We start from the raw sequence: 128,657 nt of genomic DNA on the forward strand, positions 1-128,657 counted from the left end.
AACAACTCAGAATCAAAAGTCTGTTTATTTAACCTATCTTATCTTACTAATTTATGCAGTTTGAAGAGCTTCAAAATAGAATCTGGACTGGGGCACCTGGGTGGCTAAGTCAGTTAAGCTTACAACTTTGGCTCAGGTCATAATCTCATGGTTCTTGAGTTTGAACCCTTTGTTGGACTCTGTATGCTTTGGATTTTGTGTCTCCCTCTTTCCCTGCTCTTCCCCTCTTGCACTCCCTCTCTCTTTCTCTCTCTCTCCCTCTTTCTCAAAAATAAATAAACATCTAAAAATATGGCACGTGGACAGGAAATAAAAATTGGTATTGTTCACATATAGCAGGCATGAAATAAATTCATAGTCCAGAGTCAGTCAAAAACTAGCTAGGAATGCAGTCATAAGCAGACATGAATATGTGTTAAGCACTTTCTGTGGCACAAACTTACTGTATTGGCATTGAAATGTACTTGAAAATAGTCTTGCTTCTTTGTCTCTGTAGTAATCCTCCTTCTCCTCTACCACTGGACATGACTCTTGGGCAGAGCTATCAACTCCAATCAGAATCTGCTTCCACTAATTCAATGGATAAATATCATACACATCACATTTCTGAACCAACTAGACAAGAAAGTTTGACATCTTTGAAAAATGACTTGGAAAACCACCTCGAAGACTTTGAGCTGGTGAGTTGTTTCCTCTGTATTAAGAAAATTCTGGGGCACCTGGATGTCTCAGTTGGTTAAGCGTCCGACTCTTGACTTCAGCTCATGTCATGAGTTTGAGCCCTGTGAAAATTTCTGCACTGACTATATACAGAGCCTGTGTGGGATTCTGTGTGTCTGCCCTTCCTCCATTTGCACGCTCACACATGCATACTCTCTCTCTTTCTCTCTCTCTCAAAATAAATAAACTTAAAAAAAAATACATATTTTGTCAATTAAGATGTAGTTACACAAAGCTTTCCTTTAGAGAAAAGGCTGTCTTTTAGAGTAGGTTCCTATCCATGTCCAATAAGTAGAGAACATATCTGGTGTGTTTCTCTGCTGAGAATCAGGGGAAAAGGCAAAAAGACATGGATATAAATCCTGATGCTACCCCTGACTTACTGTGATTTGGTAGATGCCTGTGGAATTACTTCATTCTTCTGAGCCTTAGTAGTTCTGGCTATAAAACAGAGCTAGTAACCTCCTAGGACTGTGGTGAGAATTAAAAGAAATATAGGTAGAGCACCTAATACAACATCTGCTATTTCCCAAGTCCTGATGAGTTGCCTATTTAGTTTTTAATCAATTATGAATGTAATATTTTCTCTGCCACATGTTTTTGTATGTGCCCAAATGGAATCCTTTACATTGTACAAATAGCCCTAGAACTTCTGAATCTTTAAATTCAGTTTGGAAGCCAAATTTCCAGGAATAATATCCTTTACATTGATTGAAATCAGCCTTTTTCAATATTGTTTTTATTATCCAATTAATAAATATTTATCATTGGAAAATTAAAAACAAAAAGATTCTAAAAATATGAAAACCACTGGTAATCTCACCACCAAAAAATCATAAACATTTTGGAGTTAATCTCTTCAGATACTTGGTTTGCCTAGAAGAGTGTATGTGTATGTGTGTGTGTGTGTGTGTGTGTGTGTGTGTAACATGTACATCTTCAGTTTCATTCTCAACAGTAGAAAATAATCTTTTCTCAGAAAAATGAAAATCTTTGAAAGATTTCCTTTAGACATGTGTCATCATCCCTGTAAGCTATAAGCATCCTTCATATCTCATTCAAAATCTTTTTTTTTTTTAATTTGAGAGAGAGAGCATAAGCATGGGAGAGAGGCAGAAGAGGGAGAGAGAGAATCACAAGCAGTTTCCATAGTCAGCATGGAGCCCAACACGGGGTTCAATTCCATGACCCTGGAAACATGACCTGAGCCAAAATCAAGAGCCAGATGCTCAACCAACTGAGCTATCCAGGCACTTCTCAGTCAAAATCTTTTAAAAAAAATTTTTTTTTACAACTGAATGAAGTTGTAATATCTAATCACCTAAAGGCATCATCTTTATACAAGAAAACCTTTTCTTTTGTGGCTCTGGGTCATCTGCCTTAATTGTTCAGAAATAGATGAAGAATTTTTCTAAACCTTCCCCTCAAAATATATATCAAAGGTTCATCAAACTATAGCCATTCATGTGTCCTTGTTTATCTTGAAAACACAAAACTTGAAACAAGAGTAAGTTTTGCCTCAATGTCTTTAGACAAACACATAGTATTGTTTCTAAACCCAACTCTTAGATGGAGGTACATTTTATCTGGAATTGGATAGACCTAGCTTCACTTAGCTAAGATCAGTAATCTTTTAAGGTTTGATTTCCTCTTCTGTGATTCAATAGAAATAATAGTCATCTCTGTTTATCGATGGGCAAAAATAAACAACCTAAAGAGTCACTGTTTTCTTCCCCTAGGAAGTAGAACTCCTCATTACCCTAATTAAATCAGAAAAAGGAAGCCTGGGCTTTACAGTAACCAAAGGCAATCAGAGTATTGGTTGTTATGTTCATGATGTCATTCAAGATCCAGCCAAAAGTGATGGAAGACTAAGACCTGGGGATCGGCTCATAAAGGTGAGACAGTAAAGAATGGATTTGTGCAATGTGGCCAAAGACCAAGCTAGGGCTGGAGAAGGAAGAATAAGAAGGTTGAGTTAATATAACACTCCATTTCTTTGTATGGTTTATGTTTTCCTTCTCCACATCTTAAAAATAAAGGCCTTTACATAGTTAACAGTTTAGGGAATGCTTAAAGTTCCCTTTTTAATTTGCAAGTCCCTCTAATATTACTTAAAGCATTAAATAAGCTGTCTTGAGTCTTAGGGACAGAAAGTTTTTAAATTACCATGAGGATAAATTTCCTATATTGGCAAAATAATGATGCATTTGTTAGGTATTCTACATTATTATTTCACATGTAATTACTTGATCATTGTACTTACGATTTCCACAGTAAAGTGAATTAGCAATAAATTAGAGACCACTCTCTCGCTGGCTAATGTAGAGCTAGGGAGATTGCTATATTTTCATGGCAACTTCTCTTTCCAAAAGTGTAATCTTTTTTTGCCTCTTTTTCATTTTTGTAGGTTAATGACACAGATGTGACAAACATGACTCACACAGATGCAGTGAATCTGCTCCGAGCTGCACCCAAGACAGTCAGATTAGTTCTAGGACGAGTTCTAGAATTACCCAGGATGCCAGTGCTGCCTCATTTGCTACCTGATATTATATTAACATGCAACAAAGAGGAGTTGGGTAATGCACATTCAGGCTTTGTGCACTGTGATTTTTGTTGGCTAGATTAAAAGTAAGTACTCTTAAGACTAAAGAAAACCAATATTTTCTATTCCCTGAAGGTTTTTCCTTATCTGGAGGTCATGACAGCCTTCATCAGGTGGTATATATTAGTGATATCAATCCGAGGTCAGTTGCAGCCATTGAAGGTAATCTCCAGCTATTGGACATCATCCACTATGTGAATGGAATCAGCACACAAGGAATGACTTTGGAAGAAGCTGAGAGAGCCTTAGACATGTCCCTTCCTTCAGTGGTGCTGAAAGCAACAAGGTACTCTCCAATTACTTGTGGGTTTTGTGCTTTTGGACATGTTTCAGGCTTTTAAACACCCTTACATTATCTTAAAAAGATATTCCTGAATTAGCAACTCACAACTAAACTGGCAGATATTTAGAAAGCTAGAACAGACTTCTTAATAGGAGATTCCAAGAGCACTCTAAGTGGATTAGTGTTTGGATACATGTTTGCAGTTAATAATAGGGTGGTTACTGCATTTGTCAGGATGTTTTCAATTGCAAGTAAAAGAAAATACAACTCAACTTGGTTTAAACAATAAAGGGAATTTACTTGTTTGTAGGATTTTAAAAGTGCAGAGATGAGGTGCAGTGGTCATCAGGTGAAATTTGATGCAGGCTCTGGCTCCATTTTTTGCTGTTTTCAGTTATTCTCTCTTCTGTGTATGTGTTTCCTTCATGATTAAGTGGCTGTGTCAGTTCCTGCATATGCACCATCCAGAGCAATCTTCTAACAATTCTCACCAATAACCACAGTAAAGGAAGGACTGTCTGCTGATTGCCTTAGACCCAAATTAAGGCCATTCCCTGAATTGAGCCAAAGGAATAAAAATATATTGATTGGCCTAGGCCAGTCCTGGCCCATTCCCAGAGCTGAGACAGTCAGTTCTACCCAAACCTCATGTCTACAGCCAATGAGGCATAGAATCCTCACTTTCACCATACCTCATAATAATTTCACATTATGAGAAATGCTAATGGCAGCTTTTCTTTCACTTTATAATAGAAATAAGTTGAAAAAACTGTATGCTTTAGTTTCAAATTACTACAAATATACTGGCATAAATTATACGAGTTTATTAATAGTTCTGAAGGTCATTAATCCAAAATGGATTTCAGAGGACTAAAATCAAAATGTTATCAGGGCTGCATTCCTTCTGTAAGAGGCTCCAGGAGAAAATCCATCTCCTTGCCTTTTCCACCTTCTAGAGATTCCCTGTATTCCTTGGTTTATGACCCTCTTCCATCCTCAAAGCCAGCAGTCATAACACTCTACTTATGTTCTCACATCCCTTTCTCTGACTCTTTCCTGCCTTCCTCATTCATTTATAAGGACCTCTGTGTTTACATTGGACCCACCCAGATAGTCCAAGATAATCTCCTCATCTTGAGATACCTAATTTACAACTTTAAAATCCATTTTATCCTGTAAGGTAACATATTCACAGGTTTGGAGGATTAGGATTTAGACACCTTTCTGGGGCCATTATTCTGCCTATGGCACTGTACATACAGCCAGGCTTTCTAGATTACACATTTATGTTATATTTATGTCTGTGATAAATAGTGAGTTTTACATAGTATGTCTTTCAAATTATAGAATGTGTAACAAATCATTTAATCATAAACATATGATCCTTCTAAACCTTTAAATTTGAATGTGGACTTTTTCTTTGAATATAATCCCTAGTCTGTTTCCCTCATGTATTTATTTTATTTTTCTTAAGTTTATTTATTTATTTTGAGAGAGAAAGAATCCTAAGTAGGCTCCACGCTGTCAGTGTGGAGCCCAACATGGGGCTCAATCCCATGAACTGCGATGTTATGACCTGAGCCAAAATCAAGAGTCGGACGCTTAACCTACTGAGCCATCCAAGCCCCCCTACCTCATATATTTCTAAAAATTAGATCAGAATACATTTATTTTCACAGGTGTAGCTGAGTGGTAATTAGTGGAAGAGGAAAGTGTTCAAATAATCTGGAAAATATTTTTGTGAAAATTAACATCTCTGTGAACCATAGATCCAGCTAAATTTTTTGCCTCAAAACCAGTAGAGTACCCTTCCCCCTAGCTCTAAAATCACTTTCTTTTGCCTTTCTGCTTTTGTCGTCACTGTAGTCACAATAGATATGGTGGTGCTAGTCACTATTACTTTCCCCTTCATTCTTCTTCTGGCTCTCTCCACTACTATTTATATCTACCCTCTTTGAAGTCCACAGCTAGCAGTAACAGAGAAGTATATATTTGTGGTAACTGTGTGTCAAGAACTGTATAGGGTCTGTGGTCTTACCCTACTTGCAAGGTAAGTTTCTTGATTATTATTTCTTGAGTTATTGTTTCTTGTTATTGTTATTGTTTCTTGAGTGCTGGTAGAAGTTACAAAACTCCTGAGTCAGAGACAAAGTGCTTTTTTAGTAACCACAAGCAGCAAAAGCATGGTATTGGTACAAGTTCCACACATCTTCTAAGTCCCCTGAAGATGATACACGTGGTCCTAGTAGATTCCTGCACATGCAGTGGGTTGTACTACAGAAGAGGGATACGATGAGAAGAGGAACCCACCCCTTTACAACAGACTGTAAGAAAACCTGCTTTTTATTTGGAGAGAGAGGCTCCCTCATTGCTCAGGCCTGCTTATCACAGCCTTGAGAACTGGCCCAGATAAAAAGCAGTCAGGGCCTTGCATTTCTGGGGTACCCAGGAAGAATATGCAGGATGCTTACGGCCTGTGGTAAATTGCTTCTCCCAACACTATATACTTTAGGCAACCTCCCTTTTCTCTCAAGTACTAGCAGTGATGAGACCGCATACCAGTCCTCTAGTTTCCAAGGTGATGTCTTTTTGACAGTTTTTCACATTGGATGGTACTATCCTTCTTACCTAAACCCAGAGAAAGATCATGTAAAGAAATGATTCTTGGGGCACCTGTGTGACTCGGTTAAGCGTCCAACTTCGGCTCAGGTCATGATCTCATGGTTCATGGGTTCAAGCCCCGCGTTAGGCTCTGTGCTGACAGCTAGCTCAGAGCCTGGAGCCTGTTTCAGATTCTGTATCTCCCTCTCTCTCTGACCCTCCCCTGTTCACACTGTCTCTCTCTCTCTCTCTCTCTCTCTCTCTCTCTCTCAGAAATTAAAAAAAAAAAAAAACATTTAAAAATTTAAGGAAATTATTCTTAATCTTTTTTGGGTCCAGGATATCTCCCTCCACAAGAGAGGTAGATGAAAATTGATAAAAAATTTTGTCTGCAGCCCATCTAGAATAAAATTCCTGTGGCTCAGTAGTCACCAAGTGGTTCAAAGGGTATTTAAACAAACATCTTAAATAATTTGGAATTGCCTTTTCTTTTTATCTATAACACAGAGATGGTCATCCAGTGGTCCCCAGTTCCAAGAGAGCCGCTCTTGCAGCCCCACAGTCGACCAAAGCCAACGGTAAGGATACATTCATTTTGTGACACAAGTAGTTATGCAGAAATGACTATTTTTTTTCCCAAAAGCAAGTTTGGAGACTAGCACTACAGTGCCTTTATTGCCCTTCTAGAGTGCTTTTCAGGATCTCTCTAAGTGCAAAAACTTACATTTAAATAAAAGCATCTCTAAAATTCAGTGTGTAATAGGAAATAGTTGAGCAGCATGGATCATGGGATTTATAGCCAGACAGACCTGAGTTTATAAGTTCTATGTGCCCTTTGCAAGTTACTTGACCCATATCCAAGCTTCTATTTCCTATTAATAAAATAAAAATATTAGTACTATCTATCTTGTAAGGTTATAATGAAGCATAAATACAGTAATATGTGATGCTTATCATAATGATTATCACAGAGTAATTTATTCAAACAGTTATTGAATCTCTTCTCTGTGCCAGGCATTGGTCTGGGCATTTTAAGCATGGCAATGAAGAAAAAAAGTATCTGTCTTACATTCTAGCATAATAATAGAAATTGTAGCATTAGTGGTTATGGCCCCCGCTAACATAAATTTAATGCTTTTTCTTCAGACTAAGCATTCTTCTAAGTGCTTTAGTCCTCATAAAACCCTGTGAGAAGAGTGTTCCTATTATCCTCCATTTATAGAAGGAGAAATTGAGACACAGAGAAGTTTTATAACCTGCCAAGCCCACAGAGTTAATGAATGGTAGAACCAGAATTTAAACCTGGGGTGTCTGATTCCATGCTCTCATTCACATAATCGGGTTCAGTAAACCTAGCTTCTAATGCTAGTGATAAGAATGATAGATGCAGGAATGTGGTTGAAATTAATGTATTTGAAATGTGAATTCAGTACTTCATACGTGACTAAACTTTTAGGTTATCAGGCAGGAGTATCTACCTCCCAAATGAATCTCACCACTGCAGTTGTAGTTTATCTTCAAAATACTAAAGCGTTTTGAACGCCTTAAGGATCTTTGTTGCTCTCTAATGGTTCCAGTTCACGTTAGAGTTGGACTATATCACGGAACAGTCAGGAGAGCCTTTTTCTAGTGACCTCCAGGTAGTTGCCTGTTGGCCACTCTTTGTAGAAACTGCATAGTGATCTGTCATTATGGGGTTGTCTCACTTGACTCCCTTGGAACAGATTTCTTTATGAGTTCCTAAAATCAGATATTAAAAATAGGAACTCTTTAATAGCGATGGGAATTTAAAATGGTACAACCATTTTTTAAAACAGACATTTTTTTTTTATTTAAACATGCACCTCCCATACGGCCCAGCCATTCCACTCCTTTTTGTTTACTCAAAAGAAAGTAAATATCCATATACAAAAACCTGTACATGAATGTTTTAGCAGCTTCCTTTGTAAAAGCCAAAATCAAAAACCACTCAAATGTCAAAAAAACTGTTGAATGAATAAACCAATTGCAAAATATCCAAACAACAGAATAATACTCAGTAATAAAAATGATCTGTTGATACAGTAAAAGTTGTAATAAATAATTTAAATGTAATTTAAATAAAAAGTAGCAACCTAATCAAAATTCCCTCCACATAAGACAGATTAGTGAAAGGAGCCAGACAGAAAAGAGTTTATATTGTATTATTCCATGTAATCAAAATTTAAAAAGATACAAATCATAGTGACGAAAGCAGATTAGTGGTTACTTGGAGACAAGGTGAAGGGCAGTTATGAGAACAGGAGGGAGAAAGGACAAACAATAAGCTATTGTGTTCTGAACTATTCCAATATGACTTTTTGAACCTGTAGTTTATTACTGGTATACTTTTTCAGTACTTTTCCTGGAAGTTTGATAATGTTTTATACCTCCTGGAAATAATATTAAATGACATTCTTGACTCTGTAACATCATCCACATAATTATAGAAATTCATATATAAAAATTTCACATCAGCCTTTATCTTTCTAGGTGGAATTATTTTTAGGTCATTCTCAAATACAAGTGCTTGAGTCTCAAAGAGAAGTATTTTTTTCTTTTCTTTTCTGTTTTAACTTTTCCAAACTCTGCTTTATATTTCAAATATGAATATTTTAAGACTTTAAAATAAATTCATTAATTTATGAATAAAATTATTTTAAATGTTATTTTTAACTGTAAGAGAGATAATTTATATATTGAATCTTTGTAATGGTGGCTAAGAGTTAAAAGTGACATTTGGTTTATGCATATATTAAAAGTTCTATTTTGTTGTATCTGTAATTTACTGTGTTAAATTGATTCCCTTTATGAAATGATATGAATGTCTCTCTATCTTCTCTTAAATAGTAAAGTGAGTGTGATGCCTGTGAAACCTGCCTCTCTCATTCAGCTGAGAGAATTTATATTCAGTGTCTCATCCTAGAACCATTCACCCCAAACTGAGCTTTTGTGCAGACTACAGTATTCTCTTTTAAGAAATTAGCTTTTTTCTTTCAGATAAGCCGTTTTCTAATATTTGATTTCTTCTAGTTGGTTTTAAATCACTTTGAAATATGACCTCTTTTAGTGCACTAATAAAAATAAGAACATGCACAGAAATGTGGGTTTTCTTTCACTGTTTTGATGTCCCTATTGTGGTCCCACCTGGCTCTTCTCTTACTTTCTGTTTGTTCCTTTCAGGTCACCATACTGTGGAGCCTTGCCACAAGCCTGCCCTCACTCCTAGTAATTCATTCTCCAAGGTAAGGAAAAGGCCACCTTCTTCCTATCATACCACCTTATCTAAATAACCAGCTTGTTAGGGCACCTGGATGGCTCAGTCAGTTAAGCATCCAACTTTGGCTCAGGTCATAATCTCACAGTGCATGGGTTCAAGCCCTGTATCGGACTCCTTGCTGCCAGCTCAAAGCCTGGAGCCTGCTTCAGATTCTGTGTCTCCCTCTCTCTCTAACCCTCTCTTGCTCATTCTCTGTGTGTGTGTCTCTCTCTCTCAAAAATAAATAAACTTTTAAAAAAATAATAAGTAAATAAATAATCAGCTTGTTTGTGTCTCAAACCAAACCGATTTCACATTTAAATATTTACCTTTTTTAGATACATGTAGTGATAATAGGAATATATTTTAGTGAACTAATAAACCTTGCTAAGTAAAGCACGCAGTATAAAGGCGCTGCACAAGCAACCCTACATCATTTGGCACATATTCAGCTCTTATATAAGCTAATCTCTTAAACAGATAGCTTCAGCACTGGGATCTTTTTATTAAAGTGCACAGTTCTTCTGGTTGTGTCTTAGATAGCTAGAAGAGAAGAACATACATAATTAAGAGTAGAATTTGTCCTTTGGGTTAATGTTGATCAACAGTGACCCTCAAATGACAATTCTCTACTGCTAGTAAGGAAAAACAATACTGACAAAAGAAATAGACTTATTTGCTTTTAGAATGACATGGAAAATGCTTTACCTCATAATAAAATGTAAGAACCTAAATCATTTAAGATTAGCAACGAAAAATGTGGAGTTGATGAAACAAAACTACTTTAATACATAGCTGAATTCCACTTCAAGCTTTCTCTCTAAGGCTATGTGAGTGCTCATTTGTTTGTATAACATTTCCTTTTTACTATTTTCTTTTGGCATGTAATGAACATTCTAAACTCTTCCCAGCTGGATATTCACTTTGTGGAATTGTTTAATCCCACACACATTCCATAGTCTGTTCTGAACCCCACTATTTGAATGCCTTTCCACGTAAGCTCCAAAGCTGAGGCATTGATCTCCTAGTAATCTAGAAATCCTGGCATCTCAGCAAAATCTGGAGAAGAGCTGGATTTAGCATAGAAGGAAAATTTAGTGACCAGAAGGCCAAAAGTCTATGTCTTTCATCTCACTGGTCCAGCAAATCCTAAAACGATATTGCAGTAGAAGAATTATTAGGCAGAAATGATTGGGACACAGAAATGAAAATGTCTTAGTCAGAAATGAGTGGGACACAGAAATAAAAGTGTCTTAGTCTTGGTATGTTTGTGGATTAAGAGACAGCAAGACCCACTATTCCCTGTTTATTCATACAGTCTACAATTGCACAGAGCTGGAACAGCTAAATTTGCACGTATTTCTAGTGTTAGTCGTGTTGTATGGTGCTTATTTTCTTTTTAAATATCAACATGTTGTTAAAGGGGCAAAGGGGAGAATTTCTGTTTAAGTTAAAATAAAACCCTCAGAAGCTAGGATCTTTGTTATTTATGGTTGCAAACATTTTTTGTTGGAGTTAAAATCTTCCAGGAAGTTTCTCAAACAATATTCTGTCCTTGATGCTAATGTCTGTGCTATGAATTTCTCATGAAGATTGGAGTTTCACAATCCAGTAAAATTTGATGTTATGTAACCACTATTTATGAAGAAATCATTCTATTGCACCTATCATTTCTACTTTTTATCTTGATAAAAAGAGTAAAATCTTCAGACCAAACGGCCTTTTATTTGTATAAAATTATTTTATTTTATCCTAATTGTTTAATTTAGTATTTTTGTCCAAATCATTTTTCTTTCAATAGACCATGCACCATGAAGTGTTCACAATTTGAGTTAGAAAGTTACATTCTGTTTAATAATCAATTTGTAGTTATGAACCCATTGTTATTTTCTTGAATTGAGATGAGATTTAGACTAGACTTAAAATCTTTATATCCAACGGTTGACCAGGATGTTAAACTGGAGTTTATGTTCAAGTCACAGCTTCACAAATACTTAAAAGATTTTTTTCCCTTTCCTTCAACCTATTAGTTAATGATCTTAAAAAACTTTTCTGAAAAGATTTAAGGAAGTCAACTTGTATAAAATATGCCTCAAAAAATAGACTTCTGCAATTAGATAAGTTTAGAAAATACTACATAATAGAGTTCTCTTTTGGCAAGTCAAATTTATATTAGTAAACATTGTGAGAATTCTTGGAATAGCGATACTGATTTGATGTTGTATGATCGGCTGTTTCCAGAGGTTTTGGATAACAGAAAAGTCCCATTCTCTTTGTACATTCCATTGTACTGATGTTTCCTAGAAACATTCATCTATCATGGGCTGATATAAAGTGGATTAGGTACAAGGGGAGAGGGAGAGAAGGACATGGTGGGGCAATCTACAGTCCCTCCCTAATCCTGGAAGTTAGCAAAATAGTAAACCAATGTTTTGCTCTGGTTTCATACTTTAGGCTAATGGGGAAGAAATAATTGAAGTTTTGTGCCCTGAAGGAAAATGCTCTACTTATCAGATGAAGGGATCAGCGGACTTGATTCTCTCCAAAGGTAGTTTTTTCCAAATCAGTCATCCAATTAGTCTAAATGCCAATAGTTAGGTAATAAAGAAATATTAGGTATTGGGCTTACATGTTTCTATAGCATAAAAAGGAAGGATTGTTGTTCAAAGAAATAAAAGAACACTGTAAAATTAATTATTGTTCACTGCATTATGGTACCAATGTCCTGTATACATTCTCATCTCTAATAGTAAAAGTATTTTTAAATGAATAAAAAGATTGCTGGTTTTGTTTGATAGTGTTTCTTATATTCCTCTGAAGCAGCAATTCAAAGGCAACCTAAGAATTTAGAAAATTTTTCTTGAACGTGTTTGGGCTACACTATTATATCCTTAATTTTTGAAACTTAGCTTCTTTGTTTGACTTTTTTTCATGAATTAATAATTTGGAATCAATTTAGGAAAATAAGCATTAGATTATTGATGTCTCGTGGAAAGATTTACTCACAGGCCTAGATTTTGGTTTGTTCTTTTTAAGCTGTATTTGTGTGATCTTCTGTCACAGCAGCCAGAGTAGTACTGGAGCTACAAATGGCTGGGTTCCATTTCTAGTTTTTCTAGCTGTTTTTCCAATCACGGGCTGCCTTTCAAAGTAGATGCTTGAAATTTGAAAGACCTGCTATAGTGTCTCTTTCTCATATCACTATTTTTAAAGTAAAATCTCATGTAAAATTACTGTTTTTCAAGAATCTAATGTACAAGAAGATGATATTTATGATGATCCTCAAGAAGCTGAAGTTATTCAGTCTCTGCTGGATGTTGTGGATGAGGAAGCCCAGAATCTTTTAAACCAAAATAGCGCAGCAGGAGATGCCTGTGTTCCAGGTAGATGAACCAGAATAAATAAGTTGGTACACAAAGGAGTACAAGAAGGAGGCCTCTAGGAAGCATTTTAATTCCACTTGGCCTATTTACTTATTCCCCAGGTTCATTGAAAACCAATGGAAAGTTATCTGAAGAGAAGAGAGCAGAAGATACAGACTGTGATGGTTCACCTTTACCTGAAGATTTTACAGAGGTAAGAATAATAGCTAGATAAACACTGTAGAAGGTTAGGTCTTGTTAGAATTATGTATTCCTTACTTTTAGTTTGCTTTCTTGCTGAGGCCTTATCTCTGCCTCCACCAACCCCACCATTTCTGATTTTAACACCGCTCACCCCCTGCCCCAACCCTGACATTTGCAGGTTTATGTTGACTTGTCTGCTTCCTGTAGACATTTGAATTTGCAGCCTATTCTAGTGTGCTAGGGCCGCCACAACAAAATACCACAAACTGGAGCGCTTAAGAAACAAATTTATTTTCTCACAATTCTAGAGGCTGGAAGTCCAAGATCAAGATGCCAACAGAGTTGGTTTCTGTTAAGACCTCTCTCCTCAGCTTGCAGATGACCACCATTTCACTGTGTCCTCACAGTGTACCCCTGGTGTCTTCCTTTTCTTATAAGGACACCAATCCTATTGGATTAGAGCCCCATCCTTGTGACCTTATTTAGCCTTAATTAACTCTGTAAAGACTCTGTCTCCAAACAGAGTCATTTTGGTGGTTAGGGCTTCAACCTGAATTTTGGGAGGGACACAGTTCAGTCTATAACACAGTCTATGCTTTAACCAGTTAGAAAATATAATTAAATAAAATTTCCTTCCCAATAGTTAAATAAAAGCTATAGGCCATAATTTAACCCAAATGTACAAGACCTATATTATGAAAACTTCAAAGCTCTACAAAGAAGAAAAAAAGTATTAAAGAGAAACATTTCTTATTCTTAATAAGAAAAACCCAAAACTTAAATTCTCCCTACAATTACCTATAAATTAATATCGTCCCATAAAACATTTCAACTTTTTTTTTTAATGTTTATTTATCTTAAGGGAGGGGAGTGTAACCAAGGGAGGGGCAGAGAGAGGAGAGGAAAGAGAGAATCCCGAGCAGGCTCACGCTGTCAGTTCAGTGCAGAGCCCAAAGCAGGGGTCAACCCCATGAACCATGGGATCCTGACCTGAGCCTAAATCAAGAGTCAGTCGAACACTTAACTCTCCGAGTCACCTTGGTACTCCTTCAACTTTTTTTTAATGAGAGACAGACCAGCTTGGTGACATGATGTTAAAGTTCACTTGGAAAAATTAGGGTGTAAAACTGTTCAGGACAAATCTAAAAATTAAGGCTCATGGAGGGAGAATATTCCTACCAATTATTAGTAAATATCACATAATTCTACCACCAAAGTGCAGATAGATCCTACAAATATGCACCCTGAGATTTCGAGATGTTTAAGACCAAACCTTTTAGGCCAGTCCATCCTTAAGATTTAATAAATTGTCACTTGAATATATGGGACATCTGCTTCAGAAGAGATTTTGACTAATAGTAAACAAAACAAAGTAAAAAAACAAATTCAGTAAAGGAAGAAAATAAATGCCGAGATAAAAACATGAAGAAGTTATATTTGTATCAAACTTTAAATGTGTTCAAATCACTATGGAAATTATATTTACAAGCAAATTCATAAAAGACAAATATGACTAATCTCCATAGCTCAAAGGAAGACTAAGCCAGTATTCTGGAAAAATTTTTTGTTTCATTTTATATTTCTAAAATATTACCTACATTTGAGTAGTTTTCAGAGTTCCTAGAATTTCTGAAAATATTTAGTTTTTCATAAGTATGCTTCTTTGGGACCACCGTAAACAAATTGTAGATTATTTACTGAGTTGGCTCATGACAGTGTGTTCTACGACCCTGGAAGATTTTTTCGTGTTTTTTTTTAAACTTTTATTATTGAAGTGTAGTTGAAATGCAGTGCTCTATTACCTTCAGTTATGCTACATAGTGATTTGACAATTCCATACATTATGCAGTGCTTACCACAGTAAGTGTAGCTTGTCACCTGTCATCTGTCAAAGTGATGACAGTGTTATTGATTCTCTTTCCTGTGCTATTTTTTTAAATTAATTTATTTATTTTAGGTAGCTCCACGCCCAGAATGGGGTTTGAATTCACAACCCTAAGATCAAGAGTCACATGCTCCACCAATTGAGCCAGTCAGGTGCCCCATGACATTTATTTTATAAAGTTTGTATTTCTTAATCCCCTTCACTTATTTCACCTATCCCACCACCCCATCCCCTCTGCCAACCACGTTTGTTCTCTGAATTTGTGAGTCTGTTTCTGTAATTTGTTTGTCTATTTATTTTTTAGATTTCACATCTAAGTGAAATTATATGGTATTTGTCTTTCTCTGACTTACTTCTTTTAGCATAATAACCCTAAGTCCATCCATGTTGTTACAAATGGCAAGATCTCATTCTTTCTTATGGTTGAGTGATATTCCATTATGATTACTATAATATATACTATATATATACTATATCTTCTTTATTTATCTACTTGAATTGGTTCCATATCTTGGCTGATGTAAATAATGCTGCAGTAGGGGTGCTTGCTTGGCTCAGTTGGTAGAACATGCAACTCTTGATCTCAGGGCCATGCAAGACCCACAGAGCGTGCAGAGATTACCAAAAAAAAAAAAAAAAGAAAGAAAGAAAAGAAAAGCTGCAATAAACATCGAATTTGTGTTTTTGTTTTCTTTGTGTAAATACCCAGTAGGGAAATTACTTGGATTGTATGTACAACGCTGAAAGTTTTAACCCTGCAAGTTTTCTCATTAGTCAAAAGTTTAGCTACTAATCATGATATTATAAAGAGTATAGTATCATACACAGTCATTTGTCACTGTCTTGTAACTTGTCACTCTACACTTAACTACCTCTTAAAGAAGTACTTCAGGCCAATGTCTGAGCTTTATTTATGAATGAAGGAATGAATGCCAGTCATATACATAGTGTAAATCGTCATTTAAAATTTCAGAACTATTCACTTAGCTATTGCTGAATTCGTTTGACACTGATTAAGCTGAGGATAACAGGTAAGAAGGTACATCAGAATTTCTGTCCTCAATTTGCTTGCATAGTCTAGTAGTCCACTTGGGAGCTGTGCAATGTATATAAGTAATTTTTAAAGCTATAGTAAAAACATGTCCTGATAAATGTTTATTATATGGAGTTCAGAGAATGTTATAAAGTATTGTGGAATAAGAGGGACTATACAGGAGTAGATGGGTGTGGTTATTAAGCCTTTGTAGAGAATTAGCATTTTATTTATTAAATTTTTAATGTTTATTATTGAGAGAGAACAGAAACGAGGGAGGGACATGCTCCAGGTTCTGCACAGTCAGCACAGAGCCAGATGTGGGGCTCGAACCCATGAACTGTGAGATCATGACCTGAGCCAGAGTTGGAAGCATAGCCTACTGAGCTACCTAGGTGCCCCAAGAATTAGCATTTTAAAGGTTTTTGGTAAGTGAGATGCAGTGGGAAAGAGCATTCCATACAGAGGAGCTGCTTAGCAAAGATCTGAAGCTCTGGATCAGCCTGGGACACTCAGGGCACTAAATCATTGCAAGTAGGGTGTCATGGTATTTTGAAAGCTAAGACTGAAGAGATAGGGAGGGGTGAGTTTAGCAAGTGACTTAGATGTCATGCCAAGGAATTTGGTCTTTCTACACCTCTAGACAGGCAACTTTACTGAGAGAGAGAGAAACACATCCCCTCAAAAGAGCTAAGATGAAGAGAAGAAAGGCATAGTCTCCAAAGACATGACATGATTGTGCTGAAATACATCAGCATACTTCCTATGTTATTTCTAATTCTGATTATTAATCAAAAAACAATAGAAACTTGCAGTGGCTTTCCATCACCTATAACATAATCACGCTTGACTGTAGGATCCTGGCTTTATGGGCATTTGACCAATGTAGTCACACAGCCCTATGCTTAGAAAAGCTCCTCATGTGATATGCCATCATCATCTTGAAATTCTTAATTTTTAAACAAGATATCCCATATTTTCATTTGACAAGGCACACTACAAATGATATAGTTTGGTCTTGGGATCCAGGAGATATCTCTACTCTTCAATTTGTTGGATCTGAATTCTTTGAGCAATAGGATAACAAACTAACCTTCAGATGGACTGGCCATGATAAAAATTTTAAGTCTTTTCCTTGAGGCAGTGCTACATCTGCCTCCTCTTCAAAAATAAATAAATGTTAAAAAAAAAAAAATAGAAATACCCTATGACCCAGCAATTGAATTACTGGGTAATTAAACCTAAGACATAAAAATACTAATTTGAAAGGATACCTGCACCCCTATCTTTATAGCAGCATTATCTACAATAGCCAAATTATGAAAAGGGCCCAAATGTCCACTGACTGATGAATGGATAAAGAAGAAGTGTGTGTATGTGTGTGTGTGTGTGTGTGTGTGTGTGTGTATACACACACACAATGGAATATTACTCAGCCATAAAAAGGATGAAATGTTGCCATTTATAAGGATATACATGGAGCTAGAGAGTATTATGCCAAGTGAAATAAGTTAAAGACAAATACCATATGATTTTACTCGCCATGGAAGGACTCATAATATAATATATATTATAAAAATAATAATTTTTATTATTAAAATAATAAAAGGACAAGGTAATTTAACACATTGAAAATTACTAAGATTTTTCTAGAGAACCCATTTTCAGATTTTAAAATTGAAGTAGTGTAAAAATATTTACTAAATATGTATATCTAAGTAATCATACTTCAGCTATTCTTCTTGTCTTCTCCTTACCTCTGCACCATTAATATCCCTTATGAGAAATGAAAAGCCAAGGGGCACCTGGGTGTCTTAGTTGGTAGAGCATCTGACTTCAGCTCAGGTCATAATCTCGTGACTCATGAGTTCGCGCCCTGCATCTGGCTCTGTACTGACAGATCAGAGCCTGGAGCCTGCTTCAGATTCTGTGACTCCCTCTCTCTCTGACCCTGCCCCACTCATTCTCTCTCTCCCAAAAACAAACAAGCATTAAAAAAACTTTTTTAATGAAAAAAGGAAATAAAAGCCAAGATGAGTGTGAAGATCAGTAAGTGGGACCAGCAAAAACTCTTGGGCCACTGAAGATGCCTTAGCCACAGTTTGACATTAACTGAATGTCATATGTGTGTTTGTTATAGGAAGTTGGACATGACAGTAAATATAGGAAATAACAAAAAAATTGAACATTGAGATTGATTTTTTTTTACAATGAGCTAATGTAATTTGTATTTCTCTTTATTGTAGTCTATCAAAATGAATGGCTGTGAAGAATATTATGAAGAAAAAGTAAAAAGTGAAAGGTAAGAAAATAACCTTTTAAAGTATTTCTAACAGGGGCACCTGGGTAGCTCAGTTAGTTAAGTGTCCGACTTCAGCTCAGGTCATGATCTCACAGCTTGTGAGTTCAAGTCCCACATCAGTCTCTGTACTGACAGCTCAGAGCCTGGAGCCTTCTTCAGATTCTGTGTCTCCCTCTCTTTCTGCCCCTCCCCCACTTGCACGTGCTCTCCCCCTCTCTCAAAAATAAACATTTAAAAAATTAAAGTATTTATAACAATTCCATTGCTTTTTAGAAGTGCTCTGAGGTGGGGGCGCCTGGCTGGCTCAGTTGGTGGAGCATGTGACTCTTGATCTCAGGGTCATGAGTTCAAATCCTACAATGGGTGTACAGATTACCTAAAAAATAAAATCTTAAAAAAAAACAAAAAAAAAACCCGAAGTCCTCTGAAGATTTTCATTTAGATGTTACTTTTGAAATTAATTTATTCTTTTCCAATGAAATGAGAATGGTTGACTAAATTATGGACCTATGGTTGAATGTCAAGAATGTTTTTAAAATACTGTTATAAGGGGCTTCTAGTGGCATGTGACAGTGTGTTTGTTATAACATTCCTCCAGAAATCAGTATCCTTGACCATGGGGAAAAAATGAAAGAAAGGTCTAAAAGGGAATGGGCCAACAATGAGGATAGTGATTATCTTTTAGTAGGATTATACTTTTTTTTTTCTGATACTTTTTTCCTGTTTTTCTGTTTTTCTGTATTTTACAAATTTTTCTGTTTGAAAACAGTTTCTAATACAAAATCAGATTTTTCCTGATACATTGTTTAGTGTTTTAAAAGCTACATATATTGTTTGCCAGCAAACTTATTGTACAAAATAAATTTTACTCCATATTAGATGATAACCTAACACTGAAAGTAAGTTAATTGCATTTTCCTAGGAAATGAAATTGACAATGACTTTTTCACTAAGTAAAGTTAGTCAAAGGGGTACATATTATTAATATAGAAATGCATACAGTTTAAATTAAAAGACTAGTAAATATCTGGGCCAGCTGCCAATAATTGTAAAGATATAGGCTCTAGCCTGTTGGGCAGGGGAAGGGGAGGAAGGAGATGGGGTAAGCTAGTATATCTAATTTATTTGAATGGCAGTTAGAAACACTATTAACATATAAATTTTATCTACCTGTTACTAATTCTTGGATACACTTTCTTTTTATTTTAACATCTCAGAAATCATGAAGGGTCTTACAGTATTCAATAGTGTTTCTTAATGTGAACAAAATAATAGTGCATCTTAAAACAATGAGTATCATAGATTCAAAGAACTGTAGTATATAACCTTCAATCTAGCAATTTTATTTCTAAGAATGGCTCCCACTATCATGTGTGTGCAAAGACATGTCTACAAAAACGCAATTGCAACATCGTTTGTACTTATAAAAAAATAATTACACAAAATAGGGTGTACTCCTACAAGCACCCATGAAACACTAAAGCAATTAATCAAAGGAATGAGAAAGAAGGGAATGCCTGATGGAAGGATCTCCAAACTATACCCTTGCAGACAAAATATACATACTGGATGACAAAAGCAACCTCATAGATGCAGAACTTGCAAATAAAATGTTAGTTGTAACCCACAATTATCTGGTACAGAGGAAAACATCCCCCATAAAAGCACCATAATTGCTGCCCAGTTATTATGCATGTCTTGTTTTAATGGTCTGAACTAATGTCATCAGACAGATGTACTCTGCTTTGTTCCCCCTGAAGATCAGAAAGTGAAAAAATGTATTCAGCCTTTATGTTGCCCTTTTTCTTCTCATTGCTAAATATTAGTCCTGCCTAGATTCTCTTTTCTAACCATCCACCTTACCAGGGAGATGGCAACTACTGTGTACCCCTAGAATACTGGGAACTTGTACTGTGTTTTTTTCCATTACCTAAGTGTCCTTCCAGCCTCTACTTGTAGCAAAAGACAGATGTGCATCAACAGAGACTTCTATAAATAAATTAAGGTATATCCATACGGTACAATAATAGTAGGTAGCTGTTAAAAAGACAGAGAGCTCTACTGACACAATTGTAATCGGTTATCCATGTTGAAGGGGGCAGGCAGAAAACCACTTTTTCTAACTCCAAGGGACTCCTTCAATCTAACATCCAAAGACAGGATTTGTTTAAAAACAAATTTTAGACTATATTAAATAATTCTGTAGTTCAGTTTAATTTATATCTACCAATAAATCTTAGGAATTGTAGGCTCGGGTTTTTCAAATCAGATGAACTGTTTTTAAATATCATAATTGTACAGGAAATAAGTTCAAGGATTTTTTTTTTGAGAGAGCATGCATGCACACATGAGTGGGGGAGGGGCAGAGAGAGAAAGAGAGAGAGAGAGAGAGAGAAGGAGACAGTCCCAACCAGACTCTGCACTGTCAGCACAGAGCCCAATGTGGGGCTCAATCCCACACACCATGATATCATGACCTGAGCCAAAACCAAGACTCAGACACCTAACCCACTCAGCCACCAAGGTGCCCCTCAGGGATATAATACTTAAATCTATTTGGGGTACAAAACTGAAGAAAATATTACAAACATGTTTTGTTGTCATAGCTTGATTCAAAAGCCACAAGAAAGAAAGACTGATGGTGACAGTGAAGTGGCCTTGGGAAGTAACGAACTGCCAATGGAAACAACAAATCATGAGGATTCCGATACAGGCAAGAATTTTATAAGCCACTGTTTTCATCAAAAGTAATGGATAAAAAAAGTGTTTGAAAATTAGTTTTCAGAATAACAGAGATATGCGGATTCTCTATATGCATACATTATTTGGTTCTATACATAAAGTGAAATCACATAGGAAAACATCAGCATTCAGTTCTCTAAATAGGTATTTGCACAGCTGGAGGCTAAAATTCTCAGTGGCTTGAAGTAAAACACACAGATAGTGTAGATAATAAATAATTGGAAACACAAAGTCACATTTTGCCAATATGGAATGAGAAGTCAAGGAGTGCATTTTATTTATTATAAAACAGGTAGAATAGCTCAAAGAAGGAAAATTATTACCCTTGAATCATAGCCTCATTTTTTAAAAGTGAGAGTTAGTTGCTCTGGCCTGTTACTGTCTCTGTGACTCTGTAACTGAGCCAGTGGAGAAATGAAGATCTATCCAGTGTTGCATTTCTCTTTTTTAATAGAAGGCAATGTTACACTAATGCAACGAAAGATACGGTTTTGTAAAAGTTTACAATTACTTTTGAGGAATGAATAAAACTAGCCTTCGCCCCGCCAGATGTTGCATTTCCTGAGGTACGGTACAGCTCCGTATGCCCCACAGAGCCTGGCATTATTGTTATCTACGTAGTACCTGTCATCAGAATGCTTTAATCAACTAATTTACAGGTATATCTGCAAAGCTACACTTGTGCAGACTATAGCAAGAACTCTCTCCTAATTTTTTCCAGGATAATAGTTGCTTTCTGACAGAAGTAGTTTCCATAGAGCAGGTACTAAATTAGATACATATCTCTTCTAAGACACTGATATCACTTATTTGATAAGCTCCTGAAGACCCCTAGGTTTCATTTGTATTGAGAAAAACTGTCAAATGCTGGAGATACTGGCACTGAGTACCAAGGGTGGGTGGTTAAAGAAGACCTCCGTGTTTCTAGTGCAATGTCCCATTGTAAAGAATCTTTGAAACATCTCGCTTCATCTTTTCCCTATGTGTTTGGAAGCTAATTAAAGTGCAAAGCAGTAAGAGGACTAGATACATTCTCAGCAAGAAAATAGTGCCATCCAAGTCCAGAAAAGAAAAAAAACCCTTCTAGGTACTGAAAGTACATAAGAGCCTTAAGAATTTCTGAACAGTCGGCATGGAGGAGGGCACTTGTGGGGATGAGCACTGAGTGTTATGTGGAAACTAATTTGACAATAAACTATTTGAAAAAAAAAAAGAAAGAAACTATTGCCTAATCCAAAAAAAAAAAGAATTTCTGAACAGTCGGTAAGATGTTTCTTCAAAAGTTGGGGACAAGGGCCTTGCCATGGCCAAGATTTTCCTATATTGATTGTAGGCATCTGCCTACCTGTTCTATTGCCTTATTAATTCTAAAAACTCTTCCTTTCATAAAAATAGAGGAGGTAAGAGTAGGCTCAAATCAGTTCCCTTATTGGCTAAATCAGTTCTGTGGGGATTTTGTTTTTTTTTAAATCAACTGCTGTCTTCTTATTAGATCATCCCTTTCTGACAAATGAGGAGCTTGCTGCAGTCCCCGTTGTCAAAGTGCTTCCCTCCGGTAAATACACTGGTACCAGGTTGAAATCAGTCATTCGAATGTTGCGAGGTTTGTTAGATCAAGGAATTCCTTCTAAGGAGCTGGAGGTAAGTGGTTTCTGCCAATGATTCTTTGCCAAAGTTTTATGCAGGGTTAGGAGAAATTTTGAAAATGCCCATTACTTTACAACTTTACTTCCAAATAAAAATGCCATCTTGTCCTATCTAGCAGGAAATTAATTTTTCTAATTAGGATCCTAATAGTACTGGTTTAAAGAGATCTCTTTAGTTGCTTTGGAGCTTGATAAATCTCCCCAAATATTATGCTTCCTGCCTCATAGTAGTGATGAAGAGGCTTCTTTTTAAAGTTAAGTGTCTGCTAGGAATTTACCCAAGGGATCCAGAAATGCTGAGGCATAGGAGCACATGTACCCCAATGTTCATAGCAGCACTCTCCACAATAGCTAAAACATGGAAAGAGCCTAAGTGTCCATCAACAGACGAATGGATCAAGAAGATGTGGTTTATCTATACCATGGAATACTACATGGCAATGAGAAACAATGAAATCTGGCCATGTGTAGCAACATGGATGGACCTTGAGGGTGTTATGCTGAGCGAAATAAGTCAGGCAGAGAAGGACAAATACCATATGTTTGCACGTATAGGAGGATTAGGAGGAACTTGACGGAGGACCAAGGGGGAGAAGAAGGGCGGAAATGGTGGGGGAAAGGGAGAGAGGCAAACCATGAGAGACTCTTGAATGCTGACAAAAACTGAGGACTGATGGATGTGGGGGGGAGGGGGGGATGGGCATGAAGGAGGGCACTTTGGGGATGAGCACTGAGTGTTATGTAGAAACTAATTTGACAATAAACTATTTGTAAAAAAAAAAAAAAAAAAAAAAAAAAAAAAACTTTAAAAAAAAAAAAAAAAAAAATAAAGTTAAGTGTCAATTCCAACCATCCACTAAACTTCATAATCAATACACTGTATATATATTTCTAATTTAATACAGCTCCAGAAATATGCCCTCGGTTCAAAGAAGCAATGATTCAGAGCCCTTGCTCATGTCATCTTGCTGACAACATCCATATTTGCCACTAGACAGAAGAAGAATGTAGCACCACTGTGGTTTGGGGTTTACCTTGCTCATCTCCCTCAAACCATAAGCTTGCTTTGCCAACCTCCTGAGCTTTGCATAGCCACAGAAATGAAAGCAGCTACCTTCTCTTGAGAGCTTCTGCAGAGTGCCAGATGCTTTCTATTTAATACTCACAATAATGTAAATCCCATTAATAGATTTGGAAACAAGCTCACAGTAGTTGAGGTATACTCTCCTTCTCCATTTTGCAAAAAGATTTCTTCTTTGAGGTTTAAATGTCACCATCCAAAGCCCTGTCATCACAACCCTTTATAAAGTAGATCTTTATTTTTCTCTAACACAGCAGCTTGTTAAGTTCTTGAACACATATATCACAATATGTTTACTTCTTTACTGCCTCTTTTTCCTAATAGTCTGAAAGCTCTAGGAGAGCCAGAATCATGTCTTCTTTCTCACCACTGCATTCCCAGCATTTAGTACAGTGCCATGCATCTAGTAGGGATTTCCAATGTATATTTATCAAATGGATAGATAGATGGGTGGATGGGTGGATGGATGGATTAATGAGTGCATGAAAAGTGAGAAAGAGTTGACCTTAAAACATAGGACTGTCTAACCACAACTCTACCATAAAGGTTATTCTATGACCCCACAGACAATATTGTCAAAAAGTTCTGCTCCAGCTCATTTTTTAGGCAAAAGTTCTTAATTATAAGTTGTTTTTCCCCTAAAATATAATTATAGACCTCTTTAAACTGAAATGTAAAATTAAGATTCAAAGTACAGCCTCACAAAATTAGTTGACTGACTACAACATGTTAAAAATATTTGCAGCAATGTATTTCAATTATCAGATTAGTATTGGGATTTTAGACTTGCATATCTTGACAGGACATATGTATTTCTTAACACTCAAAGTCTTCCCTGATCAGTAGCCAATTTTGCACCTTGCATATTTAACGTATTTGCAGTTATTACTGAATTACTGCTTATCTCAACAAATTTAACTTTTTTTCCATTTTTACATGCAGAATCTTCAAGAATTAAAACCTTTGGATCAGTGTCTAATTGGGCAAACTAAGGAAAACAGAAGAAAGAACCGATATAAAAATATACTTCCCTGTAAGTTCCAATTTGGCTTCAAATCAAATGTATGTCTAATATAATTTGAACTGATTTAAAATTTTGATACTAGTTTACCCTACCTGTTTCTGACTTAAGTGTGTGCACACACACACACAAACACATATTCAGAGATTTACATAAGTAACAAATATACCTAGATATACAATTTGAATTCCTTTTCAAATTATCTATGATATACTGAAAATCATTCAGAGGAACCTTAAATGTTTCTTCAGACATGTATGAATTTTTACAGAATAGTATTAGAAACTAATCAGTGATGCCAAATCAGTAATTTTAAAGTCTTCTTGGGGCACCTGGGTGACTCAGTTGGTTAAGCGTCTGACTTCAGCTGAGGTCATGATCTCGCAGTTTGTGAGTTCCAGCCCCTCATCAGGCTCTGTGCTGACAGCTCAGAGCCTGGAGCCTGCTTCCTTCATGCTTCATACCAACATCTATTTATTCCCCTCATTTTAAGTTTAGAGAAATGTCTCTGGCATATATTGGTGTTGCTGTGATGGTAACAACAATGGTACTACCAGGTTGCATTATAGTTTGAACTGTTTCAGATACCAGAAGATTAAAAAAAACAGTCCTTTGTTACACACATTTTACCCTTTCCACCAACCAACATGTGGTTTTTTAAATTATATCTGTATATAGCCAAAATATTAATATCTAGCAACTTTTTTTCTCTAGCGACTTCTCATAGTAATGATCAGCCACATTTCTATATATGAGCACATTGGATTCCACCACACATGATACAGTGATCCTACCCTTAAGGAAATCATAAATTCAAAGACCCATCACAAAACCAATAGTGACAAATGATGCAATAATGCAACTGAATTTTTTCAACCAAAACAGAAGATATAAAATTTATTTCGGAAAACGTCCTTGAAAAGTGAATCTAACATTTTAAAAATTAAATTGAGGGGTGCCTGGGTGGCTCAGTCAGTTGGGCATCGACTCTTGATTTACAGGTCATGATTTCATTGTGTGCGGGATCGAGCCCCGCCCCTCGTCAGGCTCTGCGCTGACAGGGTGGAGCCTACTTAGGATTCTCTCTCTCCCTTTCTCTCTGCATCTCCCACACTCAATGTGTGCACATGCTCTCTCTCAAAATAAACTTAAGTAAATAAACAAGCAAATAAATAAATATGAAATCGATAATGGTTCAGTATAAGTAGGTGGGAATTATTTCAGGAAAAAAGGGAAAAAAAATGGCCAGACCAGTATATCAAAATCAAAATGGGATAAGCCATAAATCTAAAACTACTGAGCAGATTTATTGCCATGAGCTATGACATAGAAGTCAAGTAATAGAAGAGCAATTGATGGGGGCTTTTGAAACCTATTAGTAAAGTCATTATTGATAATCCTAGAAATTACCAGTTAAATTTATAGCTGTTTTAAGTAGAAATGGCTTCTGATGTATAAGTACATACAGATTAATTATCTTGGATAAGATGGCTTACATATACTTTTCACTGGTTTGAAAATTTATATTCTGACTATGAAATGACAATCAGACAAAGACAAGAGCCTATATACCTGGAGAATAAAGTGAGCTACCTTTTTATTTATTGTGTTTATAATTGGCTGCTGATTTAAAAGAATATAATTTAATTAGATGAACAAGAGGTAATTATGCCAATTATACATGTAATAAGTATTTTAATAAATTTACTATAATATTAATTTTTGTTTTATGAAACAATCTTTTGGCATTGTCATTCATTAAATTTAGTATTATTGTTATCATTAAGTTAAAGATGGATAAGAAATAGCAAAGTTAAGTTTGTTTCTCTAGGAACTTGTTAAGAAATTCTAAATGTATTAATTAATTTATAAATTTTAATTTTTCAGCCAAATCCATGTAAATAATATCAAATTGTCAAACTCATTGAGTTGACATCTTAGATATAATGAGTGAAATAAGTAAATATAAAATTATTTGGCTATACTATAATTTGAAAATATGCTTTCAATAAAATGTGTTTATGATTTCATTTATGGTTCTAAGGAATTTCTCATAATCTTTGGGTGACCCTGTTTATAAGGCTGTTATTTAAAAATGTATGATACAGGGATGCCTGGGAGGCTCAGTCAGTTAAGCATTGGACTCGTGATATTACAGTTGGTGAGGTCGAGCCCATGTTGAGCTCTAAGCAGACAGTATAGAGCCAACTTGGGATTCACTCTCCCCTCTTTCTGCCCTTCTCCCACTCGAGCTTGCAAGCATACAGAGTCTCTCTGTCTCTTGTAAAATAAATTTAAAAACTTTAAAATAAATGGAACAAATTCTTTAAAAAAATACATAGAGTGGCTCAGTCAGTTAAGCATCTGATTATTGAATTCGGCTCAGGTCATGAGCTCACAGTTGGTGAGTTTAAGCCCTGCATCGAGCTCTGTGTGGATAGCGTGAACCCTGCTTGGGATTCCCTCTCTCTCTGCCCATCCCCCACTTGTGTGCTCTGACACTTGCTGTCTCTCTCAAAATAAATAAACTTGGAAGGGAGGGAGGGAGGAAAAAAGAAAGAAAAATGCATGGTACAGATGGCTCTGCTTTGTGGTGGGAAATTCACAGATGACACTACAAGAGTGCCTCTGGGAGATGACGGTGGATATATCAATGCCAGCTTCATTAAGATACCAGTGGGAAAAGAAGAGTTCGTTTACATTGCCTGCCAAGGACCTCTCCCTACAACCGTCGGAGATTTCTGGCAGATGATTTGGGAACAAAAATCTACAGTGATAGCCATGATGACCCAAGAAGTAGAAGGGGAAAAAATCAAATGCCAGCGCTATTGGCCCAACATCCTGGGCAAAACGACAATGGTCAGTGACAGGCTTCGGCTGGGTCTTGTGAGAATGCAGCAGCTGAAGGGCTTTGTAGTCAGGGCAATGACCCTGGAAGATATTCAGGTAAGCGAATTAAATCCTTCCATCTCCCCAGACTTATCTCCTTGGAATGCAGGCCTGGATGCGTTCCTTGGTAGCATCAGTGTATTCCTCACTCAAAGCCAGCAACTTCTGGGTTCCCATTTCAGCATCACTAATGTCATCCATTATTTTGTATTTAATATAAACTTAAGACCTCTACCAAGCTGTTTCCTCCAGTATGTACTGTAATAGCATGCAACTGAGAACACAGGACTTTTAAGGTAACCATCCTTCATTCAACTGTAATCCTACTAGAGTTTGACTTGCTTCTATTGAAGGCATGTTAACATAGCCTAAGGATTTCCTTCATGGTTTTTGATGTGATTTTATAAAGAATTAAAGATTATACCTCATTCACTTATACTACCTATCCATTACTTATGCCAGCACAATTGTTCAGTATTCCTTAAATGATCTAATTAGCACACAGACAAAAAGAAACCCCTGACCTTATGAGGAAATACTAGTGATGATGGTGCTGGGGAAAAAACCCTAAAGGAGTTGACCGAGCCATAGGAATGGGGGAGGAGGAATTTCAGTAAGAAAGAGCAAGTGCAAAGGCCCTAAGCTTGAACTGTGCCTTAGTGTTTTTAAAGAACTGCAAAGAAGTCTCTGTGGCCACAAGAAACAGGTTAGGTCTGAGAGTAGCTGGGCCAAATCATGGAAAGCATTTAAACCATTACAATGACTTTGGCTTTTATCTAGAGTGAGTTAAAAGTGGAAAACAACCATTTAGAAAACGTTGTTATTCATATCAAAATGTAATTGCTTTCAGGATTTCCAAAAAGTGGTTTTTTACCAGTATTTAAAATATAGATTTAGCAGCCTCCTTGATAAAGACCCTCCATGTGTTATTCGATACAGCCTTTTTGTCTCTTTCACCTTTCCTTTCATCTGATCCAATAGACAAGTCAAAATCTGAAAAGACAGTATATTACAAAGAATTAAAACTTATGTGTGAACAATACAGGATGCCTTTATCTATTTCTTTTGTTGTACATTTTCAGACAGGAGAGACGCGACATATTTCTCATCTGAATTTCACTGCCTGGCCAGACCACGATACACCTTCTCAACCAGATGACTTGCTCACTTTTATCTCTTACATGAGACAAGTTCACAGATCGGGCCCAATCATCACACACTGCAGCGCTGGCATTGGACGCTCAGGGACCCTGATATGCATAGATGTGGTTTTAGGATTAATCAGTCAAGATCTTGATGTGAGTACGAGATACAGACTGAACTAGGGGCACTTGAGTGGCTCAGTATGTTAAGCGTCTGACTCTTGATTTTGGCTCAGGTCATGATCTCACAGTCCTGATTTCATGGTCATAAGATCGAACCCCACGTCAGGCTCTGCACTGGGTGTGGAGTCTACTTATGATTCTGTCTCTCTCCTTTTCCCTCTGTCTTTCCCCAACTTGTGTTCGCTCTGTCTCTCTCTGAAAAAAAAAAAAAAAGTTATAGGCTGAACTAGCATTTGATCAGAATTAACAGTAGAATCTAATTTTTAATAGTGTGCTATAATCTTGGAACTTTTTACTTAACGGTTTCTAAATTTGCCTTAATTTTCTTACTACATCAAATAATAGTTTGGTAAATGTTGTTCAAAACTAGCAGACCATAATCAAGAAGAAATAATACTTCAAATTTATATATGACTTTTGTTGTTGTTGTTGTTTTATATTTTTTGGGAGAGCGCAAGCAGGGGAGGGGCAGAGAGAGGGAGACAGAGGATCTGAAGCGGGCCCAGTGCTGACAGGCTGACAGCAATGAGCCCAATACAGGGCGTGAATTCACAATCCATGAGATCATGACCTGAGCTGAAGTCCGTTGCTCAGCCGACTGAGACACCCAGGTGCCCCAAATTTATATTTGTTTTACTGGTTTTAACTATGCTCAATAGTCCCTTATGCACTATTGCATTTTACTCTTTATATTCTACAGGCTTGTATAAGATAAAGTCAATGTCACCATCACACTTAGGAATAGAAATATTGAAATACTGGGGTGCCTGGCTGATTCAGTTGGTAGAGCATACAACTCTTGTTTCTGAAGTCATAAGTTCAAGCCTCACATTGAGTGTAGAGCTTACTTAAAATACATATATATATGTATACAAAAGAAAGTATATTTACAATGTAAAAAGACATATTCTTGGGGCACCTGGGTGGCTCAGTCAGTTAAGCATTCGATTTCAACTCAGGTCATGATCTCACAGTTTGTAGGTTTGAGCCCTGTATCAGTCTCTGTCTGAGAGTCTAGAGCCTGTTTCAGATTCTGTCTCTCTCTGCCCCTTCCTCACTTGTGCTTTCTCTCACTCTCTCAAAAATAAATAAATAAACTTAAAAATTCTTTAATAAAATAAATTGTGATATTAGAAATTAGTCAAATTCCAGAGGGAAGAGAATTTCTCCTGGGGATTTTCAAATAGAACATTTTCCCCTAATTCATAAAATTATGAAATGATGGCAGAGTCAGTCCATTGACTTATTTTGTCCAGAACAATTTCCCAAAACTGCTATAAGGGGAAGGAGAATGAGATATAGAAATCTATAGAAGTTCTTCTTCTGTGAATCTTTGGGGTTCAAATTCAGTAATATTTTTTCTCTAATGGATGGCCCCTGTTTCCTTTGGCAGTTTGACATCTCTGACCTAGTGCGCTGCATGAGGCTGCAAAGACACGGCATGGTTCAGACAGAGGTGAGTTTTAATGAAGATTTGGATCTTTACAGAATTCTAGTTAAACCATTTCTCTTCTTAATTTTTTTAATGTTTTTTTTTAATTCATTTCTGAGAGAGAGAGAGAGAGACAGCATGAGCAGGCGAGGATCAGAAAGAGAGGGAGATACAGAATTCGAAACAGGCTCTAGGCTCTGAGCTAGCTGTCAGCACAGAGCCTAATGTGGAGCTCAAACCCACAAACCATGAGATCGTGACCTGAGCCAAAGTCGGACGCTTAACCAACTGAGCCACCCAGGTGCCCCAAACCATTTCTCTTCTTAATAGGCCTTCACATTATTCCTTAAAACCAAACATCTATGGTAGTGAGGGACTTTTTTTTTAAACATGAGGACTAATTCAGAAAAAAATGAAAATATTTCTAAGATATTTTATTTAACTTTTGCCTTTTAATTTTTTTTAATATGAAGAAAAAGTGAGTGTCTGAGTGGCTTAGTTGGTTGAGCATCCAACTCTTGATTTTTCTTGGGTTGAGATCCAACTTGGTTCAGATTTTTCTTGGTTAAGGATCCAACTTCAGTTCAGGTTGATCTCATGGTCTGGTCTGTGAATTCAAACCCCACATCAGGCTCTGTGCTGACAGCTCAGAGCCTGGAGCCTCCTTCCGATTCTGTCTCCCGCTCTCTCTGCCCCTCCCCGACTCATGCTCTGTCTCTCTCCATCTCTCAAAAATGAATAAATGTTTAGAAAAATTTAAAAATACATTTTTTTTACTTTTTTAAAAATGAGGAAATGCAGCATCTGCACTGCAGAGAACAGGAGGGCGTATTGGGGCAAAAATTGGGAATGGTACCAAATAGCATGTAATTTGTGGCATTCTTTCCCCATTTCCAACTTAAAGATATTAAAGGTAACATTCTTGCTACAGAAATTCCCCGAGAAGGGATGGATTCAGCAGTATTGATGTGAAGGCCAGAAGGCAGGTGGGCCAGAGTCACTTAGCTAGGACAAGGCGCTCTTGGGGGAGAGTGAATGCATAATTAAAGTTTGCCTGTCTTCCCTTCATATACATTTTAATTCAAGTTAAATCCCCTAAATATTAAGCTGATATACACATTTTTTAGGTAAAAGAGAACATACTGATCTGTATAAGTTATTTAGACCCAGGAAATTCACTTATTCAACAGATACTTATTTACTGAGTGTCTGCTGTGGATCAGGCATGCCTCTAGGTGCTTGCAGCATATCAGTGAATGAAACAAAGATCCCTTCTAGAATAGCAAAGATCTTCTCATGGGGTGGTGAGGAGGAAGGCAGATATTAGGCACATTAACTAAGTAAGTTATCTAAGATCTTTGAAAGCAGTAAATACTTTATAGGGAGAAGAAATGGGGCCGGGCAAAGAGGAAGCATGTGGGCAGGCTGGGAGACGTATCTTCAATAGGATGGCCGCACTGAGAAAGTGACACTGGAGCCAAGATCTGAGGGAAGCGCAGTTGAGGCGGTTGGCTATCTGACAGTGAGAGCATTTCAAGCAGACAGAACCGCCCGTGTGGAGATCTGAGGCAGGAGCAGTTCTTGCGTGTGTAAGGACGGCCATGGCTGGTGTGGCTGAGATGGGAAACGGAAGTGACACGACCAAGCCCTGGGCTTTCTTCTGAGGGAAATGGTGACAGGGTGCAGACTGACCTGATCTGACTCACATGTTAAAGGGCCTCTCTGGCTACTGTGCTAAAAAACACGAGATTTGGGGAGGAGGCTGCAGGGTTAGAAGCAGGTAGGTCCATTAGGTGGCAGGCTTGGGCCCAGACTGGAGTGGTGTGGATATAGGGGGAAGAGGGCATCATGGGAAGTAGCTTTGCTAATGGGTTGTTTGCAGCGTGAGAGAAAGTCAAGAATGAACTTGTGCAAAATGTGGGAAAGTTCAAATACAGATGAGCAGAAAGGAAATAAAAGGGTTACTTGTATTCCTACTCTCCAGAATTGTTAAAATTTTAGGCAGTGCTCTTACATTCTTGAGTCTAAACACGTGCACAGGCATGACTGCTTTAAATGAGATTCAACTGTAGTTAATTGTTGTATTGCTTTCCTTTAGTATATTGTGAATTTTTTCTATTTACCTTCAGACCCATTAATTCCTTGCAAAGTATTAACAGGAAAACTCAGATCCCTGCACCATCAACTTAGAAATTAGAATAATTTCACCAAAGAAGGAGTTAATTTTCAAAAGACTTTGATTTCCATATTCTTTTGTTCCAGATATTTAAAGAAAATTATTTTGTTTAGCTTCTTGGGTTTTGACATTTCAGGACATCAAGATGAGTTCAATAAACTCTGGAGGAAATTTTGTTGGAAGTTTATTTTTCCATTATAAAAACAAATCATAAATATTACCAAAGCTCAAAAAATAAAAGTGGCCTACCACAGACCATTTCAGTTAGGATCTGGGATATTCCACCCACCCGCCCCCAAGGCTTTTCCCCTCCTCATTTTGTCAATCTGGTTTCAGTTTCTTATAATTTTAATGATACTGCACATTTCTATATCCTACGTCTTACAGTAATTATAACAAAATTCTCCATATTTCCAAAATTACTCATTATATTTATATACATATATATGTATATATATATACACATATATATTATGTGTAATATATGTATATATATATACACATATATATTATGTGTAATATATGTATATATATATACACATATATATTATGTGTAATATATATTTCACATTATAAATCTAGAGTCTTTTTTTTTTTGGCCATAGGATCAATATATTTTCTGCTATCAAGTCATCCTCTATGTGCTGACACGTCTTCAAGTGAAAGAAGAGCAAAAAGAACAGCCACAGCTTCTGAAATAACATGAAAAGAACAGCCTTCTGGATGCTTCTTCATCTCTCTCCCAACGTCCAACAGATATTCCCACTCTCTGGTTAAGATAATGATCACAGGGCAGCAAGTCAGTACCATATTATTACATTTATTCTCCTCTACCTTAGAGGGGCAGTCTTCATAACAACAAATAATGGTGAAATGCTGTATTTTTACAGCTACTTTTAACCTGTGATGATAATTTAAAAATTTTAAACACTAACTGAACAATGCAGATCTTAGGGATTATTAAGGCAGCATTTGATTATAGTTAACATTGTTACAGGGACACACCGAGTCTATTTTTAATGCACCAATCTTGTTTATAGCAAAATTCTTTTCCAGTATTTTAATAGAGTTATTTTATAGGGGATACTTGAAACCAGTATTTAAGCTTTAAATGACAGTAATATTGGAATAGAAAAACGTAGCAAATGTTTACTGTATCAGTTTCTAATGTTTACTATATAGAATTTCCTGTAATATATTTATATACTTTTTCATGAAAACGGAGTACATTTGTAACTGCATTATCTGTTATGCTTCATCTCACTCTGTAAATAAAAAGACATCTTAAAAATATGAGCAAGCCAAAGTGGGTGCAGACGAATTCAACATTTTCACTGGGGAGACACGAACTTCCGGACCCCAACTTCCCATCTCCCCAAGTGGCCCCAGTCGTGCCGGCCACAGGGACCAAGAGGGGTTAGAAATCCTGCTAGATCTTCATCAGGGTCTGACGTGAGGGTCACATCCCGACCGACAGTAGCTGAGACATTTCAGTCTCCCTTCCTTCCGCCTCCCTGTGAGTGGTGCCAGCCTACTGAGCCTCATACATCAATCAGAATACTTTCAAGTTCTAATTGTGGTAAAACTCAGAATATACAAGCTGACAAGGGGTAATCAAGGAAAACAATATCACATTTCCTGGGAGGTTATATTTGGTTCTGCCTGAAGGGAAAGAGATCTGCCTCAAAGAGCCTGCTCCTGATTCTCAGTTCTGACCGCGCATCCCTCAGCCCTAATCTGTCAGCAGTTTTCACTCAGCCATGAGTGACGCCATCTCAAAACCTGGGGCACTGCGCAGTTCATCCTCGTGGGGCCAACCAGTTCTGAACTAGTAAACTTGAATTTCTGATCTTACCCAAGTGCAACGATCGGATGGAAACTAATCCTGAGCATCTAAGGCTGTTTGAGGGCAGAAGACATCAGGAGCTGCAGAGTCCCACAGTGATACAGATGACTCCCCACCTGGTCAGAAGTAGTTACAAATCTGGCAACAGAGGCATGGCTGCCACCATTCCTACCTCAATCAGAGCAGTTTTTATAGGGGCGCCTGGGTGGCTCAGTCAGTTGAGCATCAGACTCTTGGTTTAGGCCTGAGGTCATGATCTCACCATGATCTCACAGTTGGTGAGATCAAGCCCCGCATCAGGCTCTGCACTAACAACATGGAGCCTGCTTGGGATTCTCTCTCTCCTTCAAAATAATAAACTTTAAAAAAAAAAAAAAAAAGTTTTATAGCTTGCATTGTCACTGAAGATTTCATTTGGGGAAAAGGGTTTCTATTGCTTTAAAAGATATTTGGAAACCTCTATTCTGAGTGAGTTGGAATCCTGGGGCCTTGTTTTCCTGTCATAAGCACAGGAAACCAGGCCAGCAGGGCTCTGGGAGCCAGTACAGCTGGAGATGATTAGCTGTCATCTGAAGTCAACAGAGATGGGAGAGCAGAAAGCTGAAGAAGGATCCTTTTCTGGAAAGAATGTAGCTAGGAAATGGAAACTGTGGCAAGAAAATGTGGTTTCAGTTTCCAAGCCCTGAATGGAAACTTCATTATAGTAAACATGTTACTGCCTTCATCTGGGACCTGGCTCCGCTGCCACGGAATGGAAGAAGACCTTTGCTAGGGCCACTCTGGTTAGGAAGCATGGCAAGGCCACAGAGCCAGAGTGACACACGGAGGCACTCAGACATCGAATGAATAAACACAGCTTGGCTCTTAACACACATTAGATAGCCAAGTAATATGAAATATACACCAGAACATAATGGCTCATAATAGAAGCTTGCTTCTCATTTACCTAACTGTTCTGGGCAGGTGAACAGCTACGCAAGATAGTTTTCTCCAGTGTTCAGTAATCCAGGCTGATGGAGGTTCTGTAGTCAACACACAACTTCCAAGGTCATCCTGGGAATTGTCTCCATTCCCCCAGCCAGAAAGGGGAAGGAGCTCTATATAGAGGACACCTATGTGGGGCTTTATGAGCTGGGCAGGCCTAGAAGCAAAGCCCATCATTGCCACTCATTCCATCGGCAAGAATTGGCCAAACGCTGCCCCTGAGCACAAGGGAGCTCGTAAACAATTGGCCAAACAGCCGTTCCCCATGATAACTCTATGCTACAGAAGGGGAAGCACAAATCGTGACAGAATCTGTTAATAAAACTAAAGTAGTATGTTGTCAGAGAATGGTATCTTGGGGTGCCTGGGTGACTCGGTTAAGCATCCAATTCTTGATTTCAGCTCCCGTCGTGATCCCAGGGTATTGAGATTAATCCCTATATCAGACTATGTGCTGAGCACAGAGCCTGCTTAAGATTCTCCCCTCTGTCTTTGTCCCTCCTCTGTTCTTGTACTCTCCTTCTCTCTCTAAAATAAGAAAAACTAAACTTTTTTTAAAAAGAATGGTATTTTAAGTATAGTGTTAAGCATTGCTAGATTGGAAACAGCATTTATCTGGGGTACCTGGGTGGCTCCATCGGTTAAACTTCTGACTTTTGGTTTCAGCTCAGGTCATCATCTCACGGCTTTGTGGGTTTGAGCCCCACATCAGGCTCTGTGCTGGCAGCGTGGAGCCTGCTTGGGATTCTCTCTCTCCCCCTCTCTTTGCCCCTCCCCTACTTGTGCTGTCTCTCAGAATGAATAAACAGAAAAAAAAAAAAAAAAGCATTTATCCCCAAATCAAAACTTCAGTAAATGTCATTAATAAAAGTATTTCTGAATTATGTTCAAAGGAGAAAAATGGCTGTTGAGAAAATTCAGGTGTTCACATCTATGGTTCCAAATAGCCTGCTAGATTCTTGCTTTTAAAATGACTAGTTATCAGGGTGCCTGGGTGGCTCAGTCAGTTAAGGTCCGACTTTAGTTCAGGTCACGATCTCACAGTTTGTGAGCTCGAGCCCTGCATCAGGCTCTGTGCTGACAGTTCAGAGCCTGGATCCTGTTTCGGATTCTGGGTCTCCTGCTCTCCCTGCCCCTCCCCCACTTGTGCTCTATCTCCTTCTGTCTCTCAAAAATAAATAAGTGTAAAACTTTAATGACTAGTTGTCTAAATGCAATCTGATAGATTCAAGAAATTAAAAGAACAGTTCACCAATGCTTTCCTCTGGTGATAGATACCTTGACAGTGAGTCTATGGCCATACCATCCTGAGCGTGCCCGATCTTGTCTGATCTTGGAAGCTAAGCAGGGTGGAGCCTGGTTAGTACTTGGATGGGAGACAGAGAATATGTTTCCATTTTACATAATTCAGAAATATTTGAGGTTCTTTGTTATGGTGGAGATAAATGTAACAAATTATGCATTGACCTGCATAATATTTTAAAGCCAACATAAATGGCAGTGCAAATGTAACATACTAACTTGGAATTGCATTTGACTACAAGTTGTCAAAAGCTAGCCAAACAAGCTTCTGTAAATCAGAGATTTCTTTCCTTAAGAAAACAAATTCAAGGGGTGCCTGGATGACTCTGTCAATTGAGTGTCTGACTTTTGGTTTCGGCTCACATCATGACCTTACAATTCACGAATTCAAGCCCCACATTGGGCTTCATGCTGACAGCGCAGAGCCTGCTTGAGATTCTCTGCCCCTCCCTTGCTTCTCTTTCTGTCTCTCTCAAAATAAATAAACATTAAAAATTTAATTTAATTTAAAAATTAAATTCAAAAGTAGCCAGTTGCTGGAATTGATCCTACAGTTTAAGAATGCCAACAGATATATAATTATCCTGACCTTTCCTTCACTGTCTGGAAATGGCTTCTTCAGCTGCAGCTATTACATCCATATTCCAGGAAGGAAATAGTGTTGACAAGGAGAAAGTCAATCAGTGCTACAGCAAGAAAGGAACATTGTCTAGGAATCACAAGCAGACTTCACTCCTATCTTATTAGCAAGAACTGTGTCACATAGCCATCTCTAACTTCAAGAAAGTTATTTTTAGCTAGTCTTACTGCTGCCCTGACCAAAATCTTGGTTCTGTTAATAAAGGCAAAGGAAACAATAGCTATAAGGCAGCAGCGTGTGCCTTTCCAGTCCTGTCAGTTTCCACCATTCCTTAGTAGCTAACACAGTGTTGATCGAAGATCTTCCAGAACCCAGAGGCATCTGAATATATAGCTGTTGAAATTTCACAGACCGGGAGTATTTGAAAGTAATCTTCAGGGGCGCCTGGGTGGTTCAGTTGGTTAAACATCTGACTTGATTTCAGCTCAGGTCATGATCTCACAGTCTGTGGGATCAAGCCCTGCATTGAGTTCTGCAATGACAGCAGGCAGCCTGCTTGTGATTCTCTCTCTCTGCTCCTCCCCCATCAATAAATAAATAACATTTTTAAAGACAGAGTATCTTATTTTTATTTTTTTTTTAACCTTTATTCATTCTAGAGACAGAGTACGAGCCGGGGAGGAGCAAAAAGAGAAAGGAAGACACAGAATCTGAAGCAGGCTCCAGGCTCCGAGCTGTCAGCACAAAGCCTGATGCAAAGCTCAAACCCATAAACTGTGAGATCATGATCTGAGCCAAAGTTAACCAACTGAGTCACCCAGGTGCCCCAATAAACATTTTTTTAAAGTAGTCTTCAGCTTCATGGGGAAAAACATACCCATTCACACAAAATTCAGTATAGTCTAGAGGTCACGCCAAGCAAATCTCAGGATGCCTGCTGATAAACCATGTTGCCAGTTGTTTAGTTTAGCTCTGTCCAGAATGAGTGATCATTTGGGTTGCGCTCCTCAGGGTGGGCAAAGTGCACACAAAGGCTGGTCAGAAGGTTGCTTAGAAGCTAAAATATGACTCATTGAACTGGTTAGGCCAAACTACCCGTTGTATTCGAGGATGAACTATGACCACACAGGAAGGAAAAGGTTCACGACACTCACTGAGCACTTCCCATGCGTTTTACCAGGTGTTTTCAGGGTGTTTAGGGTCAAATGTTATCACCCTTTTTAAAAGAGGAGACTAAAGTTCAGAGGGACCGTCACGGGCCCAATGTTGCCCAAATAACAGAACTGAAATTCAATTCTAAGTTGGCCTGACTTCAACACACTACTCCAAGGCATCCTAGCTCTTTAAGCGGAATACAGCAAGTGGCCCTGGCAAAGCCATGTTCTTCCCACTGTGCTATGTTGCCTCAAGTATCCAGTGGCTTTTTTCAGAACATGGAGCTGGACTAATTCTGCTTGACATTAGTTCTCTGGTCCCACTTTTGAGCTTCACACAGGCACCGCCTTCATGAACCCATAATTATTTAATTCAGTTAAATAAATCAGTTAAAATACAATTTATTCAGTTTGAGCCTTTTTTTTTTTTAAGTTACATTCTTCATAATAAAGATAACATGAAGCCTCCGGGACAACTTTACGGTTTCCAGTTCTCAGCAACATGTCTCTGCAGTCTTCTGACGGGGCCACTTTCAAACCTTTACATTGATTTGTTTCGTGTCTGTCTTAAGTGATGGCTTTTGGCGGTCTTCTCCCCAGACCAGTCCTGACTGTGGTGAATACTGACCACGCACTTAATGCTTTCAGAACAGAGCGTTGGATTTCACCTCTTTGTGTTAGGTGACTAGGTAGAGAAAAGATTTACAAATTCATTGTCTGTGGTTTCTTTAAAATTCATGTTAATGCTCATTTTAGGATTGGGAATCTCTGTTAATGCCCAACTCCACTGGGGGGACTGTGTTCATTGCAGGAATCTAGTCCCACTAAAGTATGACACGTGCCAGCAGGAAACCTCCCTGCCTCGTTACTGCCACATGGTCCATGTGCCTGTACTCAGCACAGACTAGCTTCTCAACACCTAAACATGTATCAGGTGGATAAATGGAAATCTTCAAGTAGTAAAGCAGCAGTTGAGAATTAACAAACATGACATACTCTGCATAGTTGTTTTCCATACAAATATACCTGTGACACTTAATGAGGCTCTTTCTGTTCTACCACAAAGGTGTTCTTAATTGTCGTGAGAATACCTTAATAATCATTATTATATTTTTTAAAAATTTTTAATGTTTATTTATTTTTGGGAGAGAGAGAGAAAACAAGCAGGGGAGAGGCAGAGAGAGAAGAGAACACAGGTTCCAAGGCAGGCTCCAGGCTCTGAGCTATCAGTACACAGCCCAACATGGAGCTTGAACTCCTGAGCTGTAAGATTATGCCTGAGCCAAAGTCAGATGCTTAACCAACTGAGTCACCCAGGTGCCCCAATCATTATCACTATATTAACCCATAGATTCTTGGGAATACTTACAAAATAAAATTGCACAGCACTGAATCTCAGGAAAAACACTTTCTCACACATTTCAAAACTTACAAATAAGGACAGAGAAACACGGAACTAAATACAGTCCCAACAAAAACACATTATATAGGAAATTATGTGAGAAAGGCGACATTTCAAGTCAGTAGAGAGAAGATGAATGGTTTAATATATGATGTTAATTAGCCATAAAAACTGTAGATTCTTAACACACCATACAAAAACGTAAATTCAAAATGGAATAAACATGTTTAGCCCATACAAATAATAGAAAAATATACGGGAGATATTTTTAATAATGTCAGAATACAGGAGGAAGGGTTTTACCTACTCCCGGAGAGCACACACAGCAGATGGTAAATATAGGTACAAACTCCCAAAGAGAACACCTTGCAAAGGGGCTAAATACATTCTCAAAAAGAAATGCTATCATAATTTACAATGCACACAAAAATAGAACATTTGACAGATGTTCAGGTCAAAAAAACATTTTTCAATAGACAAAAAAGGTAAATATATAAAAACTATATACAAAATGTCTATACAGCAAATGATAGAAAAACAAAAGCTAAAAGATTAAAAGTAGGCAAAATGTTGACAAAATAGGACAAGGTGTCACTATCCATGAGCTGTTACAATGCTATCAATCAAAAAGGGAAAATTACAATAGAAAGGCAGGTGAAGGACGTGAATAGGCAAGTGATCATGAAAAATACTCTACTTCACTCATCATTTTTTTAAATGCAATTTTAAATGAGATATTTTCAGGGCGCCTGGGTGGCTTAGTCGGTTGAGCATCCGACTTTCGCTCAGGTCATGATCTCGCGGTTCGTGGGTTCGAGCCCCACGTCGGGCTCTGTGCTGACTGCCAGCTCAGAGCCTGGAGCCTGTTTCAGTCTGTGACTCCCTCTCTCTCTGACCCTACCCTGCTCACGCTGTCTCTCTCTCTCCTAGAAATAAATAAAAATTTAAAAAAATAATAATAAATAAATAAATGAGATATTTTCACAAATTGGAACTGATCATTCTTTAGACTGGTAAACCATGGAAAGCCAGGCCCATCCAGTTACCACTTACATCACCAGAGAGCAGCCTGACCAGCCTCTTACTGTGCACTTGGCCTGGCAGTTCAACTCATAGGAAGGGATTCTCCAGAAACACTCACACGACAGTATGGGTGTTCGTAGCAGCATTAAAATTAATCACCAGTGCGTTGAAAGCTATCTGAATGTCCACAAAGAAGGAATCATTAAATAAATTACAGTACTTCTATGCAATGGAATATGTCCATGAAGCCATGGTTCTAAAGAATGAGGTAGGTCAACAAAGACTGACATGGAAAGATGCTCCATAACACGTCATTAAGAGACTTATGAAACAGTATAATTATGGAATGATCTCAATATAGGGAATGTTTCTTAAAGTGATATATACACAGAAAGTGTTTATACATTGTGCCTATCATTAGGGAGTGAAAATATGGGGCATTCACATTTTACCACAAGCGGTCGTTATATTCCCCCTAAACTTGTATTACATCTAAAATCCAAAAAGATTTCCAAGCCCTAAAAAAAATATTATTACTTGAGAAATGGCCTCATTTTTTTATGGGAACTGTATGCTCCCTCCCCAATGCTCCAAAGAACCTGTCCCAAATCCAAAAGTCAAGTGGGTCCAGACTCTGTTCTCTCCCTGCAGTAGGAGGTGACATCTCCTCTACAGAGTCCTAAGTCTCAGGAAGTTAAGATCCAGGATGACTTTGCATGACAGCATTACTCTTCACTACATGGGAAGACAAGAACACATATGGCAGCTAGTAAATATATTGTGCAAACCCCCAAAAGAATTCCCTGAAATAGGCAGAAAACATTCTCAAAAATGGATCCTAGGACAGTTCACAAACCACAGGAAAATATAAATATCCAAATATTCCCACAGGCCCTGCCAATGAGATCCACACATCAGCTCTGCACTGTCTTTACTGGCCGTTGAGGAAGATGGAGACCCAGTCAGGCCAGCAACCCTTACGAGGTACAAGAAGAGATGTGGCCACTTGGTTCAAGGGCTGTGTGCAGATCCATCGGCACTGATGTCCCAGAAGTTATGGCAACTTCTTCATTCACCTCCAAAAAAGCACTGGTCTCTTTGGGAGAAGTGGATTTCTTGTTATGGCAGCCTTCTTTACATCCTGTGTTCTTTTTTCTGTGTTCATTCTTCAATCTCCGCTCGTACATCTTGTATGCTAGGTGTTAAAAAATAGTATTAAAAACTCACCTTAACAAAAACCGTAAGGTAGTGATATTGTATACTTGTCAACACTTTGGGGCTGTGTTTGCTTTGGGCCATGTATGTGAAAATATGCAGGAAAAAGAACGGAAAAGAGAAACAGGCAATTGTGGTTCAAGAAGGCAACATAAGTAGATCCTGAACTTGCCTCCCCCCACAGACAATACTAAATTCCTCTGGGAAAGAACCCAAAAACTGTCAAAACAACCCCACTGCATCAGACGAACGAGAGGGAACCACATGGGAGTGAGTAGGAAAGGACAAGTTACCATCTTGTCAGAAATGCCACCCCAGACAGGGCCACCCAAATCAGGAGAGAACTCAAAACATGGAGCTTCTTCCTCAGGAGCAAAGGATTCTTACCCAAGATCAGGTACCCCAATTTTTAAGACAGGCACCTGATAGATGAGCTCCCAAAATATCTGGCTTTTAAGACCAACAGGCCTGGTACCCATGAGACACAGCGGTGCATTGAAAGGAGGAACCACAAGCTGACTCACCCACCCCAGGGCCCAGCCCAGAAGCAGCCCTTGGAAAAGTGCCCCGAACTTAATGTGGAAGAGATTCATTTCTTCATTTTATAGCATCAGACTGAGGGGCAGGAAGAGATACAGGCATCCAGGTCCAGGAAGATAATTTCAAATAAGACAAACTCAGAGAAAGCCATACCAAGACACATTATAATTAAAATGTCAAAAGTTAAAGACAAGGAGAGAATCATAACAGCAGCAAGAGAGAATGACTTGTTACACACAGAGGAAACCCCATAAAGCTACTGGCAGATTTTTCAGCAGAAACTTTGCAGACCAGAAAGAGTGGCATCATACATTCAAAGTGCTGAAAGAAAAAAACTTCCAACCAGGAACACTCAACTCAGCAAACTTACCATTCAGAAGCAGAGGTGAAGTAAAGAATTTCCCAGAGAAGCAAAAGCTTAAAGGAGTTCATCAACATGTACGAGTAATGTTAAAGGGGCTTTTTTAAGATGAAAAGATAGGGTGCTAACTAATAACAAAAATATATATATGAAAGTATAAACCTCACTGGTAAAGGTAAGTATATAGAAAGGTAATGGATTAATCACTTATAAAGCTAATATGAAGGTTAAAAGACAAAAGTAGTAAAAATAATTATAGCTACCATAATTAGTTAAGAAATATACAAAATGTAAAATGTAAAAATGAAAAATGTGACATCAAAAACAAAACATGAAGGGAAGCAAAAATGTAGGGCCTTACAATGTGTTCAAACTTAGGTTGTTATAAACTTAAAATAGATTATTTGCGGGGGTTTTTTAACATTTATTTTTGAAAGAGAGAGAGAGAGACAGAGCACAAGCAGGAGAGGGGCAGAGAGAGAGGGAGACACAGAATCTGAAGCAGGCTCCAGGCTTTGAGCTGTCAGCACAGAGCCCAACATGGGGCTTGAACTCATGAACAGCAAGATCATGACCTGAGCCAAAGTAGGATGTTTAACCGACTGAGCCACTCAGGCATCCCTAGACTATTATAAATACGAGTTGTTAGAGGTAAGCCTCATGGTAACCACAAAGAAGAAACCTTTAGTAGATGCACAAAAGATGAGAAAGGAGTCTAAGCACACCACTGAAGAAAGCCATCAAGCCACAGAGGAAGAGAACAAGAGAAGAAAGGAACAGAGAAGAACTACAAAACAGCCAGAAAACAATGAATGTCAATAAGTACGTACTTATCAGTAGTTACTTTAAATGTAAATGGACTAGGGGCGCCTGGGTGGCTCAGTTGGTTGAGCATCCAACTTAAGCTCAGGTCATGACCTCACGATCTGCGAGTTGGAGCCCCATATCAGGCTCTGTGCTGACAGCTCAGAGCCTGGAGCCTGCTTCAGATTCTGTGTCTCCCTCTCTGCCCCTCCCATGATCATGCTCTGTCCCTCTCTGTCTTTCAATGATAAATAAACAATTTAAAATTTTTTAATAAATAAATAAACATTTTTTAAAACTATAAAAAAACAGGACCCATCGCTATGCTGCCTACAAGAGACTCACTTCAGATGTGAGGACACACACAGAATGAAAGTGAAAGGATGGAGAAAGATGTTTCATGCAAATGGAAAACAGAAGAAAGGTGAGGTAGCTATACTCATATCAGACAAAATAGACTTTAAAACAACAACTATAGAGGCGCCTGGGTGGCTTAGTCGGTTAAGCATCCGACTTTCGCTTAGGTCATGATCTCGCCGTTCGTGGGTTCGAGCCCCGCGTCGGGCTCTGTGCTGACTGCCAGCTCAGAGCCTGGAGCCTGTTTCAGTCTGTGACTCCCTCTCTCTCTGACCCTCCCCTGCTCGCGCTGTCTCTCTCTCCTAGAAATAAATAAAAAAAAAAAAAAACATAAAAAAAAAACAACTATAAAGAGAGACAAGGACATTACATAATGACAAAGGAGTCAATCCAACAAGAGAAGATAACATTTATAAATATATACACACACAACATAGGAGCACTTAAATATATAAAGCAAATATTAACAGACTGAAAGAGAGAAATTATCAACAATATAATAATAATGTGGGACTTTGACACCCATTCACATAAATGGATAGAATGTCCAGACAAAAAAATCAAATAAGAAAACATTGGCCTTAAATGACACATTAGACCAGATGATGTCAACAGATATATACAGAACATACCATCCAAAAGCAACAGAATACATATTTTCAAGAGTACATGGAACAGTCCCCAGGATAGATCATATGTTAGGCCACAAAACAAGTCTTAACAAATTTTAGAAGACTGAAATCATATCTAGCATCTTTTCTGACCACACTGGTATGAAACTAGAAATTAACTACCAGAAGAAGACTGGAAAATTCACAAATATGTGAACACTAAACAGGCTGCTACTGAACAACCAATGGGTCAACAAAGAAATCAGAAGTGAAATAAAATTCCTGAGACAAACAAAAATGGAAATACAGCATGGCAAAACCAAGCTCATGGAGATAGAGAATAGATATGTGGTTACCAGAGGCAGGGGTGGGAGGTAGCAGGGTGAGGGATATCAGTGAAGGGAGTCAAAAGGTAAAAACTTCCAGTTATAAAATACATAAGTCATGTGACTATAGTTGATAACACTGTATTGTATAGTTGAAAATTGCTGAGAGAGTACATCTTACAAGTTCTCATCACAAGGGGAGAAAAACCTCTAGGTATGGGGCAGGTGTTAAATGGACTTACTGTGGTGATCATTTCACAATATATACAAATATGAATCATTATGTGGTATACCTGAAACTAATATAATGTTGTATGTCAATTATACCTCAATTTAAAAAAGAGGAATCTATGGAAGAAAATAATTTGATATATCACAATGGCTATTTTTATCTAGAATGGACCATTTGTGATTGAAATATTCATCAGGTCACTGATGGCTCCTCCATTCAGTCAGTCAGTCAGTCAGTCAGTTAGCAACACCTATGGAATGCTTCCAGTGAGTCAGGTGCTCTCCTGGGTGCTAGAAGATACCTGGGAATGAGTCAGATGTGTTCCTCCCTTCATAATCTCACCAAGGAGAATAAATTAAAACTTGCATCTGCGACCAGGGAGATTTATCCTGCTAAGATTTCTCTTATTTTCTGATAAAATTCAACCCCAAATATTCCTTATGTTGACTGTTATATTAGCAATCAGTAGATAATCAGTTATACCAGTAATTATTCAGTCTTACACAGAACCTGTTCCCTGGTAACAGTGAAAATTTACAATGGCCCAAGATTAAAATATATGTGTGTATGTATATATCCATGTCTTTTTAAATTGACATTCTGTGAACCTATCCAATGACTGACTCTAAAATGATGTATATTTGGCTATATGGATAGGTATATATGATATGCATGTAAACAAATATGTATTTCAATATCTGTGTATGTATTATATTTCATAGTTTAAAAAATATTTCACAGCCATTCAGTACAATTCTTAGTCAGAGAAGCATTGTGAAATAACTTGGCATTTGGAAGACCTCATGGCTCTTGATGAAATAGAACAAATGTCATGTTGAAGATAAATTATTGCTCATGGAGACTTATCAAGTCCTAGAATCTAAGTTCTAACAGTGCATTGTCTTTTATGAAGCATGTTGGTTTATAATTATAAACTCCCATCACATGTGTTTGATATTTTGCTGTGAAAGCAAAGGGTCTTGTTTGTGCACTCTATTTTCCCCAGAAATGCTGGGCTAAAAATGTATCTATCACAAGCATAGTACATGTATGTTCAGGTAGAAAAAGAAGTTTGTGGCTTGGGTTGACAATTTTCAATCACATCTCCCCATTGGAGGCTCTACTCACCTGCAACAATGAGAAATCCATCCAACAGCTGGAAGAGTCCATAGGCCAGTGGGAAGCTAAGCATCTGGACCAACTGCTTGGCAGTGAAAGATAACTGGAGCATGGTGACACACATCTGAATATTCTGAGCTCCAGTTTCTAAGGAAATCGTCCTGCACCTACCAATGAAAGAATTTTTCAAGAGGTACATACTAGAATTAGGACTCTTAAATTGTTCTCTTATATACAGCAATAAATATACGCTATGAGCTTAGGCCACTAAAACTGTTTACTCATGGGGCACCTGGGTCGGTTAAGCCTCCAACTCTTGATTTGGGCTCAGGTCATGATCTCAGAGTTCATGAGTTCAAGCCCTTCCTTGGGCTCCGAGCTGACAGTGCAGAGCCTGCTTGGGATTTTCTTCTCTCCTTCTCTCTTTGCCCCTCCAAAAAGATGTTTACTTTCTTCATAATCATTTGATGAATGTGCCTATTCTGGAGGTGGTCTGCTCTCCAAGAGACTGTTCAGAGACCCTCAGAACCCCATCCTAGGAATCTGGGTGGAAAGACATGAAATACACACAGGAAAGATCCAGTACACAAGACAAAATATGATTGAGGGTCAGAGAGAAGCTACATAAATTCATGTAAGTGGCATAAATGGGTAGAGAAGGCTTCACAGAGGCATAGGTGAATGAAAGCGTGAGGGTGGGAGCAGCATTTCATGTGGGACAGTGACTAAAATTAAAGATCCAGGGACACATATGACCTACACCTACCAGGAGGCGGTGCATATGCTGTGAGCCAATCTGTGTGGAGTGCAGGGTTAGAGATGAGCATGGAAAGGTGACATAGATATGGGAAAATATAAACTCAACAACACTTGAAGGTAACACAAAAACCCTAAGTGAAAACCAAATGTCTAAAACTAAACATCTAAAACTCTTTGGTGAAAGATTTTAGGAACACGTTTTTTCCCTACTTTCTATTTTTCTGTATTTTATTAGTTTTCTTTTTTTATATATATATTTTTGGGTGTTAGATATTTTTATTTTTTATTTTTCTTTACAAATAGTTTATTGTCAAATTGGTTTCCATATAACACCCAGTGCTCATCCCCACAAGTGCCCTCCTCCTGCCCATCCCCCCCTCCCCCCCGACATCCATCAGTTCTGTTTGTTTCTCAACATTCAAGAGTCTCTCATGGTTTGCCTCTCTCCCTTTCCCCCACCATTTCCCCCCCTTCTTTTCCCCCATGGTCCTCAGTTAAGTTCCTCCTAATCCTCCTATACGTGCAAACATATGATATTTGTCCTTCTCTGCCTGACTTATTTCGCTCAGCATAACACCCTCAAGGTCCATCCATGTTGCTACACATGGCCAGATTTCATTGTTTCTCATTGCCATGTAGTATTCCATGGTATAGATAAACCACATCTTCTTGATCCATTCATCCGTTGATGGACACTTAGGCTCTTTCCATGTTTTAGCTATTGTTGAGAGTGCTAATTGGGGGGAAAATGAGATAAACTTCACTTGAAAACTAAAAATCAGGAGAGAGTAAAAGGAAGACCTCGGGGGCTGCATTAAGCAGTTTTGTCTGTTTCTAATTTATAAAGAGGGTCTTCAAGTTTCTGTAGATGGAAGTGAAGAGGGGAAAGAGGTGTTTCAGAATCAAAACAGCATCTCTGTGCAAGCTGGTTTGGAATATGGAGGTAACAAGGGGAGGTATAGTGTGGGCATGAAAACATTGGTACAGGGCAAACTCTACCACTCTTACAATATTTCTATTTACTCTCTTGCTTGCTATGCTTTCTTTAGACCACTCTCACTCCTTTCAGACCCCTGTCAATTACTTGATATGAGTAAGCTACAAAAGTGGACCTCACACCTGGACCATTCACAAGCCAAATGCAATGTCTCAATCCTGATCTTTCTCAAGCCATCAGGTATGGAGAAGACAAGATTGTTAACTACATTTTGCCATAGGAATACTTTACAGATCTGGTTATATTTCAACCACTCAACAATATGTTCCTAATTACTGGCTTTGCAAACAAACTCCAGTTCAAATCCTAATTCCACCACATTCTGGCTCTATTAACTTGGTCAAATTCCTTAACGTCTTGAAGGATTTGCACATCTGTAGAATGAGGGTACTAATAGTAACTATGTCTCAGGCTCATAGTAAGAAGTAAAAGAGATACCATAGGCAGAGCATCACTCACTACCTGGGATAATCCTAAATGCTCCCCAAGTAGACTAGAAACAGATTTCTTCTACAAAATAAACATCAAAATGCACACCACTTTCTATTCTCTTTGACTTAAATCTATCTTTTAAGCGTTTTAAAGCTGAAACCCCACCTTCGAAGTTCAACTACATAGCTCACTTTTCTTCAATAATTCTTTTCTGACTTTAGAGATAGTACATACTCATCAAAAAACTCAGGAAATATACCAAGAAAATGTTAAGAAACTAAAATTACTCTTAATCCTACTACTGAAAATTAAACACTATTAGCATATGGTATTTTTCTCCCAGTATTTTTTCATGCATAAAATTCTTCTGCTTTCTTCTACAAAAAGGGAATCAAAATGCATAGTTTCCTATTCTCTTTTAAATTTATCTTTTAAGTATTTCCCAAAAGCGTTAAAATTGATGCACCACGGTCTATCGCATAGATACATTATGAATTAAATATCTCCCTATTGTCAGATATTTAAATTGTTTGTATTTTTTATATTTATAAATAATGCTGCAATCAACATCTTCGCACATCAATATTCGTGTGCTTATCGACAGTCCTAGCTTCAGGACAGATTGCTAGAAGTAAAATCACTGAGTGAACAGCTATAAATATTTATAAATCTATTGATATGACTAAATTACCTTCCAGAGAATTTATACCACTTATGTTCCCTCCAACAACTCACCTACAGACATAACAACATGGAGTATTATCATTTTTAATATTTCACAATATTTATAAATTATATGTCCCAACTTGTAATGACAAGATATCCAATAAAGTCCCATCTTACTTCTCCAGTTTGCCCTTCCTCCTCTTGCCCCTTATCATTAGCACTTTTACAGAATTTGGCACAAACAATGGATAAATGCTTAATCTCTTTAATCTTGCTCATGCCCTAGAATGATCTCTATATTTAATGAAACCATCTCAACCCTATCTAATTACTAGGATAAGAAGAGAAATGTGTCTAGATTTCAACATGTGGTGTTAACACCTCAATCCTAATTTCACAGATTACAATTTCCCATCACTCTGGCCTTTGTTCTCATTTACGTAAGAAGTACTGTGATCTTTTCACTCTCTTTATCATGAGTCATCCTGTTCCATCCACCTTGTAAGTCAAGACTCTTAATGTCTCCTGACAGACCCAGGCATCAAAGCCTGCCATACAGTGTGTTTACTTTATCCTCCTCAAAACAGTGTACGGATAATTTAACTGTACCTCTGCCAAGATTGGTGGGTAAGAAGAGCCAGCAGAAAGCCCGTGACATGGCCAATCAAAGGGAAGATGAAACTGATGGTCAGGAGAGTGATGTCTGAATTCCAAGATCCTTTTGCCAAGACCACACCAGCAACTGCGACCACCAAAAGGAGGACCCCACCAACAATGGCCCCAATCTAAAGCAAACCAATAAAATAAGTACATGTAAACATCATGTCCTTTCAGCTCTATGATGCGAAGTCCATCAGTGCTTCTAAAAAGCTGGGAACGGAGGCACCTGGGTGGCTCAGACGGTTACGTGTCCAACATCGGCTCAGGTCATGTTGGGCTTTGTGCTGACAGCTTGGAGGCTGGAGACTGCTTTGGATTCTGTTTTACCCTCTCTTTCTGCCGCTCATGCTCTGTCTCATGCTCTTTCTCTCTCTTTCTCTCAAAAATAAGTAAAATAAAAAGCTGGGAACCTAGAAGTTTTGGAACAAAGAAGAGACTTACCACCGAATCCAATCTCATTTGACAGAAAAGAAACCTAAGTTCCAAAGTGGTCAACTGACTTGGCTAAGCTGGAAATCGGTGGGGCTCAACACAAATCCAAGTCTTCTTTTAAGATTAGTATTTTTTCCCTGGAAGTAGAAGATTTTGCCAGAAGGATTGGGGAGTGGACTTTTTCAAGGATAGGACAAATTTATGAAATAAGCATAATCTGACAATAAGCCTCCACCACCCCTACATGCACTTCCTAGATCCCTCGCTGGTAATCCCTTAACTGAGATCTGTCCTGCCTGGCTATCTGCCACTCTCTTCTTATTACTTCTTCAACTACCGATGGATTCCTATGGCTTTCATCCCGGTCCCCCTCTCCTCCAAATAAAATCTACCCGTTCTTCACTAGATAATCTGGGCTAACATTATTTGAATAGAGGTACTAACAGTTACCTCTTTCTTCTCCCAAATGAATATCGTTCTTACTTTTGTTGTTCAACATAAAAGAATTTCCAATAGTTTGAGTTTTAGATCAGACAAAGAGAAAGCCAGACCCAGAATATTTGGAGAATATTAGGATTTTGACAAGCGCCCATTCATATCATGTAGACAGCAAACTGTCTATAACTGTTGTTATAGCTGCGATCTGGATTTGAAATGATTCAAGGCGTGGAGGAAGGTGGTCATGGGGGAGCAGAACAAAATGAAAATAATCCAATGCATCAGAGATGTGCTCTGGGGTTATTTTTACTGGTCAAATACAAAGACAGACAGCTCCTGCTTAACGGGAAGATGCCAGCACACACAAAGAAGACCTATGACTGTCAAAACCCCTCTTCATCTTTCTATCAAAAAAGGATCTCAAAGTTTAAAAATTCACCAAGAGCAATTTGTTCAGAAAATTCATCAGATCTAAAATTAAAAGAAGACCAAGAACAAAGAATGAAAATATATCAAAATAATGACTAGATTATTCTAGTTTTTTACTAAGGTGCTCTAGCATATCTATGCATATTATTAAATGTTTTTGGCCACAAATCCTATGAAACAGGCAAAGAAAGGGGTTTTAATCTGCACCTGACAGATAATAAAAGTGACATACAGAAAACTTATCTGATTTCTCTATTGACACTGAGGGATTAATAGAGGATCTCGAAACACCAAAATTATGCGGGTTTTTTTGCTAGAATACCTAAAAAGTAGTCTAACAAAAGATAGTACTTTATCAAAAATAGAATATTTGAAAAGTAAGAGGTTCCCATGGTTATACTCTGTCCTCTTATCTTGTAAATAAAATTACAACCATACGCAGCCACATTGGAAATTTTCTCCCACTGAAATAACAAAGTCACACACTCACATGCAATCCAAATGTACAACATTTAAGCCTTCCTCCAGTTCTCTGTGCCCAATTGATTTGTCTGCTTGTCAACCCCTCTTTCCCCTCCTGATCTCATTGGAGGAACAGTGAGAGTTCTTCAGTCTTGTGCGGAAGTGAGAAAGCAGCATCCATTTGTGAGGACCAACGGAGGAAGGGGCGGCGCTCCGTCAGGGGGAGCCAGACGGCAGGAACTTACACTGAACCAAACCATAAACCCCAAACTAACATGAACTGGGATGTATTTGCTGAACCTCCAGTTAGCCCCAAATGTTTATTTCTTTATAAATGTAAAATATAAGTAAAGCATTTAAAAAATCTTCATAACGCAGCACATAATGGGACCTCACATCTTCTAAAATGATACATAATTGGAAACACTGAAAACACCCTAGGATATTGACACCTTTGTTGAGAATGCCTCGTGATTTTTAAAGCTACTTTTATATCTTTAGAAGTCAGCTTTAGATATTTTTTAAAAGTCCTTTCAGAGATATTTTTAAAACAAGAACATTTGCTTGTTTCTCCAGCAGACAAAAGCCAAGGCTGGAAAGTCAAAAGGAGGGAGGAGGTTCCAGTTACCATCATTCCATGACCAGACTCCTTAACGCGTTCTGCATTTCACCCTGACAGCTTTTCATGTGGTCAGCAGCCACAGCAGTTGTTCACGTGTACCGACTACAACCTCAAAGCTTCCCCAGGAATGCTTCTGAAAAATAGCCCTACTTTTTCATGCAAGCAGCCAGTACTCTTCAACACTAGGCAGCCAGTACTCTTCAACACTAGGAATCCATTGCATGCACACCTGACCGGCTTTCACCTTGAGAGCACTTGTGTGGAGCCTCGTGAATAGATGGGCCCTGGGTTCTCTCTGGCCGCACACAGGCCTCCTGTGACAGCTTTCCTGTCACTAAAGCAAGAGTCCTACTCTTGACAGTGTGTCCATAATCCTCAGGGTATGGGCCTACAGGAATGACAGAGCATGGCTGAGGAGAGTGGAGGAAATATGGAGGTTAGATCCAAAAACACAGGACTGGGCGCCTGGGTGGCTCAGTTGGTTGAGCATCCTACTCTTGGTTTCAGCTCAGGTCATGGTCCCAGGGTCATGGGATTGAGCCCTGCGTCAGGCCCCACATTGAGTGTGGAGCCTACTTGGGAATTTCTCTCTCCTCTTTCTCTCTCTCTCTCTCTCTCCCTCCCACCCTCTGCCCTTCTTCCCCCAACCTGTCTCTAAAATAAAATAAAATTAAAAAACAAAAAGACAAAAAAACAAAAATCGCTGGGTGTAGGGTTGTATTTCACTGACCCATCTGTTACAGTCATTGTCTACGTCTGTCTTTCCAGTGTCTAAGCCTAAGGATACATTAACTGCCATGTGGAGCTGCTTACCTTGAGAATGATTTTGGATTGCTTAGGCCACCTATAATTCACATAGACACCAAAGGCCACGGGGATGGTCAGGCACAGAAGGGTGATTCCTGAGGAGAAGAAAAATCCATCAGATAATATCTCCTCTTACCTTGACTGCTCAGTCTTCAACAATTTCTATTTCAATTAGATATAGGATTTAATTAAAACTGCATTTTAGGGGTGCCTGGATGGCTCAGTTGGTTAAGCATCCCACTTCAGCTCAGATCATGATCTCACAGTTCATGGGTTCAGGTCCCACATCAGGCTCTGTGCTGACAAAGTCTGGAGCCTGTTTTGGATTCGGTGTTTCCCTCTCTCTTTCTGCTCCTCCCCTGCTTACACTCTGTCTGTCTGCCTGCCTCTCTCTCTCTCTCTCTCTCTCTTTCTCTCTCTCTCTCTCAAAAATAAAAAAAAACATTTAAAAAAACATTTTTAAGCTGCATTTTATTTCTGCATCCACCTCCAAATATAAAGAAAGAAAAAATCTTTGGAAGACAGTCTTCGAAGGGTATATATTGCCACTGAATGCCACCATTCTTGTTCCATCATTTCTCTCTCAAAATTCCCCTGACAATCACATGGAATTTTAGAAACAACCAGAAATGTAAACATTAGAAAAGAGGCAGACTGCAAAATTCTTTGGTTACAATGCATGAGGTCACCTCTCTATGACCACAGCTCTTACTTCTCTGTGTGAAGCCAATAGGCCAATTGTTTCACAAAGTAAAGAATACCTATTGATGATATAAAAACAGCATCTGTCACACATACCAAAGAATTTCTCATATTCTGCAAATGTATCCAGGAAACCTAAAGTTAGATAGGGAAAAAAACGCCTTTTCATGAACACAATTGAGTCAAGACATTAAAGGCAGGCTTAGGAGAACAGAGACCTACTCGCCAGCAGCAGGATCCATACACTGACCTTCTCTCCAGTGCTGTTTTCCAAATCTGGCCACATGCCTGCAATACTGGCTCCAAAGTTATATGAGTTGCTCACAATATGTTGGGTTTTAATTGTTTGCAAGTGTCTTTTAGAATACATTATCAAAATAGAATATGTTAATTTACTGATCAGAATAAGTTATGTGAATAAAATCATGATTTCCTAAACTAGGATTTCACTCAAATTTTACAAATTCAATGGGCTCCAGCTGTCCTTGGAACATGGCTCTATTCATGTTTTTCAGCTATGGGCCATGGTTTGTAAAGCCCTCCGAGTGATTACTTGAGACTCCAGATTAACACTAGAGTTTTAAGAATCATAATTCCTGCCTAATTCTCCAAAGATTCTGAGAAAATGAGAATAGCCATATCATTTCACCGTTTTCTTCTAAGCTTAGTTAAGTCAACTGAGATCTTTAGAGAAAGGGCAAATTTTAATGAAAAATGACAATCAGGAAAGCATATATGGAAGAGATATGGGTATGGTTGTGACATGTGGATATGCTCTCTAATAATTGATAGGAACCATTCAGGTTGGATCAATAAAGATGTCAAGATTCACGAGCCATATGAAAGGTAGAACTGTAGGGACTAAAGTCTCATTAGACCCACTGTGATCCAGTTAACAACCAATGGCTATAGTGAATTATATAAGGGGGTTTTTTAATGAGCAAGTTCTCTTTCTTTATTTGCAAAAGTGAACTCTTGCAGGGTTAAGAGCTTGGCTTTGCAGTCAGATTCCCAAGTCAGAATTCCAGTTCTTTGCAGACCAGCTGCATATACTGGGTGAAGTTAATTAACCTCTATCAGCCTACAAATCTAGGACACAGAACTAGTAATAGAATCAATGCGGAAGTATTATTTCAAGAATTAGATCATTTATTTTATTTATTTATTTTTTATTTTATTTTTTTTAGAGAGAGAGAATGAGTGGAGAAGAGAGGTCGAGGGAGAGAGAGAGAACCTTAAGCAGGCTCCACATTCAGCATGAAGCCAGGTGCAAGGCTCGATGTCACAACCCAGGAATCATGACCTGAGCTGAAATCAAGAGTTGGATGCTCAGGAACATGACAAGGCTGTCCACTCTCACCACTGTTTTTCAACATAGTGTTGGAAGTCCTAGCCTAAGCAATCAGACAATACAAAGAAATAAAAGGCATCCAAATCAGCAAGGAGGAAGTCAAACTTTTACTCTTCATAGGCGACATGGTACTCTATGTGGAAAACCCAAAAGACTCCATCAGAAAGCTACTATAACTGATACATGAATTCAGCAACACAGGATATAAAATCAATGTACAGAAATCAGTTGCATTCCTATACAGCAATAATGAATCAGCAGAAAGAGAAATCAAGGAATCAATCCCATTAACAATTGCACCAAAAACCATAAATACCTAGGAATAAGCCTAACTAAAGAGGTGAAAAATCTATACACTGAAAACTATAGAAAGCTTATAAAAGAAATTGAAGAAGACACACACAAAAAAAGAAAAAACATTCCATACTCACGGACTGGAAGAACAAATATTGTTAAAATATTGATACCACCCAAAGCAATCTATATATTCAATGCAATCCCAATCAAAATAACACCATTATTCACAGAGCTAGAACAAACAATACTAAAATTTGCATGGAACCAGAAAAGACCCCAAATAGCCAAAGCAATCCTGAAAAAGAAAAACCAAAGTTGGAGGCATCACAATTCCACACTTCAAGCTATATTACAAAGCTGTAATCATCAAGATAGTATGGTACTGGCACAAAAACAGACACTCAGAGCAACGGAACAGAATAAAGAACCCAGAAATGGACCCACAAACGTATGGCCAACTCTTTGACAAAGCAAGAAAGAATAACCAATGGAAAAAAGAGTCTCTTCAGCAAATGGTGTTGGGAAAACTGGACAGCGACATGCAGAAGAAAGAAACTGAACCATTTTCTTACACCATACACAAAAATAAACTCAAAATGGATGAAAGACCTAAATGTAAGACAGGAAGCCTTCAAAATCCTAGAGGAGAAAACAGGCAACATCTTTGACCTCAGGTGCAGCAACTTCTTACTTGACATGTCTCCAGGAGTAAGGGAAACAAAGCAAAAGTGAACCTTATTTGGACCTCATCAAGATAAAAACCTTCTGCAAAGCAAAGGAAACAATCAGCAAAACTGAAAGGCAACCAACAGAATGGGAGAAGATATTTGCAAGTGACATATCAGAAAAAGGGTTAGTATTCAAAATCTATAAAGAACTTATTAAACTCAACACCAAAAAACCCCAAATAATCCAGTGAAGAAATGGGCAGAAGACATGAATAGACATTTTTCCAAAGAAGACATCCAGATGGCTAAAAGACATGAAAAAATTTTCAACATCACTTGTCATCAGGGAAATACAAATCAAAACCACAATGAGATACCACCTCACACCTGTCAGAATGGGTAAAATGAACAACTCGGGCAACAACAGATGTTAGTGAGGATGCAGAGAAAGGGAAACCCTCTTGCACTGCTGGTGGGAATGCAATCTGGTGCAGCCACTCTGGAAAATAGTGTGGACATTCCTCAAAAAGTTAAAAATAGAACTACCCTACAACCCAACAATTGCACTACTAGGTATCTATCCGAAGAATGCAGGAGTGCTGCTCTGAAGGGGCACATGCACCCCAATGCTTATAGTAGTGCTACTGACAATAGCCAAAGTATGGCAAGAGCCCAAATGTCCACTGACCAATGCATGGATAAAGAAGATGTGGTATATGCATACGGTGGAATATTACTTGGTGATCAAAAAGAATGAAATCTTGCCATTTGCAACAATGTAGATAGAACTAGAGTGTTTTATGCTAAGTGAAATAAGTCAATCAGAGAAAGACAAATATATGATTTCACTCATATGTGAAATTTAAGATACAAAACAGATGGACACAAGGGAAGGGAAGCAAAAAGAAAATAAAGACAGAGAGCAAAACAAATCATAAGAGGCTCTTAAATACAGAGAACAAACTGAAGATTGCTGGAAGGGTGGCATCGGGTGAGGTGAAGGGCTAAAGGGGTGAGGGTCATTGAGGAGGACACTTGTTGGAATGAGAACTGAGTGCTGTAAGTGATGAATCACTGAATTTTATTCCTGAAATTATTATTACCCTATATGTTATCTAATTTGCATTTAAGTTAAAAAATTTTTTTTTAATTTTAGAGTTGGACACTCAACTGACTGAGCCACCCAGGCACCCCAGTAGTTTGTTTTAAAATTCACATAAAGGAGATACCTAATGAACAGTGGCTATTATTATTACCATCAGCATTACTATTACTGTTCCATTTCACAAGCCCAGTACAGACCTATATTCTGATATGGAATGGTGAGATTCTGCCCAAGATTCCAGGACAAGGTGTAGAGATACAGGCAGAGCGGCATCATTCCCAGGGCAGCCACAGTGGAACAGGTCGTCATAGAGATGCTGAAAGTGAAATTAATATGATACGTAAGAGGAAGAGTTTGAAATGATGAAGTGCTGATCACAAGCAACTCCCAGGACATACCTTAGAGATCACATGGGGTGAGTTACTTGAAGCCCACTCCTATCTTATTATTCAACAAATGATGGCTGCATTTGTGGTCTAGAAAAGCATTTCCAGCAGTATTTGATGTTCATCAATTAACTCCTATTTACCTGAGAATCTACTTGTTCTAAGTATTCTGCTAGGTCCTAAAGGGTTTTTTCCTTATAGAGTTCTTTCTATTAAGATATAATTCATAGACCATAAAATCCATTATTTTAAAGTGTTTTTAATATATTCACAAGATTATGCAAAAATATTTATTTCTATAATTTTTTAATCACCCCAAAAAGGACCCCCACCCAGCTAGCTGTCACTCCTCATTCTCTTCTCCTAGCCACTGATAACCAGTAATCCACTTTCTGTCTTTATAGGATTTCCCATTCTGGATATTTCATATGAATACAATCATACAACATGTGGCCTTTTTCATGTATCTGGCTTCTTTGACTTAGCATAATTTTTTGAGCTTCATCCATATTTTAACACATATCAGTACATCATTTCCTTTTTATGATCAAATCATATTCCATTGCATGGATAGACCGCATTATTTCTACCCTTCTGTTAATTGATAGACATTTGAGATGTTCCTTCTTTATGGCTATTATAAATATTGCAGCTATGAATATTTGTGCATGATGTTTTGTGAATATATATGAATTCAATTCTCTCAGGTGTATACTAGGAGAAGAATTGCTCAATCACAGCTTAATTTTTTGAGGAAAGGCCATTTCCAAAGCAGCTGCACCATGTTATACTCCTGCCATCAGTATATGAAGGTGTTACATATACATTAAAAATTTTTGCACAAATATTCATGAAGAATACTGGTGTATAGTTTCTGTTCCTACAGTGTCTTTGTCTAATTTTGCTACCAGGAGATGGGAATAAGGCAAGTTTGCCACAAGGATAAGTGTTTGCCCAGTGTGAAGTGTTATAAATATGTGTCAGAAGAAGTTATCCAAATACCACATGTGCTAAGTTTCCCACTGGACAGAGAAGGGACCCCCACAGTACAGATCCTCAGGGCAAGCTAGACAGAGCCAGAGAAGTTACAAAACCATAGCAAGAAAGAATTGATGTGGGATGCTAGACTAAATTAAAAGCTCTCTTTGGGGTGCCGGGGAGGCTCAGTCAGCTGAGCATACAACTCTTGATTTTGGCTCAGGCCATGATCCCAAGGTCATGGAATCGAGTTCCGCATCGGGCTCCGTGATGAGCCTGGAGCCTGCTTTGGATTTTCTCTCTCTCCCTGTCTCCCTCTGCCCTTCTCCCCTGCTTACACACTCTCTATCTCTCTCTCAAAAAAAATTCTCTTTGAATTCTAATATTGTATAATCCCATGATTAGAAATAGTAATTGAAGTAGAGTGATAAATTACAACAGATAGTAAGATTTCTAGACTTTTAATGGTGGTGTGATTGACGGTGGTCACTTAGCATCAATCTGAGGGATGACAATAAGACATCCACCAGAAAGATCCTGAGTAGGCAAAGGGAAACTCAGGACCACAGCTGCTGTCATCACTAGACACACAAATCTGGCCATCTTGGGAAGAGAAATGTAGGTGCAGAAGCTGAATGAACCAAATCCAAAGAGCCTGATAATAGCCAAGCCATGCAACTTCACCAGGAAAACAAATGTGAATGATGAGAACAGAGTTTTGGTCCTTGTTGAACAAAGCTAAGATGATTTCTGATAGACAATTGGGTTTGTTTATCTCTGTCATTATTGAGATTGTCTCCAAGTGAAAAAGATAACAAAGTTAGTGCTGTAGGTCTGGAGGAATGGCAAGTATATCATATCTAGAGTAAAAACCCTTCAGTTTAGAACCTTTCGATATTCTGGATCTTGATTACTGTACTTTTATTGCATCTTATGAAATGTTATTGCTTCATAAATTTATATGTTGTTTCCATTTTTTCTGAATAATAAAGCCTTGTTTTCTAAGTCTCTACATTTCTTAATTGGAGAACAGGACTTAGTCACATTAAAATGCATAGCTTCAGTGCAAGGAGTAAAGCATGCATAATGAGGGACCAGGGGCATGGGGAGCAGAGCTGTGGAAAGCCCTCTCCTGCTTTGGACAAGGGCCAGAGAGGAGCCACCGTGCATTTAGAGAAAGACACAGAAGCGGGTGGAGAGCTAGGAGATGATGTTCGCTGAAAGCTGAGAAGAGAGAGCCTTCAAATGCAGGCTAAATGCCAATAATAGATCAAAAAGGATGAGAACCCAATAAGTCCATTTAGGACCATCCAAGCCTCTCCAGTGTTTTGTGCCTCCACCCCAGAAGCGTCCTATCCTCCACTCACCTCCACCCCCGCTCCTAAACTCAAGCTGCCTTTTGTTCCCGTCTGGGTGACAGAACCAGTGAAAGAATGAACCAGTAAAATTAAAGGAAATAGGTAAATGGAAATGAGAGATCCTTCAGGCCAACAAAATATTTTCTAATTGCTAGGGGAAATTACATAATCTTTCTAAACATGTACAAACTACTTCTAGACACTGTTAATGCTGCTCTATTCAATGACGTGAGGCAAATGGAGCAGCACATAACACAACTCATGGGGAAAACAAGAGTTTGTCTACCTCAAATCCAGGTCCAGTCTGGAAACTTTTTAATATTCATTGAGTTCTCACAGCAGACTGCCCTGCACATAGTATAAGTCCAATCTGTGTCTGTGGCCCAAATAGCCAAGAGACCAGGAGGGAACCACCTCCCAGCCCACCAAGGAGAGGAAGGAGACCTCTGTAGGGCTAAGGTCTTCTGCAGGGATAACAAGGGGCCTCCTACACTTCATCAGGCCTGCAAGTCACCATCGTTCTTCCTCTGAATGCACATCACCGATGTTTCCATCTAATTACCTTGCCTACAAACCATCTATGATTATTTTGACATTTTCTACCGGAAAGTTTATACTCTTGGCAAAGCGCTAACAACTCTATTTCAATGATATTAAAAATACTCCTCTGCACTCCCATTCATCGCTGATGAACATGCAAAATAAGATACCTTAACAGTCTAGAGCAAAATTATACATGGGCTTACCCTTTAACCCAACAATGCTATAGGTTATGGGAATCTATCCCTAGAACACACTGTCAAAATTATGAAAAGACATGTCTCTAAGATTATTAGATATATATTCAATATAGCTTTCTGCCTGGCAGCCTCTGGTAGTAGTGTTCCAGGAGACTATAAGTAGAAACTGTAAAGCCCCTTGAAGCTTCAGTTTGGAAGCTATAGAGCATCACTTCTGTGTCATTGTATTGGTCAAAGTGAGTCACCAGACCGGCCCAGATTCAAGGGATGGGGAATAGGTGCCCCTGTCTGGATGGGGGGACCAGTCTTATCACATTGCAAAGAAAAGCACATACAAGAATGGAAGGAACCTGTGGCCATATTTTGTGATCTATCAAAGACAAATCCTAAAATATTTTCAGTCAAAATAATACCTGAAGTTGGACTCAAAAGAAATCCACTAGGTAAATGAGGGTAGAAATGAAATGACATGGATCATATGTTAATAATTGTTGAAGCTGGGTGAAGTGTACCAGAGGGCTCACTATTCTTTCCACTTTTATAGATATTTGAAATTTCCCACAATAAAAAGATAAACAAATATCCCTTCCATCTTTGTGGGAGACTGTAGAGCACTGCTATTGATCTGGCAATTCAGGGGGGGTTTTCTATCCTATTTTACTGTGAGGGGATTGGTTGTAAATCTAGTATAATGCATACACTGGCATGAGGGTATCTACAGTGTCTTCTGCTCAACTCTGGCTTCCCTTGGGCTTTTCCTTCCTCAGTGCTGCTGTGTACCTCTCTGCACTTAGAATATCCATCCTTGAGGAACGGCTCCCATTGCCCTGTAGACATTTTTATTTGCATTACCTCAAATACTGTACCCTACACAAGTGCTTGTTTACCTATAGAGGTATGGTAGACTGCTCAACTGTGAGCTGCTTAAGGGCAAAGACTATATTGACCTCCCCCTCCCTAGGACCTGGCAGTATCATGCTATGGCACTTTGGAGGAGTTCATTAAACACCGAATAAATGTATGGATCAAAGAATGAACTAAAGTGGCAATATGCTGGTGCCAGGACAATGTTCTCTCAACCTTCCTCATATGTCACATATCTGCGAGTGAACCTTGCAAGTCCCTGATCCCTTTATACTGAATTGCACTGGTAAACATCCAAACTGTAATCCAGAGGAACAGAGATGTTCTATTTTAAAAAATCACTAAAATCATGCTTTTCCAAGTGTAAATGTGAAAAACATTTTGAGGAGCAAATATTTAGTTGATTGGAGCCCTTTTCAGAAATCCAGTAATTCACAAGTGATTGTATATTTCTCTTCTCCTTAGTTCTTTTAATCTTCTATTTTCCTTTTGGCTTTCTAAGTTTTTCTTTTATGCAGTCCTATTTTATTGTTGCTTATTCAATGAATAGAGGCTTTTTATTTATTTTTTTTTTCTTTTTAAAGCAATCACACAATACACCTTACTCTGTAGCTTGGTTGCTTTTCTTTTTCTCCACTTAATCATAAGTAGCACTTCATTAGGGTGCCTGGGTGGCTCAGTTGGTTAAGTGTCCAACTTTGGCTCAAGTCATGATTTCCTGTTTCTTGGGTTCGAGCCCCGCATCAGGCTCTGTGCTGACAGCTAGCTCAGAGCCTGGAGCCTGCTTCAGATCCTGTATCTCCCTCTCTCTCTGACCCTCCCCTGTTCATGTTGTGTGTCTCTCTCAGAAATAAATAAAAACATTAAAAAAAATTAAAAAACAAAAACAAAAAAAAACCCATAAGTAGCCCTTCAGGACAATACATGCAGCTTAAACTCATTTGCTTAAAGAATGCAGAGTATACCATGATCTAAATATGCCATAATTTCAATTGCTTCATTAATGATGAATAAATTACTTTGAGCATTTTTCCATTATAAACAAAGTGATGATAAACATCCTTGTATGTATTTCCCTTGAAATAATTCTTTTATTTCTATAGATTCCTCAAAGTGGAATTGCTGTATCAAAGTTTTGTTTTTATTTTTAATAGATACTGCCATTTTATTTTCCAAAAAGACTGTTACATTTCACAACCTTGCCCACACTGAATATAATCAATCCCTTTTCATTCTCATGAGAACATTGAAAACTGCATCTCACATTACATAGCCGACTTTCTTTTTTTTTTTTTTTAACAAATAGTTTATTGTCAAATTAGTTTCCACATAACACTCAGTGCTCATCCCCACAAGTGTCCTCCTCCATGCCCATCCCCCCTCCCCCCCACATCCATCAGTCCTCAGTTTTTGTCAGCATTCAAGAGTCTCTCATGGTTTGCCTCTCTCCCTTTCCCCCACCATTTCCGCCCTTCTTCTCCCCCTTGTTCCTCCGTCAAGTTCCTCCTAATCCTCCTATACGTGCAAACATATGATATTTGTCCTTCTCTGCCTGACTTATTTCGCTCAGCATAACACCCTCAAGGTCCATCCATGTTGCTACACATGGCCAGATTTCATTGTTTCTCATTGCCATGTAGTATTCCATGGTATAGATAAACCACATCTTCTTGATCCATTCATCTGTTGATGGACACTTAGGCTCTTTCCATGTTTTAGCTATTGTGGAGAGTGCTGCTATGAACATTGGGGTACATGTGCTCCTATGCCTCAGCATTTCTGTATCCCTCGGGTAAATTCCTAGCAGTGCTATTGCTGGGTCATAGGGGAGTTCTATTGTTAGTTTCCTGAGGAACCTCCACACTGTTTTCCAGAGGTACATAGCCGACTTTCTATGCGCTTGTGCTTTCTGCCATAGTTCCTGACCCCTTGGATGTCCTAAGCAGCCTTGCTTCTCTGACTTTTTCTTCTTTACTTGTAGGAGCTCCTTTAAAATTAGAGTACGTATCATCATATGTAGTACAAATAGCTTCAGTGAGCTTATTGCATACATTTGAGCGCACTGATGGCATTTGCCATAATAAATAATCAACACTGAGATACTCATGTGTGTCCATTTTTTTAATGGCTTCTGAGTTTCTGATCTTGTTAAAACTTTCCTCCTCTTCTAAAACTATTTGAACATTGCCCCTACTTTTTCTTCTCTATAGGTTGATATTTTGTATTTATATTTTTAGCTCATTTAACGTTTAAGAATTTTTTAATGTTTTATTTATTTTTGAGAGAGAGATAGAGACAGCATGAGCAGGGGAGGGTCAGAGAGAGAGAGAGATACAGGATCTGAAGCAGGCTCCACATTCTGAGCTAGCTGTCAGCACAGAGCCCGAAACAGGGCTCGAACCCACTAACCATGAGATCATGACCTGAGCTGAGGTCAGATGCTCAACCGACTGAGCCTCCCAGGTGCCCCATAAAGTTTAAATTTTATATGGTGGATGATCAGAGACTAATCTATTATCTTCTATATTGAGGGGCAAGTATGTTAATATTATTCACAAAATAAACAATTTTCCATTAAATTGAGGTGCCAACTTCATTATGTGTTACATGTCAAAATGTACTCAAAATGTTTTTCCTAAGCAAATACCAGGCTTTTAAATATGGTGTTTCCATAGTGTGTTCTCACATGTGATAGAACAAATACTTCCACATAAATTTTTCTTTTTAAACTTTTCATAGCAGTTCTTGCATATGTTTTATTCTTTATGAAGTTTAAAATTATTTTATCCTGGGCACCTGGGTGGCTCAGTCAGTTAAGCTTCTGACTTCAGCTCAGGTCATGATCTCACGGTTTTTGAGTTCGAGCCCCATATCGGGCTCTCTGCTGTCAGCACAGAGGCCACTCCAGATCCCCTGCCCACCCCCACACTGCCCTACCCTGCTGTTCTCTCTCTCTCTCTAAAATAAATAAACATTTTTTAAATCTTTAAAAAAATAATTTTATCCTATTAAGAATGTTTATTTTGAGGTGCTTGGGTGGCTCAGTTGGTTAAGAGTCTAACTCTTAAATTCTGCTCAGGTCCCAATATCATGGTTCCTGGGTTCGGGCTCCCCATCTGGCTCTCTGCTCTCAGCACAGAGCTTGCTTCTGATCCTCTGTCCCCCTTTCTCTCTGCCCCTCCCCCACTGGTTCTCTCTCTCTCTCTCTCTCTCTCTCTCTCTCTCTCACACACACACACACACACACACACACACAACTTTTAAAAAAAAAAAAAGAATGTTTACTTTGAGCAAAGATTTCTTCCTAACTAGAGAAACGCAGTTTGCCACAGTTCTCAAACCCCCTATCCACGAAGAAGTTGTTTGGGAAGCTTTTCCAAACTTTTAGCCTATGATAATGCTACATTCCTTGGCTCTTCATGTTACTAGGAGAAATTCCATATTACGTCACTTTAATCTTGAACTTCTGGAGAAGTTGCACGGCATGTTTCCACTGAGTTGCTTTGGCACGAACAGCAGAAAATTCAGATTCATGACTGGGAAGCAAATGTGAGGTTTCTAGCAGACTGATTCCATATCCTTGATTACATAGGTTTCTGCTTCCATCCTTTGTACGACTGTTCTATCCCACAGTGCTCTGCCCATTGTTAGAAACACCCACAGAACTGTAAACAGTGAACATGTGTGAGTGCAGTGGAAAGTCACACCTTTTGTTTTATTGCCATGAAATTCCAGTGTAGCATAAATGAAAGATACAGCTAACTAGGTCTCTTGGCCATTCGCATAGAGGAAAATTGTTGGCAAATCTGACTTCAATAAAACAAGATTCCACTTGCACTGAGAAGAATGGCATTACCATCCCCAAACTATTACAGAAAATAATGAGACAGCTTCAGCAAGTCTGGACAAACAGGTAAATCCTGCACCTCCCTTAAAACAAGATTATATATATGCATTATATTAAAGTGCAATGTCTATAAGTATACCATTTTGCCATTGGGCTTAAATTATTCAAATGCTGTTTTAGTATCAAACTAATTTTATTAGGAATTCTGACACTCAAAACCATGACAGCACACACTTGCTTTTCCATTAGAAAAAAAATTAAAAACCATCTGGCTAAGCAGATGGACATGGAGTACACTATCATTATCAGGTCAATGGAGCCGGCCCTAGAAAAGAGTTGAAGGCCAGGTTTTCCATCCTCAGATATGTATGTTATTCCTGTCTTCTGCCTCTCAATGATAATAACTAGCACTTATTGAGTACTACCTGCTCAGTATTATACCTCATACTTTTAGATATATTTCCTCTTTTCATCTATACAGTAATCATATATGTAGGTAATGTTTCCATTTTATAGGCAAGGAAACTAAGGTACAGAGAGTTACCAAAACTTGCATGAAGTCACACGGATTCAATCTAAGTTCTGTCTCTTAAGATGATCTTCAGCTCTCCACCAGGCCATGTCAGATTGACCTGAAGAATCTGAAGTTCTATTTCCTAGATGTCTGCTAAAGGACCAAGAGCTACTTTAAAGGTCAAAGATCAAAACTAGCCACTGAAGTCCTCAGCCTCCATCCACCACCCATGATCAGAACCCTTTCTCTGCAGTTCACAACACAACTACATCCTCAGGGAAGAATGGACCTTGTGTATCAAAAGTTGTCAAACTAAAGACAGTGGGAGCTGTCTTAAGTTGCACGAATAAACTGATGGCGTTTCAAGCGGAGTTTTTATAACACATGCAGGCAATTAGAAACTTTCCTTCAGTCATTCACTCAATGTTTGCGGAGCACCTACCACCATCAGGCTGGCACTGAGTATGCAAAGCTGAACAAGCCCTGGAGGAGATTAGAGACTTAGTGGGTGAGGCGGATTAGTAGCTGAGCTCTTATAATGCCCTGCTACAACAGATGATAAGAATTACATACTTGGTGCTATGGGGACAGAGAAGGGAGCCATCTCTGTCAAATAGTTTCAGGAGAAACATTAAAAACTGGGGTGGGGAGAGGGGGACACAGAGACTTTATAACTTGGTTATCTTTTTCTGTTGTACAAAATATTTAAAATTTAAAAAGACCTCAGATCCACTTCTGGTTTATACACAAAAGAATTGAAAGCAGGGACTGTAATGGATTTGCACATTGGTGTTCATAGTAGCATTATTCACAAAAGGCAAAATATGGAAATGATGGACGTGTTCCATCAACAGATGAACAAATAACTACCTGTGCCATATGCATACAATATGCAGCCTTAAAAAAGAGAGGACATTCTGACACAGGATACAACATGGATGCACTCTGAAGACATTATTCTAAGCACGGTAGCCCAGATACAGAAAGACAAATGTTTTATGACTTCACTTATATGAGATACTTAGTCAATTCATAGAGACAGAAAGTAGAATGGTGGTTGACTGGTCCGAAGGGAAAGGAGGGGGTTATTGCTTAATGGGTACAGAGTTTCAACTTAGGAAGATAAAAAAGATACAGGGATGGATGTTAGTGATTGTACAACAGTGTCAATGTACTGATGGGACTGAACTGCACACTTAAAAGTGATTAAAAGGGTAGATTTTATGTAATGTTTATTTTTTTAAAGGACTTCAGAGAGTCTCACCCATTGATTTTACAAAAGGGGAAACTGAGGTACAGGGAGGTAAATTGCTCACAGTCACACAGCTCCTTAGGCAGAGACTAAAACACAGACCCTTGACAATTCAGTGCTCTTTTATCTGCCTCATATAATAACTCATACAGATTTTGTGCCAGGTGAGATTCTAAATACTTTATATGTATCAATTCATTCAGCCTTCACAACAACTCAAGGTAGATTATGCTCTCCCCTATTTTAGAAGTGAGGAAACTAAAGCATAAAGAGCTTATATAATCTGCCAAGATGACCCAGTTAGTAAGTGACAGTTCTACTTCCTGGCTCCAGAGTATACTTTACTCTTAAAATATATATATATATATAGTATACTTTATACTCTGTAATGCTAGGTCTTGGTTTTCATGTCCTACCCTCAAAGGCAAGAATCCTCTCCATCTTTAGTACAGCTGGTTGCAAATATGCCCCAATTTTCCACCCCATTCTTAGCCATGCCCTCTGCAATGTGACTTTGAAGCTCATCCTTCAAGAGGTAAAATCTACTTCTCCATTCCTTGAATCTGGAAATAGCCAATGGGATGTGGTGGAAGTAATGATGAACTGGTTTCCAGCCCAGACATGAAGAGATCTTGTATGCTTTCTCTTTTTCAGAGCTTGCCTCTGACATATAATTGGGTCTAGGCTAGCCTGCTGGAGATGGGAGACCATGTGGAAGAGAGCCTAGATGTCCCAGATGAGGCCCTCCAAGACCAATCTACATTTATCTAGTCCCCAGCCACATAAAAGAATCCAGTCAAGGTTTGCTGAGCTCAGTTAAGGAATGCCACCCAGTTGCTTTCTAGAACAATTATAATGAAGGATAATATTATGAGTAGAAAGGACAGAACTGGCATTTCAGGCTGTGTAAACAAGGCAAAGGAAAGGTGGGAAAGTGCAGGTATATTCAGAGAACAGTGAGTAGTCCATTTCGACTATAGACCAGTTGTGCTTATTGGGAAATAAACCCAGAGAAGTAGGCTAGACCTGGCTTAGTTGCTACCCAAGTTACTATGTGCTGAGAAGCCTTTAAATGCCTAACATGTTCATTTTCCCTTTACAATACCATTGGGAAATGTTATGATTTCCAGTTATAGGAAAGAGGTCCCAAGTCAGGATTTAAATATAAATAGTCTGACCCCGGAGCCAGCCTCATCCACTTACTACAAAACCATGGTGGAGAGAATTCTGTGAAGATACTTCAATTGGCCAAGAACGTATGAGGGCCTGCCCTGAGGAAATGGCCATGGAGATAAATAGAAACACTGGCTGTGAGTGATAAGCAAGAGGATGGGCTACAGGTCTAGACATCGGATTGAGTGAATGAGGTGAAGAATGAAAAGAGCCACAGGGGACTGCTTAGATGCTGATCCCAGATGACTGGGACAGTGATCAGTATTATCCTCAGGCACACGGAATGCAGAAACTGGCTCATACATGTTGATTCTGAAATGCCCTGCTTGGGGTGAACACATGAGAAATACAGGTAGATTGAATGAAGCACAGAATTAAGGCATGAGAAATATGTGAGATCTGCAGAGAGCTAAACCTCAATTTCCTCATTCGTGAAGTGAAGTTATTGTTCTAAATTCTTCATGAATTTTACCCAGCATGAAAACAGAATTCCTATCAAGCACTATCTGCTTTATTTTTTATTTGTTGGCTTAGAAGTTATATCTGTTGGTAATCAAGTAGGAAGAAATGTAGTGAACTTGGGTATTATTTCACTCAATAATACTGAATTTTCTCCTATTTGCAATTTTTATTGAGACTTCAGATTTTATTCTCATGTCTATAAGCTTTGGAAAATGTAATATTTAGTCACCATTCTAAAATTTTATTTCTTACAGGTTTGTATTTTGTTTGTTTTGCTTTGTTTGTGAGACTCAAAATCAGAATTTTAAAAAGTTAATAATCATTGCACTACCTGGCATCCTGAATGTATATTTCCTCATTAAAATATAGTCATGTGGGGAAGAGGTAATTTTAACCCCATTTTCCAAATGAGAGATGAGGTTTATAGTTTAACTAATTTGACTAACGTGAAAAGCTAATTAGGGATAGCGTTGGCAAAGGGAAGCAAAATGAATTTTATCTTTTATAGACTTCCTATTCATTGGTGCTTTTATTATAATGTTGGCTAAGAAAAGATGAAGTTAATAAATGTTCTCTTTCCCACAGCAGAAGTGTTTGAGAACACTGGTTTAAGATTTATGCTCCTACTCAGAACAGAAGACCAAGCTGTGTTAATAAATTCATGGAAGAATGTGCCTAAATGGCAGACTGATGAGAAACAGATGTGACTTCAAATCTGCCTTCTATGCTAGGCTGCAGCATTTCGCAACCTTCTCAACCAATATGAGTCACAATTTTCTCAGCTGTAACATTCAGAAAAATAAAAGGTCATTTACAAGGCTATTACCGGAACCAAGAAAGAAGAGAAAGAGTACATGAAAGCATCTACTTCATGTCCGACAACACATTCAATAAGTAACATTTCCTTTTTCTTTCCAAAAGCATTTAGGTCCTGCATTTGTTGCTGATAGGTGGACTCTGTGGAAAGAATATTTATAATCTTCCAATTATTACGTTAATGATCAAGTTTATTGAATTTGAGATCACAATGCATATTAATGCTTTGTTTTGAATTTGTGACTCTTTGCAAATCCCTGGTAAGTGGGTAACTAAAAACATTGCCATATGAAAATTAATTCCTCTGCATGGCATCAGCCCATTAACATTTATAGGTGAAATATGTTCATGTGTGAAGCATTTAGCACATGCAAGGAACTGGAAACCCAGACCTGCAGCTGATTCACTAAAGTGCACTCCCAGCACCGTCAGCACCTCTGATTCATTCCGTGCATCGCCTAATAAATCTCAACTAAATGACACACACATTGAACAAAGACTTATATTTGTAAGTCATTCTTCCCCTGGGCAGGAGGTGAAACAGTTTGTTCATAAGTAAGCGAAGAATCTAGAAACACCACTGCTTTTTTGCTTTTACCTTTCTGATTGTGACTTCTCTATTCTTTCTTCAAATGCTCTTTTTTCAGCACCAAAACATGTGCTCACAAAGATATGTGATTAGTTCATCCTCATTAAAGTGTAAATCAGTGATAAAGTCTAATGTCTCCTGGGGGCATTTATTTACACCATAATTGGAAATAAGGTCCCTGACTTACATGAAAGGAATTAGATTCTAGTGATGAATTTAGTCTGTAAAGCAACAAGAAAGAACATTTTTAGGGACACCTGGGTGGCTCAGTTGGTTAAGCATCCGACTCTTGATTTCAGCTCAGGTCATGATCTCACAGCCATGGGATCAAGCCTCACATAAGGCTCCATGCTGAGCATGCACCCTGCTTGGGATTCTCTCTCTCTCTCTCTCTCTGAACCTCCCCCACTCAAGCACATAAGCACGCACTCTCTCTCTCAAAATAAATAAACATTTTTTAAAAGATAACATTTTTAGTCATAAAACTCTGTATGTTGCTCTCCAAGTCAATTCAATAGGCCACCACCAGCCCTTAAAACAGCATATGTCTATCACATACCCCTAAAGCTCCTTTATCCAGTCCCCCCAAAGATTTGTTTCATAAAGTAGACTCAAACGTAACACTTGATGAGAGCTTCGAGGGTCTCATTCTAGTTCTGCCACCACTACTACCACTGCCACACCAGCTACCAAACAAACCCATCGTTAGCTTCCTGCGATTCTCAGCCTACGTCTTGGAAGACTGTGAGCCAGGACTGCCAAAGCCACTGGTGTGGCTGAGAATGAGTTCATGCCCAGGAAGGGCCATAGTGTGAGGCAGAGACCTGCCTCCAGTATGACATATGAACCAAACCCCACCATTCAGAGAAGCAGTTGCCAGTAAAACAGAAGACAGTCACAGCAAAGTACATTTTAAGCTCAGAAAGGAAAGTCCTTGCAGGACTGAGCTCCATCAAATGCTGCCCAGTGGAATCTCTACCTAAAGATTGGCAGGGTTTTGACCACGACAGTTTCAGCACTGTCAGGGGGAAACTTCTCGGTTTCCCTAGTGTAACTTACCTGAGATCCATATCACCATCAACCCAGAAGGTGAAAATATTCGAGATGGTTCCGCCTGGGCAGCATCCCATGACGAGAACAGCAATGGCTTGGGCTGGCTTCAGAGAGAAGCTGATGGCCAGGAGATAGGCTGTGAGAGGCATGAGGCCAAACTGGCAGAGCAGTCCTACAGCAATGCCCCAGGGTCTCCTGATGTGCGACCATAGCTTCCGGAACTCCACAGAGCATCCCAAGGAGAACATGAGCAGGCCCATCATCACGGCTGACACCACTGTGAAAACAAGTTCCAGGTTCCCATGTACCTCTGGTCCCACGGGCAACTCTTCCTCCGAAGTGTTAGCAGAGCAGGCTGAGCTGCGGGAACAGTTTGCTCTCATCTCTTCATCTCCTTAAGACAGCATGACAAATGAAAACTGCCCCAATGGCTGGGCAGGTCTATTCTTCCACGTTTTGTAATAACACAACCAAGTCACACGTAGAGAGTCATTCCAATAACTATTGGCCAGCCAGGTGATTCATCCTAATCTGATCAATGTATTCATGAGTGGCTTATAAAAGTAATTATCATGGGCATGAAACATATAATAAACTGTGGTAAGTAAGGCTTTCCACTTCTGCTCTTACTCACTACTGAATATTCAAGTGAAATGAGACAAGCAAATTTATTGTCAAGTGGAGTGACTGGGCTGTGTCGTCAGCATCACGCTATGTTCCAGGAAAATAGGTTGAATGCCAAGACATAATTTCTCCAAATTCAATGGGATTTCAAAGAACCAAGATGCAATGTTTCGCAGAGGGGAAATCTAACTGGAAAAAACAAAGGCACTAAGCCAAAGCCATTTCTCATAGCATTAGCAAGAAATTCTGTTGAAAATATTAAAGCTAAAGGTCAGTTATGGAAATGTCGAGAGGGACTAAGGATAATTTCAGAAGTGCTTCAGAATTACTTTCAGTTTCTCTTCTTTCTATTTCTACTAGAATTTGCCTCTAAAGCCAATAATTAAACACCTGTAAGAATAATATGGTACTAAGCACCTGATTCACTTCATCAAACGTGGAAATTCATTTCTGTACCCAAAATAATTCAAAGAAGTTGTCACTTTCCTCTGGAGAACAGAGTCAGCTTTGAGATACCACACCCCTAGCCCTCGTGGTGAGGTCCGGGAATTCTGCAAAAGAATGTAGTTAAGAGTTTGTCATAAAAGCTGGAGACAAAGTCTGAAGCTAGTTTCTGACCGCAATGGCCCAGGGGCCCTTCTATGTTTCTTAACCACACAGATGCACATTTCATTGGCAAAACCAGACAAGGAAAATATGGTTCCACGAAACTAAATCTACAAAAGAGCAGATGCCACACCCTTTCTCACAGAAAGCAGAAAGTTTATTTATGGGGCAAAGGTTGGCAACAAGGCACACTCTATAAAACACCTTTACCTCCCTTAAGAGGGATACTAGCTATACATTGTTTATTTTTGGACTAGCAAAGTATTTTCCATGACAAAATACTCTAAGCCTGTTTACTATATAAAAATACAAGTTAAATACAAATGTAAAAATAAAATCTAACTATATGAAGTAAGTATAAACTGGTTTATGCAAAGATGCTCTAACAGCAGCTTGAAGGTAAAACCTTGCTGGAGGCCATCAGAAGTCAGCACGAGAACCTGCTGCCACCAACTCTTGATTTCTGCCCAAGAAGAAGCCCACATTTACACCAAGCTTGATAAGCCTGTCAGAAGACAACTCAGAACCATCTGTGCTATACTGATGCAGAGCTAAGCAGAGAAATGGACACTTAGGAATTGGATTACATCTCTGGGAAGCAGAGATGCAGTCAAGCTGAAGAAGATTTCCCTGGAACACAATGGTAAGCAATGAAAGTAGTTGATAGCATGATCATTCTGGAAAGACTGACAGTCAAACATAGCTCAGGGATAAAACACCACAATTTGGCATAAAGATGGAGAAACAAACCAACTAATCCCTAATCTCTAAATTATCTCATATGCTCACAAGCTTAAAATGCATCTGAATGTGTGCAAAATATATGCATCTTAATTTTGAGATCCTGTTGTACAAATCACAGGAAATATTTCATGCATTTCTATTCTCTGCAGATAGAATTAGAGGTGAAAGATGTTCTTCAGGAAAACCAACTGAAAAGCCCAGCCTCGTCTGGAAATGTAAAGACTAAAGGGGAAGTGCCAAAAAGAAAGGTAATTAAACATGGCTGAGGAACTGTTTACTGAACTCTGAAAATGGTTGGCTCAGTTGGTAGAGCATGTAACTTTTGATCTTGGGGTTGTGAGTTCAAACCCCATGTTGGGCAGTAGAGCTTTGGGGTTTTTTTTTTTAATGTTTCTTTATTCTTGAGAGAGAGAGAGAGAGAGACAGAATGTGAGTGAGGGAATGGCAGAGACAGAGGGAGACACAAAATCTGAAGCAGGCTCCTGGCTCTGAGCTTTAGCACAGAGCCCGATACAGGGCTCCAACTCACGAGCTATAAGATCATGACCTGAGCTGAAGTCGGATGCTTAAATGACTGGGCCACCCAAGCACCCCTAGAGCTTATTGTTTTAAAAGGGGGGAAAAATCCTATAGGTTCCAAGAGTTTAGGTAAACTTATGTGATATATCCAAAACAAAAGGAAATTACCTTTTTAATTCAAATTATTTATTACCAACTTAATCCAAATTAAATATTTAATCCAAAATTAAAAGGAAACTGGCAGCATGAAAATACACTATTATATGACATAAGGTAAAAAACCTAATTCTATATATTTTTTAAAAAAGCAAATCTCAAAACTAAAAATGCTATCACCTTGCAGAAAAAAAACAGCTGAGTATTTGAAGAGAAAATTCACAAAATACTCAACAACCATAAAAATCAATATCACAATAATTTTTAAGTACATTAAAATAAGATACTATGTGTTGACTATCACTAAGGATACTATGTGTTGACTATCACTTGTTGATAAGAATTGAGTGGAAGTATATTCTCCTATAGTGCAAGTAGGATTGAAAAGTCATATAACCTCTGAGGAAAAAGTCTGGCACTATGTACTAAATAACCTTTGTCTCTGTAAGTTTAAAAAGCTATATTAATAAATAAGCTGTGGTGTTTCTGGGTGGTTCGGTCGTTGAGCATCTGACTCTTGATTTCAGCTCAAGTCATGATTCCTGGGGTCACAGGATTAAGCCCTGCTTCAGGTTCTGTGCTGAGCATGGAGCCTGCTTAGGATTCTCTCTCTCTCTCTCTCTCTCTCTCTCTCTCTCTCCCTCTCCTCCTCGTGCACTCTCTATAAAATAAAAAATAAATAGGGGCCCCTGGGTGGCTCAGTTGGTTAAGCATCCAACTCTTGATTTTGGCTCAGGTCATGATCTCATGGGTAATGAGTTCGAGCCCCACATCAGGCTCTGCACTGACTTCACAGAGCATGCTTGGGATTCTCTCTCTCCCTGTCAATCTCTGCCCCTTCCCCACACTCTAAATTAATTAATTAATTAATTAATTAATTAATTAAATAAAACAGGAGCGACTGGGTGACTCAGTTAGTTGGACATCCAACTCTTGGTTTCGGCTCAGGTCATGACCTCACAGTATGTGGGATCAAGCCTTGTACTGGGCTCTGTGCTAGCAGTGTGGATCTGCTTGGGATTCTCTCTCTCCCTCTGTCTTTGCTACCCGACCCCCCCCCCCACCAGCTTGCACTCTCTATCTCTCAATATAAATAAATAAAAATAAAATAATAAATAAATAACTTATCTTAAAAGATAAAAAATAAATAAATAGGCTGCAATACTAGCAAAAACTTATTAATTACTTGGGGTAGATGTTTCTATTTATAGTAGCATTGTTATTTTAAATGCATTCTTATATATAATATCATTATATTTATAAAAGCAGAAAACTAGGAATTTAAATTCCCAAAGTGAGACTAATTTAAGTCTCACTTATAATGTAAATTATGATACAAATTATGATACAATGAGATTTTATGGAACTGTTTAAAATGTGAACATTTTGACAATGAGAAATATTTGTGTTAGAAGGTTAAACAAAAAAATTTTAAAAAGAATACATAGGTATAGATATAATGCTCCCAGCCATGTTAAAATAATAAGCACATAAAGAGACCAAATCTGACTTCAAAATTTTCAGTGATTGCTTCTGTACATAGGATTATGGATGACTTTTTTCTTCTTTATATTTTTTGTACCATGTATTATCTTTGAAATGGCTATGAATTATTGTTTTATAATCAAGGAAAAAGGAGCTAAAGAAAAAGGACCAGAGATACAGGAAGTTGTGGTTATTTCAAGGCAGCTCCTAAAAGTTGATAATAGCCTGATGACTCCACGAGGAGCCAGACTGTTGAGATGATTCAATCATTGTCTTTGTTCTTAGGATTTTATAAGGGAGGCTCACAAATACCAAAGCTTCCAAGTAAGAGATACCTGCAGAAAATGGAATGAAAGAGCATGAGAAGGATTGATGGGCCAAGTCAGGATATAGACAAGTGGACTCACAAAGTATGTAGCCTGAAACACCTGCTCCACCTTCAGAATAAAATAACCAGAAGGGAAAATGAAGCACCTGGAACCAACTGGAAAGGCCTGTTTACCTGCACAGGTGTCATGCTATTTATAATAGTATTTGTGGTCCTTTTCCAACACCCTTTGCTGGCCTCAGCTCATCAGATCAGATGCTATTAAGATTATAACCATAAATTTTTATAGACTGAAACCCTATAATTAGGAGAAGAAAATCTACAAGTGGTAATAAATAAAATTAATGGGATTTGTCAGCCATTACCACAAATTACTGATACTGATTTTCTATAATAATAACAGTAAAAACAACTACCATTTATTGAGTCTTCCCTAGTACCAGGTCCTGTGATAGATCCCTTACATATGAAGGGTGGTTAAATGTGCCACCCCAAAATATGCCACTTTGACATAAGGATTATTTTCAGCAGAAGGCAATTGAGAAGAAGCAGATACCAGAACAGCTCCCTGCCATCCCTCTATATGCCTAAAAACGGGACAGAAATTTATAGAGGTATCTCCCTTGCCCTCTCTACCAGGAAGGACAGAAGTCAACCACCAGAGACAACTCTAAACCCTTATCAGTCCAGAGAAATCTGCACCAGAATAACAACAAAGCTTGCTAGAACTGGCTAGCCCCTGTCTACCATTAATTCCCCAGTGTATTTGTCTTCCCACAATTTGCCCTCCCCACAGGCTCAAAGTCCTTTTTCCTTGTCTTAACATTTCTTTACTATTATTTTAAGATGCTATAAAAGCCCAAATTCTAATACCTCTTTGAGTTACTCATTTCTGAGAGTTCCCATGTGTATTTGCAATGCACATGTTGATAAACTTGTTTGTCTCTTGTTAATGTCTTTTTCAGTCTGATTTACAGGGTCCCAGCTGGAGAGTCCAAGATGAGGAGAAGAAAAAAAAAATCTCTCCTCCCCTACACATATCTCATTTAATCCTCCCAACAACACTGTCATTCAGGTACTATTATTACCCTCATTTACCCATGAGTGAAGAGAAATGTACAGAGGTTAAACAACCTGCACGGGCTAAGCTAATAAATGATAAGCAGATCATGGGAGTTGAACTAGGGTCCATACTATACATGAAAAATAGATGAAATAACTGAAGTTCATAAGTTCATGAGTTCTACTTGTATAAAATATTATTCTTCCCACTCAAACTATATCACATATACTGGTTACTATTAGTCACCTTCCTAATCCCTTAATTCATGTGCCTTATCAGATGCTGCAACAGGTACACAGTAAATATGTGTTAACAGACATTATGAAAGAATAATATCCATGCTGAAAAGGGTAATATTCTAATTTACACGTCTGAATAACTCTCTTGTTTTGAAGTAGCTATCTGACTCAAACATTCATGATCCTAAATTCAAAAAATACTTCTCAATATTCCCTGCGGGTTATAAGCTACTTTCTAGTGCCCCTCCTAAAAGAATGCATAAGCAAAACAAATCCTTGACCACATAAACCAGCCACCCCCAGAAAAGAAGGGTAGGACAGGGAAAGTCAGACATTTTTCAGTCATGATGAAAATGACCATTTATCCCATCTTTATACACTCTCAACAGAGGTTAAACCCTAAAGCTATGGCTTGAAAGGCTCAGAAGTGTTTTTTCTCCACCCTCCATCACTAAGCCAGAGGACACGCACCTAGTACTCTAGCCGAAATTAATCAAAATAAAGGTGCTGCTGAGCTCAAGCATTTTAAAGGAAAACCAGGGATTAACTGCAAGCATCTGGTCTAAACTTCCAGCTTTTTGATCTGACATTTTCTAGCTACTATGCCTGGAACATTTTAAGTGCTCAATAAATATTAGCTAGTGTGTTGGCTATTGTTATTAATAACATCTGTTGCATCTAACCCAGAAAAATAACAATGTCAGTATCAAAAAATAAATTTCCCTTTGCTCCTGCTTCCAATTTTCTTATTTGTTTTTCAAAACCTTCTGTTATTACAGCTTAGAAATTTCTTTCAAATACTAAGAGCCATGAGAAGAAAAAGAAAAATAAATAAATATGTATATATACACACATATATCCACATATATATAAATTTTATATTTTATATACTTTTTAATTTATGTATATTAATATATTTTATAATTTATATTACATAAATATATTTGTCATGTGAAGACACTATTAGGAAATAACCCTTCTCTTACCTCAAAGGAAATTATGTCAGCTATTTCTACTATTCATGTAAAGTAATTTCACTATCGTTAAACTGCAGTGCTAGAATTCTGACATTCATTCTCCTGGGAATACCTGTGTTTTGATACAACAGAGGGTCTGGGAGAGGAGGTGATGCACTCAATAAATTTTGTATGTTGGGTTCCAGTTATGCTTACCTTACCTGTTCTACAGACATGGTGAAAACAGGAGGCCAAATTCCACAGTAAATAGTCACAAGGTGAGCAATCTCTAAAACAATGAGAGAGGAAGTCTGCTTCTGGAACATGAAAGGAGTTGCTTTGACAGAGAGTTAATTCGATGGAAGAAAAAAAACGACACGCGTCGTTTTGACGTCCATGAAGGAGATTACACCTACATTCCAATGCTGTGAAAGTTGCAAAGTGCAAAACAAGTCCTTAGAGTGGAGGTGGAGGATTCGAAGAGGAGAGGCATTGAAACCGAAAGGAGACATGAATAGAACATTCCAAAATAGAGCCTGAGACTCCTGGTACATTGGCAACTTTTTCTTCCCTAGGAATCAATTGAGACTAATATATTATACTAATATATTATATTATGTATAGTATATTGTCATATACATACAGTATACATACATATACTACATGTATAGTAAATAGTCATATATATGTATAGTATAATATATTATATATTATATATACTATACTATATATATATATGCAATTAAAGTATGCCAAGATCACTAGGTTCTTCTCATAAGTTGTATTAGTTCTGAGGTACTGAAAACCATTCTAAATTTCCCTATCAATGCCCCTATTTCTTGTTCCTTCCTCTTGCAATGAAGCCAAAGAAAATTGTAATTGAATTTCATCTTGAGGTCCATAATGGTGGATCGATGGCTCAGTAAAGTCTCAATAGTTTCAGCAGCCCCTCTGCCATCTTCCCCAAATACCAAAGGAGGAATCCCATGTCTATGGCCCAAGACCATCTGCAAGACTAAAGGACCAAACCTTTTCATTATATGTATTATCCTGTTTTCTCTCTGCCACACTATATCAATCGTGTTAGGGCTAATGGTGTATTATTTGGTCATTGGTTGCAAGATCCAGACTAAAGACAATTGAAACCTTGGACTTGGGGCTATGACGGTAACAGGATACACTTTTGAGAAATAAGCAAGTGGGTTTTATAACATGAAAAGAAGAGTGTAGTGAGTGTAAATAGCCACAGGACTGGAGACATCTGTTGATTGCTGCCCAGCATTCATTCTCCTCCTGTCATGGTCCACATTTCTTTTGGGGAAATACCCCACCTCAGGTTTCTCAGCCATGCAGTCTGACCCAACCTTCTGTTTCACCAATGTGTCCCAAGTAGCTTAAGCCAATCAGCTAAGTCACTCGTCAGCCTTGACACTCCTGACATTGGGGCTGGAAATCTCTTTGTCACAGGGTGATGTCTGTCTATTGCAGGGTATTTAGCAGCCTCCCTAGATGTTACCCATTAGATGCCTTCATGATACCCTGCAGTTAAGATAGCCAAAAATGTTTACAGACATCACCAAATGTCCTGACGGACAGGGGAGGCAAAAATCACCCTTTATAGAGATCCACTGAGCTAAACTCATCCTCATTCCAAATTTTAGTAAAGGACCTGCTTGTCCCATACCAGCTGTATTCTCCAATATTCGCTTTCTCAATAGGCCATACAGGCAGCCAGGCCCAAGGTGGACCATACATACTCCTCTGAAAAAGGTTAGACTTTGAATTCACATGGGTCTAGTATTCCATCTCAGTTTCACTCTTTTTAATTCTCACCTAGTCCCCTAATTCCTTCAAAACCAAAATAGGGATCTGAAAATGGGCGGGGTCAAACATGTACCTGCCATACAACCATGCAACCAGCTGTTCCGTTCCTCTCCTTGAGGAATGAAATAAATCCCCTCCTAAATAAATGAAAGGACATGCCCATACAATGCTCACAGCAGCTTTACGTGTAAGCTCTCAGAACTAGAAACTTATCGGGGTGCCTCTGTGGTTCAGTAGGTTAAGCACCCAACTTTGGCTCAGGTCATGATCTCACAGTTCATGAGTTCAAGCCCAGCATCAGGCTCTGTGCTGACAGCTCAGAGCCTGGAGTCTGCTTCACATTCTGTGTGTCCCTCTCTCTCTGCCCCTCCCCTGCTCATGCTCTGTCTCTCTTCCTCTCTCTCAAAAATAAGTAAACTTTTAAAAATTAAAAAAAAAAAGAACCAGAAACTTATCAACAAGTTTATGGATAAACAAAGTGTAGGATATCCATGCAATAGAATGCTACCAGCAATAAAAAGGAACACATACACAACATGTATGAATCTTAATAATTATGCTGAGCAAAAGAAGTCAAACCAAAAAAAAAAAGTATATATTGTATGACTCCATTCATATAAAATTCTCAAAAATACAAATTAATGAGGGTACCTGGTGGCTCAGTCAGTTAAGCATCGCATCCAACTTTGGCTCAGGTCATCATCTCATGGTTGGTGAGTTCCAGCCCCACATTAGGCTCTCTGCTGTCAGTGTGGAGCCTGCTTCAGATCCTCTGGCCCCTCTTTCTCTGCCCTTTCCCTGCCTCAGTGTGTGCTCTCTCACTTTCGCTCTCTCTCTCTCTCTCAAAAATAAATAAACATTTTAAAAAACAAAACCAGAAAGCCAGAAAGCAGCTAGATCAGTTGCTCCATGGGGGTGCAAGGGGTGGAACAGTGCTGAGGATGAGAGAAGACCACTGAAAAGCGATGGATTACAAGGGGCACAAGAAAACTCTTGAGGGGATGAAAATGTTCTTTATCTTGATCATGATGATCATCCCACAGGTGTCAAAACCCATCACACTTACTTCAAATATGTGCAGTTTATGGTGTAGCCAATATAGCTGAAAAAAATGTTTGTCAAATCATATATAGAAAGGGGTGCCTGGCTGGTTCAGTCAGAAGAGCATGTGACTCTTTTTTTTTTTTTTTTTTTTTTTTACAAATAGTTTATTGTCAAATTAGTTTCCACATAACACTCAGTGCTCATCCCCACAAGTGTCCTCCTCCATGCCCATCACCCCCCTCCCCCCCACATCCATCAGTCCTCAGTTTTTGTCAGCATTCAAGAGTCTCTCATGGTTTGCCTCTCTCCCTTTCCCCCACCATTTCCGCCCTTCTTCTCCCCCTTGTTCCTCCGTCAAGTTCCTCCTAATCCTCCTATACGTGCAAACATATGATATTTGTCCTTCTCTGCCTGACTTATTTCGCTCAGCATAACACCCTCAAGGTCCATCCATGTTGCTACACATGGCCAGATTTCATTGTTTCTCATTGCCATGTAGTATTCCATGGTATAGATAAACCACATCTTCTTGATCCATTCATCTGTTGATGGACACTTAGGAGAAGAGCATGTGACTCTTAATCTTCAGAGTGTGAGTTCAAGCCCCACATTGGGTGTAGAGATTAAATAATATATATATTTTTTAAGTAAATGTATATATGTTAAGGGAACAGCAAAAATCAAACCCTCTGACCACTCCCTTCAAAAGCGGCACCTTTTCAACAATTGTTAAGGTAATACATTCAACCATTAAACAAATACTGATTGAGTGGCTCCTATGGATAGGTACTATTATAGACAATAGAGACACCACAGGGAACTACCACAGACAAACAAGCGAGCAAATAAATAATTGCAGATAATGATATGAGTGCTGTAAAGGAATTAAAGTACAGTGCTGTCACAGAAAGCGACTGAGTAAAAGGAAAGGCGAATTTATGGCGGGGGGGGGGGGCGGGGCCAGGGAGAAGTCACAGGGAGCCTCCCTCAGGTGATGTCACTTGAGTGGTGCCCTAAAGAGTTAGGACATATCTTTGTGACAATCTGAGGGAAGACAATCTTGGGGAAAATAAACAATAAGTGCAAATGCTGCAAGGCAGAAATAGGTTTGATATGTCAGAGATCAGGAGTAGGCTAATCTGTTGGCACCCAATAGGACTGAAAGATGAGTGGAAGGAATGGGCTCCAAAAGGAAAGCAAGTGTCAAATAACACAGGGTCTTAGAGACCATGGAAAAGGGTGTTACTCAGGGGAGTGAGGTGATCTTTTTGGCAATGACATAAATGCCATTTTTTTTAAGTTTATTTATTTATTTTAGTAATCTCTACACCCAAGGTGGGGCTCAAAGTCATGACCCTGAGATCAAGAATGCATGCTCTTTCAGCTGAGCCAGTCAGGGGTCCCTGCATGAGTGCCATTTTTAAAAGATCTCTATGGCTGCTAAAGGTAGACTACAGAAAGGCAAAAAATGGAAGAAAGGAGGTCAGTTACAAGACTTTCTCTGCATTCCAAACAAGAAATGGTGGAGGCTTGGACAAGGGTGAGATTGATGGAGAAAGAATTGACGTATTTGGGATATTTTTCACAGGTAGACCCAACAAGAATTGCTGATAGGTTGGACTGGGCGGAACGAAGAGATGAGGGACATAGAGGAATCAGGTGGCCCCTAGATTTTTGGCCTCCATAATGGAATGGAAACATCACCATTTACTAGAATGAAAAAAAAAGATAACTATTCTTAAGACCATGATGAAAAGAGCCTAGAGAAACCAAGTGACAGCAAGACCCCAACAATTTGTCTGAGATGACACAGCTATTAAGTGGTAGAACTGGCATTCAATCCTAGGTGGTCCATGCCCTACACCTAATGTTCTAAATCTATCTGTTTTACATTGGATGTAAACAGTACTTAAAGACAGTGAACAAAGAGGGAGTTCCTTTTTCCCCCTTCATGCTTGCTGCCCTGTCAACCATTGGTATAAGTTCTGCCTCATCAAGACCCTGGGCCAGTGCTGTCCCCAAACTAACTCCCTCTGATGTTAGAGCTCTGCTCTCTTCTGTCATTGCCCTTTCTTCCTTGCAAGGGTTGTTCTGAGGACTACAGGGTATACACAGAGTACCTAAATAGGTTTTTTGGTTTTCTCTTTTCCCTTCTCCTCTCCCTCCTCTGACCCTTGATGGAATGTTCTCATTGAGGAAATTTTTGTCAACTGAAAAAATGAAGAATCTCTCCAAAAATTTCAATCATTTACTGTTAATTTCTATACCAGATATTTTTTATTACAAATAACATACAGCCTGCAAGTCACCTAGGGTTTCAGTATCTAAGCCATTCTTTCCTAAAGATCTGCCTCTTCTACACTAGCAACCAAAGTTTCAGAACGTTCGCTACCACTGCTCATTCCTTCTATTCATTCTGCATACTCCTCTTAGATGAGCTCAAAGAAACCCATGGTTTCACCTGTCTTCTCTATGCTCACTCCTCCCTGAGCAGCACACCTGTAAAGCCCACTGCTACTGGAGATTTCCACTCTAGTGTCTACCAAGAACTTCGAACACCTATGTACCTTACATTAATGTATCTCCCACACACCTAAGACAACTCTTCCTTTCCCAAGCCCACAATCTGGAATTCATTCTAAATTCCTCCCTTTAACTCACCCATATCTCTCTCACTCAACTACATCCAATCAATGATACTATCTTTTGTTTCTACTTCCACCATGACTCCCTGAGTCAGACTAATATTATCCCTCCTACCTTTACTTCCTTAAGTTATGCACTGTCACACCTGGATTACTGTGAGAGCTTTTAACATAAAAGAAATAATAAAAATTAACAGATAAACAGTACTGAGGAAATATTATTCAGAGCCATGAAAAAGAAGAAATCCTGCCATTTGCAATGACATTGATGGAGCTAGAGAGTATAATGCTGAGCAAAATAAGTCAGAGAAAGACAAATATGATTTTACTCATATTTGGAATTTAAGAAACAAAGTAAAGGATCAAAGGGAAAAAAGAGAGAGAGACAAATCAGACAGATTCTTAACTATGGAGAACAAACTGATGGTTACCAGAGGGGAGGGAGTAGGGAGATGGGTGAAATAGGTGATGGAAATTAAGGAGTACACTTATGAGGAACACAGGGTACTGTATGGAATTGTTGAATCACTATATTGTAGGGGTGCCTGTGTGGCTCAGTCAGTTAAGCCTCCGACTTCGGCTCAGGTCATGATCTCATGGTTCGTGGGTTCGAGCCCTGCGTCTCTCTCTGACCCTCCCCTGCTCATGCTGTCTCCTTCTCTCTCTCAGAAATAAATAAAACATTAAAAAAATTGAATCACTATGATGTACACCTGAAATTGATACAACACTGTATGTTAACTAGCTGTAATTAAAATAAAAACTAAAAATTATTAATCCATTATGAATGTATTTTAAAGGGTAAAATAATGATTTGTTTTTAAAAACTTTAGCTCTGTCAATCCTCACCACTCATTTCCACTTCAATGGAGGCAACTAATTTAATCTCTTTTACCTGTTTCATTATTTACCTTTATGTTTCTAAATAATACTTTGATTTTGCTACTTCTTGGATCTTCCTTTTTAGGTATTGATTTCCCAGTAAAGAAGATAGCATTTTTTTCCTTTTCTTTCCTTTCTTTGTGGGCTATAGATTGAAAAATATTTCTAGTTTTCAAAGAAATTATCAGAGGTGTTATCTCCAGTCTAGATGAATTAGCAAGGTGACCCTAAAAGGGAAAGTACAAACTACTCCTTGGGATGTGAACTACAAAATAAACATGTAATTAATCCCATTACTGTCCAAAACATATGTTGATACAGCTGGATGTGATTAATTTTTTAAGGAAAACGATGAGGGGTGGGGGATTGCCTGGGTGGCTAAAACATTAAAACAAAATTTTTTAAGAAAACAATGAATTGATTTTGATTTCTAAAGAAATAAAAATACGCTGACTTTTTGCTAAAGACTGGTCTTTGGTTGTGAAATTATAAAGTGGTATTTTCCACATTTTAAGCAGTTAGCAACCCAACTGCCATATTTATGATAATAACATTGGTAGAAGAGGGAAAAAAACTAGTCAAATGGAAGAAAGAATAGAGAGAACAGATGTGGAAAAGAGGTGGAGATACGTGGTACAACTGGGTAACATCGTGAAAATCCCTGACGTTCAGCCAAGAAACTCTGGGAGTGACTCTGGTTGGCATCTAAGCATCTTACATGAAGTACATCTGAATTTTTTTAAGCAAGTCTAACTAGGAATGTGGAAGTTCCACCTCCTCCTAGCTATGCAACCAAGACTACACACAGACAGCTCTTTCCAGGCCTGAGGATCACTAAATTAAATGGGTCATTGACATAATAACTCCTAACAACAAATGACCTCTATGTGAGCCGCCATATCACAGGTAGAAGAATGTATCTGAAGATAATTAAGACAATAGCTTCTAAAGATTGTCCAACAGCAACCACAGATATAATTCCCTAGTTAAGAAGTCACACTGTGGGTCCACAGGGGTGTAGAATGGCACCCTAAGTATGCTTTGGTTCATCTAACAAACACTATATAGTGCTTAAATGTAACTTTGATATCCAAGTGTGCTTATCAGATACAAATTCTAGGAAAATCGGTTCAGGCAAGTCCAATATTTTCCAGCTAATCAGTTCCCCTTTCTCTAGCCCCTCTGCAAATAAGAGTTTTCCACATAATAAGGTCTTCACATTTTCGTATCAATTTCACATGTATGTGTGTTCCATATGCTCCAGGACATCCCAGAGAGATAATATGAAATTAAGCAAAAAGAAAGGTGATTTTTTTTAGGAGAACAAAAATAGAAAGCAAGCTCTACTTGCTACTTTAAAGTACTACATGAGAATAGTGAAAGATGTTTCACTGAATACTGGAAACTGAAGTTACTAAAATGAAATCTGAAATTTTTCTTGGGGTGCCTGGGTGTCTCAGTTAAGCATCCGGCTCTTGATTTCAGCTCAGGTCATTATCTCATAATCGTGATGGTGAGCCTGGCATCAGGCTCCATGCTGGGCACATAACCTGCCTAAGATTCTCTCTCTCTCAAAAAAAAAAAAAAAAAAATTAAAATTAAATTCTTCTTAACCCAAAAAATTTTAATCTATTATTTTGAAAAGAGTTGTTCTTGGGACACCTGGGTTGCTCAGTAAGTTAATCATCTGACTCTTGATTTTGATCATGATCTCATGGTTCATGAAATCTCATGGTTTGGCTCAGGCCCTGTGCTAGCAGTCGGAGTCTGCTTGGTATTCTGTCTCCCTTTCTCTCTCTGCCCTTCCCCGTTTTCTCTCTCAAAATACATTTTTAAAAAAGAATTTTTCTTGGGGTGCCTGGCTGGCTCCGTTGGTGGAGCATCTGACTCTTGATCTGGGGATTAGAGTTCAAGCTCCATGTTGGATGTAAAAATTACTTAAAAACAAAGTCTTTAGGAAAAAAAGAATTTTTCTCTCTCCTTCTTTAAGGTGTCTCAAAGATGCAAATTCAAAATAATGTCTCTGACAAGGAGTTTTCTCTTTCCTTAGTGCAACTGTACAAAAATCAGAATGAATAGCAGAAATGACTCAATCCCAACTATTTTTTCATCTACTTACAGTGTTGTTGCTTGTGATACAAAGGAACAAGTAAGTGGTAGGGACACAGAAGATCTGTCAGAGCTGCCCACAGGAGCTGGTTCGTTCACCAGTGGGCACTCATACGTCTGCATCAAACTTCACACAGTGAAAGGTCAGAGACCTTCACTGCCTTTGGATGTGGAAAGCTCAGAGTACAGATTCAATTATGATATGATGGTCACTTAGGCGGCAGGGGTCTTCTCAAACCAACTTGCCTTTCCCTTAGGGAAGACTGAACTTCCTTAGCTAGGATTTTCTGACATTTCAGGTTATTCAAGTGCTTCATTTCATACTCCCTTTCAAGTTTGATGGCTGGAAAATAAAATACATGAACCAATCCAACTGACACTTTTCACCAGGCATAATATAGTTAAAACTGAATATTTAATCATACAGCAAACCCCACATTCTTAAATACCAAACAAGAAGGGCTACATAGATGAGGGATATGGTCTGAATAAGCATATTTAAACATTTATCTGATAATAAACAAAATAACATAGATAAAATTAGCTACTTATTAAAAGGTTCTTAAAGAACTTACATTCTGCAGAAGGGAGCAGGGCACTCTTAATGATTTTATCTTTTCTGAGGTGTAAAGGACTACCAAATGCAATTTCTTCCAAGAAAGGCAACTTGATGTTGGCTAGGTTCATGTACCAGGTCTTTGTAAGCAGTGCAAGATCCCAAGGTTCCTGTCTGGGGCAAAAATTCATTAATTCATTCAATGAATATTCATTGAATATCCAATGTGGGATACACAGAAGATATCTTAATTCTCGATTCCATTGTCCACTAGACATTTTGGTTTATGGGGGGATTTCAGGACTTTCCAGAGTCATAAATCTAGACAAAAGGAGATTATATTAATGTATAGTCTATAATGTATACATACTAAGGTAGAGATATATTGCAAAATTACCATAAATTATAATGACAGGAACTTTTGTTCAAAAGCAGCATCCCTGCAGTCAATCCAATCTTTCTATGTCTTTTATTTTTTTATGTATCTAAATATATATATATATATTTTTTTTTTTTACAAATAGTTTATTGTCAAATTAGTTTCCACATAACACTCAGTGCTCTTTCTATGTCTTTTAAGAGGATGTGGTTAAGAACTGTAAGCTCCAAGTTTATGGCTGATCACAAATATGGTCACATTAGGGAAGGAAAAAAGGGAATAATCATTCATTGAGCAGGTATTTGGCATACACTAAGGCTTCGAATGTGTAATATTATTTTAACCTTTACAACCCCCATGTGAATAGACAAGGAAACAGAAGCACAAGTTAATTAAGAACCAGAGCTGGTACTAAGCCTAGCTGGAGTTATTCAGAAGCACTAGTACCAAGAGAATCCTCAGAAAACTGGAGGAGATGAAATTCCAAACTATAATATTAACAATAATCACCATGAACTTCAAATGAATTGTTTTATATGTTCTAATTTGGAAATTTTAAATGTCGACTACATATTTCTCATCTCATTGAGTCAATATGACTTTCACATGTTCTAGGAAAGGTGAAAGACCTGCTTTGGTACAAGAGTCTACTTGTTTTCCTCCTCCAGCTTCCTTGCTACTTTATCATCTAACTTTAAGGAGTGACTTAAAGTCTACAATTATTATAAGTGCATTTGAACAAGGGCACAAATATGTATTTATAAGAAAGTTCACTGAAGCACTGTTCGTAAAAAAAAAAAAAAAAAAAAAATCCTCACAAAATAACCTTAATGTCGATCAAGAGGAGCCTGGTTAAACTGTGGTACATAGGTGTGATGAAAGAATGAGGTTTATCCTTATATGTTGATTTGGAAAGATGAGCAATAAAACAGCTAATTTTATCTAGGCACTTACTATATGCTGGGCACTGCACTGTTTTAATCAGTTTACACATATGAACACATTTAATTGCCACAGTAACTTTATGAAGTAGGCAGGTGCTATTATTAAGCTCATTTTACAGATTAGGAAACAAGAATAGAACAACTTGCTCAAGGTCACAAGGCTGTTGGTCATGGGTTTGGGATTTGGACCCAGAAAGTCAGACTCTAGAATCTGTGCTCATAATATTAGTCTATACAGGATATAGTAAGGGAGAGGGCAAAGTTCAACATAATCACACATGTAAAAACACATATATATATATGTCTTGTATAGCACAAAGAAATTCTAGGAAAATATGAAACACTTTACCTTTGAGTGGGATTGGGTGGGGAGGAATGGGGAAATGAGAGATAGCATTTTTGTTTTCTTTTCAAATGCTTCTATACTGTTTGGATTTTTGTGTGTGTGTGTATTTTTTATAACCCTGTATAAAAACATTCAAAATTCATTTGTCTTAGCAAATAAATTCCAAAGAGTGCTATTCCCATTCTTTTCCTCTTAATTTAGCCGTTCTTATAAATAATATCAAACATTTTCTTGTAAGTATGATAGAGAAGGCACTGGTTTTGCAGAGGCTATTCATGATATAAAATTCTACATAACCAAAACTGCAGAATCAGTGCTTTATATTATTCTCCAAACATAGGATTATCTTTATTACAAAAATTACATTTATAATAATGTTGACTACCATGGTACTTGCCAGTAGTTCAATGTCTAAACACATACTGAAATGACAAAACTAAATAAAATGCAAAGATGAATTTGCTCTGGTTTTCCAATAGCTCTGGTTTTAGAACCCCAAAGGATATCTCCGCTTACACATCAGAATATTGTTTAAAAAGAAAAATTCAGGGCGCCTGGGTGGCTTAGTCGGTTAAGCGTCCGACTTTCGCTTAGGTCATGATCTCGCGGTTCGTGGGTTCGAGCCCCGCGTCGGGCTCTGTGCTGACTGCCAGCTCAGAGCCTGGAGCCTGTTTCAGTCTGTGACTCCATCTCTCTCTGACCCTCCCCTGCTCACGCTGTCTCTCTCTCCTAGAAATAAATAAAACATTTAAAAAAAAAAAAAAACAAAGAAATATGCAAATACTTAACACACGTTACTTTATTTGTATTCCACATCATACAGACAGATATTGATAAGTTCATTTTACAGATGTGGAGACCAAGATAGAGAAAAGTTAAATAATTTATTCAAGTTGACATAGGGAGCCAGGGCAGGACCAGGCTTTGAACTCAGATCTTTTTTTTTTTAAATACTTAAAAAGTTTTTTAAAATATTTTTTTAATTTACATCCAAATTAGTTAGCATATGGTGCAACAATGATTTCAGGAGTAGATTCCTTAATGCCCCGTACCCATTTAGCCCATCCCTCCTCCCACAACCCCTCTAGTAATCCTCTGTTTGTTCTCCATGAGTCTCTTATGTTTTCTCCCCTCCCTGTTTTTATATTATTTTTGCTTCCCTTCCCTTATGTTCATCTGTTTTGTATCTTAAAGTCCTCAAATGAGTGAAGTCATATATTTGTCTTCCTCTGGCTGACTAATTTCGCTTAGCATGATACCCTCTAGTTCCATCGATGTAGTTGCAAATGGTAAGATTTCATTATGTTTGATTGCCAAGTAATATTCCATGTATATTTATATACATACCACATCTTCTTTAACCATTGATCTTTCAATGGACATTTGGGCTCTTTCCATACTCTGGCTATTATTGATAGTGCTGCTATAAACATTGGGGTGCATGTGTCCCTTTGAAACAGCACACCTGTATCCCTTGGATAAACAGCTAGTAGTGCAATTGCTGGGGCATAGGGTAGTTCTATTTTTAATTTTTTGAGGAATCTTCATACCGTTTTCCAGAGTGACTGTATCAGTTTGCAGTCCCACCAGCAGCACAAAAGAGATCCTCTTTTTCCACATCCTAGCTAGCAACTGTTGTTGCCTGACTTGTTGATTTTAGCCGTTCAGATGGGTATCAGGTGGTATCTCACTGTGATTTTGATTTGTATTTCCCTGAGGATGAGTGACGTTGAGCATCATTTCATGTGTCTGTTGGCCATCTGGATGTCTTCTTTGGATAAGTGTCTATTCATGTCTTCTGCCCATTTCTTCACTGGATTATTTGCTTTTTCGGTGTTGAGTTTGGTAAATTCTTTACAGATTTTGTCTGTATATGTCATCTGATATGTCATTTGCAAATATCTTCTCCCATTCTGTCAGTTGTCTTTTAGTTTCGCTGATTGTTTCCTTCACTGTGCCAAAGCTTTTTATTTTGATGAGGTGCCAATAGTTCATTTTTGCTTTTGTTTCCCTTGCCTCTGGAGACATGTTGATTAAGAAATTGCTGCATCCAAGGTCAAAGAGGTTCTTGCCTGCTTTCTCAAGGATTTTGATGGCTTCCTGTCCTACATTTAGGTCTTTCATCCTTTTTGAGCTTATTTTTGTGTATGGTGTAAGAAAGTGATCCAAGTTCATTTTTCTGCATGTCGCTGTCCAGTTTTCCCAGCACCACTTGCTAAAGAGACTGTGTTTATTCCATTGAATATTCTTTCCTGCTTTGTCAAAGAGTAGTTGGCCACATGTTCGTGGGTCCATTTCTGGGTTCTCTCTTTTCTTTTTAATTTATTATTATTATTTTGGGAGAGAGAGAGAGAGAAACAGAGCACGAGCAGGCAAAAGGCAGACAGAAAGGGAGACACAGAATTAGTAGCAGGCTCCAGGCTCTGAGCTGTCACCACAGAGCCAGATGCTGGGTCTTGAACCCACAAACCATAAGATCATGACCTGAGCTGAAGTCGGAGGCTCAACCACCTGAGCCACCCAGGTGGCCCATTTTTTAAAAATAAACATGTAGATTTATTTCAAATCAATTCATTACATGATACAGATTGGTTTTGCAGTTTAAAAATATTGAACACTTCACGAATTTACATGTCATTGCTGTGAAGGGGTCATGCTAATCTTTTGTGTTTTGTTCCAATTTTAGTATCTGTGCTGCTGAAGCAAGCACATGCCTCAGATCTTCCTGATTGCAAAACCCATGTTGTCCATACCATACAGCACCTGCAAAAGCATACAGGATGCAAAACTGCCTCTTTGTACTCGCTAATCAAGTGCTCAGTTAAGATATACCTGACACCAAGACACTTTTAGGTAGATTTACACCATCTACAGAAGTATTTTAAGGTAGTTGACAGTAGTCAAAATGTTGCTTTGGAATAGGAAGATGAACTTCTATCCCTGTCCCTTCTTTACTACGTGACTGTATGACTTTGATCAAATCACTTCTCCAAACCTCAGTTTGTGTTGTTTTATTATAACAGCCAAGTAAGATAATTTATAAATTCTTACTAAAAGCATTTTCCTGGGGCTCAATCAGTTAAGGCTCTGCCTTCAGCTCAGGCCATGATCTCTTGGTTTGTGGGTTGGAGCTCTGTGCTGACAGCAAGCTCAGAGCCTGGAGCCTGTTTCAGATTCTGTATCTCTCTCTCTCTCTCTCTGACCCTCCCCCTGATCACGCTGTGTGTGTCTTTCTTTCCCTCAGAAATAAATAAAACATTAAAAATTAAAAAAAAAAAAAAAGCATTTTCCTTTAAAAAAAAAAAAAACACTATTCAGATATCATGGGGAGTATCAGCGCGTTGCAGGTACTCTTTATTTTACTCAGTACACTCCCCACCCCCAGTCAATGCTCACAATGATGAAAATACTTACACTTTAAAACAACTGCCCCGCAATATGGTTTTCACCGTGTTCTTTCTTGGCAAGCCATAAGCCATGCTGAATGATCACAGTCCAATTTCCTAACACAGGTGCCTGATGTAATGACTGGGGTACTCTGTTCACTTTGCCTGAAATGATTGCAATACACAGGATTAATGGCTTTCACTTTAATATTTTTTAGTACCCAAATAATAAAAAGATTTAGAAAAAGCATCTCTGGATATCATAAGGTCCCTCATAAATGTTCCTTGAAGCTTAACTCCTAATGTACAACTGTGTTCTCTTTTATTTGCCGTGAACTCATTTAACCATTTCTTGCCACGTACGGAGAAAATGCTAAGTTAACAACAGCGGTATTCTGCCACAGCCCAAGCCTGCCAAACTGGCTCCAACACCTCATCACCGAAACGTGTCTCACTTTAGCAGTGTTGAACGACAAATGGCTCTGCGGGTATACGAACTTACCGTTCCCCGCCAGAGCCCCCTTCCCGGGTTTTCCCTTTTTCAAAAGCCTGAGCTTACCAAGAGGCCCCCTAAGTGCCACTCCCACTGCGAGCCGCACGCACACTCCCGCGCGGCGAGTCTCTCCCAGCCGGCGCGCAGCTAGCTAAGCGCACAAACCGGCTCTCGCGAGCGGGTGGAGCCTCGGCCATCAGCGGAGCCCGGGGCAGAGCGCGGGGGTGTGGGCGCAGGAGGAGGGGAGGAGGGGGGAGGGGACGGGCCTTCCCGCCGCCCCTTCCCACGCACGCGCCCAGCCTCCCTCCCACCCGCACACAGCGCGCGGCGGGCGCGCGGGGCTGGCCGAGGCCTCGGGGACGGGTCCCGGGGGGAAGGAGGAGCCGCCGGAGCCTGGTTACCGGCGCTCGCGGGTCTCGGGGGTCACGGTCCCCCGCAGACCGAGGGCGGAGCGCGCCCCCGACTAGGCGCCCATGGCCGCGCGCACCAGCGGGCCCGCGCCGCGGGCACACGCCTCCTTCCTGCTTCCCGCTGAGCTGCTGGCCGCGCCCAGGGCCTGGGAGCCTTGCGTCACGCCGGGGCCTCAATAAAGGGCTTTGTGGTGACGGCCCCGCCCTCCAGGGGCCCTGGGAACCAGGTCCCTGACGGGGTCCCGCGGGGGCCTCCGGGTTAAGCAAGCGAGACAAGCACACCCTTGACGGAACCAAACTTACGAGGGAAAGAGCTGTAAGCGAGGCCTTTCTCGCTGGAAATGACACTTTTCCGTGTCAAGAGGTTGAGTTGAAGCGACCTGGGAACTTCGTTTTGGGGCCCATTGAGGGGCACCACTTAAAGAAACGTGCTCAGCTTTGACCTGTCCTCTTTGAGCGATGCTCACTGGTGACGCCTGAGGAGAGAGCGGAAGCGCTGTTAATGTTCTCTCTCCCTAGTGGGTCAAGACAGCTATAAACGCTAAAGCCCCAAACCCGAATGAGGTGTGTTACGTGTTCGTCGTGGTAAGGGCGAGACAGATTAGAAAAATTGGCCTGATGGACCAGTTTTTGAAGTCATTACGCTGTGGTGATTCAGGATGAATCTGTATTTTTATATGCCAAATAGTCATCGCTTAAACATCAAATGAAAATGGCTTACCTGTGCATTTTGCAGAAGGGCCATGAAGTCAGAACTGGTTTAGAATTTTAGTTCCACCACTTGCTAACTTTAAGGTCTTGCCTATGTAAATTCTCTAACCCTCAATTTCTCCGTCTATAAACAAGTATAATACTCTAGGTCTTGCAAGGTCATTGCGAAGATTAAAGATTTGTCTGTAAATTCTCTGCCACATGGTAAGTGCCTAATGGTCTAATTTTGAGCCTAGTAACAACTTGATGACATAAAGTCATAAAGCAAAGGATACTTTGCAAAGACATAAGCAAAGGATACTTAACTCCAATTGTGGAGAGGAAGAGTGAACTAAAGATAGGGGACTGCCCCAGGTGACAGCTCATGAGTTACAAGCCCAACAGTACCTGGACAGGCTACCTCTGATACTAGCTCCTGCCTAATTAGAATAGACTGGTAAGCTTGAAACCAGCTTTTTGCCTCCTAGAAACTGGAAGGAGAAGACTCCTTTGCTCTTTAACACTTCTGTTCTAGCACCACTGGAAAAGGAGCCACCATGAGTGAGAGTGGATGCTAGTATTTAAAACAAAAAATGGTGAATCAACTAATGGACTGTAAATCAATGTAGTAGATTTTGACCTGCATTTTTTCAAATAGGGTAATATAGAATGAGGTGGAGGGTGGGGAATGAGAGTACATCATGCAAATAAGCCTAAGTATTGTTTTGTGGGACTTATATTTTTGTTATCCATGTGGACTCTTTCTCATGCCTTGGTGTGTATGCTGTTTCAATGTAAACTATAGTTCTCACAGTGGGTCTAAACAGTTTGAAAGCCACTAAGATCATTTCATTGTAGAGATGAAAAAAGTGGAGACCAGGTTGTTAATTGAAATCATACCTAGACGGACCAGAGATAGGCCACTTTAGAGTTGAATTGATACATGGAGCCATGGCCTGTTCTCTTTTTAAGAGAAGAAATCAAGATCCAGGGAGAGGATATGATGTGTCCAGGGCCCCACTGAGACAGGTGAGACAGCCTGTGGTTTCTCCATGTGGGAACTTCATTTCCCATATGTGTGTTTGTTTTCTGAGAATTATATTATTTACTAACTCATTCACTTTGAACAATTATGGTGGAAGTTACAGAATATGACTTTTTTTAATGTTCATTTTTTAGAGAAAGACAGCACATGTGGGGGAGGGGCTGAGAGAGAGAGGGAGACACAGAATCCGAAGCAGGCTCCAGGCTCTGAGCTGTCAGCACAGAGCCCAACATGGGGCTCGAACCCACAAACAGTAAGATCATGACCTGAGCCAAAGTCAGACACTTAACTGACTGAGACACCCAGGCATCCCCAGAATATGATTTCTGAGACCAGGTCACAGAAGGTTTGTGGCTTCCTTCTGTGGTCTCTGTTGGATCACTAACCCTAGGAGAGATCAGAGCCATGTTAGGGAATACTCAAGCCACCTTGTGGAGAAATTCACATGCAAAGGAATCAAAGCCTTTAGCCAACAACTGAGGAGGTTCTGAGGCCTCGTGCCACCAATCATGTGAGTGAGCCAGCTTGGAAGCAAAGCTTCCTCAAAAAAGCTGCATCAAGCCTTCAGATGACTGCAGCCCCAGCTGATATCTTCACTGAAACTTCATGGGAGATCCTGGGTCAGAACCATCTAGCTAAGCCAGTTCAGGATTCCTGGCCCTCAGAAAATATAAGATAATAAATGCTTATCATTTTAAGCCATCAACCTTTGCAGCATTTGTTACAGAGCAACAGATAACTAATGTAACACTAAGTGTCTTATAGTAGAAGGAATATTTTACACAAAAGAAAATAGCCATATTTTTCTAATTGAGATTAATAGTTTGATTTTTTTTAAAAATGAACAGTAAAGGGGCACCTGGTGGCTAAGTTGGCTGAGCATCCAGCTCTTGGTTTGGGCTCAGGTCATGATCCCAGGGTCATGGGATCAAGTCCCACTATTGGCTCTGTGCTGAGCAAGCCCCCTGGTTGGGTTTCTTTCTCTCTCTCCCTCTCTCTTGCTCATGCTCTCTCTCTCTCTTTCTCTCTAAAATAAAAAAATTAAAATTAAAAAATAAATGAACAGTAAAACATTATGCTTTTACAGATTCTTTCTGGGCAGCCAATTTTGCTAAATCTCATCTAGGACCAGTTAAGATCTTTAAAAACTGTCAACACAGAAAATATATGGTAAGTACCACTCTTCCATGTCTTTATTTTTTTTTAATGTTCATTTATTTATTTTGAAAGAGAGTGAGCATGGGGAAGGTATCAGGGAGAGATGGAGAGAGAGAATCCGAAGCAGCAGGTCCCTCTTCTCAGTGCAGAGCCCAGCACAGGGCTCCATGTCATGAACTGAGAGATCATGACCTCAGTCGAAATCAAGAGTCAGACGCGTAACCAACTGAGCCACCCAGGCACCTCTCCCACATGTATTTAAAAACAAAAATAACACTAAATCACCCTATCCCCATAATGACAATTTTAGTATTTTCTTTTGAAATATCAAATCACTTCTAAACATTTCTGACTGCCATGAACATTTCTGCCTTCCACCATCCCTCCACCCTCCTGTCCTTCACTTCCCTTCCTTTCTTTTCTCTATGATATCTCTCCCAGTGCTATCCTGATGCCCTGCACACATCTTCTTATTGGGTAAGCCTTCAGGGATCTCTATTCCAGAAAGTTGGCAGGTTTCATTTAAATTGATTAAGAGAGCATTGCTGCCACCTACTGTTAAAACTAAGGTACGAAGAGGAGTGCAAAGAGACATGATAATAATTATAACAAAAAAACAATACTAGTGCAATGTTTACTAAACTTTGGGCACTGTTCAAGGCACTTCATATTCATTGATTCATTTAATTATCAAAGAAGAGATGGCATTATCAATTTAGTATTGTGATTTTAGGGGTATTAGAGAAGTAAAAACTGAGGTACCACAAGTATGAATAACTTTTCCAAGGTCACAGGACTCAAGACTATGCAATTCTGATATTTCTCTCTCTATCATACTATACATTCTCCCAGGATTGTAATTAGGGCAGTGTTTTAAGGTGTATACTTGTAAATTTTTTTGCACTGCCCTGTTCAAATACTCTGTTAATTTCTCATCATATGTATATTAACAGAATATGGCTGGACACCTACTCCATGCCAACAGTCATTCTTCTCCATATCATCTGAGCCTCACAGTTTAGAGGAGAAGAGAGTAATAGTTTCCCTAGAACAGTTAAGGAAACAAAAGATTTATAGGGCTATTACATGATTTGCTTACAATTATACAACTAGTAAAATGGAGAACCTAATTTAACCCAGGTCAGTTTCACTCCTGATCTACCTCCTCTGAGGATGTGGAATAAATAAAAATTTTAAAAGAAAAAAAATTTTAAGGATCATGTTTTTAGAAGTTCCACCTATGGGCACCTGGGTGGCTCAGTTGGTTAAGCATCCGACTTCAGGTCAGGCATGATCTCATGGTTTGTGGGTTCAAGCCCCACATCGGGCTCTGTGCTGACAGCTAGCTCAGAGCCTGGAGCCTGTTTCGGGTTCTGTATCTCCCTCTCTCTCTGCACCTTTCTTGCTCTATCTCTCTCTCAAAATAAATAAACTTTTAAAAAATATTTTAAAAGAATTACTTTCATTTTTTCCTATGGGGAAAGATTATTGCTTTAAAATATTGTTTATAAAAATGTTACAACTTTGATAATTATATTAAACAGTACAACATAGGGGTTCCTGGGAGCCTCAGTCCATTGAGCACCCAACTCTTGATTTTGGCACCGGTCATGATCTCACAGTTTGTAAGTTTGTGCTCCACATCAGGCTCTGCCCTGACAGTGTGGAGCCTGCTTGGGATTCTGTCTCTCCCCCTCTCTCTCTGTCAATTTCCTCCATCTCTCAAAATAAATAAATACTTTTAAAAAAGTACAACATTGTGTCCCCAAAAGCCACAAAGGCGTTTTATTTTAAAACATGATCTTAAAAGAAGTGATGTGTAAAGCAGCAACGTGACATACATAACTAATGTCACAAACCAAATTACATCTCCCCAAACTTAAATGTTGGAGCCCTAAACTGCGCCCACCCCAATGTGACTGTATTTAGAGAAGAGGCCCTTACAAAGATAATTAAGGTTAGGGGCTCCTGGGTGATTCAGTCAGTTAAGCATCTGACTCTCAATTTCAGCTCAGGTCATGATCTCACAGTTTGTGGGTTCAAGCCCCATGTCGGGCTCCATACTTGCAGCATGGAGTCTGCTTGGGATTCTTTCTCTCCCTCTATCTGCCCCTCCCCTGCTCATTCTCTCTCCTCTCCTCTCTCTTTCAAGATAAATAAACATTAAATTTTTAAATAAAAAAGTAAAATTAATTAATTAGAGAAGAAGATAATTGAGGTTAAATGAGGTCATTAGGGTGGGACCTTGATCCCGTAAGACTGGTATCCTTAAAGGAGGACACCAGAAGTGCACACAGTGGAATGGCCACATGAGGAAACAGAAGAAAGTGGCCACCTGCCAGAGAGGAGAGAGGACTCACCAGAAACCAGCCCTGTTGGCACCTTGATCCTGGACTTCTAGCCTCCAGAACTGTGAGAAAATAAATTTCTGTTGTTTAAGCTCCCCCCACCCACCCACCCCCAGTTTGTGGTATTCTGTTGTGGCAGCCTGAGGAGACAAATACAGCTACCAACCCAGAGTCACTTTTGTTCCTATTCTTTTATTCCTTCTTACCCTTGTCCCCCTTCCCCCCTCAAAAAAACTGAGGTGTGATACATTAAATGATATATAGTATAGATGTGGTTGTTTAAAAAACATGTCCACAAATCCTTTGATACACCTCCCTTCAAGAAGAGGAGCTTAGGGGTGCCTGGGTGGCTCAGTCGGTTGAGCGTCTGACTTTGGCTCAGGTCATGATCTCACGGTTTGTGGGTTTAAGCCCCGCGTTGGGCTTTGTGCTGACAGCTCAGAGCCTAGATCCTGTTTCGGATTCTGTGTCTCCCTCTCTCTCTGACCATCTCTGCTCACACTGTCTCTCTGTCTCAGAAATAAATAAAACATTAAAAAAAAAAAAAGAAGGGCTTAATTCCCCTCCCCTTGAGTGTGACCCACAGAATAAAGTAAAAATGATGATGTATGACTCAGACCACTCACTTTGGGAGAAGCCAGCCACCATGTTGAGCAGTCCTATGGAGAGACCATGGAATGAGGAACTTAGGCTGCAAGTCAACAGCTGTAGGAGCGAGCCATCTCAGAAGGAGGTCCTCCAGCCCCAGTCCAGCTCTCAGATGACTGCAGCCTTTAACACACCTTGAGTGCAACCTCATTCGAGGTGCTGAGCCAGAAACATCCAGCTAAATTCCTGACTGACAGAACTTGTAAGATAACATGTTTATTTTAAGCCACTAAATTGGAATAATTTGTTACTCCAATAGGTAATTACTAGGGGCTAGATTGCTCTTACATAAGAAAGAGATAAAGAGACATAGAAGGAAAGATCTGGAAATGAGGATTTAGGGAGAGAAAGAAGCAGAAAGAGAGTATAGTGAAGAGAATTTTATTTGGAGAGACAGGATGAGGTTAGGGCAACTGATATATGAAATGGGACTCTGGGGACAGAGAGATGTTAAAAGGTATATTTAAGAAACTTTGTTGTGCTCAATAGCCAAAACATGGAAAGAGCCTAAGTGTCCATCAATGGACAAATGGATCAAGAAGATGTGGTTAAGCTATACAATGGAATACTACATGGCAATGAAAAAGAATGAAATCTGGCCATGTGTAGCAACATGGATGGAATTGAGGGTGTTATGCTGAGCGAAATAAGTCAGGCAGAGAAGGACAGCTACCATATGTTTGCACATACAGGAGGATTAGGAGGAACTTAACAGAGGACCGTGGAGGAGAAGAAGGGGGGAAATGGGAGAGGGGGAGGGAGGCAAACCATGAGAGACTCTTGAATGCTGAGAACAAACTGAGGGCTGATGGGTGTGGGGGGAGGGGAAGGGAGTGATGGGCATGGAGGAGGGCACTTGTGGGAAGGAGCACTGGGTGTTATCTGGAAACCAACTTGACAATAAACTATTTAAAAAAAAAATCCAAAAAAAAAGAAACTTTGTTGTGCTATTTGGTATAAATCTCTCCCTTATGTTCCTAAAAAACGATCTATATATCTTTAAATTATAATAAATAATAATAATCCGACTTGCCCAGTGATTTAATGTGTCCTTGGGCTCATGAAGGACTTATGTAGATCAACCCTAGTAATTTGATCCTTCTTTACTAGATACTCAGTTTCCCAGTTTTTCTTATTGCTCAGAGCCGTGGACAAAGCTTTGGCCAATGATACTTAAGAGGAAGTCTACCAGGAGCCCCTGGGAAATATTTTGCTTCCTGCTGAGGAGAGAAACACCCTTAAGAATTCACTAGCATTTCCTGACTGTTCTTCCTCTCTTGCAAGTGTGTTGAAAAGTTGTATGAGGCCACTGTTGTGTGCCAATGAGAAGTTAATTGTGATAATGGGAAGGCATCAGGCAGTGGTGGCTGAGTATAAGGATAGAAAGCACCTGGAGCCACGGAGACAGACTGAGTGGTGGCATTGAACCTGGAGTGCCTTGTTCCAATCTCCTTATTAGGTAAGAATATTAACACTCTTTTTTGCTTAAGCCACTTAAGCTATAACGAATATGGTTTTCTGTAATTTGTGGTAAAAATCATTCTTAACTGATACTCAAGATGAATATTTGCTTAAAGATGGTGCCCTCAAGGGGCACCTGGGTGGTTCAGTTGGTTGAGCGTCCAACTTCGGCTTAGGTCATGATCTCTCTGTTCCTGAGTTCAACCTGTGTTGGGCTCTGTGCTGACAGTTCAAAGCCTAGAGCCTGCTTCAGATTCTGTCTCCCGCTTTGTACCTCCCCTGCTTTTGCTCGTCTCTGTCTCTCTTTCAAAAATAAATAAACATTAAAAAATGCTTTTTACAAAAAGATGGTGCCCTCAAGCTGAGCCACATGATATGTGTGAACCTGAGACATACTTCCCGAGTTCAAAATCCCCTTCCTCTTCAGCTAGTAGCCTTCCAGCCAGGGAGTTACCTCAGTGCCTCTAGGATAGAGATAATTCTACTTTCATCAAGGAACTGTCATGACCGTTAGTTGCCTCGCCCTAATTATTATACAACAAATATAAATTCTCATTATTTTAAGAGCTTAAAACCCAAAAACTTAGTATTCAAAATCTTCCAAAAACCACACAATCCTCATAAAATGTGAAGTCTATCAACTCCAAATTTAGGGCCTATAGATATTCCACTACTGTACATAATCACCATATCTTGGATGGATATGAAGTGACTTTGGTTTTTAATTCTTCAATGAAGAAAATTTCAAATCTGTACAAAAGCAGAGATTCATACACTGAATCCCCATCTACCCATCACCCAATGTCAGCAGCTTATCAAGAGATTTCAATCTTGTTTAATTTTGTCACTTTCCCCATAAATACTGAGTGATTTTTTTTAAGTTTATTTATTTTAAGAGAGAGAGCATGAGTGGGGGGAGGGGAGAGAAAGAGAGAGGAGTGGGGGGAGAGAGAGAGAGAGATTGGATCCCAAGCAGGCTCCTCACAGCCAGCACAGAGCCCAGTGCAGGGTTCGATTACATGAAACATGAGATCATGACCTGAGCCAAAATCAAGAGTTGGACACTCAGAGGACTGAGCCATCCAGGCATCCTGTAACTTTTTTTTTATCACATTTTTTTAAATATTTTTATTTTATTTCTAGGAGAGAGAAAGAGGGAGACAGCGTGAGCAGGGGAAGGTCAGAGAGAGAGGGAGATACAGACTCTGAAATAGGCTCCAGGCTCTAAGCTGGCAGTCAGCACAGAGCCCGCCGCGGGGCCCGAACCCATGAACCGTGAGATCATGACCTAAGCGAAAGCCGGACGCTTAACCGACTAAGCCACCCAGGCGCCCCCGTGAGTAACTTTTTTTAATTCATTTATAAGTCAGTGTAATTTCACAAAAAAATTAAATATATGTATATATCTCTAGAACTAGCAGCTTTTGTTTTTAGGTTTTCCTATATTTGTTCTGACTGTAAGACCTCAGACTGAGACCTTCATGATGGCGGTTGAAAAAGTATGGGTTTGGGAGCCATCTCTAGATTGGGTTAAAATTCCAGTTCCACCACTTTCTGTGTGATCAGGAGCACATTACTTACTTTCCTTTGGGCCTTGGTTTTTTCACCCGCAAAGAGGAGCAGACCAGCAGTCAGGACCCACTTTCTAGGGTCACTTTGAGAAGTAAGTAGCAAAACAATGTGAGTGATAGCTCTAATTTACTCAGTAAACCAGCCACTGCCCTAAGCACTTTTCTGGTAGTATCGTCAGTCCTTGGCACTTGGCGCTTGCCTGGTGCTCAGCAAATGTTGCCTTTCAGTCCTTGGAGTGACTTTTACTCCAGCATAGATGACAGCGTGCTGGCTCTGGTTATGGTAGGCTGCTAAGAGAAGGTAGTGCCGTTGCTGGACACAGTCCTCCACAAAGTGGGGGCGACAGGGGGTGGCTGAAGAAAGCCTTCCCAGACTTACCAACCAGTCCAACTTGTATGGAAGGTGAGGGATGGAATAAGGAGGAAAGAATGAGGATAAAATGAAGTGTGGACTCAGGAAGAATTGAAAGTGGCATGTTTTGGTTTTGTATCTGTTATTTTTAAAGTTTATTCATCTATTTTGTGAGTGAGAGAGGAGAGCAGGGAAGGGGTAGAGAGAGAATCCCAAGCAGGCTCCCTGCTGTCAGGGCTGAGCCCAATGAGGGCTTGATCTCATGAACAGTGAGATTATGACCTGAGCCAAAATCAAGAGTTGGAGGCTTAACTGATTGAGCCACCCAGGTGCCCCTAAAGCACCATGTCTTTTGTCCCTCTCCAGTGCTCTCACACATTGGCTTTTCTGACTTCACACAGCCACCCCCCAAGCAGTTATCACTCTGCACTTACCTTTGGGGCTCAGTAGCTGGGAATGTCGGGATGGGATAGAGTGGGGAGCAGACAGGTGACCTGAGGTTGGCCCCAGAATGACAATGGCCCCATTGTTCTGGAAGGCAGTTCCCACCACCCCCAGGTCCCCTGAAGTTCCCATTACTGTTTGATGCACCTGCATACATTCAGTCTGCAAACTAGGGCTGCCTCGGATGGGCCCATTAGAAGAGTCCTGACCACCTCAAGGGGTATGAAGGCTCCCTGACCTTGAGAACCCAGACATTTCCCAGGAAAGGCTTGCAACAGCAATAAGCTGGGAATGAGTTCAAATAGTTAGGAAGGAGTGATTCTGAAATCAGTGTTTATTAGCAAAGAAAACTTTCTCTTTTTTTCTGTTTCCCTCTCCAGAAGACTGTGTCTGAACTGGGCTTCAAATATAAAGTAGGAAATCTACTAATTCTTCTTACAGGGGGTTTGTGGATTCAAAGCAATCAAGTGGGAGAGACGCCTTGGTGGCTCAGTTGGTTGAGTGTCTCACTTCGCTTAGGTCATGATCTAACTGTTTAAACCTGCATCACACAGGTTAATCTGTAGGGGCAGAGTTGGTTGGGGGAGTGTGAGGAAGGAAGCCCAGGATTCTGCATTTTAAAGAGGCTTCTCAGGTGAAGGTTTACTTCTAAATTTTAAGAACCACCCACCTGAGGAATGACAAGATGTTCTCTTAGATGGGCTGTGGCCTGGAGAATCTACTTTTGCTGAATCTCATGAAGCTACTTTGGGTGTATGTTCATGAGGAAACTACAACCCCAAGAACTCAACTAAAGAAATGAGAAAAAGACAAGATACTGAGAATTGGAATTGAGTAATAACTAATAATGGTTCCACATTATTATTGCACTTGCAGTGCAAGTTTTCCTACATACAGATGCTCTATAAATGCCCATTAAGTTGACTTGAATGTATTCCCTTTGGAGAGCCATACTTTCAACAAGGACTTCCATGATTTTTTCCTGGTGGTGTTTGGACAAGCATACATGTGTGCACAGGCAAGGGGCAGAAGAGGTGGTGGTGAACAAAAGTGGGTTTGATAAAGTAAGAAAATAAAATTTAATGAGTTGCTAAGCAGACTTCAGTTGTAAGTTAGGGAAAATATAACTACAAGTTCTAATTTGGGTTTACTTCCTCTTTTGCCCCAGAATCTTAAGCAAGCTACTTTCATTTCTCTATTTCTTTTAAGGAATATGCCTTGTGGAATTATTTTAAGAAGTAAGTAATCAGAGATTGGAAAGCACCTTTTCCTCTTAGCCAAAATTGTGAAGAGAATCTCCACCATCTGGCATCAAGGCCAGTTCAATGAGACAAGTAGTTTCTTTCTTCTTTCTATAAACTAAAGATCATTGAGTAGATGTTTTTTGAGGATACATTTATGTGCTAGAAGCTATGACCTCTGGGATAGCAAACAAGATATAGTTGCTACCTACTATTATTGAAGAAGGAACGAAATCAAGTGAAAAGCAGAAGTTGAAGGATCAGGGTAAAATCACGGGCCAGCCTTCCTTTAGCGCTGGCAGAGATGGCCAAGGTGAAGCATGCAAAGCCAGCTGGGAATCCAGGCACTTCAGCTATCAGAGTGGAACAGCCCAGCCTGGAGTCACTTCTGGTCAGCAGGGCCTGCACTTGAGAAAATAGCCTAGTATGGGGTAGGAGAGAGCAAGAACATCTGGAACGAGTCACCAGCGTGGTAGAGAGTGGGCATGACTGAAATATGCAAACTTCTGTGTGTTCCCTCCAGAACATGGCAGCTCTTTCCCTACCTACCAAATCGCATGCTAGCTTCTTTTTTTTTTTTTCCAACTCTAATGCAAATCATACAAAGAAGGGGATTCTGGGAACTGTAGTTCCAATTTGTCCGAAGTAACACCATACATATAAGGATTTGGGTTGAGAAGTGATAAAAGTTGGCCAGGAGGCCAATGCATGATTAGAGGTGACATAATCAGGAAAGGGCGCCTGGGTGACCCAGTGAGCTGAGCATCTGGGTTTTGATTTCAGCTCAGGTCATGGGATCAAGCTTCATGTTGGGCTCCATGTTGAACATGGAACGTGCTTAAGATTCCATCTCTCTCCTCTGCCCCTTGCCCCCACTCACACTTGCACTCTCTCTCTCTCTTTCTCTAAAATAAAAAAACAATAGGGGCACCTGGATGGCTCAGTCAGTTGGGCATCCGACTTCAGCTCAGGTCATGATTGCACCATTCAGAGTTCCAGCCCTGCATCAGGCTTGGTGCTGACAGCTCAGAGCCTGGAGCTTGTTTCAGATTCTGTGTCTCCCTCTCTCTGCCTCTTCCCCATTCACGATCTCAATATCTCGCGCTCTCTCTTGCTCTCTCTCTCTCAAAAATAAATAAACATTAAAATTTTTTAAACAAAATAAAAAATTAAAAAATTGAAAGGTGACATAGTCAATGCAAAGATTCTGAGCAAAAGTGCTTGTTGAGATCCCAAGCTGTTTGTAACTCCTCAGGACATCTCTAAGTCCTGTGTCAGCACTAGAAGTGTCCCGCTTACAGCAAACTGGTTGCATTACGTGAAGTCAGCTCATAAATGTAAGTCTGATACCCCAACACAGTGACCAGGGGTACAACAATTACAGATGATCACTGAGGTTTCTGTCTCAGTGTCACACAACAGCTATTAACAATTACTTTAAGATTTAATTTTTTATCAGATTCAGGTTTATGAGGTCTAGAATGCTTATCTGTTCAAATATTTATCAATGCTTACTATACACCACGTGGAAGAAGTGTGACATCCTACTAGTCTCTGCACCAACCAGACACACGCCCTCCTACCTGTTCTTGCTTACAACAACTCAGATCCCCTCCCCAAGCATACCAGATTCCCCACAGTGTGTGCGATAAATAAAACATGGTGATAAGGGAGAGAAAACCTGGTGATAAGGGAGAGACAAAGCCCTCAGGTTTCCAGAAGGATTGGTCATAACCCTTTAAATTAAGATGATATAATTAAAAATAGCAGAATTTTCAGAGAACCAGTTTATTTTTTTTAATTTTTAATGTTTATTTATTTATTTTTTTTACAAATAGTTTATTGTCAAATTGGTTTCCACATAACACCCAGTGCTCATCCCCACAAGTGCCCTCCTCCATGCCCATCCCTCCTCCCCCCCACATCCATCAGTCCTCAGTTTTTGTCAGCATTCAAGAGTCTCTCATGGTTTGCCTCTCTCCCTTTCCCCCACCATTTCCCCCCTTCTTCTCCCCCTTGTTCCTCCGTCAAGTTCCTCCTAATCCTCCTATACGTGCAAACATATGATATTTGTCCTCCAGAGAACCAGTTTAAATAAAAAGGAGGATTTAAAATGAGGAGACTTTCTTACTTCACAAGATACAAGAGCAAGGAATGCAACCAGTCCTTGGAGAGGGACTGAAATCAAGAAGTAGACAGCCAGCCTGCTCTCTCTGTCCCTCCCCTGCTTGTGCTCTGTCTCTCTTCCTCTCAAAAATGAATACATGTTTTTAAAAAAAAAAAAATTTTAAGGGGGGGTTCCTAGATGGCTCAGTCAGTTAAGTGCCCAACTTTGACTCAGGTCATGATCTCACAGTTAGTAGGTTCGAGCCCTGTGTCAGGCTCAGTGCTGACAGCTCAGAGCCTGGAGCCTGCTTAGGATTCTGTGTCTCTTCTCTGTCTCTACCACTTTCCTGCTTGTGCTCTGTCTCTCTGCCTCTCAAAAATGAATAAAGTTTAAAAAATTTTTAAAAAAAGAAGGAGAAAGCAAGGAACACTTCATTCCATCTCATTGTCTGCTCTCTCTTCTGCATTTGCTCCTTCTCCCTGCAAATGGATTTCTCTGTTCCTCAAAGTACAAGATGGAATACGGCTGCCCCTCTTGAGTTGTAAGTGATAGTTTGAAGCAGATGGAGATTGCCTTTCTTTTAGTCCTAATACCAAATAAGGAGAGAATCTGATTGGTTAAACTTGGGTTCAATATTCTCTCCTTGAACCAATTAGCCTTGGTGGTAATGGGAAATCAGGAGAGCTTCAGTACAAACCTGCAGGCAGGACCCCATCTCGATGGGTAAGGGAGCATTGGTGTCAATACTCTGACTTTACTTACAGAGGATACAAGGTTAATCTAATGCTAGCCAAGTGTGCAGAGATAAATGACTTCCTAGGGAGACTTCAGAAGTCAAGCATACTACTTTTCCTACAGTGACAAGAACAGCAGGAGCCAATGCAAAGTCAGAAGCCTAATAATATGAGCATTGGGGACACTGTAATCAAGTCAGGATTAATGAAACGAAGTATGTCCAAGAGTGTAGCACACACTGTTGATTCCGTTTCTAAACCATTTCCCTTCTTCCTTGCTCTTACAGCTCTGGTTTTCTTCAGGTATCTGTGCTCCTCCATTTGGTCATGTGCATGTGTTCCAGCTACTTCCGAAGCTCTTAAAGGTGAATCCTCATTAACCTAACCAACCAAGGTAGTAAGTACCATTCCTTTATCTTTGATTTAGGCTTGGGCAGGTGATATTTATTCTTACCAATGAGACATGAGGTAAAATCAACTGGGTGTTTCTGGGAAAGATTTCTTTATTCCTAGAAAAGATAACAACAAAGAGATCTTTTCCTCTTTAAACTTTCTTGTATTTGGATATTGGATATACGTGGAATTGCTCTAGCCATCTTATAACCATAGGGAGAGCTATTCTAAGGAAAAAAAGAGAAGGGAAGAGCTAGAAATGGAAAGTCTGGGGCCAATGGTAATATAATTTATCAGTGAATTAACTATCGTTGGAGCCATTATGCATTTTGACTTCTTATATGAGATGCACTTTATTTTTTAAGCCACTTTGAGTTGATTTTCATTTATCTGCTGCTGAAGGCAACCCAACCAAAACAGGGGATATGGTGGGAATTAAGGCAAAAAAGACAAGCAGATAAGATCTCACAAACAGAAATGAGTCAGAATGAAGTGAGACTTCTCAACAACAACCCTGAATGCTAGATGATATTTTAATGGAAAAGATTTTCCAATATAGAATTTTCAGACCAGCCAAATTATCATTTAAGTATGAAAGTAGAATAGGAATATTTTAATACACAAAAGGTCTCAAAAATTACACATGCACTGAATTCTTTATAGGAAACCGGAAAGAATGTGCTTCTCCAAAATGAGGGAGTAAACCAAAAAAGAGAAAGACATGGAATCCAGTGCACAAGAACCTCCCTTATGAGAGGAAGACATGAAGTACAGTAGACAAGACATCCATCAGAAAAAAGGAAGACATGGAATCCAGTAGACAAGACCAGACGTCTATCACAAGGGGAAGACAGGTAAACAAATAAGACCTTCATCATGGGAAGTGAAGAAAGGTCTCAGGAAGATAATCATGGGCAAACTTTGAGGGTACTTCTCTAAGGGGAAAAGCATCTTTGGCATCTGGCAGGATGTGTGGACAGGAAAGATGTGAATGTGGGTGTGTGTAATAAAAGTGTGAAATTTTCAGTAATAGAAAGCCCATAGATACCTAAATTTTTAATTAAGTTTTTTATTTTAATTCCAGTATGGTTAACACACAGTGTTATATTAGTTCCAGGTGTACAAGATAGTGATTCAACAATTCTGTATATTATATAGTGTTCATCTTGATAAGTTACCAATCACCCATCTCCTTACTCACCTCTCCTCTGGAAACAATCCATTTGTTCTCTATACTTAAGATTCTATTTCTTGGTTTGTCTCTCTCTCTAAATTCCACATATGAGGGAAATCATGGTATTTATCTTTCTCTGACTGACTTATTTCACTTAGCATATACTTTGTAGCTCTATCCACATTGTTGCAAATGGCAAGATTTCATTATTTTTATGGCTCAATAATTATATATGTGTATACACACACACACACACACCAACTTTTCTTTTTATTTTTTTTAAATGTTTTATTTATTTTTAGGAGAGAGAGAGAGAGAGACAGCTTGAGCAGGGGAGGGTCAGAGAGAGAGGGAGTCACAGACTGAAACAGGCTCCAGGCTCTGAACTGGCAGTCAGCACAGAGCCCGATGCGGGGCTCGAACCCACGAACCGTGAGATCATGACCCAAGTGAAAGTTGGACGCTTAACCAACTAAGCCACCCAGGCGCCCCTCACATCAACTTTTCTTTATCCATTCATCTATTGAGGGACATTTGGGCTGCTTCCATAATTTGGCCATTGTAAATAATGCTGCAATAAACGTAGAGGTGCATGTATCCCTTTGAATTAGTGTTTTCATATTTTGGGGGTAAATATCCAGTAGTGCAATTTCTAGATAGTAGGGTAGTTCTATTTTTAATTTTTTGAGGAACTTGCCGTTCTATTTTCCACAGTGGCTGCACCAGTTTGCATTCCCACCAACAATGTCTGAGGGTTCTTTTTTTTTTTTTTTTCCACATCCTCACCAACATTTGTTGTTTCTTGTGTTTTGGGGTTTTTTTTAATACTGGAAAGAGAGGGAGAGAGTGCAAATAGGGATGAGGCACAGAGAGAGGGAGAGAGAGTCTTAAGCAGGCCTCATGCCCAGCACAGAACCCCATGTGGGGCTTGATCTCATGACAATATCATGACCTGAGCCAAAATCAAGAGTTGGATGCCTAACCAACTAAGCTACCCAGGCACCTCTCTTGTGTTTTCTATTTTAGCCATTCTGACAGGTGTGAGATGGTATCTCATTGTAGTTTTGTTTTGCATTTCCCTGATGACAAGTAATGATGAGCATCTTTTCATGTGTCTGTTGGCCATCTGGATGTCTTCTTTGAAGAAATGTCTGTTCATGTCTTCTGCCCATTTTTTAATTGTAATTATTCATTTTGGGGGTGTTGAGTCATGTAAATTATTTAGATTTTTGAATACTAACACTGTATTGGTTATGTCATTTGCAAATATTATCTACCACTCAGTAGGTTGTCTTTAATTTTGTTCATTGTTTCTCTGGCTGTGCAGAAATTTATTTTGATCAAGTCCCAGTAGTTTAAGTTTTCTTTTATTTCTTTTGCATCAGGATACATACCTAGAAAAAGGATGCTATAGCCAGTGTCAGAGACATTACTGCCTATGTGGTCTTCTAGGATTTTTATGGTATCAAGTCTCACATTTAGGTCTTTTTTTTAAAGTTATTATTTATTTATTTTGAGAGAGAAACAGAGAGAGTGAGCAGGGGAGGGTCAGAAAGAGAAGGAGAGAGAAAATCCCAAGCAGGCTCCCCACTGTCAGCCTGAAGCCTGATGTGGGGCTCGAACTCACAAACCACGAGATCATGACCTGAGATGAAACCAAGAGTCAGACACTCAATCAACTGAGCCATCCAGGCACCCCCACATTTAAGTCTTTAATCCATGTTGAGTCTATTTTTGTGTATAGTATAGGAAAGTGGTCCAATTTCATTCTTTTGCATGTAACTGACCAGTTTTTCCAACACTGTTTGAAGGGACTATTTTTTCCCTTTGGATATTCTTTCTAACTTTGTCTAAGACTAATTGACCATATCATTGTGAGTTTATTTCTGGTTTTTCTATTTTGTTCTATTGACCTATGTGTCTATTTTGGCACCAGTGCTGTGTAATGTTTTGATTCCTATAGCTTTGTAATATAACTTGTAGTCTGGAACTGTGATACCTCCAGTTTTGTTTTTCTTTTTCAAGATTGCTTTGGCTATTCAAGGTCTTTTGTGGTTCCATATAAATTTTAGGACTGTTTGTTCCAGTTCTGTGGAACAAATCCAGTTACTGTATTTTGATGGGGATTGCATTGAATCTGTAGACTGCTTTGGATAGTATAGACAGTTTAACAATATTTGTTCTCTCAATCCATGAGCATAAAATGTCTTTCTTTGTGTTGTCTTCACTTTCTCTCATCAATGTTTTATAATTTTCAGAGTACAAGTCTTTCACCTCTTTGGTTAAGTTTATTCCTATGTACTTGTCTATTTTTGGTGCAGTTGTAAACGGAATTATTTTCTTCATTTCTCTTTCTGCTGCTTTATGATTAGTGTATAGAAATGCAACAGGTTTCTGTACATTGATTTGTATCCTGTGACTTTACTAAATTCATGTATCAATTCTAGTGGTTTTTTGGTTTTCTATATATAGTATCACGTCATTGGCAAATAGTGAAAGTTTTACTTCTTCCTTACCAATTTGGATGCCTTTTTTTCTTTTCATGGTCTGAATGCTGTGGCTAGGACTTCCAGTACAGTGTTGAATAAAAGTGGTGAGCATAGACATCTTGTCTTCTTCCTGACCTTAGGGAGAAAGCTCTCAGTTTTTCCCCATTGAGTCTGATGTCAGCTGTGGGTTCTTCATGTAAGGCCTTTATTATGTTGAGATATGCTCCCTCTAAACCTATTTCACATGAATGCATGTTGTACTTTGTCAAATGCTTTTTCTGTATATATTGAAATGATCATATGGTTTTAATCCTTTCTTTTATGGATGTGATATATCATGTTGATTTGTGAATATTGAACCACATTTGCAACCTGGAAATAAATTCTTGATTGTGGTGAATGATTTTTTTTAACGTATTATTGGATTCCATGTGCTAATATTTTGTTGATGATTTTTGCATCTATGTTCATCAGCGATATTGGCCTTTTTTGTGGTATCTTTATCTGGTTTTGCTATCAGGAAAAGCTGGCTTTGTAGAATGAATTTGCAAGTTTTCCTCCCTTTCTATTTTTTAGAATAGTTTGAGAATAACTATTAGCTGTTCTTTAAATGTTTGGTAGAATTGGCCTGTGAAGCTGTCTGGTCTTAGACTTTTGTTTGTTGGAAAATTTTTTAATTGAGTAGCAACTTAAGCATTTTACGTAGAAATATGGAGGAAGATATGAAGATAATCAACAAGAGTGAAAACTGTAGCCTGCAAGGAGAAGGAAATTGTGATGGACAGGAGACTGAGCCACACTCTTTATTTTGCTATGGGCATTTTAAACTGTGACTTAAAACATTTAGTGACAGGATATAAAAAGAAACAATCATTGCAAAAGGAAAAGGAAGGAAGGCTTAGGTGAAAAGTTTAGGCAGAGGGGTGCCTGGGTGGCTCAGTCAGCTAAGCATCTGACTTTGGCTCAGATCATGATCTCGCAGTTTGTGAGTTCAAGCCCCACATCAGGCTGTCTGCTGTCAGCATGGAGTCCCCTTCAGATCCTGTCTCCTTCTCTTTCTGCAACTCCCTGGCTCATGCTTTCTCTGTCTCAAAAATAAATAAAAACATCAAAAAATTTTTTAAAAAGTTTAGGCAGAAATGTAAAATATGATTGCAAAGGATAGAGAGTGAATGGCTTCTGTTGGTTGTAGCTGGTTGTATAGCAGAAGGTGCTTGAATGCCATCTAAGGAAGGCAAGCTTTATCATGGAAGAAATAGGATTTGAAGAGTTGCAGTGTGGGCATGATATAATCAGATTAATCCTTGGAAAAATGGAACTTTCCATAGGGCAGGACAGAGCATGGTTTGGAGATGTAATAACTAGGGGCAGGAAGACCAGTTAGAAAGTTTTTCACAAAGTAATCAAGTCAGAATGGAAGGCTGGAACCAGAGTGGTGGTGAAGAGAAGCAGAAAAACTGTGGTGAAACTGAGAAGAAAGGCTTGGTGAATTGGCTATTGTGGGAGGAAGGAAACCGAGAAGACTCTGATTTGAGCAGCAGGGAGATCCCAGTGGCAGCCCATTTCCATAGGAATTTCCCCAGTTCATTAGTTCTTTGGAATAAAATCACATTGGCACAATTCCTCTCATCCCGCCCCATCTGGCACCCCACTCTTCAGACTATCCAGCACGTGGGCCAGATCTCCTATCACAAATTTTATTAAAGGCTTAATTAACACAAAAGCATTACATATTAATTTCATAGCTGGTATATGGGACTGAAAAGCCCCTGGAACTCCACCAAGTTCCTGGTCTTCTGAGCTTAGATGAAGATTTTGGAAAGTTTTCAAAATCTTTTTGTTTTTGTTGATTTCATTATTTATTTTCACTACTACAATATGCCTTCCCTGGTGTTCCCAGTAAGAATACTGTGTGCTGGCAATGTGCCAGGCATTTGACTTACTTTTTCCCCTTCTATTTTTTATTGTCCTATTTACAAATGAGGAGCTGAGGCTCAGGAATATTAAAGAACCTGTGGTCAATACATCACTTAGCTGATAAATCCAGAGCTGAGATCCAACTCACTCTTGCTGTGGATCCAAAGCTTGGTCCCCAAGACACTACAGGCCTGTGTGCCCCCAATGTAAGTAGCCCACTCTGCCTTCCTGAAATGAACAGCCTCCCAATAGTCAATGCCCACCTTCAGCCTTATGCAAGCTACTTCACCTGCTCTCAGAATGGTATTTAGAGACCAAGACCAAGATCTGGGGACTGGTTTTACTAATTGCTATTGAGATGTCACTACTCCCAAGTTCTTTCAGGAGACATTTCTAATCAATACATGTGTGCACATATGTATATATGTACATGTATATGTGAATACATATATTTGAATATATGTATATTTATATACTGATCTTTCTATATTAAAAACCATGAGTTTATCTCAATACCTCCAATTCTGATTCACCACAAATTTTGTGCTAGTTTTTTTTTTTTTTTTTAAAAAGAGAGAGAGAGCATGCACATGAGCAAAGGAGGAGGCAGAGGGCGAGAGAGAATCTCAAGCAGGCTCTATACTCAACATAGAGCCCAACATGGGGCTTGACCCCATGACCCTGGGGTCATGACCTAAGCCAAAATCAAGAGTCAGATGCTTAACCAACTGAGCCACCCAGGTGCCTCTCTACCTTTCTATACTTTTAATCCATTCCCTAATCGTAATAAACCTGGCCCTTATTATCCTTAACATTTTATCAGTATTCCTGAATATAATCAATCTCCCATTACAATGCTCCACTATCCTCTCCCCTATGCAGATACCCTCCTCATCTCATTTGTTTACCAATACTCTATTCCAGGCTACTCTACCCTCAATGTGAAATCCCTCTCATGCATTTGGGCTCTCAGGTGCACTTAGCTGCCCCTGGCATAAATACCCTTCATTGCCCATTCAGGTTCTTACTCCCTACACCAGGTTGCTCCCATGTGTGGGTGCCTTCCTTCCTTTTTTAGGCTCCAGCACCCAATTCTGAACCATCTGCATGCATGGATATTCTCCTAACTTCTATGGGTTCTAACCTTTCACATTTGGCCACCCGTGAGTAGATGTCCTTCTCACCTGATTCAGGCTCTGATGTCCCATGCTTGTGAGTCATTTTTTTTTTAAACATTCTTAGGACTCACCTGAAGTACCTGCGAGATCTTATGTGTAAAAGAAACAGAGGTAAGCTTGAGATAAACTTTCTTACCAAGTACCAGGTTTAAAAGCCACAAGTATGGCAAATAAATAAAAATTAAAAATAAGTTGTACACCTGAAGTCAACTATACTCAAATAAAAAAAATATATTATTAAAAAAAGCAGCAAGGGTGGCATATTAAAAATCAAGTGACAGGAGCGCCTAGGTGGCTCAGTTGGTTGGGCGTCCAACTTCAGCTCAGATCATGATCCCACAGTTTGTGGGTTCAAGCCCCATGTTGTGCTCTGTGCTGACAGCTAGCTAAGAGCCTGGAGCCTGTTTCGGATTCTGTGTCTCCCTCTCCCTCTGACCCTCCCCAGCTCGCTTGCTCTCTCTCTCTCTTTCTCAGAAATAAATAAAAACATTAAAAAAAAATTTTTTTACCAGACACTATTTTCCATTTATTGTCTTAATTGTTGTCTTTTTTTTTTTTTACAAATAGTTTATTGTCAAGTTGGTTAAAAAAATTTTTTAAACTGAAGTGACATATGGAAAAATTAGATAAATTGGACTTCAAAAATTTTAAATTTGTGCTTCAAAGGACACTATCAAGAAACTGAAAAGATAACCACAGAATGGAGGAAATTGCTTATATATTATATATATTTGAATAAATTTTCTTCCAATAAAGATGTACAAATGGCCACCAAGTTTATGAAAAGATACTCAACATCATTAGCCATTAGGGAAATACAAGTCAAAACCATGAGATACCACCTAACACCTACTAGTATGACTGTAATATTTTAAAAGACAGATAATAAAAAGATCAGGCTAAGATGTAGAGAAATTGGAACTTTGGTGAAAGTGATATAGCTGCTTAGGAAAACAGTCTGGCAGTTCCTCAAAAAGTTAAACAGTGTTTTATTTGACCCAGAAATTCCACCCTTAAATATATACTCAAGAAAAACAAAAATATATGTCCACCTAAAAATGGTACCCAAAGCTAGAAATAACCAAAACATCCATCAATGAGTGAATGGGATAAACAAAAAAGTGAAATATCCATACAGTGGAATACTATTCAACCATAAAAAAAGAAATTAAGTACTAATACATGCAACAACATAGGTGAACCTTAAAAACATTATGCTAAATGAAAAATGCCAGTCACAAAAGATCACATATTATATAATTTTATTTATATTAAATGTCCAGAATACAAAAATCTGTAGAGACAAAAAATAGTTAGTGTTTGCCTAAGGCTGGTGGGGATGGGGGAATTAAGGGAGATGAGATGATAGCTAAAGGATACAGAGTTTTCTGGGGTACCTGGGTAGCTCAGTTGGTTAAGCATGGGACTCTGGGTTTTGGCTTAATTTATGATCTCATGGTTCATGAGCTTGAACCCCATGTCAGACTCTGCACTGACAGCACAGAGCCTGCTTGGGATTCTCTCTCTCCCTCTCTCTGTCCCTATCCCACTCACACTCTCTCAAAATAAAGAAATGAACTTAAAAAATAATAAAGTAAAGTTCATGGTGATGATGGTCACACAACTCTGTGAATTACAAAAAACTATTGAATTGTGCATTGTAAATGAGTGAATTTTATGGTATGAACTATATCTGAATAAAGTCATTTTTTAAAAAAGCTCCCTATATGATGAGGAGGTGAGGAAGAGGCTTTACCAATTTCCATTTACTCTTCCTACACAACCCTGTCTTTCATATACCCAGCCATCCTTGAATTCAAGTCAGTGTCCTCCCCAGGGGCTAATCACCAGGTCTCTGCAATGGCCTCTGTTTTCTGCAATGTTTTTATATATGTTTTCTTGTCAAAATAAACAATAAAGGGAAAGGAAAAGGAAAAGATATAATAAATATCTATTATTTTCCTCTACCACAAACTTCCTCTTCCTCTCCTTTTTTATTTCAGAGCCCTGTGTTTCCTTGGGAAACTGTCCCACCCCACTTTTAGTACTCATCATTTGAGTGCACCTGAACCCACTCCGAATTCCAGGAAGGATCACATGACATTGGCTTACACTGATCAACATAAGTACCACCAGTCTGGCTACAGTGATTGGTGCAAGAAGAAAGAAGGAATCAAGTTAACCCAAACAACATATAGCCCAGAACCTTTGGGAGAGTTTATAGCAAAAGAAGTTATTTCCATCTTGGGCCTGTGAAGACATAATGAAACTCCAGAGAACAGGAGATGGGGCACATCTGACCCAATGAACAGAACCAAGCAGGAGATGAAGCAAGATAGCTTCCTAAAACCTATTCCAAGCATCTGAATTCAGCCATGCTAGAAGTGACATCTACTTATGGATTTTAAATCTACAAGAGTTAATAATTCCCCCTCCTCTTTCTGTTTTGTTGTTTTGTTTAATTCTGTTTGAACTGAGCTATCTATAATGTGTGAATGAAAGAATACTCCCAGATACAGACATATACCAAAGATCAACTATAATAGGAAGGAAGATGTCCACATGGAAAACAGGGTAATCGTAGATTGAGCCCTATGTTTAGTAGATAACAGGTTTTATCTTTTTTTGACCATCTACTTTATGGACCTGAGAATACCAAGGCTCATGGTCACACTTAGTCAATGAAAGAGCCATGACTTAAACTCTGGTCTTCTGACTCCAAACTCTATTCCCTTTATGACACTCTGCTACAAAATTACCGCACATAACTACGTAATATAAAACAATGTATATGTGTATATATTTATATATTTATACCTACCTCAGCTATGTCCTCCAAACTCTGAGACAGCAGTATAAGGGAGAGTCAGATAGGAGTCTGTCAATGGCAACCTCCCAAATATCTTCCATGTGACCCTTCTATACCCACCGTCACTGTCTATGTTTAGCTCTCTCACCTTCCAAGTTCCTTGCTGAAAAAAATGCTACAGTTTCTTCTCTTAATACATATTTTTATCTTTCATATTTATGCTCTTAAATAATCTTTAGTTTACCTTTGTACATGATATTAGGAAGAGATCGAGTTTTATTGTTTCCACATGGCAACCTAGTTTCTTATCGTTTTGTTAACAACATCCAGTACTTATTATTGCATCTTTGTAATATGCCCTAATATCTGATAAAGCAAGACCTACTTTTTATTCTACTTTTCCAAGGTTGACTTAGCTATTTATGGACCTTTACTCTTCTCTATGAGTAAGTTTATCAAGTTCCTGTACATTTTTAACCAAAATTTTGATGGAGTCTGCACTGAATTTATAGACTAATTTGGGAAAGTTAATATCTTTATAATAAGTTATCCCAGAAGCACCTGAGTGGCTCAGTCAGTTAAGTGTCTGACTCTTGGTGTTGGCTCAGGCATGATCTCACAGTTTGTGAATTAGAGCCCCACGTCAGACACTGTTGTCAGCCCAGAGCCCACTTCAGATCCTCTGTCCCCATCACTCTCTGCCCCTCCCCCACTCATGCTCTCTCAAAAAATGAAAAAAAAAATGATAAGTTATCCCACCCAAATGCACGGAATATCTTCTCACTTGTTCAGATCATCCTCTGGTCCTAGCTCCTTTATTACAGTTTGATATTTTTCTCCATAAGTATATTGATGCAAATTAAATGGTATCTTTTCTTATTTTTTTCTAATTTATTGTCTTTGATGTAGAGAAATGAAACTAATTTGTATATGTTGTGTTGGTATCAGAAACGTTGTTCAACTCTTATGCTGATGAGTTGATGATTTCATTCTGTTGGTTGTTCTTTATAGATGATTATATTATCTGGAAAAATATTACAGATCTACCTCTTCTCTTATATCCCATCAGCTTTTTTTTTCTTTCCTAATACCATTGATCAAGACAGCAATATCATCAGTAATATTAGACACTGTTTTCCTTTCCCTGATCTCAAAGAAATATAATTAAGATTTCTCCATTTATTTTCATGTTCACTGCTAAGTAATATTTACTACATATTAATTATACTTTAAAACTTGGGTAGAAATCTGAACACCTGCCTGGTTCATTTGGGAGAGCATGCAACTCTTGATTTCAGGTTCATGAATTCAAGCCCCATGTTGGTTAAAAAAAAAAAAAAAAAAAGTTAGTACTCAAAAAAAATAACAAACTTGGGTAGAAATTATCTGTATAACCATGCAGACCTTGGATTTCATTATGTTTTGTTTAATCCTTATTGATCTTTTCCAGTTCCCTCATTCTTCTCGCATTATTTTCGCAGTTCTGTGTATCTTGGGTTTTATTTCATTTAATTTAAATTTATTTTATTTTAAGTTCATTTATTCATGGGAGGGAGAACCAGTGGGAGAGGTAGAGAGAGAGGGAGACATAGGATCTGAAGTGGGCTCTGTGCTAACAGCAGAGAGCCATGTGTGGGTCTGGAACTCATGAAACATGAGATCATGACCTGAGCCGAAGTTGGACGCTTAACTAAGTCCTTCATTTAGGTTTTAAAATGTATTTACCTATAGGAGTGCTTGGGTAGCTCAGTTGGTTAAGCGTCTGGTTCTTGAATTTGGCTTGGATCATGATCTCATAGTTCATGGGTTCGAACCCTGGGTCAGGCTCTGTGCTGGCAGTAGAGACTGCTTGGGATTCTCTCTCTCCCTCTTTCTCTGCCCCTCCCTCACTAACTCTCTCTCTCTCTCTCTCTCTCTCTCAATCTCAAAAATAAATAAATGAAAGCTTTAAAAATGTATGTATATATACTTATTCATAATATTCTTTTATTAAGTTTTATTTTCTGTTGAGACTGTGGTTAATTCCCCCCTGTTCATAGTGTTATTTATTTGTATTCTCTCTCTCTCTCTCTCAGTCTTGCCAGGGATTGCATCTCATCCAATATTTCATTACTATTTTCTATCTTTTAAAAAATATTATTGCTTTTATTTATTTATTATTTATTTTTATTATTTGCTTCCTTCTTGTTTCTTTGGATATTACTATTTTTTCAAATACCATAATTAAATGCTTGGCTGCTTTGTTTTAAAACTATTCTGTTTCTTAATACATATATGTAAATTATAATTTATTTCTCTAACAACTGCTTGGGGCACCTGAGTAGCTCAGTCGGTTAAGCGTCCAACTTTGGCTCAGGTCACTATCTCACGGTGCGTGGGTTCGAATCCCTCTGTGCTGACAGCTCAGAGACTGGAGTCTGCTTCAGATTCTGTGTCTCCCTCTCTGCTCCTTCCCTGCTCATGTTCTGTCTCTGTCTCAAAAATAAATAAACATTAGAAAGAAAGAAAGAAAGAAAGAAAGAAAGAAAGAAAGAAAGAAAGAAAGAAAGAAAGAGAACTGCTTTAGCTGTGATCCAAAAGTGCTTACATGTAGTATTTTCATTATCATTAAAAAAAAATTTTAATGTTTATTTATTTTTGAGAGAGATAGAAAGGGAGAGAGACACAGCACGAGCATGGGAGGGGCAGAGAGGGAGAGATGGAGACAGAATCCCAAGCAGACTCCAGGCTCTGAGCTGTCAGCACAGAGCCTGATGCAGGGCTCGAATTCATGAATCATGGGATCATGACCTGAACCGAAGTCAGATGCTTAACCAACTGAGCCATCCAGGCGCCCTTCATTGTCATTTATTTCTAAGTACTAAATTACTCTGCACTTTCCTTTTTAATATAAAGGTTATTTAGAAATATGTAACTTAATTTTCAAATATGTGAAATTGTATCTATCTTTTTATAATTAAATCTTAACTTCATTGCAATATGCTTAGACAAAACTCTACTCAGAAATCACCCTAATGGGCAGTGGGAAAGGAAAATCCTCTCAATAGGATTGTCTACTGCACTAAACTCAATAGTGTCCTACCCCTAAGTACATGTCCACCCAGAACCTGTGAATGTGATCTTTTTTGGAAATAGCATCATTGCAGATGTAATCAAGTTAAGATGAGCTCATATTGGACTAAGGTAGACCCTAAACCAGTAAATGGTATCCTTATAAGAAGAGGGAAATATGGACATGAATACACAGGAAAAATGCCACGTGGACCACAGAGGCAGAGATTGGGGTGATACGTTTGTAAGTCAAGGAACACCAAGAATTCCCAGCAGCCATCAGAAGCTAGGAAGAGGAGAGAAATAATCTACCCCTAGAACCTTCAAAGAGAGCATGGCCCTACTAACACTCAGATTTCAGACTTTTAGCATCCAGAACTATGAGACCATAAACTTTTGTTGTTCTAAGCCACCTCATTTGTGGCTTAGAAATGAGAAAATTAATATATCTACCTTGTCTGATGTGAGAAGACAAATTATGTACCTATACTTACTCGTGTGGTTGCTAACAATTTGATTGGATGGTTAGGGAAGTACACAGATTGAAAGATTGGTGACAAAAAAGTACAGAGAAGAAGAATGTTGGTGGTGGTCTTGGAAAGAACACAGACTGCAAATATGTTTTTGTCTGTGTGAATGATCACCAAAAGAGACTCACTACAGAGAAGGCTCTTAATAATCTGGCATGCTCTGCAGATGTCAGACAACCTCTTTCCCCAGACACCCAGTGCTTGTTCAATGGGCCCATGAACAAAATGACTATGGCAGGGATGGAAGCTAGCCATAGACTCTGCTACATGGACTTCTCATTATCAAGGCTGACCTGGCTAATGCTATTACTGAGTGCCTTATCTGCCAACAGCAGAGACCAGCACTGGCCTCCTGATAAGGCACCATTGCCCAGCCACCTGTAATAAGTTGATCACATTGGAAACCTTCCATTGTTGAGAGAGCAGGAATTCTCCCTCACTATAATAGACACATATAGATGCCTTCTCTACCCATAATTCTGCCAGGACTTCCATCAATAGACTCACAGAATGTTTTATTCACTGTTATGGTATTCTGCACAGCCCTGCGTCTGATCAAGAAACCCATTTCATACCAATAGAAATGCAGCAGTGAACTTAAGCCTATAGAACTAAGTGGTCTTACCACATAAAGTGGCTACTTTAACTTAATGGTGGAATTGCTTACTGAAAACTCAGATATGATGCCAGATGTGAGACAACATCTTCAAAGACAGGGTTCTGTCCTGAAAACTGCAGTGTATACATTGAATCAGAGGTCATTATATAGTGCTGTCTCCTCCACAGCCAGAATATGTGGCTTCAGGAATCAAGGGATGTAGGTGGCAGTGGCTCCCCTCACTATTATATCACCTAACTTACTCACAAAATTTTTGCTTCCCGTCCAGGCAGCTCTGAGATTTGCTGCTTTTAAAGATCTTTGTTCCAAAGGAAGGAATGCTTCCAGCAGGGGACACAACAGTGCATGCTCTCAATTGGAAGGTAAGGTTGCCACCTGGCTCTCTTAGACTTCTTATGTCACAAAACCAATAGGCAGTAAAAGGAGTTTCTCTACTGCTGGACTGATCCCAGTTACCAAGAGGGAACTTAGGTTGCTACTAACCCATGAGCACAAGTAGGACTATGTCCAGAGCCCGGTGCATTTCCTGGGGCATCTTTTAGGGGCATGCCCAATGGTAAGCATTGATAACACACACACACACACACACACACACACACACACACACACACACACACATTCAAAAAGAGACAGGAATATTGAGGACTGAGATGCTTTAAGAAGGAAGGTTTAGGTCACTCCACTAAGAAACTGACCAGCTGAGCTTCTGTCTGAGAGCAATGGAAATACAGAACAGGTAGTGAAAGAAGGGGATTGTAAATATCAGCTATGGCCTCGTGACCAGTTACAAAAACAAGGACTGTAGCAGTTTTGCATATTTTCTCATTTATCGTGTACATGTGTTTATTTGTAGATATTAACCATGTTCTTTCTTCCACCATTTTTTTAAAGTTCAAAGAACTTTACAACAAACATCCATATATCCACGCTTTGAGACTTACATTCTACTATACCTTTTTATTTATTTTTTAGTTTTATTTATTTTGATAGAGCAGCAGAGGAAGAGTGGCAGAGAGAGAGGGAGATAGAATCCCAAGTAGGCTCTGCACTGTCAGCACAGAGCCCGACACAGGGCTCAAACTCACAGAGATCATGACCTGAGCCAAAGTCAAGAGTCAGATGCTTACCCAACTGAGCCACCAAGGTGCCCCTCTTCTTCCATTATTATTTCATGTACAAGTTTTTGGAGGTTAACTGTGCAAGTTAGTCTTTAATCTTTAGGTAATAGAACAGTAAAATTGTGACTGAACTTGAGAAGCAGTTAACGTAGTGTGAAAGTATAATTTTTTTAAGATTTTTTTTTTATTTTTAAGTAATCTCTACATCCAACATGGGGCTCAAACTCACAACCGCAAAATCAAGAGTTTCATGCTTCACCAACTAAGCCAGCCAGGGGCCCCTAAAGTATAATTTTTTAAATTTTTATTTTTAAAACTGTGGTAAAATATGTATAACAAAATTTACCGTTTTTTTAAATATTTTATTAATTTTTGAGAGAGAGATAGAGACAGCATGAGCAGGGGAAGATCAGAGAGAGAGGGAGGCACAGAATCTGAAACAGGCTCCAGGCTCTCAGCTAGCTGTCAGCACAGAGCCGCGAGATCATGACCTGAGCCGAAGTCGGATGCCTAACCGACTGAGCCACCCAGGAGCCCCCAAAATTTACCGTTTTTAAGGGTACACTTCAGGGGTATTGACTACATACACATTGTTGTTTAACCATCACCACTATCTTTCTCCAGAACTTTTTTATCTTCTCTAACTGACACTGTGTACCCATTCAGTCATACCTCCCCATGTTTTTCTCCCATCAGGCCTTGGCAACCACCATTCTACATTCTACCTCTATAAGTTTGACTACCCTAGGACTGACTTGTCTAAGATACATTTTTTTTGAAAGTTAATATCAAAACTCTCATACAAATATAAAATGAAAGTGGATCAGAGGTTTTATTTAACCTCATTAATTAATGAGGAAGACAGTAAGATGTTACAACTAGATCAAAGGAGAATTCAAATAACCACACATATATAAACAAGGAATGCTAGAATGAATTTACAAAAAGATACAAAATGGTCTAATCACCAGGAAATAATCAATTACATTCCATTGACACAATTACTTTCCATTTCTATGGGCTAAGTCATTTTCATTATTATTAGTCTTCTACAACCCACAAAAAAGTAAAGTACCCAAAAAAAACAATGAAAGAAAAGATACTTACGAAGAGTGCTCAAGGCAGTATATTCAATAACTATACACATAGTACATGGATGAATAATGACAACATTGAGTAGGGGGAAAAACTGGGAGAGGACTATTATCAATGTATTGCTTGTTTCCAAAGTCACCCAGAGCTGGACCTTGTGAACAATTCTTGTTTGCTAGCAGGTATAATGTTATGCCTTACAGCAGAGGGCACTGGAGGGACATTGCAAGACATAGCAGAGAAGGTGGCTTCCTTTCCTAGGTCTTCCTGTTCCTGTCATGTCTCTTGTGAAGACCATGTGGCAAATTTCACCACCACCCTAAATGAATGGCTTCCAGTTGACCATCCCTGGCATATAGGCTACACCCCAGCTCTGGGCTGCAGTACTCCACTGAACTTTTCTTTAGGCTATAGCCTTGTCCTCTCCAAGGAGGTCTGAATTTCAGCCTCACCTGGGCAGAGTTGAGGCTGGAGGGGGGGGCATCTATCCAAGTTTCTTCTTCCCTTGGATATTCTCCCTCAAGCTTAGAGCTAATAGTGTTGCTTCTATTTGCTATTCTGTAGAGTTATCTTTTACCTCTCTTAGTAGGTAACCACCTTTTGGGGGTGCCTGGGTGGCTCCATCCATTGAGCATCTGACTTCTTCTCAGGTCATGATCTTTCCATTTGTGAGTTCAAGCCCCACTTTGGGCTCTGTGCTGACAGCTCAGAGCCTGTACCCTTCAGATTCTGTGTCTCCCTCTCTCTCTGCCTCTCTTCAGCTTGTACAGTCTCTCTCTCTCTCTCTCAAAGATAAATAAACATTAAAAAAATTTTTTTAAATAGTTAACCACCTTTTATTAGTTCATGACTATTATATTAAATATTCCCTGATAAATTATAGGTGTGGTTTCTGTATCCAGACTGATACAAACATAACCTTACTTATTTTCTTCCTATTCATTTCTTAAACTTGTCACATCCATATTATTACCCTAATGAATATATATTAGCATGCTCTCCTGTCCCTTTCATATCCTCCCAAAGTATGTGTTATATTAATAATATCAAAGATTTTAGTTCTGCATTGTAATGGATATATTTTCTCTTTCTATTTTCTTTGGTTCTAGTTGCTTTTTCTTTTTTAAGGTTACCACAAACTTCTGATATCTCTTAGAGCACATGAGGATTTTCAATTTTTTTTTCTCATTTTTGTACTTCCTCAAAAAATGTTTTCAGTGTGAGTCTTCATGTGGCAAATTTTCTGAGGACCTGTATACTTGAGTCTGAATATCTCTTTTCCTATGCCTTTGTATTTGAAAGACAATTTGGTTGAATACAAGATTCTAGGTTCAAGTTTTTTTCAGTACTTAACATATATTGCTCCTTTGTCTTCCTGCAGCCAGCATGCTGTTGAGAAGTCTAATATCAGTATGATTCTTATTCCTTTGTAGATTGTATGTTCTCTCTCCCTAGAAGTTTTAAACTTTTCCTTTATCTCTAGTACTCTTTCACTATAACCTGTCTAGGTCTGATTTTTCCTTATCTCTTCTCTTTGACATTTTATGATCTGAAATCATTCATTTTTCATTAGTTATAAGAAATTTAACTATTATATCTTCAAATATATCCTCCTCTTCTTTATTCTTTAAAACTTTGTCTTTTGAGACCCCTCTTACAACAATGCTGGCACTACTACTTCTATTCTCCATATCTCTGCTATGTTTTTTAAAAATTTTTTTGTTTTTTAATTTACATTCAAGTTAGTTAGCATATAGTGCTATAATGTAATGTTCATTTATTTTTCAGAAAGAAAGACACAGTCCGAGCAGGGGAGGAGCAGAGAGAGACGGAGACACAGAATCTGAAGCAGGCTGCAGGCTCTGAACTGTCAGCACAGAGCCTGACATGGGGCTTGAACTCGCAAACTGTGAAATCATGACCTAAGCTGAAGTCGGAAGCTTAACTGAGTGAGCCACCCAGGCTCCCCTCTCTTTGCTATCTTTTATTCATTATCATTTCTTGCTAGCTTTTCCATTTGTTTGATGTGAGTTTCTATAGGAGAGGTGAGTAAACTACAACCCATGGGCTAAATCCAGCTTGTCATCTGTTTTTGTAAATAACGTTTTATTGGAATAGTTATATTCATTCATTATATACCATCTATAGCTGCTTTTGTGCTACCATAAAAGAGTTGAGTAGCCACAACAGAGACCATGTGACCCACAAAATTTAAATATTTAAAACACTTGCCTTCTGGCCCTTTATAGAAAAACTTTGTCAATCTCTACTCTGCAGGATAACAGAACAATTTTCTTCTTCTTTTTGTCCTGAAGGCCCAGAATGTACCTTGTCCAGATTTGTTGAATTAATGAATAAATAAGCTTCGAAGGGCAAATATTATATCAGTAGGTTGAACTGAGAAAGATATTATTTCAAAAGATGAAAAGATAGCATTCTAGCTAAAGAGAACAGAAATAGTATCAGCAAAGATGTAGAAGTGAAAGTAAAGGGTAGATTTCAAGTAGAGCAAAATATTTAACAAAAGTGAAGCCAGAAAGATTGATTAAGAACTATTTTGGGAAGCTTGGGGCCTAGAATGGAGAGTTGGTGCTTAGTTCTCTTTGCAATTGCCAGCTATGTCACATGACCAGAGATAAGCTTTAGGAGGACTCATGTGGCAGCACTATGAGAACAGACTAGAGACAGAAGACAGAGGAGGGATGGAGAACAATTCAGAGTAGTGAATAGTGAATAGTGAAATATAAAGGAGCTCACTCCTTTGTACGATGTATGGTGATGTAAGTTCAGGGAGTCGATGAAGCTTGATAGAGTCACTGTACTTGGTCTACATACCAGCCCCACAGTTTCCTAACTGTGGGATACTCAGCAAGTTGCTCAGGCTTTTCTGAATTTCAGTCTATTTGTCTGTAAAACATGGTGATTCAGTGAGGATCCAATTAGGAAAGTAACATGCATGTCAGGTAATTTAATAGAATTTAGTAAGGGAGTTCATAGCAGCACTCTCCACAATAGCTAAAACATGGAAAGAGCCTAAGTGTCCATCAACAGATGAATGGATCAAGAAGATGTGGTTTGGGGCGCCTGGGTGGCTTAGTCGGTTAAGCGTCCGACTTTCGCTTAGGTCATGATCTCGCGGTTCGTGGGTTCGAGCCCCGCGTCGGGCCCTGTGCTGACTGCCAGCTCGGAGCCTGGAGCCTGTTTCAGTCTGTGACTCCCTCTCTTTCTGACCCTCCCCTGCTCACGCTGTCTCTCTCTCTCTCCTAGAAATAAATAAAACATTAAAAAAAATTAAAAAAAAAAAAAAGAAGAAGATGTGGTTTATCTATACCATGGAATATTACATGGCAATGAGAAACAATGAAATCTGGCCATGTGTAGCAGCATGGATGGACCTTGAGGGTGTTATGCTGAGCGAAATAAGTCAGGCAGAGAAGGACAAATATCATATGTTTGCATGTATAGGAGGATTAGGAGGAACTTGACGGAGGAACAAGGGGGAGATGAAGGGTGGAAATGGTGGGGGAAAGGGAGAGAGGCAAACCATGAGAGACTCTTGAATGCTGACAAAAACTGAGGACTGATGGATGTGGGGGGGAGGAGGGATGGGCATGGAGGAGGACACTTGTGGGGATGAGCACTGAGTGTTATGTGGAAACTAATTTGACAATAAACCATTTGTAAAAATAAATAAATAAAAATAAAAATAAACATTAAAAATATAAAAATAAATTTAAAAAAGAATTTAATAAGGGAACTAGTTAAAAGTACAGACTGAAGAGCTGAAAGACCAAACGGGAAGACAAGGCCATCCAGGGATAAAGCAATTGCAGAAAGCAATGGCCACTTCCAAGGCTAGGACTAGGGAAGAGAGTGTTACCAGAGCCCAGGGGGCAGAGCTTCTGATAAGGATGTGTGCAAACTAGAGCTAAAGAGGAGGTGCAGCCACTGGGTCACAGCTGTGCCCAAAGCAGAGAGAGAAGAGAAATGCTCTCAAGTCTCCTCTCTTCCTGCCCTGCAATCTCCTTCCAGTGACATCTATTGGCCAAACCTAGGCAGAATCAGTTTCCCAGCAAAGAAACCTGGGAAAGGTGATTTGCAAGAAACAATCCTTTGTGAGTCACAGCAGAGTGGAGGAAGAGCAGAGACTGGAACAAGCAACCAACTCAGCAGCACCTATGGATATATCACTAGGGGTATATAGTGAACACCTCGGCTGAGATCACACCGCATAGTATGCAGTCAGTAAATGGTCAAGTGCTGTTTGTTTTCTTACCCTTTCTTACATCTCTATCCTCATCTTTTACCATTTTCCTCCTAATTTGGGACATATTGAAGCACTTCTAGTTTCTAAAATTCACCATGAACTCTATCACTTTGGGACTTGTACATATTTAGCTCCCTCCGCCCACACAGCATCATGCCCTTTCCTGATGACTTGCATTTCCCCCAACTCCCTCTTTCCCTAAGTTATCATCCTAGGTTCTACCTCTGGCAGGATGTCTTCCCTGAGTCCATCAGCATTTGTTAGATGCCCCATCTATGCTCTGAGAGCATCGTATGCATCTCTCTCAGCACCAGGCAGACTGTCTGACAATGAATCTATCTCTTTGTTTTCTACTGTTTTTTCTACTGCTGCATAACAAATTACCACAAACCTCACAGTCTAAAACAACACACATTTATTACCTCACAGCTTCTGTAAGTCTGAAGGCCAGCATGCTTTATGTGGACCCTCTGCACAGGATCTTACCAGACTGAAATCAAGGTGTTGGCCAGCTGTACCCTCATCTGCAGGCTTGACAAAGAAAAGATCCGTTTCCAAGTTCCCTTGGCAGAATTCATTTCCTTGCAGTTCTATGACTGGGGTTCCTATTATATTGCCAGCTGGTGGCCAAAGATCACTCTCAGTTTCTAGAAACACTTTCAGGTTCTTGTTAGAGGGCCCTCTCGACCACATGGTAATTTACCCCTCCAAGATCAACAGAAGAGCTTCTGCTGTAGCTTCAACTATCTCTGCTTTCCTCCTCCTTGGGCCCCAGATCCTTTTTTTTTTTTTTTTTAATTGGGCTTAACCCTGATTAGGGTGGGCTCACCTATACTCAAGGAGAGAAAAATTAAATAACAAAAACACATCAAGACTAGGGATCTTGGGGGCCATCCTAGAATTCTGCCTTCTGTACTGTCCTTTTCGATATGAACTGTCCCAAGACAAGGCTAGTCTCTATTTGTTATTATATCTCAAAGTCGAACAGTTAGTACCTGACACTTAGTAGCTATTCAGTGAAAGACTGAAGACATACAACAAAAAAGAGGAAGGGACCTTGTAGGGAAGGGAGATCTTTAAATGGAAAGTAAATATGACTTGGAAGGTAGTGGACATTTGAACCTGAATCCTGGCTCTATAATGACACCATTAAAAAAGCTGAAAACTTAGGAGGAATTGGG

At 39.0% G+C, this 128,657-nt stretch overlaps 3 protein-coding genes, 2 long non-coding RNA genes and 1 other non-coding gene across 16 annotated transcripts in view; 3 read left to right on the forward strand and 3 right to left on the reverse strand.

Moving 5' to 3' along the window:
* Positions 1–33,880, forward strand: part of PTPN13 (protein tyrosine phosphatase non-receptor type 13) — a 201,843-nt gene extending 167,963 nt beyond the window's left edge. For 7 of the 8 annotated variants that reach the window (XM_039250548.1, XM_039250549.1, XM_039250550.1 and 4 more), the window contains 17 exons: positions 497–680; positions 2,460–2,618; positions 3,131–3,302; positions 3,404–3,614; positions 6,720–6,790; positions 9,414–9,475; positions 11,944–12,037; positions 12,735–12,872; positions 12,974–13,065; positions 18,220–18,275; positions 20,882–20,988; positions 22,510–22,658; positions 24,687–24,777; positions 27,374–27,711; positions 28,737–28,952; positions 30,373–30,435; positions 33,193–33,880. In XM_039250548.1, coding sequence (XP_039106479.1) covers positions 497–680; positions 2,460–2,618; positions 3,131–3,302; positions 3,404–3,614; positions 6,720–6,790; positions 9,414–9,475; positions 11,944–12,037; positions 12,735–12,872; positions 12,974–13,065; positions 18,220–18,275; positions 20,882–20,988; positions 22,510–22,658; positions 24,687–24,777; positions 27,374–27,711; positions 28,737–28,952; positions 30,373–30,435; positions 33,193–33,288 — 2,299 coding nt within the window. In that variant the 3' untranslated portion in view covers positions 33,289–33,880. The remainder of the gene's footprint in view (positions 1–496; positions 681–2,459; positions 2,619–3,130; positions 3,303–3,403; positions 3,615–6,719; positions 6,791–9,413; positions 9,476–11,943; positions 12,038–12,734; positions 12,873–12,973; positions 13,066–18,219; positions 18,276–20,881; positions 20,989–22,509; positions 22,659–24,686; positions 24,778–27,373; positions 27,712–28,736; positions 28,953–30,372; positions 30,436–33,192) is intronic. The other variant, XM_039250552.1, reaches the window with a different exon arrangement.
* A 7,864-nt stretch (positions 33,881–41,744) lies between these two features.
* SLC10A6 (solute carrier family 10 member 6) lies at positions 41,745–86,661 on the reverse strand. Of its 2 annotated transcripts, XM_039250541.1 has the most exons (8): positions 86,537–86,661; positions 78,244–78,311; positions 71,309–71,579; positions 57,468–57,586; positions 53,154–53,242; positions 49,907–50,082; positions 46,453–46,610; positions 41,745–42,073 (listed from the first exon to the last, which is right to left on the reverse strand). In XM_039250541.1, exons 1-8 carry the CDS (start codon positions 86,647–86,649, stop codon positions 41,856–41,858), a joined length of 1,212 nt encoding a protein of 403 aa, XP_039106472.1. In that variant the 5' UTR covers positions 86,650–86,661; the 3' UTR covers positions 41,745–41,855. The 2 variants fall into 2 exon arrangements, with proteins under 2 accessions (XP_039106472.1, XP_039106473.1); XM_039250542.1 differs by lacking the exons at positions 78,244–78,311; positions 86,537–86,661 and having other exon boundaries at positions 71,309–71,915.
* Positions 86,662–86,718: 57 nt separating this feature from the next.
* Positions 86,719–93,137, reverse strand: CUNH4orf36 (chromosome unknown C4orf36 homolog). The gene is made up of 4 exons (XM_039250543.1): positions 93,032–93,137; positions 92,166–92,302; positions 87,102–87,256; positions 86,719–86,869 (listed from the first exon to the last, which is right to left on the reverse strand). Exons 2-4 carry the CDS (start codon positions 92,228–92,230, stop codon positions 86,736–86,738), a joined length of 354 nt encoding a protein of 117 aa, XP_039106474.1. The 5' UTR covers positions 92,231–92,302; positions 93,032–93,137; the 3' UTR covers positions 86,719–86,735.
* On the reverse strand, positions 91,355–91,461 carry LOC120244190. The gene has a single exon (XR_005531491.1). It is a non-coding gene; the product is annotated as a U6 spliceosomal RNA (small nuclear RNA).
* A 129-nt stretch (positions 93,138–93,266) lies between the features above and the next one.
* Positions 93,267–107,937, forward strand: LOC120244178. Of its 2 annotated transcripts, XR_005531485.1 has the most exons (5): positions 93,267–93,955; positions 95,863–95,945; positions 100,214–100,388; positions 107,127–107,236; positions 107,896–107,937. It is a non-coding gene; the product is annotated as an uncharacterized LOC120244178 (long non-coding RNA). The 2 variants fall into 2 exon arrangements; XR_005531486.1 differs by lacking the exons at positions 93,267–93,955; positions 95,863–95,945 and adding an exon at positions 98,861–99,131.
* Positions 107,938–108,032: 95 nt separating this feature from the next.
* Positions 108,033–116,426, forward strand: LOC120244179. Of its 2 annotated transcripts, XR_005531488.1 has the most exons (3): positions 108,034–108,086; positions 112,880–113,018; positions 115,994–116,426. It is a non-coding gene; the product is annotated as an uncharacterized LOC120244179 (long non-coding RNA). The 2 variants fall into 2 exon arrangements; XR_005531487.1 differs by lacking the exon at positions 112,880–113,018 and having other exon boundaries at positions 108,033–108,086.
* The last annotated feature ends 12,231 nt before the right edge of the window (positions 116,427–128,657 follow it).

The sequence above is a fragment of the Hyaena hyaena genome, unplaced genomic scaffold, assembly GCF_003009895.1.
Source record: "Hyaena hyaena isolate Hyena2069 unplaced genomic scaffold, ASM300989v1 scaffold_373, whole genome shotgun sequence".
Classification (NCBI taxonomy): domain Eukaryota; kingdom Metazoa; phylum Chordata; class Mammalia; order Carnivora; family Hyaenidae; genus Hyaena; species Hyaena hyaena.

Bases quoted from the DNA above. Each gene is read 5' to 3' on its own strand.
- SLC10A6 (XM_039250541.1), bottom strand. From the start codon at position 86,649: ATGCAGACGTATGAGTGCCCACTGGTGAACGAACCAGCTCCTGTGGGC. The intron at 78,312-86,536 runs GTAAGTAGATGA...TCATTGTTTTAG, and splicing joins GTATCACAAGCAACAACACT to AGATTGCTCACCTTGTGACT. The intron at 50,083-53,153 runs GTAAGCAGCTCC...GGTTTGCTTTAG, and splicing joins AATCCAAAATCATTCTCAAG to ATTGGGGCCATTGTTGGTGG.
- CUNH4orf36 (XM_039250543.1), bottom strand. From the start codon at position 92,230: ATGGCTTATGGCTTGCCAAGAAAGAACACGGTGAAAACCATATTGCGG. The intron at 87,257-92,165 runs GTAAGTATTTTC...TTTTTGCCCCAG, and splicing joins CGGGGCAGTTGTTTTAAAGT to ACAGGAACCTTGGGATCTTG. The intron at 86,870-87,101 runs GTAAGTTCTTTA...TTTATTTTCCAG, and splicing joins CCTGCTCCCTTCTGCAGAAT to CCATCAAACTTGAAAGGGAG.